At 40.4% G+C, this 122,499-nt stretch overlaps 4 protein-coding genes across 6 annotated transcripts; 2 read left to right on the forward strand and 2 right to left on the reverse strand.

Moving 5' to 3' along the window:
- Positions 1-8,646: 8,646 nt before the first annotated feature.
- On the forward strand, positions 8,647-12,205 carry LOC122657920 (receptor-like protein kinase). Its single transcript, XM_043852720.1, has 2 exons — positions 8,647-11,629; positions 11,790-12,205. The coding sequence occupies exons 1-2, from the start codon at positions 8,662-8,664 to the stop codon at positions 12,158-12,160; spliced, it is 3,339 nt and encodes a 1,112-aa protein (XP_043708655.1). The 5' UTR covers positions 8,647-8,661; the 3' UTR covers positions 12,161-12,205.
- Positions 12,206-16,546: 4,341 nt separating this feature from the next.
- LOC122669090 (NAD-dependent malic enzyme 62 kDa isoform, mitochondrial) lies at positions 16,547-113,626 on the reverse strand. Of its 3 annotated transcripts, XM_043865766.1 has the most exons (21): positions 113,394-113,626; positions 113,027-113,123; positions 97,582-97,700; positions 97,232-97,399; positions 92,674-92,802; positions 86,790-86,850; positions 74,483-74,586; positions 74,308-74,391; positions 62,756-62,862; positions 59,971-60,082; positions 43,546-43,659; positions 36,303-36,368; positions 36,028-36,100; positions 35,865-35,951; positions 31,948-32,002; positions 31,798-31,869; positions 31,641-31,703; positions 31,425-31,539; positions 30,237-30,334; positions 23,549-23,556; positions 16,547-16,556 (listed from the first exon to the last, which is right to left on the reverse strand). In XM_043865766.1, the coding sequence occupies exons 1-19, from the start codon at positions 113,571-113,573 to the stop codon at positions 30,260-30,262; spliced, it is 1,881 nt and encodes a 626-aa protein (XP_043721701.1). In that variant the 5' UTR covers positions 113,574-113,626; the 3' UTR covers positions 16,547-16,556; positions 23,549-23,556; positions 30,237-30,259. The 3 variants fall into 3 exon arrangements, with proteins under 3 accessions (XP_043721701.1, XP_043721690.1, XP_043721681.1); XM_043865755.1 differs by lacking the exons at positions 16,547-16,556; positions 23,549-23,556 and adding an exon at positions 29,998-30,112; XM_043865746.1 differs by lacking the exons at positions 16,547-16,556; positions 23,549-23,556 and having other exon boundaries at positions 30,197-30,334.
- Positions 69,060-70,107, forward strand: LOC122669100 (heat shock protein 83-like). The gene is made up of 4 exons (XM_043865778.1): positions 69,060-69,229; positions 69,365-69,506; positions 69,619-69,896; positions 70,000-70,107. The coding sequence occupies exons 1-3, from the start codon at positions 69,092-69,094 to the stop codon at positions 69,879-69,881; spliced, it is 543 nt and encodes a 180-aa protein (XP_043721713.1). The 5' UTR covers positions 69,060-69,091; the 3' UTR covers positions 69,882-69,896; positions 70,000-70,107.
- Positions 113,627-117,868: 4,242 nt separating the features above from the next.
- On the reverse strand, positions 117,869-118,180 carry LOC122652125 (uncharacterized protein K02A2.6-like). Its single transcript, XM_043845800.1, has one exon. The coding sequence runs from the start codon at positions 118,178-118,180 to the stop codon at positions 117,869-117,871; it is 312 nt and encodes a 103-aa protein (XP_043701735.1).
- Between the last annotated feature and the right edge of the window lie 4,319 nt (positions 118,181-122,499).

Below are 122,499 nucleotides of genomic sequence, written 5' to 3' on the forward strand. Positions count from 1 at the left end.
CAATGTTGTGCACAAGTGTTATGGATGAGGCAAACTCTCCAAGACTATGGGGTTAAGTTTGATACTTCCTCAATTCAATGTGATAACACCAGTGCTATTAATCTCAGTAAAAATCCGATTTTACACTCTCGAGCTAAACATATTGATATCCGTCATCACTTCCTACGTGATAATGCTCAAAGAGGTGAAATTCGTCTTGATTATATTGAGACCAAGAAGTAGCTTGCGGACATCTTCACCAAACCCTTGAGTGAAGAGAGGTTCTGCTCTCTTAGAAGAGACCTTGGGTTATGCAATCCCTTTGATTAAAGTTTGGTTGTTCATGTATTGAAAGTGAATTTTGCTTGAAAAATGAATTTTGTTGCTGAAACAGCCGATTCGGCATACCGATTCCAAATTCGGCATACCGAATCACTCAGTGGTTATTTACTTTCAGATGTAATTTTTTCTATTTTATCGGATTCGGCATACCGAATCAGTTTAAATTTCTAGCCATTTGTAGCCGTTGGCCAGGAAACGATATACCGGATCTTGATTCTGCATACCGAATCAGGTCCAGTGACTGTTTTTCTAGCCATTGGCAGACTATTTTGTGCCTATATTTACCCCACTTTTTCACCTCTCTTGGCATTACCTTTCACTATTCATCTATTATTAACCCCCACGCAAGTGTGATTTACTCCAATACTCAAATTTACACACTCTCTCTCTCATATTCTTCACTATTATTCAATATGAGTCAAAGAGGAAAAGCACCTATGACCGGAGAAGAATCTACCTCCAAATGTGGACGGCGAGGAGGAGGACGATTTACCCCTATTCGGGGAGCTTCTTCTCGATCTCAAGGAGCCTCTCATCATAAAAATCAGCCCATTCAACACTTTCCTTCTCAAGAGTTTCTTGCTACTTGGCCGTTGTTCGCTTCAAGAAAAATTGAAGAAGGTCGTTCCGTTGACACCGCTTCATTTGAAGGTATTCATCTCCAAGATCTACTCTAGGATGGGAATCTCTTCTTCACCCTCCGGAGATTTGCTACCCCACCCTTGTTCGCTATTTTTACAACAATCTCCGCTTTAGTGGGATGGCCGAAGAGTTGAAACTCACTTCTTTTGTCAATGGCGTCACCATTGAACTCTCACTTGATGATCTTGCTTCATTGCTTCAAGTTCCTAATACCGGACCTTGCATCTATTGGAACCCAAAGTACTCCAATTTTGGTGAAATAGTCAATCATGAAGACATCTATTCCAACATTCTCACTGAATATCAAGGAAATGAAACTTCTGTTCCGATTGGTCGCCTCAAGATGATTCCTCATGTCATATCTTATATTATTCAACATAATCTTATTCCAAGAGGAGGAGACCGGAGCAAGTGCTTGACTCCACAAGCATACCTAACTTATTGTGTCTTCACCGACAATCAAATGTGCTTTCCTTACTTCATGATGCGTTACATGGAACATATTGCCAAGCCATCTTGGAAGACCAATCTTCCTTATAGTCGTCTTCTCACTATTATCTTCAATCACTTTGACATTGATCTCTCTTGTGAAGTGGAATCATCTGAAACTTCACAGCCTATCTCTAGAATTTCTTTTCACAATCTCAATATTCCGGATCCTCTTGCGGAATCAGACGATGAAGAAGATGTTCCACCCAGATGTCAACAACGTCAACAACGCTTTATACCGGATGCGTATCAAGATTGGATCTCCAACATTCATGAGTATATGGATGAAGCAAACACTCGGTTGGTGGAACTTGAAATGGGACAACAACACCTTCAAGCCGATGTTTCCACTCTCCGCCAAGAGATGAAGACCGGTTTTGATTCCCTTAATTCTACACAAGCGAGCATACTTACAGCAATTCAATCTTTGTTTCTCAATCTTGGACATCTACCATTTGACACACCGGGAGCTACTCCTCAAGCCGGTGCCTCTCATGGTGTTGCACCTCAAGGAGTTATTCCCTCTATCCCTCCATTTTGGGGGATGTCATCTCAAGATCCAACTGTCCATCCGGAGTGATCTTTATTGTTATTTCCTCCTTTGTCCCTTTTCAATAATGCCAAAGGGAGAGAGAAATTGGGTTTTGAATTTGAATTTAGATTTATGTTTGACTATGTTTTGCTAATGCTATGTAAACATTTTCATTTCAATTAAGTCAATGCAAGTCTTTCATTAATACAAATTGTGTGTTTCTTGATACTATCTTGATATTATAATATTTGGTACTAAGTTATTTATCATCATCAAAAAGGGGGAGATTGTTGGGGTAAAATCCACACATCACCTTATATGGTTTTAATGATAACAAATAAGTTAGTTGAACTAACTTGTGTTTTACTGTATAGAGACCTTACAAGAAATAAACATCAAGTAAGGGGGAGCTTTCACAACATTATTGAATCTAAACAAAGTATCAAAGTATGGTGTGAAGAAAAAGACTGAGAGAAGGACTATGTTCAAAATCCATGATCAAGCATCTCAAATACAACAGTTTTTATAAGCATGTGTTCAATGTTTTTGTATTAAGATGTAGTTAAAGTTTAAGTCCATTTGTAATGCACACACTCACGCATGCATACATGTAGAGTGACCCTACGAGGTGTTTTTACATGGACCTAACCTAAGCTAATGGCCCCACACTTGTCCAAACATGGACTTAGCCATTTTCAGCAAAATCAGCTGATCCGGCATACCGAATCCTAATCCGGCATGCCGAATCCATCTTGACCTGTTTATTTGCAATCTCAGGGTTTGCTCACAGAGAGCATCCGGAATGTGCTACATCTGATCCGGCATACCGAATAGGATCCAGCATACCGAATTGCAATATGTCTGTTGGGAATTAGCAGTATGACAACGGATAGATTCCATGATCTGGCATACCGAATTGGAAAATGGCATACCGGATTAGGACAGAATTATATCCTAAAATGGTAATGAACCTTAGATACTTTGAGCACCTTTGCCTATAAATAGGTAAGCTCATTTGGACTAATGATAATCAATTAAGACTAATCAAAAGCATCGCAAAGGCATTCGAACTTGAACATTCAAAGTGTTGAAGCATTCATTCATCAAAGCATTCAAGTTCACTTCCCTCTCTAGTTAATTATATTCACATAGCATTGAAGCTTCAAAGTGGAAGTTAGCTACACATTCACTAAGGTTGAGGTAATCCTTACTTAGTAAAGTTCTTTTTATTATATGTTGTGAGTCCTCTTGCTCGAAATCAAGAGTAGTTAATTGTGTTAAGTCCTCTTGCTCGTCAATCAAGAGTAGTTGGTGGTGTGAGACCTCTTGCTCCTAATCAAGAGTTGTACGAGTTCTCTTGTTCATTCTCAAGATTCTTATTAGTGGAATTCTCTCTAAGGTGAGAGGAGTGGACGTAGGCATAATTGGCCGAATCACTATAAACGATTGTGTTACTTTTGCAATTTACTTGCTTAGTTTTATTAATTGTTTTATTTTCGCATTATTTCCACTAGCTTCCCCTATTCACCCCCCCCCCCCCTCTAGGTGAATTTACACCATCTACATCTTCCTCTTCTTCCTCATCGTCAGAGTCTTCATCCTCTGTACTAGATCCTTCATCCGAGTAATTCTCTACCCCCTCTAACATAACCTCCTTAATGCCATCCATAGCTGTATGGAATCCTCCCTGTCGGGCGTCAGACACTATTAGAGGTCGCAGGCCTTGGGCACTAACATTAGTAAGAACCACATAAGAATTGGGAACCTCCTCCAACTCTATCAAAGGCTGATTGTTTGCTTCATGAACCAAATACCTATCATGAAATACCAAGGATGAATTTTGACTCCCCATTGCACGTGGGAGGGTCCTCAATCCCCCAACAATAATATCTTTACCATCAACAATAGTCTACATCGCTCCCTGATGCACCATTCGCAACCTCAGTTGTTTCTACCGGAGCTCTCAGATTTGTCGACTCAACAATCCCAACTTCTGCCAACAGGTTATCATTCATGGGAGTAGGCTCACTAACCCTCGGCTGCTCCTATCTCGCTTCATGCACCTTTTTACAATATTCATTAAGGGAATTCCCTAACTTTGAACAACCCATGTTGAACGATGGCAAACGTTTATAAACCACTTTCTAGAAAAATCCTGAACTATCATAACCAATCCAAATACGATAAGGATGTTCTTTGCAAAGATCAACCTCCATACATGCCCTTGCCGCCACTGTTTTGGTGCACCCAATTGTCGCACTATCCACCTTCAAAACCCTACCCACCGTGCTAGCTACCGAAAGAAAGAAGTTCCCCTGGTACAGATTCATCGGGAGATTTGGAAACGATACCCACACTGGCAAAATTGGAAATTCTAAACTAGATTTGAAATCACTAGTCCACTTGGCGAAACGAAATAGAAAACCCTTGATGAAGACTTATTCTTTCAGCCACACCTTAACGAAGTCGGATCTCTCCAAGAACCTAAAGAGAAGATGTCTTTGATCAAGAAAAGAGTTAATCACATCCGCCGTAAGATGAAAATTGGATTAAAGAAAACTCTAGATCTCGAAAATAGAAGGTCTCTCATATGAAAACTTCGCAATCAAACCTTGTACCATGGCTGCAAAAGAGAGAGGCCTACCACCAGTACCGCCGCTAGAAACTGGCCCCCACTGCCAGTAGGGAAGGTCCAGAAGGAGATCCTCCCTGGCGAGTGGAGGATCATCCATAGAAAAACAAAACCTAACTACAAACCTTCTAACGTGCACCTATAGAGCCTTAGTCTGCTAATTTGCACCTGTAGAGCCTTAGCCTCTTAGTTATTTTTTAGGAGACAAGTTCGAATCAGTGGGCTAAGCTCCCTGTAACTTCATTTACGATCTTTAAAAGAACTGGAACAAGATGCTATGGCCAATTAATTTTAGGCAAGGTGGGAAGAACTTTGAGAAGCTCCGCCATACCACACCAAATCTCCTTGATTTTATACCCCATCTGGTTCGCTCGATCAAGGCCCTTTGCCAAGCTGGTAATGTCTGGTTTTAAAATTTCAGAGTCCAAAATACCTTTAGCCATCAAGACAAAATGTTGTAAGTCCAATTAGATCTACTCAATATAGAGTTAATATCTCTTGCGTATATCAAGATAGGATAGTGTAATATAGGCAAGGAGTTAACATAGTTAGAGATAGAGTCACCAAGCATACCCTGTTTTAATACATCATCGGGAAAAGAAGGGGATGGGGACTATGCAGATCCTTCAGCCATGGGGAGGTGTTGAGAAGAACCCACCCAGGGCCAAATTAAAAAGCCCCTCCACCATCTTGTTCTTAAGGTACCAAATAATATAACACGTGATAATAAAAACTGAAAAGAACCACTGAGAGAGTGTTAATCAAGCAATTTTTTAGAGTAGATGGAAATTCATAGCTGTTCCAACGAGCGGTGGGAGAGATATTCGGTTCTCAATCCCACAGGACCCGCAACCCAAATACGATTAGACTAGTCACATGAAAGGAAAAGATGCCAAATGGATTCAACACAAGATCCACAAAACACACAATAGGAGTCGAGTTGTGTCCATTTCGACAATATTGCTTTGACGGGGATCCCAGCATGTAAAACACGCTAAAAAAAATATTTTAAACTTAGGATGAATGGGAAGTTTGTAAGAAACATAATGGAGACAACGCAGACTTACTTCTTCGTGAAGGATCGAAGGATTGCCTAAAGTCCAATTTCATCTTGTCTTCTTCAAATCCGGCAATGGCAAAACTCAGACGATGGCATGTGCTTACTTTCTAAATTAGGTTCTAGTTTTTGGGGTTTCTTAATAGCTACTTTGATGGATGGGTTAATACTCATAACCCAAAACTTGGGACCTATCACTCTTTAAATAAGTAGTCTACATGATAACCCCTCCCATTAAAGTAGTTATCAATTAGACATTTTCCCAATCCTCACTACCTAATGCTGATGCGGCATGTAGGCCACACCAATTTACACTGTTTCCATAGAAAATGCCACCACATAGATCTTCTTGAAGTTTTAGCCAGTCTTAAAGATCTTAAAAAAACAAGAGTTTGGTAGAGAAAATACCATTCTTGGACAAGGAGCACCTCCAGCTATCAGCCTCATTAGAGAGGGTAATGTTAGAGCAAGTTGAGGTAATAATAGAATGGAGAGAGTGGGGGACTGCATAAAAATTCCTGTGATTATCTAGCGTAAACTTGCAAACAAGGTCCTTTGTGTCATAGTCAAAGGCCAAAAGAGAAAGGCAGTGCCCAGGGATAGAGGTCATCCATGGGTCAGTCCTAAAAAACGTCGAACTACCATTTCCATTATTGCGAATTACAATTGATTTGTGTATGGGGGAGACTTGGATAAGACTATTCCATGACCAAGAGCCGTTCTTCAACTGGACCTTAGGATCGAAAAAGGAATGGTTGGGAAGTACTTTGCTTTGATCAGTATGAATCTCTAACCCTAATTTCAGGATAGGAGCTTTATTATGGATATTTGCTTTTGGAATACCTAACCCTCCTAATGAAGAAGGGAAGCAAATCTTGTCCCAATATGAGTTAAAGGCTTTTTTTTACCTGATTCAAAAATACCATTCCAAAAATTAAGGCAAATGGAATCAATGCTCTTGTAAATTTTAATAGGAATTAATAAACATGACATTAAATAAATAGGAATTGAGCTAAGCATAGATTGAATGAACACCTTAAGACCTGCAAAAGATACTTGGTTAGATTTTCAAGATGAAAGTCTATTATTCATTCTCTTAACAATGTAATTCAAATCCTTCACCTTTGAACGAGAATGACACAGATTTTTACCAAGGTAGATGGATTCCTTGGGCATTTCCTTAATACCAATAAGACTATAAGAGAGTACAAACCAATCCTTTTGGTATATGGAACATTTTAAAATGACAGTTGGTGAGTTTTTTTTTTTTTTTTTAATCCTTATAAGATGACAGACTAGGTGAGCATTAGCGAGAATTTAATTAAAAGGGCCAATCATCTCCCATCTCCATTACTTCCTGATCAAACGGTCACAGCTTTCAGTGGAATGTTTACATAATCTAATCTAATCTACGCCCTTGGGTGCTATCATGATTACATCAACAGTAAAATCTTGAAGAGCACATAACTCCCTCCGTACTGCTTTGTATCTCTTTAGTAGTTAGCACATAACTAGCATGGTTTTAGGTAAGGGTGTTAAACGGTTATGTTAGGGTATTGGTTTGGGGCAATTTTTTTAGATAAAATTAAAATGAACCGTTTTATAAACGTTTTCACATATTGAAATCGAAATCGACATCGAAATCGTTTACAGTTTCAGTTTAATCAGTTTTAAACGATTTTATAAGGTTTTATTTTTATTCAAACTGTTATTTTCCATTATATCTCTTTTAATACTTTTCTTAAAATGGAACTATGGATTGAATTCTTATATGTTTTCTTTAAATACTATTAGTCTATTACATATGTACTAATTATTTATTGTTATTATTAATGCTTAATTATTACTATAACATATTATTAATATTTGTTTTGTTTCTAAACGGTTTATCATTTGACTTAAATGCTTTGATTCGGTTAAATTGTTTAATTAAACGATCTCAATTTTTAAATAAAAATTGAACATTTATTAAATGGTTTCATGATTTCGGTGTATGTAGTTCTATTCGATTTTGACAACCTTAGTTTTAGGTATCCAGTGATCTGAATCAGTATCGGTTGACACTGATAATTATACCTCGCCGATCTCATATCGATCATATGGTATAGATCAAAAGTAATTTTTTCCATAAATTCTAATTTTTTAAGAATATTAAGGCCAAGATTGCGGATACAATCAAATCCAAGCCGATACCGTGCACTACAAAGTACTACACTACTACCATGATAATAACCAGACAGAAAAACCGAGAATAGACAATATTAATTTAAAAAATAATAATAATAGACCAAAAGAGGGACCGAGGTCCTGAGGGGAGATTCCCTCTCAGCGTTTTTTTTGACTTCAAGCAGAATTGAAGAAGTCAAAAGCAAATCTGGTCTCTGAAATTCTCGAATTCAGACGAACCCACCACCGAAAATGTTTCAAAGAGCAATAAATATATTCTAAACTCTGTAAGGATCTGGTGTGAACGCCGAGAGAATGTTTGGAAATTCGGATATTGAATGCGAATGTGACTGGGACAGTGGGGTTCATATAACAATCTCACAGATTTCTTCTGGGTTATCACTGGTTCCTATTCTTCGTTTTACCTTCCCGGGTTTCAAGTCCAGATCTGAGTGCTCACAGATTTCATCTGGGTGAAATCTGGGTTATCACTGATTCTGCTTCCTGTTCTCCAGATTCGAGTTTCTACCTGCATTGAAGCTGCTTCGTGGTCTTCAGATTCGAGTTTCAGCTATCACTGGTTCTCTGTCTCAGTGGTTCCTATTCTTTGTTCTAGCTTCCTGGGTGATCTTGAATTTCTACTTGTCGATGAGTTTACATTGAGTTTCAGGTTCTTAGAGAGCTAGGAATTTTATCCGGTATCAAGTTCGTAAACAGAGCTCTGTAGCTGCTTCGTGTTCTTCAGTTCGAGTTTCAACCATTTAGGTAAGAATCCATCTTTGGATGAGTTCCCAGTGAGTTTCAGGCTGTGTTTAAGTAACAATGGAAGCGGTTTTCAAGTTTTTCTACTTGTTTATCTCTGTTATTGTTTGTACTTGTATCTATTATGTCTCTGCTTTGAGTTCCGATGGGGAAGCTCTGTTTTCTCTACTCAATAACATGTCAGTCCCTCCATCGATCAATTCGAGCTGGAAATCATCCGATTCCACTCCCTGTTACTGGCAAGGAATAGAGTGTGACCCTACACACAACGTAATCTCCTTGAACTTGTCAAGTCTGGGGATTTCTGGTACATTGGGACCTGATATTGGCCGTCTAAGGTACCTAAAGATAATTGATATTAGCGTCAATAATTTCTCAGGTTCACTACCAGCAGAATTAGAGAGCTGTAGATCTGTCGAATATTTGAAACTTTCATCAAATGTGTTCACTGGGGAAATACCAGGAAGCTGGGAAATGTTGAGGAATTTGTCATATTTCTCCCTTTATCAGAATTCTCTGAGAGGAGAGATACCTGAATTCTTGTTCCAATTTCCAAATTTGGAAACTGTATTCCTAAACAACAATGGGTTCAATGGTTCAATCCCGTCGAATGTAGGAAATGCAACTGAGCTTGTGTCTCTATGGTTGAATAGTAATCAGTTATCGGGAACTATACCTCCCTCTGTTGGGAACTGCACTAAACTGGAAGATCTTTATCTGAATGACAACAAATTGGTTGGAATTTTGCCCGACAGTCTGAACAACCTTGAGAACCTCGTTAATTTGTATGTGGAAACAAACAGTTTAAATGGTAGGATTCCATTGGGTTTGGGTCATTGTAAGAGATTGAGTGTGTTGGTTTTATCTGACAACCAGTTTAGTGGAGAAATCCCTTCAGGCTTGGGCAACTGCAGTGGCTTGACGATCTTTGCTGCTGTCAGTGATGGTTTAACAGGGCATATTCCGTCTTCCCTTGGTTTATTGACGGAGCTTACGCTTCTATACCTTTCTGGAAACCAATTGTCAGGGAAAATACCGCCTGAGCTTGGGAACTGTAAATCCTTGGAAGAATTAATGTTGAAGGAAAATCAGCTCAAAGGAGAAATTCCAAGTGAACTGGGGATGTTGAAAAGCTTAAAGCAGCTTCAGTTGTACACCAACCATTTGACTGGAGAGATTCCAACAAGCATTTGGACGATTCCAACCCTTGAGGTTTTCCATGTTTATAACAACAATTTGTCTGGGGAATTACCATTGGAGATGACTGAACTTCGAAACCTGAGAAACATTTCATTGTTCAACAAGTTTTCTGGAGTCATTCCCTCAACCTTGGGGATCAACAGTAGCTTATTGCAATTGGATTTCACTAACAATTTGTTTTCTGGTGAAATCCCACCAAACCTTTGCTTTGGGAAACAATTGCAACTCTTGACCATGGGTGTCAATCTACTGCACGGTAGCATACCTGCAGATGTTGGAAGCTGTCCGACCTTGAGAAGGTTGATTCTCAAAGAAAACAGTCTCACTGGCTCTCTTCCACATTTCATAGAAAACCCAAACCTCTTATTCATGGACATGAGTGGAAATAATATAAATGGGACAATTCCTTCAAGCTTGGGGAATTGTACAAATCTTACATCAATTAACTTGTCTCAGAATAAGTTGACAGGGCCTATACCTCAAGATCTAGGAAACCTTGTGGCTTTGGAGCGTTTGAGCCTCTCCTATAACCATTTGCAAGGCCCATTTCCTCAGGATATCTCAAACTGTGTCAAACTGTATCATCTGGATGTAGGTTCCAACTCATTGAATGGTTCGATTCCCCAGAGTATGAGGAACCTAACAGAATTAAAAATTTTGATTTTGGGAGCAAATCGGTTCACTGGGGGAATTCCAGATTTCTTGTCAGAATTTGATAAACTTTTGGAACTGCAGATTGGGGGAAATCTGCTGGGAGGAAATATTCCACCATCAATTGGAGAACTGCGGAGTCTGAACATTGCTTTGAATCTCAGTGGTAATGGATTGACTGGGCAAATTCCATCAGAGATGGGGAAGTTGACTATGCTAGAAAGATTGGATATTTCTTACAACAATCTGACAGGAAGTTTAGCCACACTTAATCAACTACAGTCACTAACTGAGATTAATGTCTCGTATAATCTCTTCACCGGTCCAATACCGGACGCATTGATGAAGTTGCTGGGTTCTTCTCCATCTTCATTCTCGGGGAATCCTGGCCTTTGTGTTAATTGTCATCTGAGTAGTGCTGGATCTTGTGGTCATAACATTTTAAGTCCATGTCATCAGTCAAGTGATTGTAAGAAAGGCCTTAGTAAAGTAAAGATTGCAATGATAGCTCTTGGATCATCTTTGTTCTGTGTTCTGGTGATTCTCTTGTTGAGCTATTTGCTTTACTCGTGCAGAAGAGAATCATCAGACATTGAAATCTTTACCTATGAAGGTTCATCTCTGTTACTGAACAAGGTGATGGAGGCTACTGAGAATCTGAATGAGAGATTCATTATCGGAAGAGGAGCTCATGGGACTGTTTACAAGGCATCGTTGGATCAGGAGAAGATTTATGCTGTAAAGAAGTTTACATTTGCAGAACAGAAAGAAGCACGTGCAAGCATGATCAGAGAAATCGAAACTATTGGGAAAATCAGGCACCGGAATCTTGTGAAATTTGAAGAGTTCTGGTTAAGAGAGAAGTATGGATTGATCTTGTACAAGTACTTGGAGAACAGAAGCCTTCATGATGTATTACATGAGCTCAATCCGGCTCAAATCCTTGGGTGGGATGTTCGTTACAGAATAGCACTGGGAACAGCCCAAGGATTGGCTTATCTCCACGACGACTGTAATCCTCCTATTGTACACAGAGATATCAAACCAAACAACATACTTTTGGACTCAGATATGGAGCCTCATATCTCTGATTTTGGCATTGCCAAGTTCATGGATAACTCTTCCACTTTGAATCGGTCAGCCACAGTTGCAGGCACTATTGGATATTTTGCACCAGGTATATTGCTATTTCCATAGTTCCATTTCCCATTTTATATTTTTCTTTTGATCCATGTCCCTGTTTCTTTGTTTTGCCCTTGCTGATTTGTACTGTTCAATTGTTTCCAGAGCCATTTTCTTATTATTTACTGATAAATTGCTTTGTTATGGCCTGACAGAGATTACATATGCAATGGGAAAGTGCAAGGAAGCAGATGTGTACTCCTACGGGGTCGTCTTGCTTGAGTTGGTAACCCGCAAAAAGGCTGTGGATACTTCATTACCAGAAGGCATAGACTTGGTGAGTTGGGTACGCTCAACCTGGATCAGCACTGAATCCATCCAAGGAATTGTGGATCCTAGTCTAATGGAAGAAATCATGGATTCAACTGTCATGGACGAAGTAATTGATTTGCTCCTGGTGGGTTTGAAATGTACATCAAAGCAGCCAAGTGACAGACCGCGGATTAAAGATGTGGTGAAACAGCTGATAGGTGCAAAAGCTCATCATGGTCGGGATAAGTTCAAACACTATAATTCACAAATCTAACTATCATGTAATAGATAGTTGATGGTGGAGGAGTATAGGGAAAGAGATCAAGTTGTGAAGCAACCATTAGCAGCAGAGGCTCAATTCATTGCGTTTGAAGTCTGTCAATAACTTAATAGTAGAAGACTTTGTTCTGTATAGGCTATAGAAGATATTGTTTCATAGTAGAAGGGAAGAAAAGCCAGTCAAGCTGGGATGCTAAATGGCCTGTGTTAAAGAATGTGTTGTGGGGGAATTCTTATTCATCCCCTGCAGCACAATTATCTTTATATTTAACTTTCCTAGTTAGTCTAGCACACTTTATTTCCTAAGTTAGAGTTCGGACTAGTATTTCCTATTTCCGTAAGAACTATGATTGTAAATGATTTTGATAAGTAGTTTATACAGTGGTGGGAGGCTGAAGGTCGTGCTTGGCGCACTGGTCAAGTGCTCACTTGCTAAATGCTTGGTCACGGGTTCAAGTCCTGGAAACAGCCTCTCTGGAAACAGGGGTAAGGCTGCATACATTTGACCTTCCCTATACCTTGCTAAATGCGGGAGCCTTGTGCACTGGATACGGCCTTTTTTACCGTGGAGGGAGGCTGCCAAATTATCGGCTGCTTTTCTTCTGCAGTCTCCTTCTCTCTTCTTCTCATTGCTACAACTGGTTTTCTGGTTTTGATATTCTCAGATGGTATAGAGCTTCCTTAATTTGTATTAGCAAGCCTGTCCATCAATATTTTGATAGACACTACCTAATTTCTTTTTTGGTGAGATGTCTACTACCTATTACTGGTTCTTCATGAAGGCAGTGTTTATCCACAAGAGTTGATTTCTATCAACATTAAGGCTCTCATCCTGTTTCTGGTTTTTTCATTGCAGCAGCTGTATGTTCCAATGATTTAGTGCATTCAGCCAGAAAACTTCCCTAATGTTTTAGGGATTTATTTATCCCTTTGATAAGCTTTCTCGCTTTTGGATTGGAGTTTATTTTATTTTATTTTTTTATAATGAACTTTATTAACTCAAACCTCTAGGAAAGGAAATATTACAAGAGTCAAAAAACAACCACCGAGACATAAAAGAGGGTAAGCAAAGAGATGATTGGGAGGCTGCCCCAAAACCCGCAAGGGCGTTGGCTACAAAATTACCTTCTCTATAAGTGCAGAAATTTAACTACTGAAATTACTCTAAACAGTTGTTTACAGTCCCATATGAGGTGAGAGATTCTCCAGGTACGCATTTACCCTTTCCATTAAGCACTACACGTAGTACGGCTATTTTTGAACTTGTCCATTGTGATATTTGGGGTCGTTACCCGACCCCGTCTCTGATAGGTGTCCACTATTTTCTCACCCTTGTTGATGATTTTTCACACTGTGTTTGGATTTTTTTAATGTGACATAAATCTATGGTTTTTTCAATTTTCACCTCGTTCTATTCAATGGTTCTTACTCATTTCAGTTGTCGTATCCAACACTTTAGAGTCTGTGGGTACCGCGACATGCCCCAGAGGAAAAGAAAGGTTCCTCCGTCCAAAACAATCTTGCCCCACATCATTATATAATTAAATTACACGTTTCAAGTATCACAATCATGCTCATGCTCATAATCATTCATGTATATATGATATGCAAAAATATCTCAATAATTTTCACATTTCAATTCTCATATCATATTACGATACCACACCTACCCCCAGGTGGAGCGGACTCACGTTTACCTCATACACATCTCTCTTCATCTTGTTGCCATAACAACACGGTAGTGGAATGGTCTCCAATTCCTACACACTTTCCATCGTTTGTCATACCGACACGTAGGTGGAATGACCTTCGTGTTGAATCTCTACTTCTCCTCCCCCGCTAAGTAAGATCAACCCTTCATACCCTCACTCCTCCACCCCCGCTAAGTGAGGTACGCCATAACACACCACATATCTCATTATCTCACTCCCTCACTCTTCTTCCCCCGCTAAGTAAGGTACTTATGTACACTTACTACTCCCCTGCTAAGTGAGGTATTCCCCATTATTAATCCACACAAGCGAGTGTTCACAACTCAATTAATAGAACATGCAATAACTCAGTATTCATTATATCTCAATTTTTTCAATGTCACATCATTTTATACCATGATACTACATTCATAATTCGCCCATCATACTGCAAAACATGTTCACATTCAACTATACATAATCATACTTTCATCATAACTATACAATCGATCAACATGCATTCATTCACCACATGGAGAGAAAGCTCTAAAGTAATACCCACTTACAGTTACGTAGTAAAGTATTGATTGTTCACTCTTGAACACTCGGAACCACTCGTCACCTATAGTCAAATCATATCAAACATGTGTTATAACATTTAAAGGAACCCTTGATTCCAATCCCATTGGCTTCAACTCCCCAAAATAAGCAAAACAAGCTAACAGGGGCTATCCGGACTCGCCAAATACCAACCGGACTCGCTGATTCTCTGTCGGACTCCCTGTCGGACTCGCCGGATATCAATCTGGTTGTCGTTGTCAAGAAAATGAAAATATAGACATAAATCTCCAAAGGTAACCGGATCCCTTCAGTTATTTAATCAGATCGCCGGTTAATCTAGCCGGCTCACCGGTTGAGCTACAGTGCCTACTCGAGAGAGTAGGTGAGCCCAGTAAATGTGAGGATTTTGGGGGGTTTTTCACTCCCAATCCTTAAGCACCAAGTTTTCATACATTATACCGTCATAATCCACTCTAAAACACGCTTAGTTTCATGAATCACGCAAGCAAAGCTCTAATTCAAGTCTTGAACCAAGAAAACTCACTTTGTAAACTCGCACCACTCTCATTTTTGAGAAAATTTCTCACCTTTTCCAAATCTCTCAAATGCAAGGTTACAATGGAACTCAACACCATCTAAACTACACTAAACCTTCATTCATAACATCATTTAGCTCTTAAATTGAAAATCAAATGAGTTCAAAGGTGTTTTTACCTCAAAATCCTCTTCAAGTCCACAATTGACGAAGTTTAGATGGTCAATCCACCATCAAGAGTAGCCAAACCCTCTCTCCTTCTCAATCTTGGTCTAAATCCCTCAATCCTTCATGGATTTCCACCTTGAATAGGTTGTTCTTCCTTCTCTCTTTTCTCTCTTCTAGAATGTTGAGAATTCTAAATTAAATGACAACAAACCACTTTACAGACATGGGCCCTCTCTAGCCCCACAAAGTCAGTAATAGATTCTCTATTGGCCCACTTGGTTCAGCCCATGGTTCCCTATATAAGTCACATGAGTTTAACCACTTAAAATACATGTCTCCTAAATAAAATGTCACTATTCATATAGTGCATATGTTGATACTAATATATGTAGTAACATACCCGTATGACCGGTTTCTCCTCTTGGGGTGCATTCCCCAGTCACAATTGCTCCATCTTCACTTGCCTCACCTTTGATGACCTCTCCTCTCATGGCCACCGCAACCCAGCCGCCTCTATACACAGCATTCACACCCCCTCTACTAACCGCCCCTGCCACAGCTCCCTTCATCGTTGCTCATCACTAACTCTCTATAAATTTGTCCCCAAATAACTATATTTTTTGGCACACTCAGATCACACCGTATTATCGTGGTCAAGATCTCTATGGCTTCGTTGATGGGACCAATCCCTTCACCGCCCGCGCATGGCTGATGTAAGACGATATTATTATGAGTATGTTGATTGTGTCCTTCTCTAAAGACAATATTCCCATTGCTATTGGGAAAACCACCAACAAAGACCTATGGAATGCCCTGCAAGGTACCTTTGGTTCTACCTCTAACATGCGCTTGATGTCGTCATAGCATATAGCGCTTCAGAATCTATTTATGATTGCCGACGAATCCATCACCCATTTTCTTCAACGTGCCAAATCAATTGTTGATGAACTTGTTGCTACTAGTAAGCCATTGTCTCCAGCCAAATTCAATCTTCATATTTTTCGGTCTCTTCGTCAAGATTTCATGGCAATTGTGTCATCATTGTTGACTCGCTAAGATCCTATCTCGTACACTGAGCTCCATGGCCTACTGTTGAGCCAAGAATTTCTTAACGATAACTCCATCAACAAGCTCTCTATCAGTGATTCTACCACCACCACCACATCGCCTTCAGCCCATCTCAGTCAACCCGGTGCCCCCATCAGTCAGACTACCACTTCCTCTAATCATGGTGATTATGGCCATGGAGGGCGGGGTCGTTGTGGTCGGTGTCTTGAAGGTCACAGTGGACATGACATGTTTTGCATTATGTCATCGGAAGAATCACTTGGTGAGTATCTGCTACTACAAGAACCCAAACACTCCTTCACATATAACCCAACCCGCCTACCCCTTCCATCAACCTATCTCACTCACCCGACCCCTCACCCTAACTTCTATCTATGTCCCCACCCGCCTCCCATCCACCTCACCCCTACTCCTACCCCTTCCCATCGGCTGCACTTACCTGGTATTCGGATACGGGCGCTACGCACCATGTGACATCAAATATACAATCACTTTCCTCCTATGATACTTATACTAGTAACCAACAACACCAAGTTGGAATCGGTAAGGGACTTCCCATCACTCATACTAGCTCATCGCGCCATGTCCGCTTCAATGAGACCAACTTTCCCTTCATATCCCGTTCCATCCTTGGTCACCCCAGTCCTCTTTCCTTCCCCTCCTTTATATCCTTGGGCTGCTACCCCAAATTCGGTAACCTCTCCCTTACCACCTCCAAAAACTAACCCCCAACCCTCATTTCCAACCTTTATCCCTCCCAACCATTTACCTACATCACCGTCCCCCTCCTCCTCCCCTTCTCTCCCTTCATTACCATCTCCCTCTCCCTTCCCGTCTCTCCCTTCACCCTCTCCTCCCTCCTCCACTCCCCCTATCCGCACTCGGTCCATTGAGGAACTTTACCACACCACCACCACCCCTACTACTGCCCCCACTACCTCCCAACAACCACTACCACCACCATACCCCACCACATGCACACATTCCATTAGCCTTCGTTCTAGGCCAAACCCCTAAGCTCACATTTCTAATATACCCCATTACCCCCTTCTACATGTTTCTTGCATGCAAATAGGTTTCCAGAGTGGCGTAATGCAATGGTGGCAATGTTCAATGCGCTCTTGCGTAATAACACCTGGTCTCTAATGCCTCCTCCACCTCACAAGAATATTGTTGGCTGTAAGTGGATCTATCACATCAAGAGAAAGGCCGACGGTACTCTAGAAAGGTACAAGGCGAGACTTGTTGCAATGGGGGTTCCATTAACAGTAGGGTCTGGACTACATAGATATCTTCCAGTAGTCAAGTCCACTACCATTAGGACAATGTTCTCGATTGCAGTATCTAGTGGCTGGCCCATATGCCAACTCGATCTCCATACTGCATTCCTACACGGTATCCTAACCGAAGAAGTGCATGTACAATGTACAACCCCCTAGCTTTGAAGATCCAACACGCCCCAATCATGTATGTCATCTCCACAAGTCTTTATATAACCTAAAGCAGGCATCGCAAGCTTGGTTCCAAAAATTATCCAAATTTCTCATTGCCTCTGGTTTTCAATCCTCCCAAACCAACCCTTCACTTTTCATTTACCAAAAAGAGACCACTACATCATATGTCCTTGTGTATGTCGACAACATACTTGTTACCAAAAACCAACCCTCTCACGTGTAGAATCGTCTTACACTGCTGGCTACAACATTTTCCATTAATGACTTGGGGCCATTGAGTTTATTTCTAGGCATGGAGGTCATTCCCCATTCCAAAGGGACCATTCTTTCCCAATCCCGTTATATTTCAGATTTGCTACAATGGATGGGTATGTCAAATTGTAAGCTAGTACTCACACCAATTGCTACTATTAAAGCATCAGCCACAAGGGTGTTCCTCCCAAAGACCCCACCCAATATTGAAGCATGGGTTCACTCCAACATATTACTCTGACTTGACCAGATGTGGCATTCTCTATGAATCGGGCTTGCTAGTTCATGCACAATCCCTCTTTAAAGATCGCTGGTCCTTAGTGAAGAGGATTCTACGGTACTAGAAACATATCCAATCCCACGGCCTACTTATTGAGAAATCCACAAACACCCCACCTTCAAGCGTTCTCTGATACAGACTTGGCAGGTGATTGTGCCGATCGCATGTCCATCGACAAGTATGCCATCTTTATGGGTACCAAATTAATTTCCTAGGCCTCTAAGAAGTAGAAAATAGTAGCACGCTCCTCCACAAAGTCCGAATATAAGGCTCTTGCTGACACTTGCGCTGATTTGACTTGGCTAGAATCACTCTTCCATGAACTCAGCATCCCTCAAACAAAACCACCGATACTATGGTGCGACAATATTGGCGCAACCTACCTATCGGCCAACCTTGTATTTCATGCGCACACCAAACATGTGGAGATCGACTTCCACTTTGTTCACAATAAGGTAGCAAAGTGCAAATTCAATCTCCAATTCTTCTCCAGCAAGGATCAACTATCTGACATCTTCACCAAGGGACTCTCCACCATTCGATTTCAGTGGTTACGTGACAAATTGAAGCTCAGTTATCGTGATACTCCAACTTGAGGGGTTGTATCAATCAAAGATCACAATCAAGGCATGTGATATTTAATTTCCTTATTTCTAAAAATCTTTTAGCATATTTATATTATTTGATTTCCATTCCAAAGTTTGTAATTGCTGGGTTTCCATACATCAGAAGATTTGATTGATTGTAATCTTCTCCAAACATTATATAATGGAAGGGCTATCTCATTAGATGGTGGGCTGATTCACAGTTAATACACGGCAAGCAAGAGGCCTATAATCTATCATATCAAAAATTCTGAAATCCTAGAGATGTGACTTGGAATCAAGGTTTTCTTTCCCCTTCCAATAGGTTTCTCATTAAGGGTGTTAAAACCAAACCGAAACCAAAAATCGAACCCGAAACTGAGCCGAATTAACCGAACCGAGTGAAACCAAATTAATTCGGTTTGGTTTCGGTTTAGATGTATGCTAATTTAATTCGGTTTGGTTCAGTTTCATGTCCAGACCCATCGGTTTGAACCGTAACCGAACCGAATACCCATTTATTCCCAAACCCTATATCTTTTAATATCTTTTGGGTAAATGATAATTAATAAAGTAAGTAAAGTAATCAAAACGGTATGCACCAAAATCAAAATGATAATATCTTTTGGAATAGCTAATTTTGATGTGTTTCTCTATGATTTTATTGATGTGTTTTCTTTTGGAATTATAATTTTGATGTGTTCCTTTAAGGTTTTGTGAGCATTTATTTATACAAATGGAGTTTCTTGAGAACACAGCAAAGCAGCAACAATGGATGAACTAGCAGCCTATAAAAAATGGAACCATATTATAATGTATTAAAAACTTAATTAGACCCGAATTAGAATCATTTTTTTAAACCGAATAAGAACCGAGACCGAATCGAACCGAGGTGTTTCGAATTCGGTTGTTAGTCCCAGAACCGACTCGGATTTTGGTTCGTTTTCGGGTCACACCCACAAGACATGGAACCGAACCGAAACTGAACCGAATACCCAAAACCAAACCGGTTGACTGCTTTATATTCTCATCCCTAGCTCAGCACCCATTCCAACAAGGTCCTTGTCCCCTTCGTGCAGCACCCATTAGTGCTTCTTTCCCTCAAACATCGACAATTGAATATTCCAACACAAATGCTGTTTATTTGCATCCCAATAATAAATACTTAAATCCAGGTTTCCCTGGACAAAAACGGAGAATATGGACAAGAGGAAGAATTTAGCTCTCTCCAAGGAACCCAGTACGCCCAAGGTACTGCCAGCCGTTGGGCTGTGGCGCACACATCCCTAGGCATGCTGCGAGATGTGTGCGATACAGCTCAGCCACTGGATGCCCCATGACAGCACCCTAGGCTCTGTGCTCCCTGGAGACGATCCTGATAATGGAGTAGGGATGGGAAAATTCCATTATTAGCCCTCATATTATATTGCCACCTCTTTATATGAGGAATAAAAAAAGTTGGCTACATTCATCAAAAAAACAAAAGTTGGTTACAAAGTTTGTAACCTACTTAGTTACAAACAGATGCACCCTTGAAAAATATATTACTTTTTTGTAAGGAAATTTATGTTTACCACCCTGTACTTTCAAACAATTATGTCTACTATCTTTGGAATCTTCAAAATTACTTATGTACCCCTGAATGCTAACTTTGTTAGTTTTATTTTGAAAAGACATTTTTGCCCTTTCTTATTTGTTATTAATAAACTCACCCCACCCCACCCTTGTTACCTTTGCAGACCCTGTATCTTGCGACCACCTCCTGCTTCGACAGGTAACTTATTCTAACAATGATGTTCTCATTCATGTATTCATATAAAGGGACAAAAATCAAATTTTGGGGATTCCATTTCGTTCTAACTTGGGAATTATGCTCTTTAATGGCAACAATGAAAGAAAAAGGTGTTGTATTATTATTTTATAAAAGCATTTTTTGGGTCAATGTACTATTTCAAAAAAAGTACTTTTAGAGTCATGTGGTACAAAGTTTCAAAATATGTGTTTTTTGTTATTCCCTCCTTTTTACTTGCCTCCATTTTTATTTTGAATTTGTTGTGCTCTCTTGTGTGCAAGAGGCAATATTGAGCTCAAGAATAGTCCCACATTGGTTGTGGGAAACTAACTTGAGGGGTATATATATATATGGTTGGTTCCTTAAGTTGTGAGCCCTTTGGAGAGGTAGTCACCCTACTCTCTAGTGTGTGGGGGGTCCTTGGGTGCTTTTGAATCGCGCGTCGAGCCGAGCCGAGCCGAGCTGGGCTGTACCGTGGCTTAGGCCGAGGTCGGGGTCGGGGTCGGGGTCAGGGTGTGGGTGTGGGCAAAATCTTATTTTTTAGATAATATAAGTTTTGCACCTTTGAGTTTTAATCTTTATTTTAAAACTCGGTTTGGTTCACCCATGGTTCATCTATACGGTTGAACCATACATACCTATTTGTACACGTATACGAATAGATACACCCCCTCTCCGTATGTGAAGGATACATGTACTGTCTCACCTGTATCTATATGGATATGTGCCTTCATGAAAGGGTACTCCAGCATTATATATACAACTTGTCATGCCTGCCAATATACACAACAGAATTCGTTTTCTGTCTCTGCAACTGTTCATTCCAGAGACAGTTTAACCTTACTGTATCTTCAATAAACAGAGGGCTAGTATAGTCGTTTGGTATCCTTAGTACTCGTATCAGGTTCTGCAACCTATACGTTTAGGAGTTGTTTCATCTTGGAGGGCTAGGTGCAAGGTCAACCCCGTTGCAGAAGTGGGGGCATCTAAAACCTTAAGGAAAGTATCTTTCAGATACGACTCAACTCGGTTTGTTCGTGCTTCTTCCTTTCTGGTTCGTTTCTGTCTGCAACTATTGTGCGATAACAGGTATTTTTTTTATCTCTGTATATCTGATTAGTCTTACAGTATATGCCTTGTATAACAATCTTAAGGTTTTAAAGTTTATTTGGCTTTCTTCTTGTTTAAGACTATGGCTGAGAATAATACTGTGGACCCTACTGCTACTGTGGACCCTCCATCTACTGCTGCTGCTGCCCAAAATATTGCTACTGTCATACAACCGAGTATGAAAAAACCAAGAATAGTCTCAGAGTTTGATAAGATAGCACAGTTCATCGGGCAGAATTTTAAACGGTGGAAGCAGATGATGCTATTTGCCTTGACGCAAATAGGGGTGACGTTTGCATTGACTGATCCCAAGCCTCTGACAAATGAGGATGTTGCTCTTGATATGAAGATGATTGCTTAGATAGAAGCAGACTTTCAATGCAAAAACAGGATTCTGAATGCTCTATCAAATGAATTGTACAATGTTTACAATTCCTTTGACCATGCCTACATGATTTGGAATGCTCTTGTCTGCAAATATACTCTTGAGGATGCTGGTTTAAAGAAGTATGTGGTATCAAATTTTCTGAACTTCCAGATGACTGAAGGTGAAACCATTTCTTCTCAAGTAGACAAATTCCAAGTTATGGTTGGGAATTTGGCTAAAGAGAACATGATTTTACCGGATCTGTTTGTCACAAGTTCTTTGATTGATAAACTACCTGACTCTTGGAAAGATTTCAAAACTACTATGAAACACAAGAGGAAGGACTGGTCTTTTGATCAGGTGGTAGTTCGAATCAAAATAGAGGAACGTAACCATATCAAAGACAGAGGTGACAAGCCTATTGGATATATTAGATCCAATGCTAATCTAGTGGAAACAGAGAAGAAACCAAATCTCAAGAAGAAAGGCAATCATGTTCAGAAGAATACAAACTCTAAGAGGAAGAAAGGAAATTGTTTCATATGCGGCAAGCCGGGTCACTTCAAGAAAGACTGCAGGAATAAGAAGAAGGTTTTACCGGATAAGGCAAAAGTCAATCTTGTTAAAGAGGAAATCTTTGCAGCAATGATAACTGAAGTGTTTTTGGTTGAAAAACCAAATGACTGGATAATTGACACAGGTGCTATAAAGCACATCTGTGGGGACCGAAACTCTTTTCTGAGTTATTCTATTTTAAATGATAAGTTCTATATGGACAACTCCCAGTCATCCAAGGTTATCGGCAAAGGAAAGATTACATTGAAGCTCTCCTCAGGAAAGACACTTGTCTTGGACAATGTGCTGCATGTGCCAGAAATTAGACGCAATCTTATTTCAGGGCCACTTCTCAACAAAGCAGGAATGAAGTTACTTTTTGAGTCTAACAAGCGTGTAGTTCTGAAAAATGATGTATTTGTGGGCAAGGGGTATTTAAGTGATGGTTTATTTGTACTAAGTATTTCTGATATAATAAAAGAAAAGCCAAATGCTTCTTTTGCTTACCTTATTGATTATTACGATTTATGGCATGGTAGATTAGGTCACTGCAATGCATCTTACATTTCCTATATGTATAAGAAAGGCTTAATAGACAACCATATTAAGAAACCATTGACAAAGTGTCCCACATGTATAGAGGTAAAATTCACTAAATCACCACATAGGTCAATAGAACGGCAAAGTGGCCTTCTTGATTTGGTGCATAGTGATTTTTGTGACTATAAGTCACTTGAATCTAGAGGAGGCAAAAAATATGTTGTTACATTCATAGATGACCACTCTAGATTCACCATGATTTACCTTCTTAAGTCCAAGGATGAAGCAAGTAATGCTTTTATATCCTATAAGGCAGAGGTGGAAAATCAATTAGGGAGGAAAGTGAAAAAGGCTTAGAACTGATAGAGGTACTGAATACTCTAATCTTGCTCAGTTTTGTGAGGTACATGGTATTATTCATGAGACCACCACCCCTTATCAACCTGAGTCTAATGGGGTGGCAGAAAAGAAAAATCGAACATTGAAGGAAATCATGAATTCAATGCTCATAAGCTCAGGATTACCCCTAGACATGTGGGGGGATGCCATTTTATCAGCATGTTACATTTTAAATAGAATTTCGCACAAGAAAACGAGATTGTTACCCTTTGAATTGTGATATGGAAGAAAACCTACTATAAAGCATTTAAGGGTATGGGGTTGTCTAGCCAAAGTGGCTATACCAAAACCAAAGAAAAGGAAATAGACCAAGGATATGTGATTGTGTTTTTATTGGATATGCAGCGCACAGTACTGCATATCGATTTATGGTTATTAAAATCATAAATGATGTGTTTGAAGAAAATGACATCATTGAGTCAAGGGATGCAAAATTCTTTGAGAATGTATTTCCTCTTAAGTCTAACTTACTAGAAAGTAAGGTTGATAGTAGTGTATCATTTTTTGGACAAGAAATGTCAAAGGAAATTGAGCCTATACCTAGTGATTCAAGTCAATTACGGAAAAGTAAGAGGCAAAGGAAAACTACTTTTTTGGATGGTGATTGGGTTGTCTACCTTTTAGACAAGGATCCTTTATCATATAAAGAAGAGGTTATATCTTTAGATGCCGTGTTTTGGAAAGAGGCCATCAAAAGTGAACTAGATTCTATTCTAGCCAATCACATATGGATATTAGTTGACTTACCTAAAGGTTCCAAAGTATTGGACACTAAGTGGATATTTCGAAAGAAATTGAAACCAGATGGATCACTAGATAAGTTTAAAGCCCATTTAGTAGTAAAAGGCTTTAGACAAAAGAAGAATATAGATTACTTTGATACATTTGCTCCGACAGTAAGAATAACTACTATATGAGTAATGGTGGCTGTTGCGTCTATGTATAATTTGGTTATACACCAAATGGACTTGAAAACAGCATTTCTAAATAGTGACTTGGTAGAAGAAATATACATCAAACAACCGGAAGGTTATGTTGTGCCTGGACAAGAACACAAGGTGTGTAAGTTGGTTAGATCACTTTATGGACTAAAACAGGCTCCAAAACAGTGGCATGAAAAACTTGATTCGGTACTTGTATCGAATGATTTTCTCATAAATGATGTTAATAGGTGCTTGTATAGCAAGTTCTATAAAGGCAAATGTGTGTTCATCGTACTCTATGTAGATGACATGTTGATAATGGGGACAAGTTTAGACATTATAAACAAAACTAAAGGTTTCTTAATGTCTAAGTTTGATACAAAAGACATGGGAGAGGCTGATGTAATTCTTGGAATTAAGATCATCAGAAAAGAAAAGAAGATTATATTATCCCAATCCCATTATGTTGAAAACATACTAAAGAAGTATGATTATTATGATTTATCACTGGTTAAAACACCTTTGGACATTAATTATTTTTTACAAAAGAATTTGGGGGAACCTATCTCCCAAAAGAAATATTCATAAATTATTGGTTCAGTTACATATCTAATGAACTACACTAGGCCAGATATCGCTTTAGCGTTAGCGGTTGGAAAATTGAGTCAATACACTCATAATCCAAGTATAGAGCATTGGCATGCCGTGACAAGACTATTGCGATATTTAAAGGGAACGATAGACTATAGTCTTCACTATAGCGGAAAACCAGCCATGTTAGAAGGCTATTGTGATGCTAATTGGATTTCGGATACCAAAGAAACGTTAGCAACTAGTAGATATGTTTTCACACTAGGAGGTGGAGCGATTTCGTGAAAATCGGTAAAACAATCCTGTGGAACAGGATCCACCATGGAAGCTGAGTTTATAGTTTTGGAAAATGCGGGAACTGAAGCAGAGTAGCTCAGAACTTTGATGGCAGATATTCCATTGTGGCCAAAACCATTGCCTTCGATATCACTACATTGTGATAATCAAGCGGCAATAGCTAAAGCTAAGAATAAAATGTACAATAGAAAGAAGCGCCACATCAGCCTAAGACATAATTTTGTACGGCAGTATATTAATGAAGGAACAATAGCTATTGATTTTGTGAAATCTAAAAGTAATTTAGCTGATGTTTTCACAAAATTGTTGCCTACAAAAATAATTCATGATTCATCTAAGGGAATGAGGTTAAGGCCTGTGACATAGGTCATGTGATGGACACCCAACTTATGTGAAGAGGTAAATTCCTGAATTAGGTTCAAAGGATACAAACGACGTCACTAGGTGATCTGGTTAATACTACTATATATTAGCTTATTCTAGGTAGATAGGAAAAGTAGTACTACCACAAAGAAAGAAGGATGAGTTTTATAGACTCTTAATCAAGTCAGATCTCATGTAATGTGGGGATGTGTTAACTGTGGCGCACACTCTGGACTGATCTAAATAGGTATAGGAGGTGAAGCCGCCTACCGATGAGAGTTTTATAGGCGAATTCTCTAAACATCTATGAGACCAAGATAGGGGACAAGGCCAGTTAAAAAATGTCCATCTTCATAAAAGGGATATCACAAACGATTGACTAGTAGGATGTGGTTGGTGAACTAGTCGGCTACACCGATAAGGAAAGGTTCAAGAAGTCTGACTTCACCCTTACTCTGTAGCGTACTCTATAGCGTAGTTTATCAGACCTAGTGTAGGTTCAAGTCCTGAAGACACCTGCAACGATGTGTCCTACTATGTCTAATATACTTATCACTCGTGATGTATCACTATTTTGAAACTTGTGGGGGAATTGTTGTATTAGTATTTTATAAAAGCATTTTTTGGGTCAATGTATTATTTCAAAAAAAGTACTTTTAGAGTCATGTGGTACAAAGTTTCAAAATATATGTCTTTTGTTATTCCCTCATTTTTACTTCCCTCTATTTTTACTTTGAATTTGTTGTGCTCTCTTGTGTGCAAGAGGCAATATTGAGCTCAAGAATAGTTCCACATTGGTTGTGGGAAAGTAACTTGAGGGGTATATATATATGGTTGGTTTCTTAAGGTGTGAGCCCTTTGGAGAGGTAGTCATCCTACTCTCTAGTGTGTGGGGGGTCTGTGGGGTGCTTTTGAATCGCGCGTCGAGCCGTGCCGAGCCGTGGCCTAGGCCGAAGTCGGGGTCAGGGCCGGGGTCGGGGTGTGGGTGTGGGCAAAATCTTATTTTTTAGATAATATAAGTTTTGCACTTTTGAATTTTAATCTTCATTTTAAAACTCGGTTTGATTCACCCATGGTTCATCTATACGGTTGAACTATACATACCTATTTGTACACGTATACGAATAGATATACCCCCTCTTTGTACATGAAAGATACACGTACTATCTCACCTGTATCTATACGGATATGTCCCTTCATGAAAGGGTACTCCAGCATTATATTTACAACTTGTCATGCCTGCCATTTTATATACACAACAGAATTCGTTTTCTGTCTCTGCAACTGTTCATTCCAGAGACAGTTTAACCTTACTGTATCTTCTATAAACAGAGGGCTAGTATAGTCATTTGGTATCTTTAGAACTCGTATCAGGTTCTGCAACCTATACGTTTAGGAGTTGTTTCATCTTGGAGGGCTAGGTGCAAGGTCAACCCCGTTGCAGAAGTCGGGGTATCTAAAACCTTAAGGAAAGTATCTTTCAGATACGACTCAACTCGGTTTGTTCGTGCTTCTTCCTTTCTGGTTCGTTTCTCTCTGCAACTGTTGTGTGATAACAAGTATTTTTTCTATCTCTGTATATCTGATTAGTCTTACAGTATATGCCTTGTATAACAAAAGGTGAAAACAATATTCCGAGTTTAGCTTTATCTATGAAGTTCAAATGAACACATGGAGAAAAAAGAGAAAAGCAGAGCTTTGCGTTTGTTGTAGGTTTTGGAAGAAAAAAGCAATTTGGATCCTCTACTACTGAGCTGCCCGGCAGGACCGTGTTACCCGGACACAGTGTTGCATACAAAGACCACCTTACCCCTGCCCAAATGCCTTGCCCGAGTGGGAGTAAGGCGGTCTTCGCGCACAACACCGTGTCTGGGCAACACGGTCCTGTCGGGCAGCTCGGCAGTAGAGGATCCTTGCACAGAAAAAAGACAGAGTGGGTGGGTAATGATGTAATAGAGTGCTAACATCAATAATGCATGAGAAATTATTGTTAGAATGTTAACAAATCGTGAAGCTCTATCTTATCAAATCTCTCTCAGTAAGTATAACTCCTAACTCAATCCAGTTCAGATTTGATTCATAATTGGCTTTCACTTCAGATTCATTGAACCCACCTCCAATTTCACTATAAAACCAAGAATCTAAGACTACCTCTTTGTTGTTCAGCAATTGATTATCAAAGGCTCAAACAAAGCCCCTATCCCAGAAACCATGTCTATCCTTCCAAGCACTACAGAATTTATGACTTTGGCCGTACATAATGGCACTCCCGTGCAGGAAAACTTCCACAAACTCTTTGAATGTCAACTTGTGGAGCAGAGTCATTACCTGCAAGAGCTTCTCCCTGCCTCCAAAGATAACAACAACCCAAACAGAAACGAAGACACAAGAAGGGCAGACGAAAAAAGAAGAGAGGGTATTGCTTCCTTTGATTAACGAGTCATTCGTCACTATGAAGAATATTACAAAGCCAAATCGATTTGGATAGAACAGATGAGCTTCGGTATCCACATCTGCCAATTCAAGTCCACAGCTGAACCTTTGTAGGAAGAGTGATAATGGGGTTAATAATGAGGTAAGATTAAGCAAAAAGAGAAAGAAAGAATACTTACACCTTCTCCTGATTGGGTTGAGGACTCATCTCTCTATCTCTTCGATCGATCCCAGAAGTAGAAGAAGAAAGAGCAAGTCGAACTGAATAAGATGAATGATGAAATGAATCAGTAAGACTACAGAGAGAGATAGAGAAGAGGAAGAGTGCCCATATTAGAATGAGGGGAATAGCGACGTCGGTAGTTCAAACATGGGAATGGCAATGGAAGAGGTTTTCGTTTTCTTCCCTCTGTGTTTTCGTTTTCTGCAGTTTTGAGAAGATGATGCTTCATCCCTAATGGGGGTAAAAATGTAATAGCACTTCATCCCAGATGGAGGTAAATATGGAATGAAGTGCTATTAAGGGTATTATGGACATTTAGATTAAATTTGGGCGATGACAGCATCACTTAACTGTTCAAATCTAACAGCAGGGGTACAGTTGTAAGAATATTTCGAAATACAAGGAAAGTTTTTAAAATAGATGAAATTTTAAGAGTTTGGTTCCTCTGGACGTACTAGCAGGTGAACGTACATGTGAGAACCAACCACCAGTCCTATTTTTGCAATTCACAAGGGGAGGAGGGGTATTTATGAAAACAAAATTAAAATGTGATTGGCTCTCACATGTACGTTCACCTATTGGTACGTGCAGATGATTCATTCCCAATTTTAGGGGTGGTAGACGTAATAGTTTGAAACCACAGGGATGGTAAACATAAATTTCCCTTCTAACTATCAAGGTGACAACCAACATTTGAAGTGTAAACAAGGTTTTAAAATGCGGGTCGGATTGGAATCGATTGGGATCGGTTTTCCAGAACCATAGAATTGGTCCACATCCAAAAACAAGAACAATTTTAGGGTTTTTGTCTTTTGAGGGTTAATTAGCCGTGTCAGATCAATCACAACCGATTCTGATATGAATCAACCGATTCAATGAATCGATTCCAGATTTTTAACACCACGGTTTTAAACGAAGTCAGCTACAGAGGATATGTGTGAGTCGTAATAGAATCTGGTGGAGAGGAATTTTATAAGAACAATAAAGAAAGGAAATGCAGATTTTGAGGACGGGTGAATCACAATGACATCAGCAGATGCTTCAGAGATAATTCTTCTATAATTTTGGATGGAGTTTCATTCACGCAGAAGACCTGGAAACCGTCGAGCCTAATACATGCACTGACCATTCCTCAAATTCTGTGCTTCATGTATTTTGTTGGGCAAATAAAGATGCAGATCTGGTGGAGTAGATGGGCAGGGCAGTTCTAGCTCCACGATTTCTGTATGATTTGCATCAAATATTGATATGATTTCTCCATGTAAATAAATATCATCAGACCAGTAGAACTTTTTTTTTTTGGGTAGAAGACCAGTACCACTTGCCTCCATTGCATAGGATGCTTCATCCAGATATCGAATCCTAATCTTATTAATACTTGTCACTATAATTCCAAAGGGAAAGAGAACGCCACTTGGTCGCACGCAGCACACACCGCCCTTGTGACCTGACACAAGGGGTATGTTAAATGACCGCCGCACCCCAGCGGTCATTTCGTGCACCCTTGTGCCTGGGTGCAAGGGCAACGTGTCTGCCATGACCGGGTGGCGTTCTTTCTCCCAATTCCAAAATAGTGGTTTTCAGTAGGGGCCCATGGCTTTAACTATGGGCTCTGGCCTCCTTCCATCACAATCCCATACAAAAAAACAAAGAAATTTGCTAATTGTACTCGCTAGAAATCCATTTCATTTGACAGAGGGACCAAAACCCGACTCCCTGATTTGTATAGAACATCCTTGTTGAATATACCCAAGTGGATTGCTGCATTAATGCATAGAATGAATGACCAAATAAGAATTGAAATCTTTTTTTTTTGGGAGAGGAAAGGGGGGGGGTAAAGGGGGGGGGGGGAAAGGTCTCCTCTTCACTATTACATTGTCTTTACCTGATGGATGGGTACAGGGAAGTTCAATCCCTTTTGTATACCAATGTTGGGTAGACTGGATTCCACATGTTGTTCTTTATATAGGTTAGAATTTCCTCCTGCATTCATGAGAATAAGAGTCGGGTAAAATGTTGATCGCCAAAACCCACTTTTAAGCCTTCCTTTTAAAAGGAAAAAGGTTTGCTATACAAACAGTAGGAGATATTCCCAAATGGACCCATTTTTTTGGCCACATGGGCAAATGATTTCATCATACTAATTTCCAACCATTGGATAGGTTGGGGGAATTCCTTGAATATGCCACATGTAAATTGGTGGTCCATTTCAATCATATAGCACACCATTTATGGAGTAATAACCTAGATTTTCTTTCAATGTTCCTTTTGCAAAATCTGAAATTAACCCATGACTAGATAATGATTTGGACATGTCAAGAGCTTAAGCTCCACAAGTCAATTCAGCATGCAGTTTCTCCGGAATAAAAAAAAAAAGGGTGTTATCTCACCTCCCACACTGTCAGTGTAGGAAAACATCCCACTTCCAAAATTAATATCTAGTCAAAATGACATGTTACTAAATTCTATGCCCATAGCACTTTGCTAACTCTCCAACATCCAAAATCTCAGATCTTTTTGTGATTGCTTTCCCCCCTAAATTTGTTAAGCATGCTATATCCTGCAGTTGGTGATGATCGCTATTCAGCAAGATGCTATGCAGGCTAGTTCCACCAATATGGGATCTCTGTCCAAATTATTTCTTATTCTCAATTCAATCTATCAAATAATCATTGTTTAGCCTAAAATTTAATTTAAATTTTTTAAACTTTGTGAATCATAATATATTCATGTGACTAAATTATTTTATCACATTAATTTTCATTGATCATACTTATTGTTTTTATTACATTTAAATATTTTTCTATATTTTCTAATGAAACAATTTTTATACTTTTGAGTTTTTGACTTTTACATACGGATTTATTCTACTAATTTTCTGGGGTGCATCTTCTTTATCTTGATAACTCACTATTAATTTTTACGCCAAGAACTTGTTTTCATGATTATCTATTCTTTGACATTTTGTTTTCAGCTAACATTAGTAATACAAAAGGCCCCTCATATTAATCACATTATCAACATTTCATGATTAAAGGAAAGGGCTAATTCATGGTATTAATGATAAAGATACCTCATTTAGTTTTTGGAGCTCTCGGCCATCCATATCACGGTATCCCTCTGCCAGATCCTCACTTATAGCTTCTTTCAACACAGCTGCAGCTATTTCTGTCGTTATATCCCGTATGCTGCAAAATCATTGTACCAAAGCAAGTAATATCACATTTAATTTTTTCATCAATATATAGTATGTAATGGGTATCCTCCAAAATAGAATCAGATTATTTACCTGGATATTGAAGGATATATGATCCCATTCTGAACATCTTCTTCTTTCATATATGCAGCCAAGCTGTGATCTCAAAATGCAAAGGTTAACTTTAAAAGATCAAATGTTGTTTCTTTACCAAAATGGTTGTCAGAAATGAGTCATATCTGAGGATTACCATTCAGCTGCAGCCTGTAGCATGCCATCAGAGATGATACGCGAGCCAGATAGAAGAGTACCTAGCCCAATCCTGGATGATCACATAGATGGTTAGTTCATGCCCAGGAAGGCTGACCTTCCGTATATAAATAAATAAATAAACACTGACCCTGGAAAGAGGTACATGTTGTTTCCCTGGTTGCTGTGGCCAATTCGACCATTTCCTGAGACAATATACAGGAGATGATCCAAAAAGGGTCATATCATCAAATAATTAAACCTCCATCAAATTCCAAATGTAAAGATGCCTCAATGTAAATAAAAGGCATTGCTTATTTGAAATTTTAAGGGAAGAGAAGCAACTTTATTTACAACATATGAAGCATGTGAGGAGCAAGTCAAATGTCATTGCCACTGGGAGCCGACGAGGATTAGTGTGTCTAATGGAATGTGCCTATGGAAAAGGAGTGCAATCCCATGAGTCTCAAGATCAACCATTGAAGTAGAAAAAGAGAAAAAAGTACAGATGTACGATGATTGTGTGGAAGAGGAAGATTATGTGTGATTGTGTGTCAATTCCAAGACTCTACCAGCTGGTCCTGGTAAAAGAGCTGCCTGCCTGTTGAATTTTATTTTTTAGTGGGGGATGGGATTATAAGAGAACAGAGTGGAATCCAACCTTCTGAAGAAATTTGAATGATTCGGAGTTGGAGGAATACAAAATGCTCTTTAGTCACTCTAGAAGATTCCCTTGTAAAGGAGTTGTCGACTGTCGTTGCACCATGTAGAACAGTATGGACTATGGAGGTAAGGCTCTAAGAAGCTCTTCCCAGTGAGGTCTCTTTACGCTTTTATAGTTCCAATTTCAAGAAGACTAGAGGAGTGCTCACCAGTTCTAAAATTTTGGGAAACCAGTTCCCCCTATGGTAGTATGGTGGAAGCAACTTCTATGAGCTTGCGCTTGACAAGGTTTTTATTGTTAATGAGCTACATGAGAGATGAGTCCTGGCAAAAGAAATGTGTTACTTGCAAGAATTTGTAGTCCTAGTCTGGTAGTGACTACTTCTACTGACCTAACTTCTTAGTACCATCTGGAATATTTTTTGTCATTAGCAACACCAGGTTGTCTTACACAGGTTGGAACCAACAGGTCTGAGTCAGGTTTGACTAGGAGCAGTTTCCAAGCCTAACTTCTTATCACGATCTCCTAATCAGATCCATCAAGGGCAAGATGTCCACTTTTTAATTGAAATCACTTTGTGCTGAATGTAACTCTTGAATGTTAAGCATTTTCAAAGTTCAAAGCACAAGCACCCTTTGCTTCAATTTGTAAAGAGGATTAAGCCTTAGACCACAGCCTTTTGGTTGATAACCATAACCCACACCTTCTAGAGTAAGGGCTTAAACTTCGGGATGGTAGTGGTATGTTCCACATATCATTTATCCACTATTATTGTAAAACATTAGAATATAATTAAATTTTTTAAAAAGATGAGTTGATGGGCTAGGTCAGTGCAGGGTGTTTCCTCTTACACCAGTCTGCCACTCTTAAGTCAATCCCTTCACTAATAGTCAAATGACGTATCACACAATCTTCCCCTGTCAACTCCTATAAGTGCATATATTTAAAGAATATTTTTTAAAACATCAAGTTTTCACAGAACTCTTAACATACTTTTCAGAGTCCTCTCTCTCCCCCCTCCCCACCCTTTTTCCTTTTCTTTGAAAAATGGTCCTCATAGTCCACATGCAAGGCACCAGATCCAGATGGAGTCGCAATAGATGTGCGGAAGAGGTTAGGAATTTGTGGTTTATCTAGGCTAAACATGCAATTTAATAATATTATACGCACAAAGAAAATACTAGATGAATAGAGAAGTATTGTGGTTCCGATTTACAAAAATAAAAGGTGATATTGAGAGCTACAATAACTATATAGGCATAAAACTAATGAGTCATACTATGAAATTATGGGAGAGAGCTATTGAAACTCTCTTGAGACAAGAAACTACTATTACGGAGAACCAATTTGGTTTTATGACAGGAAGATCCACAACAAAAGCTACTTACTTACTTAGGAGACTCATGGAAAGATTTAGAGATTGCAAGAAGAATCTCCGTATGATCTTTTATTGACCTAGAAAAATCTTATGATAGAGTCCCTAGAGAGTTAATTTGGTAAGTACTAGAGAAGAGAAGTGTTTCAAGTGAATACGTGGATATAATTAAAGATATGTACGATGGTGTGGTGACTCGTGTAAGAAATGTGGGGAGTCAAGATCATAGTTGTCACGGAGCCTAGGTGACCCAAGGCATTGGAGAGGATGATGCAGATACTTCACCAAAAGAGGCTTATTATGATGGGAGTAAGCCTAGGGTTAGGTTCTATACATGTTGGGTCTTTGGTCCCATGGGTTTTCAATGTAATAGGTCATTTTATGGACCTAAAGTAGTGGTATATGTGTTGCATACGAGATTAGCTCTATAATTAGTTTATTTTCATGTTCTAGTCTTTTAAACTGAACTGCCAAAGCTAGTTTGAATCAGTGGTTCAATTTAAGTGACTTAAGTCATCTATTTTTTTCTTAATGTAATTTCTTTGTCTTTTGGGTGCACACTCCCACGAATTTAGAAAGGGAGGTGGAGCTGGCTAGGAATTTTCATACTACTAGGCTGATTAGGAGCAAGGCAATTGGCCACCTAGTGCATATTACCTCTGAATTTCTGAAAATCTGCTATTGCAGCTCTGCAACTATGTTTCTTCTTCGAAGAATAGCTTTGTGTTTGATCAAAGCTGGTGGGATTGGTGTTTGATCCAATCGACACCATGTAGTGTGAAGCCTGGGTGGTTCTTTTGAAGCTCCTTTCTAGTTTCTGTCCAAGATCTGATATTTTCAAGTTTCAACCACCAACAAGCTGCTGCCAGAGAGTTTCTGCAACTACAAGTAAGTTGGAAGCATCCCCATCCCCATCCTTCTTCTCTTAATCCTCTACAACCCCAACCCTAGTTTTCCCCTTTGGTATTTTCAAATTTCCCATACCCTAAATTCCCCACAGACCTAACCAGCCATCAAAACTTCATCAAACTTCAACCACAACACCCCCTGCCCATAAGAAGCATTCAATCTCCCTTGCTGCCCCTTCCAACCACTGAAACCCTAATTTCCCCCATCTCAAATCAATTCCCAAAACCCTAAAACTCCGACAGCCCAAACCAACTGTCAGAACAGTCTACAAATTTGACCGATTATCTCCAAAGAAAACCATTCAAGTTTGGTTAACTTCTGTCCAGCCAAACCCTAGAAATCCATCTTTTTCTCTTTTCAAAAAACCTGAAACCCTAACCCTAACTTGCTGCCTATTTAAATTTACACACTTCCATCCATCAAAACATTTCAGGACCTTCACTAATAGACTCCCCTACCTCAACTTGACATAACCCATACAAATGTTATGTTTATTATTCACATGTACACTTGCATGTATAGTAGCATGTTCACTTCACTGGGCATTCAGGTTACCCCTTTATATGTTGCTATTTTTCAGATAAGGAGTCAGGAGAGGAGGCTTGTACAGCTCCAGAATATGAATATAGTTAGAGCTTGACGGCCTAAAGGACATTTGGTGATGTTGTAAAGTGATATTTTGAATGTTGGAAACGTATTTTGAGTATGTACATTAATGTAAAACTTGCCACCAATGTACAAATAACTCTTGTAATGTAATTTAATTTGTATGCTTCCGCTATGTTATATGCAATACTGGGATTTTTGCTACTACTTTAACATGTTTAATTGTGACCTTCTGGGTCGGCACTCATGAGAGCAGTGCCTGAGACCCTATTCAGATTTGGGACATTACAGTATGGCAGATCATCTAGCTAGGTAAGGTGTTGGTTGGAGTGCACGGGTTTTAGGGCTGTTCACATTGTACGTTGTCACTATGTTAGGTTTCCTGCTATTTCCAGGACTTACGGCTTCTCTTTCTATTAATAAAGTGTTAATTTGTTGCCCATCAAAGGGATGAAAAAAAACAAAGAATAAATAATGTAGATAATTATGGCCATGCATGTATAACAGTACATACCCAAATCCACATCTTTGAATGGACTTCCACTTGCAAATACGACATTGTCACCCACAATGGAAAATGCTTCTTCAGGGGTGCATTCAGCTGTCAAAAATAATTCAGCAACAACGTTTATTAATACGTAAAATTCATACTTACAAGCTAGTCTGAGTTCACGTACCATTCTGGGTAGGATTTGACATTGCAAAAATAGCTGGTCTAGTTGAAGTTGAACCTTTCAAGGCTTCTAAAACCTAAAAGCATGTCCAGTACACCGACACCAACTTTCTTATGAATAACCAAAACATGCTAAAATTCATAACTATAATTCATAAGCATAAGACAGATCTTGATCACAAAACTGAAAAATTAGTCCATGAGTCTTTTGAATAGAAAACAATATGAAAAAAGATGAGAAGTCATCAGAAATATTTATTTGTATTAACTGTTATGTACCTCTTTGGAGAACAAGCCCCCAACTGCAGATAAGCCAAGCAGTACATCAGGCTTTACTTCTTTAACCTGATTGACACAGAAACAGATTATTGGGGTTAGTGCATTGAATTCAGTAGGCAAAAACTACAAGTTTTCTTGTTATTCATAAAAGGTTGCAGCTTAATCTGTTAATAATTTCACCAGCTGCATCAGTATTCCATCTCAAAACTTTGACTTGTGGTCACTAGATTACCCACTAAATAGCCCAAGATTACTCACATGTGACTTGAGCATGTGATGGCTAATATATAGGAAAGGTAAGATCAATCAGCCAACCTATGCACAGAAGTGGACTGCTTTCAGAGAACAAGATGTTGAGAATGAAGGATTGCTTTGAACAATTTATCTGGCTTCGCTACCATGGAACTCTCACCAACAGTAAAACCAATTATCACATCTGTTCTCTCTCATATATAAGTTGTTTGACGAGCTTATTATTGTTTTCTTCCTTCTCATCAATTAAGGTTAGATTATTAACATATACACATTGAGATAACTCATCATAAAGTAACATGGATAAATTGGAACTAATATCAACTCATGGGTGTGGACCAAAGTAAAGCCAATATAGTGTAGCCTCATGTGGTAGAGTTGGCCTTTCACAAGCAAGGTTCGAAAACTCGGGTCTCGGAGCCATCTCGGCCCAGCCAAAAACAGAGACGAGTCGAGATCTCCCATTTTTTTTTTCCGACTTGAAACCCCATCTCGGTGGGTTTTAGACCTATTTTGGGTCTGAAAGTTGGTATTCAGCCTATTTTAGGTCATTTAAACACAATGACATTATCAAATTTTGCAAAAACAAAGTCCAAATAGGACTTTTACATCGGACCCTAAGTTGGTAGGCGACGACGTACTAAAATACCATACTCTACACATTAATGACATAATTTAGTAATAGAAAGCTAGCAAAACATTCAATTAATAGTAAAACAACTTAATAAGCATTACAAATGTTAAAGTGATACATCAAATTGTTTAAGTTTAACAATGTCACAACTTACAACTATCATCACATAAAATGAGATTGAATCACGTATTCATTCCCCACTTGTTCCACATAGTCTTCCCATGACATATTGTTGCTCCACTGTTGCATATAGTTCTCCACAACATTCATATAAGAGTTGTCATCCACATATAGCAAGGCCCCTATCCTAGGATATAGCTATTGCCATGTGGCGTGAGACAGTTGCCATGAAGTGTGAGATCCACTGCTTTTGCTACTGTCATATTGAGGCATGCATTGGACTGGGATTATGGGCCCAATACCAGACCCAGTGCTTTGATTGTCAAACTCATGTGTTGACTGGCCAAACTGACCATAGGTACTATATTAAAAACCGGTGCTCTCCTGCCCATAATCATAGTAATGATGAGGCTGAGATGAATGCCACGATTGATGCTCACTACTAGTATCCGTACTCATGCTTCCAAAACTTGCTAGCATGATGTTCATACTCGTGTCATCATGCTGAGGTTGGTTGTGTTTGTGACCCATCCTTCTCTTGTACATTTTACTGTGGCCACTATGGTCTTAATCTTGTGTGGCATGTGTAAACTGAGACTTACCTGTGTAACGCACAGGGTCCTCCTGCGTTCCCACTTCATGCTGGTATTGCTCGCGCATCCCCTCATGACGATCATCATAATAACCACTACTCTGCATGCCACCACCACCACCACCACCAGCAGGGTCATCACCATCACCATCACCATCATCATCATCATCAGGAGCAGTCCCTGTTGCAGCCTCAAAAGATCTCGGTGACTCTGAATGTGCACGCCCCTCTTGCGACATATAGTCCTCAACATCTATAGCGGTTATGGACGCAATGGTGGAGTCGGGCCTACCTCCAGGCTCATCCATGCGCCACGATCCCTCACCCACTAGAATAGGGGATCCTCATCATCATCAGAGTCCTCCTGGAATATGTTGGCTAGTTCGATGGGATCTTTGTCATTGGTCTCAAATTCTTCACGTATGTGCCTCATCCTTAGTCTCATATTATAATGCACATACACCAGCTGCTCCAGTCGTTGACTACCCAATCTGTTCCGCCTCTTTGAGTGTATCAATGCAAATGTACTCCAATTGCGCTCGCACCCAGAGGATGAACAAGTTTGTGAGAGCACTTTCACTGCTATCTTCCTCAGATTGGGTGAACTTGTACCAGAAAGCACCCACCAGTCAGCTGCATTATAAATATAAAATATTAAGAATATGTGCATTCTAAAGGGATAAAATTATAATTCATAAATGTAATGTCATGCCACCTACCAAGGTCTAACTTTTGTCTACCTTGCACTGCAGCTTTTCGACTGAAACTTGCTGAGGCCTCTCGGAAGAATTTGATCTATTCTCATTTTAAATTTCAAACATTGTTAGAGGCATTAGTATTTGCTATTTAGTAATTACATTCCTTTACTTACTACGAAAGTACCAAAGTCCTATACTCTCACCTCGTCAATAACAGTTTGAACTGCCACTAACAAATCTGTGCCTAGCCCAAGATCATACGAGTACTGGTACTTTGGATTCAAATAGTATGCTAGTAAAGGGGAAACCACAAATATAACTTGTTAGTGACTTAATACTTTTGAGTTTTAAATATGTAAATGTAAAAACTCATATAAAGTGTAAAGTATGTTGAAGTGTTGAACTCACCAGCTTTATGCAATGGATGACTCAAGTGCTTCTCCCACCACTCATCAATGATGTTAATGTATGACCTAGCACTCCGGGGTATTACAGCTCGGACCATTTCCTTCATCTTCTCCATGGCAGCATATATGTGGGGCAAGGTAGGCTTCTTCTCCGTATCAACCATCCTTAGTACTGCCACCACTGGCTCTAATATGGCAACAACTTTATGCAAGTCCTTCCAGAATTGATCACTTGTAATGGTCTGTTGTGCTGCCTTCCCTTCTTCTGACCTAGAACCATGCCAACCAAACCACTGTTCACTTGCAAACATAGACCTCAGACCTATCACCTTCGTCTGAAAGCTCTTCAATGCAATGTAATTGATGGCAAATCGAGTGACACCAGGCCTCACTAAATCCCCTTTACATTTTTCCCTCATCATGGCTAAAGCATAACCATGGTTATATACAAAGTTGGTCACTTGCCTTGCCCTATTGACCACACCAGCCACCAAAGCTTTTTTCCCCATGTCCTTCAGCATTAAATTAATGGAATATGCTGCACATGGAGTCCAAAAGAGGCGGATCCTCTTACTCTTAATGTTCATCAATTTCTCTTCAGCCTTTTAAAATTAGAACCGTTATCCGTCACAATTTGGATAACGTTCTTTGCTCCTATATCTTCCTCCACCACTTGCTTCAGTAGCTTATATAAGTATGATGCATCCTTTACATGCTTTGATGCATTGACAGACTTCAAGAATACAGTCTTCCCATCACAACTCACCATGAAATTTATAATGGACTGTCTAGTAGGTCCAGTCCAACCATCAGCCATAAGGGTAACCCCATATGTGTCCCACCTTGGCTTCAAACCCTCAATGTACTCTTTCAGCTCCTCTACCTCTTGAGGCAAATATACATTATATAACTCATATGGTGAGGGCCCCTTCCATCTTGGGCCAACCCTCCCTGCAGCGTTAAGGAATGCATTATAGTATGTTCCTTGGGCTACACTAGCTGGAATGCCATTGTATAGCATGAGCTTGCTGAAGGCTTTCCGTGCTTCCTCTTGTTTACCACCAAACACTTGCGGGATAGTTGGCTAGTAGGCATCTTGTTGCCTAAAGGTAGATGGATCCTGCTCAAAAATGGGATCTGGGGAATGTGCTCGTGGTCGGGCTGGGGGCCGTGGGATTTCTCTTGTGTCAGTGCTTCTCCTCCTCTCAGCTTCTTGCACTAGTACAGCTGAGCCAGCTCCTCTTGCTTGCTCATATCTTCGCATATTCTCATAATGAAAACTTTGTCTACTCTCTGCCAAAGTCTGCTAGTAAATTCTCCATTCAGCCTCTGATTCGAACTCACCAGGTGTAGGCCTATATTTAGTATCATCTCCTCCACGGATCTCTAAACCAGGCCTCTCTAGAACTGCCTCATCAAAAGCTATTTGTTGTTTTTCCCTCTTAGCTTTCTTTGTTTGTACTCCTCTCAAGTTTTGTGCCATAATCAGTTTCACTTGGCTCGGAACATTTCGGCATGAGGCAACATCCTTACTTGTACCAGACAAATGTTACTTTAGCCTAGTTGCTCCTCCAGAATTTAGAATCTTTCCACAAAAGTTACACTTTGACTTCTTTTTGTCCTCGGACATTAAGACTCCATGTAGCCATGCTATATCCCCCATTGTGTAAGAAATATCTTATTTTTTACACTGTTACATAAAAAGCATGTATTAGTAACTATTACAGACTTAAAGTAAAGTATTAAACACTTAAAGTATTGTATTCATAACTATTAAACATAATGTGAAGCTACTAGAACAATCAAATAGCTATCTCTTATTTATTCCCTAACCCTAGTATTTATTTCTTAATTAAAAATAATATTTAGAATTTTATATATTTTTTAAATATTTTAATAATATTATTATTAAATCTGAAAAATAAAATAATTTTTTTAATGGGTGAAAAAAAATTGACTCCATGAGGTTGTAGAGCATCCAAAGTTGTCTAACATATATGAAAATAACATCCAAACAATAAGTATTCATCCTATTTTTTTCAATTTCTTTTTTGAAAAAATTCATTTTTTTTTCAAAAAATATAATAAAAAAGTGAATAACTGAAAAAAAATTCGGACTCCATCAAGTGATAGATCGGACAAAGTTGTGTAACATAACTTAAAATCACATGAATCTACCAAGGTTTCATCAATTTTTTTTGAAAAAAATAGATTTAGGGAAAATGGCTTACCTTTCAAAAATCCTTCAAAAACCTTGATGAATCTTGCAAAAGTGGAGTTCAATCTTCAGTTTGGCAGCTAAATCATCCTCCAAAGCTTTGAATCCATGAAAAAAATGAAGAGTAGAAGAGAGATTTTGGGAGAAGAAGAGTAGAAGAGAGGTTTTGAGGCTTTCTTGACAGAACTCGCCGAGATTTGCTAGTTCTGTCGAGATTAGCTCCTAAATGTTAAGTGAAATGGGTAAAAAATGATCCGAGACTCGAAACCATGTCCACGACCTGAAAAAATGATCGGCGAAATATTGTACTTTTTGATTTCGATACCCACCTCGTCTCAACTTTGCGAAATACCGAGAAACTCGATGAGATCTCGCGAGTTCTCGAACCATGTTCACAAGAATATCCATTTATGGGATTGGGACAAGATCACAGTAAAAAGTGATCCAAGAAGAGAAGAAAGAAATAGTACTCTCATCCCACATTAAAATGAATTTTTTTTGAGATTTTCTAGTGATTGATTTTAAGAACAAAACATTATGACGACACCTTGTAGATCTAAATAATAAATAAATCACAACTTGCCTTTCGATATGAAGACTAATAATGGGTTTCAATAATGACTATTTGGCATGTTATTATTACTAATGAGACTTGAAATTGTAAATGAATCAAATCATTATTCATGAACAACCTTAGGCTTTGGGCAAAAAAGTGTGTAGGTATATGGAAAAAGAACCATTATTAGAAATGGGTCACAACTCACAATGCAGCGAGGCTGTGTAAAAGGAGGGAAAAAAAAAACTAAAGGTTAAAATCAATCACATGCGGAAAAATTTCCTGCATGAGATCCTCAAAACTCCTTTAGTACTGACGATCATGGATAAACAAAAATCTAACTCTATCCAGCTACCTGTCACGTGTTGAAAGCTGCTGATTTTATTATAATAAGTGTGAGCATTATGATTATTCCAGTGGCATTAACACAAGGAGGTGGAAACCATACTGCAAAGTAGCCATCATTTTAAGCAGGCGGAGACCATACTTCAAAGTAGCCATTATTTCAAGCTGAAGGTCAGTGTGGACCATATAAAAATCAATTCATCTACTAATATGGCCACAGGATCCAGAGAAATCCCAAGCAGCTGGAAGAAGAAAAGGAGGAATAAGAAAACAAGAAAAAGAAAGGAATTTATGATCACTGCATTTCCAGTTGTCCCAACAATTGAAACACATTTGGTTGTAATTGTCTTCCTGCTAGAAGGTGGTAGCCAGTATTCTGTAACATGTTGCCATCCATAAAAAGAATGCTCCTTTGCTTGGACAAGACCATCTTCATCAAACATGTAAAACTGGAAGGGGTGGATGGAAGGGAAGCTTTACAGTGTGGTTCATCTCTTCTATGTTACAACTCAACAACATTGTACCAAGTGGTGACAGAAAAAGGTGTGGTTAAATAATGCTGTGAAATGATAGCATATAATTTCCTTTGTATGTCCTAGTTTAAGCATACCAAGTAGGATACTAGAATTTGGAATTAGAATCCATACTAGTGATGTTCACTCATCTAGAATGCACATTGATTTTGAGGAATGAGGTTAACAAACGAACTTGGTAGGTCTTGGAAATAACGAAATGAAAGCTTTTCTCTCCATTTTCCACAGTTTGCTTACTGGAAAAGGAGATGCTACTTTAATAGAATTTATAGTCGACATCTGATTTGCACCACCTCTCTATCCTACAACATATTCAACTTAAATAACTATAGAAGTATAGTTTCATCAGGTTCAATGATTTCTTTTGCAGGAGAGCCCCGCAAAGAAAACGGGGGTGTGCGTTAGCGCTTCTTACCTAACCAAGCAAGGGATGAGCCCAATGGAGAGTCAGGCGCGCGCTAGAACAAGCAAGCACTATGTTCATTCGATTTATATTTTTAGAATTTCTGTAGTATGTGAATGGCCACTGAAGTCGTTCCCTCGCATTTTGGAAACTTTAAAGTTTGAAAATTGATTTTTTGACATAGGAAGTTCAGAACCATGTATATCAATTGGCTAATTCCCTCATTGAGAAGGCACCAGGGGTATCCCTAACTTGAAGGCAGTTGGGATTCATTCCAGCTTCATTTAATGGCCCCAAACCATCCTGAACAGATTTGTCCACCCAAAAAAATAAAATACAGCAATTTTCTTTCCCTGTAACTTCTAAGTTCTAAAAGAACTTTCCTACAATAAAATACATGAGATAAAACAGCTTGGTTACCTGTGCAACATTTATTATCCACTAACCTCATGAAATGATGAAATTTAGTAATAAAAAATACGCACCACTTCAACAAGGCTTGCCCCTTCCCTTAGTCCTTGACGCTCTACCTCGTTTATCTTTCTTGCAAATGGCAGTGCTCCTGGATCGATATTCTCACGCTCCTCTGTTATCAGCCCCTGGATTCCAGAATTATTCATTGCAATATTACCAAACTAATCAAGGAAAATTCCATTCACACAATTTATCAATGCAAACATAATTTAAGGGCAGTATCAACTTATAAAGTTTTCAATGGCTGCAGACTCCCAGACCAGTTAATAAATTCAGGCTACTGCAAAGACAAGAAAGGCTCAAGTATTTTTTCCAATTCAGAAACCCTTTCACCTATTTGTTAACTAAATTCATGAAGAAAATGCACTTTTTCAATTCTAATCTAAATAAATCTATAGCAGTGCATTTGAATATCAAATAAAGAAACTAACCTAGCAAAGAGACCAATGAATTTCAAAATATTTATGTTGTAATATGGGTATGAGGGTATAATTATCCATTAGGGTTTAGTTGTTGCTGCCCTAAGGGTATAACTGTAACTTGAATCTCATAAGTTTTATTATAAATAAGAGAGGGCTTGTGTCTCTTAGACATAAGTTCGATTTCCCCAAAAGCCATCAAGGTATCAGAGCAGAGTATCGACATTGTGAGTCGAACGCTAATGAAGCCCTAGACACACTGCTACCTTCCTCCCACTTCTCTCTCCCTCTCGGTTTCAGCGCCACCACCTACTGCCACCCTCTCTCTCTTTCTCGGCCTCTCGGTTTCACCGCCACTCACAGTCAGTCACCTCTCTCTCTCGGTTTTACTGCCAGCCACCACCATCATTTTTTCCACTGCTAGCCACCACTACAGCTGCCTTGCCTCTCCTCCTTTGTTTCCCTTGGTGGTGATTTCTTTCCCACCAAGGACTCTGCTCTTTTCATGATCTAAATCTCCTTGTTTTTTCGGAGATCTCTATGTGGTAGGATCCCTTTCTTTGTTTCCAATATCTTTGTGATCCGCAACCATGTCGGACATGTCAATTGCATCTACTGGACAGGAAGGAATAGTCGTACAGCATGATCGTGACTTTCCTTCGTTCCTTATGAGCTCTGTCAAACTCGATGGGAGCAACTACCTGATGTAGTCTAGGTCCTGTTCTCTTGTTGTGTGTTCCCGTGGTTTGTCTGGCCACCCTACTAGGGATTCTGTTAAGCCTGATGCTGCTGGTCCTGCTCAAATTCAATGGGATACTGACAACTGCCTGGTTATGTCATATCTTCTCAACTCTATGGATCCTACCATTGCCCAGGAATATCTTCTTTTTAACACTGCTGCAAGGATCTGGAAGGCCGCCAAGGAAACCTATTCCCATGTTGGTAACGATGCCCAGTGTTATGAAATCAGGAAGAAGATCCATAACCTGCAACAGAAAGAGTTACCTTTGTTTCAATATTACTCTACCATGAGAGGTATGTGGCAGACATTGGATTTTTATGGGCGTTTTACTGCCACCTGTGATGCAGACATTGTTGCTTTCAGAAAGTGGGAAGATAAACTCCATGTTTATAACTTTCTTGCTGATCTAAACATGTAGTTCGACCAGATTAGGGCTCATGCCCTTAATAGGGATCCTTTCCCTACCCTGGAGCAAGCTTATGCTATGGTCTACTCTAAAGATAGTTGCCATACTGCTATGGTCCACCTTGTGCCCATGGAACGTTCAACACTTAACACTGGTTATGGCACTCCATCTCGTGGGAACTCTTCCCATGGGAATGTTCCTTGTGCTACTGATAATATTGTCCCTAATAAGGCTCCTGTGAAGTGTGATTTCTGTGGGAAGGAACGCCATACTAGAGACGGATGCTGGAAGCTACATGGGCATCCTCCTCCTTCTCGTGGTCGTGGGCAGAGTTGCCCCACTGGTGCTGCTATCCATTTTACCACCATTGAGGATTCTGCTACCGATGCTCCTCTCTCTTCTGACGAGCTCCATCAACTGTGTCCTTTGATGACCCGGCTCGAGACTTCTTCATCATCCTCAGTGCCATCTTCCAGTGCTGCTTCTGCCACTATCTTGCCACCGCCATCTGACACTTCTTCACCTACTCCAAGTATTTCTTTCGGTAGCCATTGTGCCATCTGCCAACTTATCTCTTTCATCTATTCTCCATGTCCCTAATTTCTCTACTAATTTATTGTCTATTAGTAGTCTTACAAGGGATTTAAATTGCAAAGAAACATTTTTTCCATCTCATTGTATTTTCAAGCACTTGGAAATGGGATGTACGATTGGCAATGGTAAATTGGATGGTGGTCCATACTTGCTTGAGAACTCTCCATCAGCTTTGACTATTGTTGCTTCTTTTCCTGGTTCGTCTACTTTTGCATGATTGGAGTTGCACAGATGACATCACCCCCCTTTAGGAACTTTACCTAGACTTTTCCCTGATTTGGTTAAACAATGTAATCCAAATAAATAGGGATGTTATTTTTTTTATTTTTTTATTTTATTTTTTAATGATTGCATTTTTGCAAAGCAAACTAGGGTTGTTTACCCAGTTTCTGAAAATAAAAGTTTGTTTCCTTTTGGTGTGATACATTATGATGTGTGAGGCTCTGCCCGGTGTATGTCTACTTCTGGTTTTAAATGGTTTGTTACATTTATTGATTGTTTTAGCCGACCACTTGGGTTTATTTGCTACACCAGAAGAGCGATGTGTTTTCATGTTTTCAATCTTTCCATAAGATGGTCTCCATTTAATTTGATGCCAAGATCAAAATTCTTCGAACAGAAAATGGTAAGGAGTATATGGATGGTTCTTTCTAGTTATATTTATCTGATGATGGGATAATCCATCAAACTAGCGGTGTTGACAACCCTGCCCAGAATGGTGTGGCTGAAAGGAAGAATCGGCATCTCTTGGAAGTGGCTCGTTTCCTCATATTCGCCATTTCAGTACCTCCACAGTTTTGGGGTGATGCAATCCTCCTGATTACTTATCATATAAATCACATGCCGTCTCGTATGTTGGCATCTCGCTGCCCACTTGATTTTCTCCTAGGTTCCTCTTCTTTTATTGTTCCACCAAAGGTGTTTGGTTGTGTGGTTTTTGCCTATAATCACCAAGTTCGTGGCAAGTTTGATCCCAAGGGCCTTCGGTGTATTCCTTGGTTATTATGCCACTCAAAAGGGTTACAAGTGCTATCATCCCCCTACGAGGAAGATGTATATCACCATGGATGTGGTTTTTCAAGAATCCGAATCATTTTATTCCCTTAGTCTACCTCTTCAAGGGGAGTCTTATTCTAGGGAAGAGGTGTCCTTTATTACTCCCATGGATACCCCAATGGAAGATGAAGAAATTGAAGAAGGTATAACAAGGTAGGAACAACAGTCCACGGAGCAACCCACGGATTAAGGGGAGCAACCGGTCCAGATCCAGGGGTAGCAGCCCCCAATCACCTTTCCTCCGAAAACTTTTGCTCGCACTCGAAGAAGGAAGAGTAAAAAGCAAGTGACTAAGACCACCACTATCACACCTAGCCAATCGGCCTTACCAGATTCAAGTTCTGCACAAGTTTCCATTGTGTCTGGTGAATCTCTTCCTCCTCTCTCTAGTGATCCAAGCCTTGATTTACCAATTGCTGTTTGTAAAGCTAGTAGAACTTGTACTCATCATCCCATTCCTAACGTGGTCTCATATGATTCTCTTTCTCCCTCCTTCCATACTTTTGTTTCTTTTTTGTCTTCTATTTCCACTACTAACACCTGGCAAAAGCCCTAGCTAACTCAAGATGGAAAGAGGTCATGAATGAAGAAATGAGAGCTCTTGGGAAGAATGACACGTGGGATCTGGTACAACTTCCTCCAGGAAAGAAGTTTGTAGGTTGTAAATGGGTCTTCGTTGTTAAGCACAAGGCAGATGGAATAGTGGATAGATACAAAGCGAGATTGGTTGCTAGAGGATTCACACAAACAAATGGTATAGACTATTAGGAGGTCCTTCTCTCCTGTGGATGTGAAGAATGCATTCCTCCATGGTGAGCTTGAAGAGGATGTATACATGGATATACCACTTGGATTTGCATCTCAGGAGACTCATGGGAAGGTTTGTAAATTAAAAAAGGTTCTATATGGATTGAAACAGTCTCCCAGAGCCTTGTTTAGTCTATTTCACAAAGCCATGGTATCCATGGGTTATAAACAAAGCAATGCAGATCACACTTTGTTTATTAAGAAGACGGACAGTCATATTACAATTTTGATTGTTTACATGGACGACATCGTAATTACTAGGAGTAGCATTGATGAAATATCCCACCTAAAGAATTTTCTGGGAACAAAGTTTGAAATTAAAGACCTAGGAAGATTGAGATACTTCCTTAGAATAGAAGTGGCTTATTCAGCTCAAGGGATTTTCCTCTCTCAACGGAAATACACCCTTGACCTCTTATCAGATATAAGAATGTTGGGTTGTAGGCCAGCAAACAGCCCAGTTGAGCCTAATTCTCATCTCAGGAGCAAAGATGGTGAATCAATTGACAAAGGAAGCAATCAGAGGTTAGTTGGAAGATTCATATATTTGTCCCACACTAGGCCAGATATAGCCTTTACTGTTTGAATGGTTAGCCAGTAAATGCATGATCCTCACTCATCACACTTGGAAGCTGTGTAAAGTACCTAAGATACCTAAAATCAGCTCCTGGGAAAGGTGTTCTCTTCTCTTCCCATAAACATCTCCGTATTGAATCTTTCACAGATGCTGATTGGGCTGGCTGCCCTGATGATCGAAGGTCTACTTCTAGGTACTGCACCTTTTTAGGTGGTAATCTGGTCACCTAGCGAAGCAAGAAGCAAGCTATAGTGGTTCGATCTAGTGCAGAGGCAGAGTTTCGGGCTATGGCCCATGGCATATGTGAACTACTCTGGCTTCAAGGGCTTCTTCAAGATTTAGGAGTTTCAGTGGAGATGCCTATGCGCCTATACTCTGACAGCAAATCCACAATCAGCATTGCTCATAATCCGGTTCAACATGATCGCACGAAGCATGTTGAGATTGATTGTCACTTTATAAAGGAGAAACTGGAGCAAGGAATTATCTGTATCTCATTTGTCCCATCAAATAGTCAATTAGCTGATGTACTTACCAAGGGACTGAGTAGTAAGAATTCTATTTCTATTGTAAGCAAGTTGGGCATGATTGATATCTATGCACCAACTTGAGGGGGAGTGTTGTGAAATGGGTACAAGGGTATAATTGTCCATTAGGGTTTAGTTGGTGTTTCCCTAATGGTATAACTATAACTTGGATCCCATAAGTTTTATTATAAATAAGAGAGGGCTTGTGTCTCTTATGCATAAATTCAATTCCCCAAAAGCCATCAATTTATAATACATCTGGAAGCCCTTTTTTATTAAAAATTGTATATTACTTCACAGGAATTTATGATTTTAATTAAAAAAAAAAAGGTTTAAATAATAAAATTTAGTTTCAAATGAAAAAGAAGGGCCAATTATCATATCTCCTGTATACATAGTTGTCACAGCGTCTAGGGGACCAAAGGCACTAGGGGGCCAGTGCCTGGACGTCAAGGCGACCAAAGAGCCCTTCCAACAAAGGGCACTAGGCGTCACCTTGATAACTATGCATGTATCTCTCTCTTTTTTTTTCATTTTTTTTTTTTTCTTTAGCAACAACAGATAAGATTATTGTTAATAGGAGAAGAAAAAGGAAATCCAGGAAAGCAAATAAGGACAAAGCAATAACATAGCTCACTACCAACACCCCCCAAAATCGAAGCAACATACACACTTAATGAGCCAAATAATACCTCCAGTATGAGATACTTAAAAAATCAATAATATCTCATGTATATCTATCACTGATCCATCCTTTGTTCTATCAAAGCGTCGGACTTCTAAATTTGTTGATAGATGAATCCCAATTTGTTGACCATCCATCCCCCCCCCACGTCAATCCCACGAGCCTCTTATCCATTCTTTGACTATTTACCCCTCTGTTAGGGGTGTTCCTTGCACACGGCTTTCTCTAAGTATACATTTTAATAATTCGCAAATCCAGATCGGCTAATTGTTCTCTGATAGCACCCGCTCCCGTAGAGATTTCTCAATTTCGAAATGTATCGAATCCTTGGGTAGTAAAAAAAAGCGGGATGCTGTATTTCCAGGATTGGATTGTTAGTGTCGTTAGAACTCATCTGATAAGGGTAGTTTGGGAACTAGTCTTATATCTAGTTGCCCTATTGTGTATTTTCTACTTTTTACCTTTCTTACCTTTTACCTCCCTAGGGAGGTGTATGTAATATTCTCAAAGTCTATTAATAAAGTAATATAGGCGTGGAGAGCTATCTCTCACAACACACATTCTACCGAAATATTGTTCTCCTTCTTCCTTCTACCTCTTCTTCTTCCTCGTCCAACTCTTCCTCCTCTCTTACTTACTTTCTTAACCTAAAATCCAACTTGGTATCAGAGCGTAGGTTTTGAGAGTCGCATTCAGCTTCTTATCCCTATTCTTTCCTTCTCTTTGAAATCCTAGGGCACAAAGGATTTCAAGGAGAAGCTCCCTATGTAAAAAAATCTGTTGAAAGGAGCATGAAATAGGTTTGATACAACCCATTCTTGTGTTTGCATCTACTGTTTGAGCTTGGATGAAGCTCTCTAGAGGATTTGAAGCATTTCTAGCCACTGCTAGAGTTACCGCCAGCTTCAGCTTGCAATCTATGTATCTCTCTCTTTGTCGGAATGGGTTTAAGGTTTGGAATGGTGCAATAGAATCGCCTGAGGGTGCTGGTTAAGGTCCATGTGCTCCTTCTTGCTGCTTAAAGGCCCTGTATGAGCACAACTCTTCTTCGTGGAACTCTGTTTTCTCCCCATGTAAAGCCGAGAATGTCTGACTTCTGCCTTTCTTGTATTTGGACTGCAATATGCTACCTCCTTTGTTGAGTAATGCTTACACTGTTTGTGAAGCTATTAAGCTTGTTTAAAGTGAATGTTACCCTTTGGAGAGTATTAGAGAAGTGTTATCGAAGCTGTTTCTGTGTTTTTCCTTGTGATTGGGTTCTTTTTGGGTTGAGTGTGTACTCCCCACTTGGATTGGTATCCTAGTTTATGGTCAAGTGCCATTTTCTCTACAAGATGGCTGATTTAGAGACTTCTGGGCTTGGTTCCGCTGATTCAAAGCCCACTCCAACAGATTCTTAGTTTGTTTATGAGAGCTCATACCCACAGATTTCCATCGTGAAACTTGATAACACTAATTACTTGGACTGGTCACATTTTGTGAAGCTACCCCTTAGGAGTAAAGGGAAGCTTGGATATATTACAGGTACTACTAAAGCCCCAGAGGTTGGCTCTCCTACCTATGAGAAATGGGAGACCGAAAACTCTACAGTAATGACATGGTTAATCTTCTCCATGAAGCCAGAGATTGGGAGAAGGTTTATGAGGAAAGAAACTGCAAAGGCTATTTGGGACAGTCTCCCAGACATTTGATAGGGTAGGTGACTTTGCCAAGGTCTATTAGCTCCACCAAAAGATTAATTCAATTAAGCAAGGTGACAAGACCATTTCTGAGTACTACAGTGCTTATATTAGTCTCTTGGAGGAGTATGATCACTACAGGGACCTCCAGTTGACCAATCCAAAGGATGAAGCAAAGGTGTATCGCAGTTTTGAAAAGGAGCGTGTCTTTACCATTTGGTGGCCTGAACCCTGATTATGAGCCAATCAGGCTCCAGATTTTAGGCCGGTCCCCTCTTCCATCTCTTGATGAAGTTTGTAGCTATTTACAGAGTGAGGAGACTCGGTGGGCTGCTATGGCACCAGCTCCAACATCATCTCTTGAGAGATCAGCTCTCAATTCTTCCTCTTTCCGGGACACCTATGGTGGTGGTAGAGGCCAGGGGCCTAACCATGGGGAAGACAGAGCAGTAGAGACAGGTGGTGCTAGTGGAGGTGGCAGAGATAGGTTTAAATGTGATCATTGTGGGAGATCTGGGCACACCAAGGATAGGTGTTGGACTCTTCACGGCCATCCTCCTAGTACACGAGGTGGTGCTCGTGGTGACCATAGAGGGGGAGCTCGAGGTGCACACTCTGTTATGACTGAGGCAGATGCTACACTGGATGACTCTACTTTGGCCGATGTAGTATTTTGCAAAGTCATGTCACAGTTGAGCACATCTCCTACACCCACAGTGGCTAGCTCCACTTCATCCTCAACTCTACAGCTCTTCATCCTCAGTTTCTACTGCAGCCCAGTCTTGGGTCATTGACTCTGGGGCTACTGACCACATGACTGGTACGTCCCATTATTATGATTCCTATACCATTTGTTCTAGTAAGGATAAGGTTAGGGTAGCCGATGGTTCCCTTTCCTCCATCTCTGGTAAGGGCAGTATCCCTGGTACATCATCTATTTCTCTTAATTCTATTCTTCAGGTCCCTAATCTTACTCTTAATCTTTTATCTGTGAGTCATTTGACTAAATCTCTAAACTGTTGTGTCACTTTTTATCCTTCTTACTGTCTTTTTCACGATTTGGTGACGAAGAGGATTATTGGTAGTGGACGTGAGGAGCAAGGCCTTTACCTTTTTTACCCTTTTTTGCCCATAACTTAGTCCTATGTGTGTGGACGAAATGATAGTAGTTCTGTGGAGTCTGTTATGTTATGGCATCGTCATCTTGGCCATCCATCTTTTGTTGTAATGAGGAAACAGTTGCCTAACTTATTTTCTTCTATTGCTTCTTCTCATGTTTTTCAATGTGAACCATGTATGTTTACTAAACATTGTCGTTCTTCTTATCCATATCATGGTAATAGAACTGTTGCTCCTTTCCATATTGTGCATACTGATGTTTGGGGACCTTCCCCTACTATCTCTTTATTTGGCTATCGTTACTTTGTGTCATTTGTTGATGATTTTTCTCGTGCTACTTGGACTGTTCTTATGAAACATAAAGTGATGTTTGTGAAGCATTTCAGAATTTTTATCAGATGATTCTTACTCAGTTTGATAGTCGTATCAAAATTGTTCAGTCTAATAAAGGAGGAGAATACATGCTTGGTGGCCTCCAAGGCTTCTTTACTATAATGGCATTATCCATCAGCTTGCGTGTGTTGACACACCCCAACAAAATGGGGTTGCTGTGAGGAAAAATAGCTATTTATTGGAGGTCACCCATAGTCTCTTGTTTGGCATGCATGTTCCCAAGACCTTCTGGTTTCAGCTTTCCCACTACTTCCTTTCTCATTAATCACATGCCTACCAAACTTCTTGATTTCAAATCTCCCTTAGAAATCTTATCTTCATAGGTTTCTGCTTTCTCTTTTCCTCCTAAAGTCTTTGGTTGTGTTTGTTATGTGCATGTTAACAAATCACATCATACTAAACTTGATCCCAAAGCTCTCAAGTGTCTCTTTCTTGGGTACTCTTCTACTACCAAAGGTTACAAGTGCTATCACCCATCTTCTCGCAGGTGCCTCACCTCTAAAGATGTCACTTTCCTTGAGTCTGTCCCTTTCTTTGCACTATCTCAGCATCCTCTTCAAGGGAAGAATTGTGGAAGTGAACAGGTTGCTGATTTCCTTCATTATCCTCTACCTATCTCTCCCTTTATGCTTGACATTGGAAAGCACAGGGCTGTGGATGTGGATGTGGATGTGAATACAGATTTGGTTGTTGACAGTGATTCTAGTAAGGAGAAAGATTACCACATTAAATACAAGAGAGGTGAAGGCTTGCATAATAAAGGAAAGAAGACCTACCAAGAGTCCTCTTTGGATCCAGATCCACATCCTGAGATTCATTCTCCTCAATCAGGTGATATCCCTTCTCCTCCATCTGATTTAGACCTTCCAATTGTTGTTAGAAAGGGGAAAAGAGCTTATATTAATCCTATAGCCCAGTTTGTTTCCTATGATGCTCTTTCTCCTACAGGTCTTGCCTTTATTGCAGCTCTCTCTACAGCTTCTATTCCCAGGAATGTTACTAATGCTATGTCTGATCCAAAGTGGAGACAAGCTATGTCTAAGGAGATGATGGCTCTTGAAAAGAACGGTACTTGACAATTGGTGGATCTTCCCAAGGGACATGTCCCAGTTGGATGCAGATGGGTCTATACAATCAAGTATAAATCTGATGGTACTGTTGAGAGATACAAAGCAAGGCTAGTCTATGGGATTGACTATCAGGAGACATTTGCTCTTGTGGCTAAGCACAACTCTATAAGAGTTCTTTTATCATTGGCTACCAATAAAGATTGGCCATTATATCAGTTAGATGTGAAGAATGCCTTTCTTCATGGTGACTTAGAAGAGGAAGTGTACATGCAAACCCCACCAGGCTTCAAAATACCTTCAGTTGAAGGGAAGGTGTGTCTCCTCAAGAAGGCACTATATGGATTCAAACAGTCACCAAAGGCATGGTTTGAGCGCTTCCGACAGGCTATTCTGAAGAATAGATATTCTCAGAGTCAAGCTAACTACTCTCTTTACCAAGCGGGGCAATGGTACCATCACAGCCCTCATTGTCTATGTTGATGATATTGTAGTCACTGGAGATGATATGGCTGACATAGATAAACTGAAAATCTACTTGGCTAAACAGTTTGAAATCAAAGATCTGGGTCCCTTGAAGTATTTCTTAGGCATTGAAGTATCAAGGACCAAGAGAGGAATCAACATATGTCAACAAAAGTATGTGCTTGATTTGCTGACAAAGACAGGGATGTTAGGCTGCAAACCAGCAAGTTCTCCAATTGAGCAGAATCACAAACTAGGAGAAGATTGTGGTCCTCCTCTTGTTGATGCGGGAAAGTACCAAAGGCTTATGGGAAAGAGCTTATTTACCTCTCTATGACACGCCCTGATATCTCTTATGCTGTGGGAGTGGTGAGCCAATTCATGCATGCTCCCTAAGAGTGGCCACTTGGATGTTGTGTATCGCATTCTCAGATATTTGAAGTATTCTCTAAGGAAAGGACTGTTGTATGCAAGGGACAATCACTTGAGAGTGGAAGGCTTCACTGATGCCGATTGGGCTGGATCCATTACAGACAGAAGATCTACCTCAAGCTATTGTACCTTTGTGGGAGGTAATTTGAATACATGGAAAAGCAAAAAACAGCAAGTTGTAGCCAGATCTAGTGTAGAGGCAGAATTTAGAGCTATGGCTCATGGAGTGTGTGAACTCATATGGTTGAAAAGGCTTGTTTAGGAACTGGGATTTGACACTGAAGGCCCTATGAGACTCTACTGTGATAACAAGGCAGCCATCAGTATTGCCCATAATCCAGTGAACATGACAAGACCAAGTACATTGAAGTGGATCGATACTTTATCAAGGAAAAGATAGACTCAGGCTGCATTTGTACTCCTTGTGTGAAGACTGGTGACCAACTAACGGATATCTTCACTAAGTACTCTCCTGTGCAAGCTAGGAATGCATGACATTTATTCTCCAGCTTGAGGGGGAGTGTTAGTGTTGTTAGAACTCATGTGATAAGGGTAGTTTGGGAACTAGTCTTATATCTAGTTGCACTATTGTGTATTTTCTACTTTTTACCTTTCTTACCTTTTACCTCCCTAGGGAGGTGTATGTAATATTCTCAAAGTCTATTAATGAAGTAATATAGGTATGGAGAGCTATCTCTCACAACACACATTCTACCAAAATATTGTTCTCCTTCTCTCGTCTCCTTCCTTCTACCTCTTCTTCTTCCTGCTCTCTTACTTACTTTCTTAACCTAAAATCCAACTTGGATTTCATATTCGAATGAACCTCGTAATCATAAGAAAGTAGGGTTTTTAGCTATGGGCCTAGCACCAATGGACGATTTGACCGACCCGGCTCCTGGCACGACATTTGCAACCGGCGGGGATTTCCAGATATATTACTCAAGAGAATCGACAAAATACACATATAAGTGTCCTCTTATAAACACGTTCTTAGAGATGCAAAATGCATACATGGTATGGCATATGGTTCTCCACCAAGTAATTAAAACCTAAACCTTGAAACAAGAAAAAAGAACTACTTGTAAACTAACTAAACCTAAATAACTGGAAGAAAGTTTTCCACAGAAATTGGGAACCAGGAACATCATTCACATATTAAGCCACTAAATACTAAGAATCAAAAGGCGATTCATCGGCAAAACCCAAAAAATATATCTGTACTAAGTTACCAAAGCCCTCTCTACAAAAGAAGAAGAAGCACATAATTGTAGACTAGACAGTCCTAACAACTGCATCTAGGTGCTGGAATAATCATTTTAGATTTCCTCACATTGTTGGCCCACTTGAGCCTGCGAACGCTACAGATATGGTAGCAAACAAAAAACCTTGGTAAACATACAAATGGAAAGGTTGTCATCTCCAACATTGATTTTAATAATTTGTGCTTTGGAGGCCATTTAAGTGTCGGGAACTATTCATCTTGTATCATAAGTTTTAGTTGCCTTACATGCAAAAATAGGAGAGATGGAAAGGAAGACACTGTGCAGGTCTGATTATTCGTTGCCCAGAGACACCAGAAATAATTAAGCTCATTGGTCACCAAAGACAACAAGACTCAATTGAAGCAAATTTTTCTTACTGGTTGGGATTCCACTGACCATTTGCTATGTTGGATAGCTCCCCCCAACCCCACTTCAAAAAAAAATTCCCGGGTAATAAAACTATGGAGGTTCGGCAAATCTAATGTGTGAATTCATGTCCCTGGCCGTTACCAATTCATTCTCTATGCATAAAAACCATTTCCAGATTTAGAATGGGCTCACTCCTGCAGAAAAGGGCAGAACCCACTATCGTCCGCAGATAGGTCGAACCCATAGAATACAACCTGGGGAAGAATTCTAACTGGTCTAATATTTTGTGTATGCCTAGGACACACAACAAATTGTTGTACAGAGCCCTACATAAATGCACATATTGGCAATTGAATTTGATGCATCAATTTATAGTTCCCTTAGTTTTGGTAGTAGGACTGTATTTCATCAGTGCATATGAATATTAGTTTGGTAGTAGGATTGTACTTCATCAATGCATATGCATCATTTGCAGCTTCTTCCCGTCTTGAAGTATTGGACGGAGATCACAGAGCTTGGCTCTGAGTTAGGAGCAATTTCAGGAGATTGAGGCTTTGCCTAAAGATTGGTCATTCCAGATATCATTGAGTTTCTTCTGCTGTTGGTTTCCAAAGCTAAAGAAATAAGGGCATCGACTTCCTCTAATATTGTGGGACCTGAGGGGCCCAGAGGCCTCAGACAGCATAAACCAGGGGCCCACACACCCAGAAACAATTGATAATGATGTCACCCTCTAGTCATGTTAAATAACAGCCCCACACTACAACACTGCTTCTTCCCCCAACCGTTTTGTAATTAAACTTTAAAAACAATAGCTGAATTTATTCAAGCAAAACTTAAACACACGAGTGAGCATATGGTTGAGGTGTGCAACTCGACATATAGGCAAGCCAGAAGGTCCACTATCTAATGGATGCTTCAGATTGGCCTTAAAACCTTTCCATGCGGCAATTAGAGGAGTATCACCTAATAACAAAGGGTGGGGGATCATCTCTATTACCCTACTTTAGCTTTGGCCAGGCAAATTATTTATGAAATTTTTACTTTTGGTCGAGGTGGGGGCGAAGCTCTTCACATGATTAGGGATATGTGAAGATGTACCATAAAGGTCTAGTAACTAACAGAAATACCAAACAAATAACTTGGGAAACACAAGGAGAGAGCATACATGGAAATGATTCTCTAGGCCTGGTTAAATAAAATTTTAGTAGCCACATCCAACATGTAAAGCATCATTATCGATATGACGGTATCAGTCAGCGTATAGGGAAGGTGATTTTAAGAGACGTAATTTATCGTACCAAAGAGACCCAAGATATGCTAAGGATAAGTGTGAAAATGGTCAAGAAATGCAAGGAAATTGATGTAGATTCAGCACCAAAATAAGCTTGTTTTATTAAGAATAAGTCTAGGATTGGGTTATATACGTGTTGGGCCTTGGATCCCATGGGTTTTCTATGTAATAAGCCACTTTTATGGGCCTAAAATATGGGTAATTAGATTGCATACAGGATTAGTTGTTTTAGTTCCATACAAAGTTTTATTTTGGTGTTTTTGTTCATAAATTGAACCGGTTCAACCAATGGTTCAATTTAAGTGATTTTAGTAGTTTTCTTTTAAATGTTTAGTGGGGCTAAATTAGGACTCTATTTGAGTCTATTTCAGTTTCCTAGTCAGTTTAAGCTACCTAATAAGTTAAAGATTGGGTTAGGCCTTTAATTTTTAGTATAGGAGTCTATTTTTGAGTCTTTTATATAAGTTTGTACGGGGGACCTGAACACGAATTTTGATATTAATGAAAAGCTTTTGCTGCTCTTCTTCTCCAACGAAGATTTTTGTCATGTGTTTGATCAAGGCTGGTGGGATCGGTGTTTGATCCGATTGACGCCTTGCGGTGGGAAGCTCGGGTGGTTCGTTGGTGGGATTGGTGTTTGATCCAATCGACACTTTGCGGTGTTAAGCCCAGATGGTTCTTTTGAAGCTTTCTTTTGGTGTTCTTCGTGCAAGATTCAATTTTTATTCAAGTTTCTTCATTCAAACAAGCTGCTGCCAAGGATTCTCTACAACAACAGTAAGTTTGAATCATCCCATCCCCAACCTTTCTTTTTCTAATCCTCTCACAGCCCAAACCCTAAGATTCCCCTTTTGTTTTCAATTTTCCCAATACCTAAATTCTGCCCAGACCAAACCAGCCAGCAAAATCCCTCCTTTTTCTCACCATAAGGAAAACTCGATCCAAGTTGCTTCCTCATCTGACCATCATAAACCCTAAAAATCCATCTTTTCCTTTTTTTTTTCAAAAACCCGAAACCCTAACTCTAACCCTAACCTTGCTGCCCATTTTTACACACCTACCTCCATCAAAACATCTCAAGACCTTCACTGATAGACTCCCCTACCTCAACTTGACATAACCCACACATCAAACCCTAATCCTAATTTCACCAAAAACCCTATTTTGACCTAGCCGATTCACCTGTTCATAACAGATCTTGGTTTACTGGCTCCTAGTTGGTCTCCTACCAATCTAGGACTACATTAGAAATGCTTAGAATACATGCAAAATACAATTTTGAAGCATAAAACACCTTATTATGCAATATCTAAAGATATATCAAGTACAAAAAGGAGAACAAAATATTAATAGTAAAAAATATACAAATTAAAAAAAAAAAATACAAATCAAAGAGGATGATGGATCTCATCCTCTTTGATCATATTTAATTCACAAAGCATATTATTAGCATTTTGCACAAGGAATCAAGGATTTAGTTCACGGTATCAGTCGTCAGCGGGTACTGATAAGTATTAGCCATATCGGGCCGATATAGGAACAAAACAGCACTTTTTTTAACCAAAAAATGGATGTCCGTACAATACCAATCCGATACTGATACCTAAAACCGTGCAAGGAAATCACAAATTTCAAAAACAAAAAATTTCCAGTTTTGGTTTCAAAGAAAAATAATACATTAAATGCTCAAATCCAAGCACTTAACCTAGTTTGATACAAGGATTTGAGTTGCTTTTATCTAATCTAGTGATGCATAACCCCAAAAAAAAAAAAAAAAAGATTTGACCTAAAACAAACCAAGATCTACAACTTTACCTCTTTTTGCACACAAACCTGTTTTGATACAAGATTTGAGCAATACAACGCTGAAACTAGTTGAAATGGTGAAGATTAGGGTCGTTTTTTATGCTAGATGAGTTCGCCCAACTCAAATCGAAAAGAAAATCAGAGTTTCCAAGGCCTTCAGTTTCTCTCGGTTTTGTATCTCACTCACGGTTTCTGTTTTGCAGGTTTAAAGGAGGCGTATCGAGTGTATCGAACCTGTATCGACCCATATTAGGCGATACAGGTAAGATATAATTTTGTAATGTATCATATATCAGTGCCTCTTGTTACAGACACGTATCAGTCGATACGGACAGATGCAATACTTGATTCCATGTCCATATCCATCATCCAAATATGAATTGAGATGGTCAAATAATGGGAAAAACAATTTGGAAGTATAAATAAAAAAGCAATAAATTAGATTGAAAAAGAAGCGTTCAAGAGCTATGTTAGCGTTATAGTTGCCACGGCGTCTAGGCGACCCAAGGCGTTGGAGAGGGTCCAAATTCAAGGTGACACCAGTTAGGTGATCAAGGTTTCCAAGGCACCTGGATGCTTAGCGTCGCCTAGGCGATGCCTTGACAACAACATCCTTCCACTCCAAAGATACTGAGACCCACTTTTAATAGATCTTCAGAGTATTAGGGCTGAGGACTTAGCTGTCATGTCTTATTTAAGTCTAACTTTGGAAATGATACAGAGAGATTACTCACATTGGCATCAACCACCCAGAATTGACTCCGTGCACTCTCAAAAGCAGACTCATTATTACCTAGCATCCTTTTCATGGTCTTTCTTGCAGCATTTACAACTCCTAATCCTGCACTGCAACATCACAAGGTAAAACATGTCTCAAAATCTTCTACCAGGAGCAGAAGGATATTACTTGAATTTCATCTGATACGTAGAAAAATAAAGTAATACAGTATACTTAGCATCCAATACAATTCAAAATTTATTCTTACAATTAACCATTAAATTCACATTGCTTGTGACAATTAGTGGAGGCCTGGTTTGTTTATACTCTGTCAAGCTTACTAGACCATGACTTCAACTTCAATTTGTATACTTAATTTCCATGAGTGTTAAAATATCTTGCAAACAGAGTGTAGTAGAGGGGAATGCTATATAAAAGTGTCAATAAAGAAGAGTAATGCAATCTGAAAAATCCAGATTATGAATCTCAGATGCAAACAAGCCAAATGATCAAATTTGTGATCAGATCTGAAATAAAGGAAGCAACTGCATTGTTAAGGGAAGAAATCAGATCAATGGAAGAAGAGGGAAAAGAGATGAGACCGATCTGCTTGGGAGGAAGAACAGAGAATTTGAGAACAGAAAGGAAGAGAAGAAATCAGGTATGGGATACCGATCACGTATGCGCTGCTCAGAAGCATTAAAACTCATCTCTTTTACTCAAAACATCTCCAATTGAAAGGTTATTACACATATAAAGACCACCTAAAATTGCTAAATTGACTCATAAAAAGACTCCCAATCACATTCACACATACTCAATAAAGTAAATAAAGTCAACAGAATTTTATCTAGCTATTAAGTATTCTAAGTATTCTAATTTAACTCAAACATTTAACTACTAATCCCATTACTAACTTTATCCTCACTTCATAAGCTTAGAAATTAGGCCCCTTACAATGAAAAACAAAAATAAAAGGCCTAACCTATAATATTACTACCCAAATGTCAATTTCAGTCCACTGGACTGCCACCAACACCTTATGAGCCTCCCAAGATTGGATGTAGGCCTTTATACAGGATTAATGCCTAATGCAACTGCATCAGAGAGAGTCATTGCTCGACATGGAAATGAAAATGAAAGAAGTACAAAACCTACACCTTCCAAATAAAACTTATACATCTACATTCTTGAACTCCCTCAACATAATGGGTCACTCGGGAAAAGCCCGCCAATCTCAAATATAGCTTTGTAATGATGCTGGACTCCTTGCTTAAAATTCTTTTGTTCTCTCTTTAATCTAGAGAGACGGAGTCAACTGAACACAAACTATACCGCCTGGCGCGAGGCAACAATGCTTGACTAGGAGAATAGGAAAGACTTGGTATATAATCCATGCCTTCGTTCTGGCTACAGTCCATTAGCAAGCGAGTAGGGGAACCGTTCCTCGCCTTGTTCTGGCGCACGCCTTACTCAAATAGGGGCGGAAGGACTTTCTTCTTGGTTTAGAGTTGGGCTAAGTAGCGCCTTTACGTCTAAGGGTGCTTGAGCGCCTAGCGGCTTGCTTTTTGGCCGCTTGCGAAGAAAGCCCCTAACCTAGGTTGGGTGCTCAGAAAAGCCCCAAAAATGGGAACTGGACCGTTTTTGGCAATATTCATTCTCAAATGAGGATTGAAGAGGACAATCTTGTGAGACTTTAATCCTCCCTGGGTGAGCGAGGTAGAGTTAGATTAGAGGGAGGGGGACTGCGAACGTCCGTCCCATGAAGCGCCAGGGAACCATTCATTCCTCCCGGGCTGGGCTCTCACGTGTCCGGGATCCGATCAGATCAACCAGGGACCGGTTTACAGAACAAGGAGTGTTGCAAGGGCCAGGAGATTGATGGTGATGTTGTACAAGGGCATGGACCATACAGTCTGCTGTCAAATCTGGATAAATTTTTAGATGCTATTATAGTATGCCTTATTCTATGTTTACCCGTATTGCTACTGAAAGAAAAAAAGTGGAATATTATATGAGAAACAGAAAAGAGGAAAACACCCACAAATTATATGGTTATGCTTTCATGGGACATGGGAGGACATAATGAAACATAAAAGGGTTTACTAGAAACATCCTGATGAAGGGCAGCCGAACAACAAGGAAGAGGTGGCAGGAAAAAGTCTAGGATTCACTAGGGAAGTAGTAAGAAAATTAGCAACTGATAACGGTACTCCTGAATTGTAACTTTGACAACGAAGAAAGAGAAGAGAACAGAGGGGCTGAGAAAGGAACAGAATCACTGCAGAAGAGAGAGAGATCATAACCTAAAATGGACACAATGAGCACAACTCACACAAAACAACATTTAACCAGTCAATTTTTAAATAACCATAGGAGTTACATCCATATAGAAAGACTCTATGTACTAAAAATGTACACATCAAGCACTCCATGACTTAAAAACGTAAACAAAATTCGTCTTCCTGGACTATATAATCGAGCATTTGTAATGGAACCCACTGAAATCGTAAGCCCACACACAGCATGAAAAAGCCACTCTTTTTGACTAGCGACAACTCACATTCATGGAAGAAACAGGTTTCCTAGTAACCATGGATGACCGTGCTTTTGCAATAAGAAGGCACTAATCAGTAAATGAAACAAGTGTTAAAATGCATTACTTAAAGATAAGATGGATTCTAAAAGAATATGTAGGGACAAATCAAATATGAGGCTACAAGTGTAGCAAAGTAATGGCTTTTCTTCATAAAAGAAATGTCTAATGACTTCCGGCTCGAGATGTAGGACAAGTATCATACCTTCCAGCACCAGCAACAACTATCTTTTGCTTCGGGAAGTCTATCATTGGCCTTCCTTGTGCTCTTACAGCTCCTAAAAGACCTGCTACAGCAACCCCCGCTGTACCCTGTGAAGTATATAAATATTAAATCACATTTCTAGTTATGTTAGATGATAACAGTATTTAATGATATTGTCAACATATAAATTGGCCAATCCATAGCTTGGCTTGCCGTCGAAACAAGCAGCATGGGCATGGCGCCATATACCTTTCCTTTTCTGTACTTCAGTAGGAACATACATCTTTGATTACTTACTTAAAAGCAAGTTTAACAAGGTGGACAAGCAAACTGCTGCAGGGTCCTTAAAGGAAACTTGCCTCAAATGCATGAACAAAATCTTGAAGCACAGATTGCAATCCTTTCAAAGAATATTCTATATATCCATGAAACGAAAATGTCAAATGTTCACATAAAAATTACAGCATGAACTGCTAAAAAAGTTTGTGTTGGCTGAAACATGATAGTTCTCATAATTGAGCGGAGAATGAGAAATTGGAAGCTTTACACCAATATTAGACTCTATTGACTCCATGTGTTCCTTAGCATTTCAGTAAGTTTCGGAAGCATGCACAAGTGTCAGTGTGTTACCGAATTTCTCAAGGTTCTCATAGTATTGCTCACACATCATGAGAGTATCTAGTTTCTTAGGTTTCAATGTTTTCAACCAAGTTTAAAATAAAAGAACACTGATATTTCCACCCATAATACATCGATTCCTATTTCTAGGCGTTATTGTCCAAAGGTGCCCCCATAGCGAAGGCTTCAAATAATATAAGACTCATGATTCAGGCAATCCAATCTTCCGTGTGTAAAGAGGAAGCCCCCAAAAAAGGTTTTCCAAAAATGGGTGATCAAAAGATCAAATCACTATGCGTATCTTGGTGGCCGTTACTTTTGGTGGTGTTTCTTTTTGGCTGACTCCTCTTCCTGTTCTATTGATCAGAAGCGTCCAACAATCAAACCAAAACTCTTAAGGGTCTATGATCAATGGAACTTTTGGTTTCACCTCAAAGGTAAACTAAAAGTTCTAACTTTTGGTTTATTCCACTTTCAAGCTGCCTGGATCAAACATCCTGAATTCCTAAGCTTTGTGGCTTCTTCCTGGAGTTCTATCCAAGCTGACAACCTTATGGTCAAGATCAATGGCATCTCTTTTTTAAAAAAATTGGAATGCTCGTGTGTTTGGAAGAATTGATGCCATTAAGAATGATATACTGAACCGTATCCAATTTCTGGAATCCTGTGAACCTTCTGTGCACTCCTTGAACCTTTTAAATGATGCTTATAAATCCTTTAAAATGATTCTGGATGCAGAAGAACTTTTCTGGGTACAAAAGTCCCGACAATTATATATCTCTGAAGGAGATAGAAACACCCATATCTACCATTGTATTGAAAAACAAAACCTCCGAACTCACCGGATCTGTACCATCAAAAATGGTGGAGGCCATATTATCACAAACACCCCCAAAATTGCTCACCTCTTTGCAAACCATTTCAAAGAGATATTGACAACATCTAATCCCCTTGACCCATCCTTTGTGGAATACCTTTTCAAACCGATCCCCAATTCCTCTTCCCTACCCACTCTTACTTCTCTCCCCTCAGTTAATGAAATAAGAAATGCTGTGTTCAGTATTGGGGCTATGAATGCACCTTGGATTGATGGGATCTCTGCAGGGTTCTACCATCATTGTTGGGACATCGTAAAACCTGAAATCATTAAATTTTTCCACAAGTTCTTCTCTTCCTCATCCCTCCCCTTTGGTATAAATCATACACTACTTGCCTTAATCCCTAAGAAAGAGACTGCCAGTAGGGTAGAAGATTTGCAGACCTATTAGCTTGTGCAATGTCTAGTATAAAATCCTTACCAAAATCATGGCTAATAAGCTCAAACACTTCTTACCAAAAATCATTTCCCCTTCCCAATCGGCCTTTATCAAAGGTCGTAAAATCTTGGACAACATCATCATTGCTCAAGAGATCTTCCATTTCTTAAAAAAAAAAAAAAGAGAGATAAACAAAGTTACCTTGCCCTAAAGCTCGATATGTCCAAAGCTTATGATAGAATTGAATGGGGTTTCTTAAAGGCCCTGTTTAAATTCTTAGGGTTCGATCAGAAATGGTGTGACCTCATCTCCGCCATTCTTCAACGTTCCTTTTCCATCAAACTTGAGGGGAGTTGTTTCGAATTCTTTAAACCTACTAGAGGACTATGACAAGAGTGTCCCCTAAGCCCATATCTGTTCATAATCACTATGGAATGCCTTTCCAGGAGCTCAACCTCTTTATTGGAATTAAAATTGCTCGAAGAGCTCCTGAGATCACCCACCTTCTTTTCGCTGATGATACCCTTCTTTTATGCCGGGCAACCCTTGAGGATGTCAACACCCTGAAAGCAATCCTCAACCTTTTTGAATCCTTATCTGGTCAACAGTTACAAGTCTAAAAGTGGGATTTTCTTCAGCAAGAACACTCTGGCATCTATATAAAGTGAGATACAGAGAACTCTTGAAATACCTGATATGGAGGACAACTCTAAATACCTAGCTAGGCACCACCATTTTTCCACACCGATCCAAGAAAGTCACTTTATTTCCCTTGCTAAACCGGGTCCAAGCAAGACTCTCCAATTGGAAATGTAACCTTCTCTCACAAGCTGGTTGAACTGTGTTGATCAAATCAGTACTCAACTCCATTCCTACATACCAGATGTCCTGTTTCCTTTTCTCCAAATCTATTTGCTCTAAACTGGATTCCATTAGTGCAGTATCCTGGAAAGGCCAACCCATGAATCACAAAGGATACACTCCAATCTCTTGGGGGAAAATCTGTAGACCTAAAAGCGAAGTAGGAATTGGCCTTAGATCTCATTGGAACCATAACAAAGCTCTTTTTGAAACTTACCTGGAGATTAATCAATAATCCAACTAGTCTATGGGCCAGAATTCTAAAAACCAAATATTTCCCAACCACATCCCTCCTCAATCCTCTATCCAAATTTACCACAGGCTCCTGGGCCTGGAACAGCATCCGAGCGGTTCTCCCCATCTTCAGGCAACTGCTTCGATGGCGCATTGTCACTGGAACCAATATCAGCATGTGGTCTAATCCCTGGATCCCACTTCCAAATGGAAATTATTTACCTCCATCCTTTCAACCAAATCTGCATTATACTTCGGTTAATGAGATTGATAGAGAGATCTTGGAATACCCTTTTATCTGTTCCTTATTTTCCAATCGATAAGTCGATCCATCCTCTCAATCCCTCTCTCCCACCACCCTCATGAGGACAAACTCTTTACCACAATATCAAAATCTGGTATTCCATCTACCAAAAGTGCTGCAGCTTATTTGGCTACTGATAATCAGCCAAATCGACAAAGGAATTCACTATGGTCCAGGATCTAGAGAATAAAAAGTCCACCCAAAATTCAAGCTCTTTCTATGGAAGGTTCTTAACGAAAGAGTGGCAACTGGAGACAAACTACAATGGATAGATTCTACTTCCGCCTTTTGCCCAATATATCATGAAGGAACTCAGACACCATGGCATATCTTCCTGTCATGCCCCTTCTCAAAAAGAGTTTGGGCAGCAGGCCCTATGGGATTCGAACAGAATACCTTCAAGGACACAATATACAAGATGCCTTCTCACAACTGATCTACAACTCTTCCATTTCCAAATCTGATGGAGATAGACTTCTTAGTATAGAAAGCATTACTCTATACTTCATTTGGCAAAACAGGAACAGTGTAGTGTTTCAAAATCACAAGACCCATCCAACTACAATTCTTCAGCAGACACACAGGTGGGTTAGTGATAACCAACTCCTATGTGTCGTGGAGGAAGATGCCCTCCTTTCAATTCATCACAACAGCAAATCCCACCCACTATTGAGTTTTACCTGAACCTGGACACAAGGTTCTAAGACTCGGGTCTCGGTGGCATCTCGGCCAAGCCAGAAACCAAGTCGAGTCGAGATCTCGGCGAGTTGGTGCAATTTTTTTTTTTTGACTCGGACCCCCAACTCGGTGGGTTTTACACATATTTTGGGTCTGACACTTGGTATCCAGCCTATTTCAGGCCATTTAAACACAATGGCATGCCCAGATTTGCCAAAAAACAAGTCCAAATATGAGTTTTACTTTGGACCATAGGTTGGTAGGCGATGAGTCATACTAAAACAACCTACTCTACATATAATTTAGTAAAACATAGCAAATTAGCACTTGAATCTCACTTCAAACAATGCAATCCACCCAAGATTTGAAAGAAAGAGGAAGAAAATTGAGGGAGAGAGCTGTTTTCCCCTTTGTTTAGAGAGCTATGGACAGAACTAGCAAGATTTCCGAGTTCTGTCTCTAAGCCTCTTTTAATAAAAGGGGCACATGGGTCAAATGGGCATTAAAATGGGTAAAAAAAGTGGGTTCTAACCCGAGATCTCGGCGAGATTGAATTTTTAACACTAAAAAAAAACTGGAAAATAAATTCAAAAAGTGAATCATTTGGCTGTACCGAGACGATACCAAGATCTCGCCGAGAAAGTGTAGATTTATAATGCGTATGGCATCTCATCTCGAGATTTTCGAGAACCGAGAAACTCGCCGAGTCGAGACGAGTTTCAGAACTATGCCTGGACACTATGGAATCCACCATTATAATCACAGATGGCAGTTTTGACCCCACCTCAAAAAAAGGGGAATGGGGATCCGTCATTATCCACAAACATGAATTATATGCATCATCAATGAACTCTGGAATTGCAGGGACAGCACAGGAAACGGAGATCAGAGGACTCAAAGAAGGAATTGAAAGGGCAGTTCTACTGGAATGCAGGAAACTGATTATCTGGACTGATTCTGAGGAGCTGAAGAACTGGTTAACACACGCAGATGATCATCCTTGGCCATGGGAACTCTACCCTTTACTTTTTGATATCCAGACCTTTTTTAAGTTATTTCAGTCTGTAAACTTAATTAAACAGCCTAGATACCTCATCCAGCCAGCACACAATCTAGCACAGCATGCTAGAGCATATCAACTACCTTCGCATCGTATGTCTGACAATATTTCAATAATGTTTTAATTCAAGGTTTTCTTTCATAAAAAAAAAGAATCCCAAAACTGGGAATCGAGTGTACATCCAAAGGGTTTATACAAACCCTCAAAACTTCAAAGTCATCTTCTGGTTGGATTGAATACAAAGATCACTCTTCACAGCCACCAAAACAGAACATGCCGCCAGTAAATTAAGAATAAAATTGCAGTAGATGGAGTCCAGAAGCATTATAACTCCAAGTAATCAATAATTCTGACAGTAGAGACCCTAGTTTATCATATAATTCCCATAACTAGGGTCTAGATCAAGATATTAAACAGCATAGGTTGCTACAAGCTTCAACTGAGAACTTAAAGGCATATTGTTGTATCTTGGGGTTTGGATGCATCTCTTCTCCAGCCTCCTGACCCGCTTTCCTAGGACTTGAGGTTTGTATAGTTCCCCCCCCCCCTTTTTTACCTCTTTCCCCTCTGGGGTTTTGGTAATGAATTTTTTATTCACAAAAAAGGAAAATTTACACATGCCTCCCCTGAGGTATCGATTAATTACCGATTCACCCATGACGTTTCACTATTTACACATACCTCCCCTACTTTTCAAAATATTGATTAAGTTAATCCAGTCCATTAACTTGGGACTAAAAACATTAGAATTTTTACTATACTAACCATACTGCCCTTCATTATAAGCAAAACCTCTTCTTCCATTCTTTTCTACTGTGAACCCTTCCCAAACCGAAAGGAAAACTGCGCCCTAACAGCTCCACACCTCCCAGGCGACCACCATTCTTGCCGCTGCACTAAACCCAACCACCAATGGCTTCTGGCGACTGGGATAATTTTAGGGTTTGATTGTGTGAGACTGTATTCTTGTGCAGAGAAGGGCTTCTCCTCAGTTTGTTCTTGCTCCTCAGAAACTTCTTGCATGTTCAGAACTATATGGTATGTAAATTCAACTGAAAAGGCCTTCTAGAAACGAAACTTTCTACAGTTACAGTACCATTTTGTGGATCTTCACCATGATTCGGGGCCTTACAAAAGAAATGTCCTTTGTTCTGTAACTTGTGTTCGAGACAGAGTGTACCTTCACCTGATGGCATTCAATGGGAAGTTCCCATTGAAGACGAATCTATAAATAAGGCCTTCCCAACTTTGTTCTATATTTCGTATTAACCCTAGCTGCTCTCGTTTTTCTCTTCTCCGATCTTTCGTTTTACTTCGAAGGAACAATGGCAGAAGTTCAGATGGGAGACACGGAAACCTCTGCTTTCCAGGCTGAGATTAACCAGCTTCTCAGTTTGATTATCAACACATTCTACAGCAACAAGGAGATCTTCCTTCGTGAGCTTATTAGTAATTCCTCTTATGTGAGTTTATATTTTCATTGTTGCCATAATTATTCTTCGATTTTTTACTGGGATTTTTTTTTTTAGATTTTAGGGTTTCACTTTGTTGATTTTTTATTTGGTTTTGATAATGTATTTGGAATCTGGAATGAACAGGCGCAGGATAAGATCAGATTTGAGAGTTTGACGGACAAGAGTAAGCTCGATGGACAGTCGGATCTTTTCATCAGGCTTGTTACTGATAAAGCCAACAAGACCTTGTCGATCATTGACAGTGGCATTGGGATGACCAAAGCTGGTAAGTAATGTGATTCATTCCAATGGTGTACTCTAGAGTATGAATTTTTTCTTCTGGGTTTGATGTTGTAGTCTTAGTTGAAGTGATAATACTTTCTTCCTATTTACTGTAGATTTGGTAAACAATTTGGGGACAATCGCTAGGTCTGGCACCAAAGAGTTCATGGAGGCCCTGCAGGCTGGGGAGGATGTGAGCAGGATCGGTCAAATTGGTGTGGGTTTCTACTCGGCTTACCTCGTTGCTAAAAAAGTCCTTGTGACGACCAAGCACAATGACGACGAGCAGTATATTAGGGAGTCCCAAGCCGGTGGTTCATTCACCGTTACCAGGGATACTGGAGAGCAGCTAGGCAGGGGAACTAAAATTACTCTCTAACTTAAGGAGGACCAGGTTTGTAATCTGAGATTTTTTTTTATGTAAAGCTTTTTCCGCCATTCTTATTTCATCTGGTGCTGTTGAATCTGTAATCGTAACGATTTGATTCCTTTCGCAGATGGAATACTTGGAAGAGACAAGGATAAAGGATCTTGTGAAGAAGCATTCTGAATCCATCAGCTATCCTATCTATCTCTGGACAGAGAAGACCACCGAGCAAGAAAATCCAAAGGCAAATCTAAAACACTCTTACCAGTTGGATGATTAGCCAATTGGATGATTTAGTCACCGTAGGCGGGGAAGAAGAGTTGCAGTTGAAGAACAGATGTTCACGTGCAAGATGTTCTTTTTTGGTGTGGTTCAACGGTATATTGGCTACTACCCTATCAAGGGTATATTGGTCCTAAAATTTCTAAAACACACCTACCGTTTTTGTCACTAACGTGAACAATTAACAGACTGGATTAACTTATTCAATATTTTGCAAAGTAGGGGAGGTACATGTAAATAGTGAAACGGCATGGGTGAATCGCTAATTAATCGATACCTCGGAGGAGGCATGTGTAAATTTCCCAAAAAAAAAAAAAAGGAACTTCAAACCAGAATCTAATGAACCAGATTTTCAGAGGAGCTCTGATACCATGTAATGCCTTAGAGAAGCAAGAGAGAGAATGAGGGAAAGAGTCAATAGGAAGAAGAAGGGGGTCAGGAAATAGAACAGAATAGTCTCTATCGCCAAGTCCACTCTATATTAATAACAAGAATAAGATAGTTACTGTTACACCCGTACCCCAACCACACTAATATATAACCAACCATAGGAGTTCACATGTGACCCTACACCTAACTATGCCCGATTGTTCTCCCCACATGTATGAGAATACCCCTTATAAAGACCCCACTTCAACTGGAGACCTATATGCACAAATAACCCCTGCGGATTAAGCAGAAGAAGCCTGCAGACAAAGTGCTTCATCCGCAGCCACTTTGTCCGCAGAGGCCAGAAACAGCCTGGTTTTATGTTGTGGCTTGGGCTTGAGCCCAAGGTCAAACCCCAACCTAACCTATGGTCATTTATGTCCTAATGGACCTAGCTAAACCCTATGACTAAAACCCTACACCCCTTTTGGTGTCCCAAGTGTTTAAAACATGCTTTGGACATTAAATCACCCCCCAAACAAACACACCCTTAACCACTTAGCTAAATTAGGACAAACCCCATCTCTTCCTCATTTCTCTCATTTGTCCAAACCCTAAAGAAGAGAGAAAACGTGGGAGCTAAGGAAGAGAAGGAAGAAGGCGAGAGGAGGGGAGGTTCCAACCTCTACTTGAGCCATACTTGAGCTCACCTCACTCCCTAACCGGCTGCCCTCCATCCTAGGACCTTGGAGTTCGTGGAACTTGAAGCTTGGAGCTCCAATTTCAGCTTGAGAACTCATCCTCTTGCTGCCCCTTGACTGAATCCCATTGTAAGTCATCAACCCTACCTAATTTCTATGCATTTCCTTAAAGAATACATGAAGAAGTTGACCAATCCATGACCAAACCATGGGGCTTTGTATCCTAAATGGTTGAAAGACTCTATTGAATGCTGGAACCATCAATTGATAGCTTTGGAGTGACCCAACCCCAATCCCCAAGCTTTAGATATATTAGAAACCCCATTTTTGGAAATCCAACTTGGAGATTCTTGTGGTTTGGGAACTAGAATCCATTTTGAATCTAATTGAAATGAGAAGTTATGTTTATCATCACCTTGGAAGGCCAATGGCACTCCCCAAATGACCTCCCTGCAGCCCCTTGGCCTTGAGCCAAGGCTATGCTCAAGGAATAGCTGAAAACAGCTTCTGTGTGCCTGGGACGAAGCTGCAGGAGGAGTACTCCGTCCGCTGCCTCCTTCGTCCGCTAAGGCCAAATTCTTGCTCTCTACGGACGAAAGCCTGCGGATGAAGTACTTCATCCGCAGCCATTCGTCCGCTGTGAACAAAAACAGAACAGAAACTCTGTTTGGCTCTGGGCCTTGACTCCAGACCCTATCTCACCTATTGTACACCTGTGTCATGATGTGTTAGGGTAATCTACTGTGATCGTGAGAGCGTACGTGCACGCGGGACCCAAGGATATGTACAACGATTTATGAGTGGATCAAACACTTGGAAATATTTTGTGGAATGTTTCTCATTAGGCATGTGTTAGGATATGTATGTGGTGTGATTACTATGCAAGTCATGTTTTATAGATTAATGCCATGATGATGATATATGATTATGATTTATTGGCTGGACTTCTAATTTGGAACATATGTTAAAGAGGATGTATGATTATGTGATATGATTGAGTGATGGAATCCAAGTGCCGTAAGTGGGCGCCGGACTTGTGATTGCCATGTGAGTGATGTGAGGTAAACTATGTAATTTAATGAATGCTATGTGTATGTGATTGATGGTGGGTGGTGACCGGCCGACCGGTATCTCGGTATCACACTCGCTATCCTATTATTATCTCGTGTATGGGTGTAAGCTAGAGGGGACGAGAGGATAGCCGGGCCACCGTGTTTGGCACTATGGACTCGAGCTCTAGGCTACACTTGTACACTTTTATGCATTGTAGTAGTTGCTTGCTGGTTAGGTTTTGACATGCCCAGTACTACGACCCTTACTGACAGGGGATTAGGTGTCGGGCAAGCCCATGGGTTCCGACCGCGTTTTCGGGGTGACCCACAAAGAAGTTCAGGCGCCGACAGTATATCGGGCTGAAAACTAGGACGGGGTTTGTAACGGGGGTTTGTGGAAAACCTAACAGGGTCCGGTCTAGCAAGCTCCCAACATAGTATGGGTTTGACATTGTCAGTATGCCATCCGGACTTTGGGCACCGTTGCCAACAATGCTATCTATTCTATAGTAGTACTTGACCCGACTTAGAATCTTGTTGCTAGGGGAAAAATAAACAAATGCATTCATGCATCATATGTGATGATAATATTTCAGCATGCATTGATATTGTATCTATTGTTGTATGGATGTGTGTGGTTTGATGCACTCGCGGGGCTTGTGGAAGCTCATCCCTCGGGAACCTATGTTTTTAGATGTGGATGCAGGACATGCTGTGGAGACTAATGAGCAATCTTGCTGACCGTATCTGGCTGGGATCGATGTTTGGCGAGATCCTGGTTGGACACTCATGCTCGGTGAAGATATTTGTAATGGACCCGCTGATGAGTATAGTGTCGATGATCACGCTTGTGAGATGGATGTTCAGGGAGAGTAGTGACGTGGGCTGAAGGCCCTATGATTTGGATTACTGTTTTTAACTTGCTTCAGGAATGTTTGGATGTTTGTAACTAATTGATGGCGGACTTTTACTTTATGCTTTACACTGTTGACCATATGGATTTAGTACTTATTATTGGTCGGGCATTTGATGGAATTTCGTATAAATAGATTATATGTTATCATTTAGAAATCCTTAATCTTATGTTATTATTAATCTTTATTCTTCCTCTGCGACTCTGAACCTTATTCGTGATCCTATCTATCCGGGAATGGTGAACATGCCACTGCAAAGCGTTGATTCTGTGGTTTAGTGTGGAATACAGGGGTATTCCCGTCACATTTCCCTTGTCTCGGGATAGGGGTGCGACAGTTACACAATGCGTGAAGGCAAAGCCTCCTAATCAGAGTAGGAAAGCACCATCTAGTAATCTAGTTACAATAGGAAAGTAGAAACAAATAACTAAGTAAACTAAACTACTTAGTAAAACAGCCCCACAGTATGGAGGTCTATCAGTCTATGGACACCCATAGACCCCCAATCTAGATTAGTATTCCAACAGTGATCAAGTCGAGGGTGTGGCAAACTTCTCCAGCTGTCTTCTATGACAATCTTCCAAATAAGCACTGGTCCCTGTACTGCAAATCAACCCTACAACCTTAGAATTTTTTAAGTAGGTTTGTGTTTTATGTACAAGCCCTAGTGTAGTTTACAATCTATCTAAGAGAGTTTCTTCCCCCACCCCCTCTTCTCTTAATGCAAGACTTCTTGTCGATGAAGTTACGCATGATATCAGTTAGCGTAATGCTAATCAAACAAGCAATTATGGATTCTCTCACTATATCATTTGCTCCCTAAATCCAAGATCAAACAAACAACTTGATCAATTAGGATAAAAGAAATAGAACCTATTCATGTTCCAAGCCAAACTATTATACAAACTCATAAAGATGCATAGATTTATTATTCAACTCATACAATCTGAATGTACTATGAATGATAAGAAGCACACTGGTTGGCGGTTTTCCAGTTCCAACTACTATAGATCGAACCCTGGAACTAAGGCAAATGATGCAGGATGAGAAGGCACTCCTGCACATTGTGGATCCAACAACAACAGTATCTTTCAAACCAGCGACACATAAAGTTGCTTACCTGAACATCATCATTAAACATACGGTATGTATTTCTATAACGCTGCAATAACCTGAAGGCCCATTTACTCTGAAAGTCTTCAAACTGAGAAAATAAAAATCACATTACTATTTACTTTTGCAGATAATCATAAATAAAGTGTGCTCTTTTACAATATGTAAGTACAGCTAACTACCTGTACAATCACATGGGGCCAACGAGTAAAAACAGCTTCCATAAATTCATCAATAACTGAAAGGTACTCCTCGCCTTCAAGGCGGTGTTCTTGCAATCCCAGGTCTATATACAATCAAAAACTTGAGAAATCAAAAGAGGCAAATTCCATACTGTTATGCATACTCAATCACTTCAAATAGTTTGGATATAATAAAAAAGCCAAATAAATGGACAAAACTCCGCCGTTTGGAATGCAAATGACCTGATTCTTCTTTCTATGGTTAAAGGACTTGAAAATGTATATTTTCTATTAAGAAATCTCCAACCAGATTGTCTGGAAAATACTCGAAAATGACCTTGAATGTGATGGTTTTGTAGGTTGATTGGGAAATGACCGGCAGACTTAGGTAAGTTTTGGGACTCATCGACTGGTAGATCCTTGAGTCTGTTTTGTAGGGGAATCTGTTTTCCCAAGTGCTAGTGAGTATGGAAGTGTAGGCATCAAGAAGAGACAAGGTGAGGAATCATATACTGTAATGTACAATATCGTATGAATGTGTGTTTTACATATTTAAGAGCAAATATTACAAGATTCTTTACAGATAATTCTGTTTCATAAGATTTAATAGCTTTATGTTGAGATTGTAAGGGAATCATATTAGTATTTCTATATGATGTACATTGAAATGTATGAGCATGGTCATGTGTGTAATATAATGTATCAGCATAATATGGATCATCGAATGTTTTGACTTGTATGCATGATTAATGTGACAGAATCGTATATGTGTTTCCATATGAGGTGAATGATATGATGATAAGGCGTTATATGACAAGTTGTATGAATATATGTTTGTGTACAGGAAATGTGAGCATGTGAATAAGAAATGTAAATGTATGTACGAGTTACATGAACATGAGTACGAGTTATGTGAACAAGTGAACGAAATATGTGAAACAAGTGAATGAGTTTGATAATAGTAATATTATGAGAATATGACCTTGTGAATACCGTCTCTTTCCAATAGGAGATTATGTACTGGATGAGGTTTCTTATGAGCTAAGGACTCCGGTAAAATCCTGTATGTGGACGAGCTAAGGACTCAATAAAATCCTTTATGTGGACGGCCAAGGACTCGATAAAATCCTTTATGTGGACGGCCAATTACAAGTACGAGCCGTGTCATTCCTCTCCCAGGCTGCAGCTCTGGGATAAAGGGTTGAATAGGTGACACAAGACCAGGTTAAACTTTTTTACATGGTGCACAATCGGTATTTCACAATAATGGTTGGGACCTAACTAATAGTAAACTGTTGTATGAGTATTGGTACCTTTTGTTGAACACAAGCACTTGATTGTAATATATTGTGTTCCTCACTAAGTTGTTAGCTCATCCCCGTTGTATATACTTCTTTTACCGATGATGTGTTTAGAAGAGAGGTATGCACCGCTCCAGACCTCTTGTGTTGTGAGTGTATGAGGTGCACCAACTTAAGAGACAGAACTTGAGAGGAGTGTTGTGAGGAGTAGTTGATATGATGAGAGAAAGATAAATAACTTGTTGGTAATAAAGTTTTTGTTGAGTTATGTAACCCGATAAGGGTACTTTGGGTTTTTTCCTTTGTTATTTGTTTCTTTATTTCTCTCCTTAGCAATGATAGTTGGCTATGGAGGGTATACTTGTAATTCCGTCCTAATTAATGAAATCTATATAGAGGGGCTGAGGAGAGTCACAACTCACTCAAGCATTTCAGCTCTCATTCTCTTCTCTCATCTTCTAACAGTTTTAAATTTCCAGAGATGAGTAATACATGTTTTAATAGCCACCAGAGTATAAACATGTTTTGTCCTGTAATATATTTCACAACTCGGTTAATAGTCTTCCACTGTGAATGTTTGTGTGTATATGAGTTTTGACAAACGTTCATTGTGATGGCGATCTTTGATCGGCGCCCGTAAGGGCAGCATCTTTTACCCTGTCCGGGTTGGGATCGTCCTCTCCTGCCACCACGCATACTAGTAGGTACAAGACAAGAGGGAGGCTTATGAAGACCCAGCACCTCTCTTTAGTGTATCTACATTTTCCACAGTGGTCACATCTGAGTCGGTCTCTGTCATCCCCAAGGTATGGCCCTTAGCCTCTTCCTCCACCACGCCAATCACTTTGGGAGCTAGAGGAAAGTGTTGATCTCTCAAGGGAAGGTACAGTTTCCATGACTACTCTTCAGGTCTCCTCACTTTGCAAGTAGCTACATACTTCATCTAAAAATGGACGGGGTAACCGGCCCAAAATTTCCACCCGAATTGGCTCATAATCCGGGTGCAACCCGCCAAGGAGAATTAAAACACACTCCTTTTCAAGAATTCTATAGACCTTTACTTCATCTTCAGGATTGGGCAACTGGAGATCCCGATAATGATCATACTACTCCCAGAGACCAATAATAGTGTTATAATACTAAGAGATAGTCTTGTCTCCCTGCTTAATTGTGATAACCTTTTGAAGTGGTAGACCTTAGTCGAGTAACACACTTGGTCAAAAGACCTAGAGACACCATCCCAAATATCCTTGGCAGTCTCCTTTCTTATAAGCCTCCTACCAATCTCAGGTGTCATAGAAAATATCAACCAAGTAATAACGGTTGAGTTCTCGGTCTCCCATTTTGATATGTAGGATCAATTGAATGAGGAGCCTTAATGATACCAGTAATGTACCCTAACTTCCCCCCGACTCTGCAAGGATAATTTCACTGAATGTGACCAATCCAAGTAATTGGTGTTGTCCAACCTCACTATGGAAGTATGGATATCTGGGTGTTGGGATTTTCAAGTGCAACCAGACTGGGGTTGGTACCACTCAAACCACTGACCTCTGACATGATGTGTGAATAAACCAATAAAAATTGGTTGGATATCCAAACCAAATGGGAAGCACTCTCTACCCAAGAAATACTCCTTCCCAGTACTCAGAAAAATTCCAGCAATGGAGCAAACTATAAAAATTGAAGAAACTCAAATCATTCCATGCCAACTCACAAGACCCAGACAAGAGAACTCACCAACAAACAACAACTAGAAGCATCACACATAGCATTTCAGGTAAAAGATCGAGCAAAAAACACCAAGCTGGCAATACCTGTCAGTCCATGGGAAAAAGAGTTGTGATCCAACAACTCATACATTCAGTAATCAAGGCAATGGAGGGTGGAAAGGGGACCCTTGCGCGATTCCAACCAGCCACGGCCCACCTCCAACGGATGCTCGATGATGGAGAGAAAAGAACCCAAACACAGGGCTGACGGTAACTGGTCCTGCTCTGTCCCTGATTGATTTGATCTTCAAATGGTCAAACGTTCACATGGGAACCTCTCTTGGTGCTTCCTTGGTCTTCATCAAGGACTATATTATGGTATCTTCAAAGTTTTTACATGGCAGCCCCTTCCTTAGAACCCTTTTGTAACCTAGGGTTCTAAAGAGAGGGAAAGGAGGCGGAGAGCTTGTAGCGCAACTCTCAAACCAGAACCGGAGGCTTTGATACCAAGTTGGAGTTTAGAGTAGTGAAGGAGAACAAGAGAAGTGTGAAAAAGGGCGAGTGAGAGGTAGGAGAAGAAAAAGAAGAAGAGAGGGTTTGGTGGTAATGACTTAGGGAGAGAATGAGTCCTCCCCTCTACTCATTCACTTGCTAATATTATATGGGAAATTACATACATACCCTCCATGCTAACATAAGGTAGACTAGGGAGTAGGGAGAAAAAAGGAAAGAAAAGTAAAAGTACAATACAAGAATAACAACACAATACCCAAAGTATCCTTGTTACATAAAACTCTAATAGGATCCTCCAAAGAATGCTATCCTCCACCATCGGAGAATATCACAAGTTTATACCTCTTGGCATGTAGTCACCCAAGCAAGAGATATTGTAGTGGGGAAAAAGAATTCCAGAAGTAGGTTCAATGGTAAAGGTTCTTAAGATGTTGTTCCTCCAGAACAAGAAAGAGAAAATAGGATGACTACCTTCCATGAGGAATGGATTACCAAATTACATTGGAAAGAGATGAATAGAACTCAACTCAACTCAGCCAAGTCTTATCCCAATTAAATGGATTCAGCTACATGGATCACATTCCACCATTCACAATTTCACATCAGAGATGAAAACCATGCACAAGAAAAAAAAACTCAAGGATAGATGTAACACCCCCAAAACCAGCCTAGGGTAGGGGCCATCACTCAAAACCACAAGATCGAAAAATGTTTTAGATAGTGAACCGAAATATAACCATAATCTCTTAATTCCAAATAATCCACATCATCATTACAAACATACATAGCGAAAGACTCACATAACCAGAAATCTTTATCCAACTCAAATGTCTAAATTTCGGTGTTGGTGGCACTACAAATAAAAGTGAAAGTAATCTCAAATACATCCCAACTATTCAACTCCTTAAATAAATCAAAATATCTGAATTAAAATCCCAGGTCATTTGCACTTGTTCCAACTACAAGGAATTCAAGTAAAATGATCAAACATTCTAAATCTCTCTCTTCAACAACCATAGTGTACTTTTCACACCAACAAGATTCTTGCTCAACGTCATTTGGAAGATTAGTAAAAGGGTAAGTTTGGGAAAGCTTAGTGAGTAAGAGGAAACATAACCATATATAGGTTAAAAGACATGCATTTTCTTCTAAATAAATAAATCCAAATAACCTTTCATGTAAACATTTGAATTTGCAGATTAAAAACACTTCAAAATAACACAATTGAAAACTATCATGCCATGCTACTTAAAAGTTCATAAAACATCCATTAAAACACCAAAAACTTAAAATCTCCATCAATTTCTATTGTTTTAAATCATTTGGTAAAGTATTCTCAAAGTGAACTACTAATAACACAACATGAAAGGAAGGAGTCAGTGGACTTGGCTCACGTAGTCTGGTATAAGGCTCCTATAGAGGGGAAAACCTTGCCCTTATGTAGCGGTCCACCTCACCATCTTCCCACTCTGACCCAATCCAATCTGCCCAATGAGCTAGAAGTCAATGGGAAACTCACGTAATCCGGTACAAGGTTCCCATGGAGGGGAACGCTTGCCCTAAAGTAACGGTCTGCCTCACCACCCTTTGTTCTAAACTCGCACCAACATCAACCCCTGTTGGCAAGGGTAGCAGTCCAACGGTACACAGACCATAAAACATTTAAAAGTCTCATCATGCCATTATAACACATACATGCATTTTATTCACAGTAAAATAAAAAAATATTTCAAAACATTCATGCTATTTCAAATCATGCCATTTCATACAAACATTAAACAAAGAGTGATTTATATAAAATAATACATATAGGTTTTGTTAGTCTCACTCACCTTAAAGTCTTCCTTAGATCAAATGTCCTCAAGATGCTTTGATCCAACTAAAAAGAGTCTACATAGGGGTAAAACAATCTATCTAGGTGGGGTTCTTAACAAGTAACAAGACCCACACACAAGTTCTTAACATTCCTTACACCCCAAATTTCAGTGCCCAGATTCAGTCAGAATCTGCACACTAAACTTAAAAATTTCAGAACAAATGCATCCAGAATCCAAACGATTCCAATCATTTTCAGGGTTAATATAGCCTTAAAAATATTTATCCATACTAAAATTCATGTTTCGTCTCATAGTATAGGTCGGGTTCTTAGGCTCATCTTTACACTGCTACTGATTATGCCCTGCAGCCATAGTACAAAAACTCATTAAAACTCAATCGAGATTTCGAGAATCTCGAGTATCTCGGTCTGACCGAAATGAAACACTACTTCGAAATGAAAAAATACAATAACTCAGTCGAGATTTCGGTCATTTCACAAAATTTCGGTATTTTGTAACATCTCGCCGTAATATCGGTAATATGTTACAAACCCAAGTTATAAAATGTAAAAATCTCGTAAGTCTCGGTCGAAATTTCAACCAAGAGCTCACAAGGCGTGCTTTTTTCATTTTCTTCCACCCATTTCTTCCTCCATCACTTTTCTATGGTGATTTTTGAACCGGCCTTCAAATCTTAGCCGCATCTAGGGACGTAGTGGATCGTCTTTTGTGGATGACATCTTCCCCTACCCAACCCTCCAGCTATACCCGTACATGCTCCCAAAGCCTTCATATCACAGTGGATCAGTGGGTAGTCGTGGTTCTTCACACTTTGGTGATCCATATCCTAGGATAGGTTACCTTCAGCATATTGATGATGCTATTTACATGGTAACTGTGGATGACTACAATCGTTTCTTCTCCCAGACTATGACGTGGCATTCATATGTCCTACAGTCAGAGAACAATGCACGTCAGCTCCATCGGACTATGAGTGGGGTCGATCCTGGACGGCAGAGTAATAATTATTAGTAAACATTTGAGTCACTTGATGACTACTTGACTTGTATTGAGAATTTGGGATATTGATGCTATTGACATATTGTACTTAATATTATGACTTATGAGTCATTGAATTTATGTTTCCAAGTGAATTTACTTGTTTGAATTGCTTATTAGTTATTATGTCATCTAGTATTTAAAGTCTTAAACAATGTGTATGTGTAATGCATGTGTAATTAACTAAGTTATACATTAGGATTCGTCCGTATACTGCCAATCAATGGTGCAAATCCAAAACACCACTTTCGATAACTATTTTTGCAAGTTGAACATTTATGTGTTTATATAGCTTAAATAGGGTTTCCATGAAGTTTCAGGCCTTAACTTGGCTAAAACCCACCGAAATGACCTACCGAAACCTTGCAAAAAAAATACAATATTTCGGATATTTCAGTCAGATTCCGAAATACCGAAACGAAATGAGATTTTAAACATTGTCTGCAGCAGACCAGATTGGAGTTTGCTATTTTTGGGCATATCAAACAATCTCATATTAATCCCATTTTCCAGTATTAAAACAGACATAATAATGGCCTTACCCACCAAAAATCAGCTCTAAATTCAAACCCTAGGTCAGGTTTCCATCCACTTCTTTCCTGAATTGGGATTCTGTCCCTGACAGCACATCAGACCCGAGTTGGAATTATCAGACATACCAAACGAGCTCGGTTGCAGCTCAAATTTGACATGGTCATCAATATACATGTTATCCTTATCCATAAAAAGTTTGAGACCCAAACTCCTTCTCTGCTATGAGCCATACACGTTTTACCACAGGTGGACAGATTGTGCCAAAAGCAGAGAATTCAGATTTAACACTCATACATGCATCCGAAAATAGGGTTCCATCATTGCAACCCTCAAGACATCAAAACTGATCTCAAACCCCATAAATCCATAGCATAATTATAAAATATAAATCTAGGATTTCAAATAACATACCGAATTGCCGAAATCGTTAAAATCAAACCAACAATCGGTGGTCTTGGTCTTGAATCAACAATATACCTTCTCTTTCCTCTTCTTCTTTGAATCTAATAGTATGCACAACCAAAATACCTTTCAAATCAGTGTTTACATTATTTGAACTACTCATTGGACTTAGGACTATCAAATAAAACTCCAAATCTCATGCTGAAATCATACCCGAGATAAACCTAGGTTCAAAACATCACAAATCCCTCATTTGCAGCCACTATACTTGAAATTACAGAGATCAGAACTTGGATCACAGCTCCAGCATCACTTTTAATTAACAAACCAGCCTTGAATCATCCGTCGTAGTCCTCTTGGAGCACAATCTCTCATATACCTCTTCTTCTCAAACTTCCTTGCTCTCTACGGTTTGGGGCTGAAGTAGTGTTTCCCAACAAAAAGATAGTATCCCCTTTTTTTTTCTATGACTTGGTCCCCAAGTCACTAAATAAAGGGGAAGAGACCATGATAGATCCTAAGCTGAGCCTATCGTGGTTCTCAGCACATTCTATCTCTGCTGTCTCTCTCCTTCTCTCTGCTCTGTCTCTCTTCTATTGAAGGTACTGGTTACTGATCTTGGGTTTGTCACAAGTATTAAACCAACAAGATGTCAAAGTCCATATCGAAGTGACAACAGGAGTATCAATGATGGATTTTAGATTGTATCATCCATATTTTTGTATAGTAATTCTACGGCTCATCAGTATGTATCTTCAGTAAATTCTTGTTCTCAGGCTGTGTTTGGTTGCAATCCAGGCAAGGTTTTCCAACAAAATGTTTCCCACCTCTTTTGTTGGACAAATTTTATGGGAAGCACCTACCCAAAATTGTTATTAGAAATTTAGTATTAATCTTCCTTTCCTAGGGTGATGTCCTTTCCAAAATTTTTGGGTACAGCTTCCTTTTTCAACCTTTCCAGGACAGCAACCAAATGCTGCTTTAATGCAATAAACTCATCTTATTTTATAAGGGGAAAAAATAAGAGAAAAACAAACAAAACCGTGTGAAAATCTTAAAGGAAAGCCTGTCAGGCACTTTGAAGATTTTTGTAATTGTAGGTGCCCTAAAGGCTTTTAAAGAAAATAGAAATTCTATAGTTTTCAAGATGCTATAATATCATTGATTATCTTAGAGGGATAGCTCAGGGATGGATTTCTCACATATTCTTTAGGAAGTGGGACAATTAAGGATTTTCTAGCTAAAAACTGGCAAAAATATAAGAACTATATTGCTCAAGTGGCTAAATCATTTGCCAGAAATCCAATACCTAACTTATATCTCATAGAGAAGGAACCAAAGAGGAACAAAATGACTATAAAGAAGATATTCCAAAGTTTATATTATGTCTCCTTGATGCAAACCCGAGAGGGTAAGCAAGCAAAGATCGAATCTGGAAGAGAATGAAGATAAATATATAAGTTGTAGATGCAGATAGATAGGTAGCAGCCTAGAGTCCCACTAGTTTCCCAGCCATAGGACTCCCACCTAGGCCAATCCGCAGGAGTCCCACCTGGGTTTGCTGAGTCCCAAAGCGCTTGTATCTCACAAGAGTTTCTCGAGAGAGGATTTTTCACAATGTTCCGGATGCTGTAACAGCAACCCATGAATTTTCATTATATAGGAGGGGGGGAGAAGAAGAGGCTGTTGTGGCCTCTTGGTTACATCAAAAAGTATTAAATGCACTCTTAGAACTCCAAACAAGAAAAGGAGTTCCAATACATTGATCCTATCTCCCATACATAGAAAACAAAACCCAATACATTAAACCCCGCCCCCAATACATAGGAAACATAAACCAAGAAAATTAACTAACTTTTGGAATTCTAAAAGACACACCAAGAATACCAATAATCTTCTCCAGCAACTGTTCCAAAATAATGGACCCAAGTGGACCAAAAAAAGAACCAAATAAAATAAACTCAGCAAGGCCAGGTCCTGGCCAGCCTATCCGCACGGTATGTGCTTGGCTTGGTGCTGGTCTTGGACCAACATATGGACCAGGTTGTGGAAAAGAACCTTGTTAGCCAATTTCTACCTGCATCACCCTTTGCAAGCAAAACATTGTAATAAGAACCTGGTTTAGTACATAAGAAACTTGGAAGAAGCTCATAATGGAAAAGACAAAGCAAGGGATTGGCTAGGAATTTTTTTTCAATATTGACAAATATCTGATGCAGGTCTGAAGAGTTATGTTCAAAAGAAGAAGAAGAAGTCAAAGCTGTCCAAGAAGAATTAGTGCTAGTAGTTAGTTGCTTCACTTAGTTTTTATTTTGATGTAATAAGTTGAACCAGATCAGAACTGGTTGAACCAGTGGTTCAATTTAAGCAGTCTTTTATTTAAGGGTTAAATACACATACCCCTCTAAAATGGACCTAATATTCATCATGCACCCCTAAGGTTCTGACAATTCCACACGAATCCCTTGAAAATTTCACGTACACCCCCTACTTTTCCACTTAAAGCCATTTAAGTCCACGCCGTTAATATCAGGCGTTAAATGCTAATGGATCAGGCGTTATGTACAATTATACCCTCGCTAGGGCATAATTACCACAATAACCTTAACTTAAAAACATAAACCACAAAAGTTGAAAAAGATTTTACCCAAAACAACCTTCGCCCTTTCCCTTTCTCAATCTAACAATCCTCAACCTTAGTTTGAATAGCTCGTTGGAGCTCAGCGGCGCCCCTTCATCTTCTCCGTTGGAATAACTCTTTGGAGCTCAGCGGCGCCGGCAATGTATCCTCTCTATTTCACTCTCCCATCTCTCTCTATCTTTGACCATCTTCTAGTTAGGGTACGAACTGAAACTGTCCGTCCTCACAGAAATGCCTGATTTTTTCTAACTTGTTCTCCTCCCACTCCTGCTCCCGCTCTGGAATCTGTTTCTGAGGAAACTATGAAGTCTAGCTCCTTCAGTTCCACCCCAGGCCCATTTAATGATAAATGACACTAAAAACAAAGAATCGAATTCAAGATAGAATAGAGAGATTGCGAGAGAAAGAGATCTGAAATTACTTGACCATTTTCAAGAATTCCACAAAAAATACAGGTTGGGAAAATGGAGTTTAATCCATCTGTTCTCTCATTTGCCTTTCTCTATTCTGAATTCAACAATTTAAAAAATTAAAGATCCTGCGCATCAGGGAACCAAGTGACAAATTAGTTTAATTTGCAGGAGGAGGGGGTGGGGGAGAAAGGATAAAAAGAAAAAAAAACGGGGACCTATCACAATTTCTTAAAGAACTTACATAAGAAGACAAAAGGATGTTATAGAAAGATACAGAGACTGGAGAAAAAACATAGGAGAGTAGGAGGTTGCAGGAGCTAAGGGCACCCCTCATACAAGCACATCACCGTCTCGACATCCTCTGCATCTTCTGCTACTGTAGCTTCAGCTGCGGAATCAATCACGTCGTCCACTCAAAAGGGGAAGGGCAAAAAGGTCTTTTCAAATGGGGGTTTTCCCCCCTGCCCCTGTATGAAATCATTATTTCTGACAAAAGGGGAAGGGCAAAAAGGTCTTTTCAAATTAAGAACAAATAGGGCAGGGGAATAAGGTCTTTTCAAATTACAAGGGTGGTTAAAAGAAAGGGTAGTTTGGCCAATAAAAAAAAGTTTTTAACGTCTAACGCCTGATATTAACGGTGTGGACTTAAATGGCTTTAAGTTGAAAAGTAGGGGGTGTAAGTGGAATTTTAAAGGGGTACATGTGGAATTGTCAGAACCTTAGGGGTGCATGAGGAATATTGGGTCCATTTTTGGGGGGTATGTGTATTTAACCCTTTATTTAATTGTTTTAGTGGTCATGTGACAACTTAAGTAGTCACATGACCTTTTAAATGACTATGTAGTATAGCTTGGCTAGGGGGGAATCTTTCCTTCTCCTAGGCTGGTAACGAAAAGCCCTTTGGCCATTATTAATAAAGCTAATTCGTTTGGGGGGGGGGGGGGGTCACCTACCTCTCACAATTTGAAAATTTGCTCTAAGCTGCTCTGCAACTTTGTCTTCACTACTGAAGATTGTCTTGTGTTTGATCAAGCCAGGTGGGATTGGTGTTTTTGATCCAATCGACACCTTGTGCTGTGAAGCCCGGGTGGTTCTTTTGAAGCTCTACATTCAAGTTCTAGTTCAAGTTCTGGTTTTTCTTCAAGGACCTTCATTCAAGCAAGCTGCTGTCCAAGATATTCTTCAACAACAGTGAGTTTGAATCAACCCAAACCCCATCCATTCTTCTTCTAATCCTCTAACAGCCCAACCCTAGATTTCCCCCTTTGTTTTCTTGTTTTCCCAAAACCCTAAGATCTCCCCAGCCCATTTCAGCAATAGAAACCACTCCAAAATTGGATCGAATTCTCCTCTGCCCCCATAGAGAACTCGATCCAAGCCAGGTCCCTTTCTGACCACTCTAAACCCTAGAAATCCCAAATCTCCCTCTTTACAAAATCCAAACCCTAACCACATTCCCTTGCTGCCGATTCATTCCAGCACCCTTCCATCCATTAATTCTTAACATAACCTTCACTGGAAGACTCCCCTACATCAACTAACCCTAACCCTACCATCAAACCCTAGACCCCACTAAACCCTAACCCTAATTTTGATCAAAATCACCTATTTTGACCTAAGCGAACTACCTGTTCAGATCAGATCCTGATTATTGGTTCCTAGTTTGATTATTCAAACCTAGGACTACATAATATCATTTGCATAGGTGATTGTGCTTGTTTGTACTACCGAGAACCTTGAATCAGTAGCTTCAACAACACTTCGGTTCCACCTATTTCTTTTTCGTATCATTAAAGAAAACTAGAGGTGTATAACTATATTAACAATAACCCCGAGGGATTTATTTCATTAATTATCAGTATGAACCCTATCTACATATGGAATTTTTATGATTGAAGATAATGTAGATTCATACAGAGGGGGTCTTTGAGGAGCTTCTCATTGTTAGTTCCAACATCAATCATCACAGGAAGCACCTGTTGAGAGAAAACAAAAAAATTTGAACTTCCCTGGTATAAAACTCACTGCAAAAGTAATCAGGAACAGGAAAACTCCGTATATTACAACTTACAAGCATTGGTTATGAGTCATTTCCCATTCCTTAAGCAAACCAAGAATTCAACAGAAACAGACAAATAAGATCGACAACAATTTCAAAGCATGTCACTAGAACTAGTTTATGAAAAGTTTTAAGAGATCACACTATAGTGCCAGAAGTTGGAAATCAATTTGAATTCAGGCAAATCAAGGGATATTTTAGACATATACACAGAAATAGTAACCTACAGGACCGGATTAGAGTACAACCATTTTTTATTGGTATACAGTGTCCATAGACCCTCCCCAGACCCCGCAGTGGTGGGAGCGTCGTGCACTGCATACGTCCTTTTTTATTCAGTATCCATAGACCAAATGACAGATGAGATAACTGGTTTTGGAGAAACATAGTTCTAAAGCTCGTCTCAACTCGGCGAAATCTCGGGGAGTTTCTCAGTTTTCTAAGAAAATGAGACAAGATGGCATACGGTACATAAAAGTGCAATATCTCGGCGAGATCTCAGATCTCGGTTTGGATCTCGGTTTCGACCCATATTTTTACCCATCTACCACTTAAATACCCCCGGCGAGTTCTGTCCAAAACACCTAAAATTCTCTCTTCTTCCCAAAACCGAGACCTCTTCTTCCTAAAACTACTTTGTTACTTCATTTTTTGGATGGATTTCAAGCCTTGAACTGTGATTCAGCTGCACATTTGAAGATTCAACTCCACTTTTGCAAGATTCATCACAAATATGAAGGATTTTTCAAAGGTAAACTATTTTTCCCCAAATCTATTTTTTTCAAAACAAATTGTTCAATCCTTGGTAGATTCATGTCATTTTAAGATATGTTACACAACTTTGGATGATCTATCACTTGATGGAGTCCGAAATTTTTTTCTGCTATTATTTTTTTTTATTATATTTTCTGCAAAATAAATGATTTTTTTTTAAAAAGAAATTGAAAAAAATAGGATGAATAATGATTGTTTAGAAGTAATTTTCATGTATGTTGGACAACTTTGGATGCTCTACAGCCTCATGGAGTCATTTTATTTTTTCACCCATTAAAAAAATTATTTTATTTTTCAGAAATAATAAATATATTATTAAAATTGTAAAAAATATATATAATATTAAGAAAAAATACCTGTTTTGTTGGAAAATTATGCACAACATATGTAAATAATTTCCAACTTCAAATGGTGCCAAATACATCATTACATTATAATATTTTATACTTTAAAGTATAAATATTTTTAATAAAAATTCTAAATTTTATTTTTAATTAAAAAATAAATACTTGGTTTAGGGGATAAATAAGAGATAGTTATTTGATTGTTCTAGTAGCTTAACATTATGTTTAATAGTTACGAAGATAATACTTTAAGTCTTTAATACATTATTTTAAGTCTTTAATACATTACATTAAGTCTTTAATAGTTACTAATACATGTTTTTTTATGTAACAGTGTAAAAACTAAGACATTTCGTACACAATGGAGGATATAGCATGGCAACATAGAGTCTTGATATCTGAGGATAAAAAGAAGTTCAAGTGTAACTATTGTGGAGAGTTGCTATCTAGAGGAGCCACTAGGTTAAAACAACATTTGGCTGGTACTAGTAAGGACGTTACCTCATGCAAAAATGTTCCGAGCCAAGTGAAAGTGACTATAGCCCAACACTTGAGCGGAGGATGAGCAAAGAAAGCTGAGAGGGAAAGATGACAAACAGAGTTTGATGAGGCAATGTTAAAGAGGCCTAGTGTAGAGATCCATGGAGGAGATAATACTAAATTTAGGCCTACACCTTGTGAGTTTGAATCAGAGGCTGACTGGAGAATTTACCAGCAGACTTTGGAAGAGAGTAGACAAAGTTTGCATTATGAGAATATGAGAAGATATGAGCAGGCAAGAGGAGCTGGTGGATCTGGCTCAACTGCACCAGTGCAACAAGATGAGAGGAGGAAAAGCACAGGCACAAGACAGATCCCACGGCCCCCAACCCGACCACGAGCACATTCCCCAGATCCCATTTTTTAGCAGGATCCATCTACTTTTAAGCAACAAGATGCCTACCAGCCAACCATCCCGCAAGTATTTGGTGGTAAAGAAGAGGAAGCACGGAAAGCCTTAAGCAAGTTCATGTTATACAATGGCATTCCAACTAATGTAGTATAAGGAACATACTATCATGCATTCCTTGACAGTGTAGGGAGGGCTGGCCCAGGATGGAAGGGGCCTTCACCACATGAGTTATATAATATATATTTGCCTCAGGAGGTAGAGGAGCTGAAAGAGTACATTGAGGGTCTGAAGCCAAGGTGGGAGATGTATGGAGTTACCCTTATGGCTGATGGTTGGACTGGACCTACTAGACAGTCCATTATCAATTTCATGGTGAGTTGCAATGGGAAGACAGTATTCTTGAAGTCTGTCGATGCATCGAAGCATATAAAGGATGCATCATACTTGTATAAGGAACTGAAGCTAGTAGTGGATGCGATAGGACCAAAGAACGTTATCCAAATTGTGACGGATGACGGTTCTAACTTTAAAAGGGCTGGAGAGAAGTTGATGAACAAGAAGAGTAAGAGGATCTGCCTCTTTTGGACTCCATGTGCAGCACATTCCATTGATTTAATGTTGAAAGACATGGGGAAGAAAACATTGGGGGCAAGTGTGGTCAATAGGGCAAAACAAGTAACTACTTTTGTATATAACCATGGTTATGCTTTAGCCATGTTGAGGGAAAAATGCAATGGCGATTTAATAAGGCCTGATGTCACTCAATTTGCCACCAATTACATTGCATTGAAGAGCTTTCAAACGAATGTGGTAGGTCTGAGGTCTATGTTTGCAAGTGAATAGTGGTTTGGTTGGTATGGGTCTAATTTAGAAGAAGGGAAGGCAGCACAACATACCATTGCAAGTGACCAATTCTAGAAGGACCTGCATAAAGTTGTTGCCATATTAGAGCCAGTGGTGACAGTACTAAGAATGGTTGATACAGAGAAGAAGCCTACCTTGCCCCACATTTATACTGCCCTTCAGAAGATGAAGGAAATGGTCAGAGCTGTGATACCCCGAAGTGCAAGGTCATACACGAACATCATTGATGCGTGGTGGGTGAAGCACTTGAGTCATCCATTGCATAAAGCTGGTGAGTTCAACACTTCAACATACTTTACACTTTACATGAGTTTTTACATTTACATATTCAAACTCAAAAGCATTAAGTCACTAATAAGTTATATTCTTGGTTTCCACTTTACCAGCATACTATCTAAATCCAAAGTAACAATACTCGCATAATCTTGGGCTAGACACAAAGTATTTAGTGGCAGTTCAAAATGTTATTGAGAAGTTGGAGCCCAACGCCAAGACACAGGCAGAGTAAAATGATGAGGTGAGAGTATGAGACTTGGTACTTTGGTAATAAGTAAAGGAATGTAATTACTAAGTAGTAAATACTAATGCCTCTAACAATGTTTGGAATTTGAAATGAAAACAGATCCAAAACTTCAAAGAGGCCTCAGTAAGTTTCAGTCGAAAAGCTGTACTGGAGGGTAGACAAAAGTTAGACCCTGGTAGGTGGCATGACATTACATTTATGAATTATAATTTTATCCCTTTAGAATGTGCATATTCTTAATATTCTATATTTGTAATACAGCCGACTGGCGGGTGCTTTATGGTACAAGTTCACCCAACCTGCGGAAGATAGCAGTGAGAATGCTCTCACAAACTTGTTCATCCTCCGGATGCGAGCGCAATTGAAGTACATTCTCATTGATCCACTTGAAGAGGCAGAACAGATTGGGTAACAAACGACTGGAGCAGCTGGTATATGTGCATTACAATATTAGACTAAGGATGAGGCACATACGTAAAGGAATGGACACCAATGAAAAAGAATCCATCGAACTAGTCAACATTTTCCAGGAGGACTCTGATGATGATGAGGATTCCCTATTCCAGTAGGTGAGGGATCGTGATACACCAGATATGGATCAACTTGGGGGTAGGCCCGACCCCACCATTGCGCCCGTAACCGGTACAGATGTTGATGACTATATGCCGCAAGAAAGGAGTGCACATTCAGAGTCACCGAGACCTTTTGAGGCTGCAATAGGAAGTGCTACTGATGATGATGATGATGATGGTGGTGGTGATGGTGATGGTGATGGTGGTGATAGTGATGGTGATGGAAGTGATGGTGATGACCATGCGAAGTGGTTGTTATTATGATGATCGTCATGAGGGGATGCGTAAGCAGTACCAGCATGAGGTGGGAACGCAGGCAGACCCTGTACGTTACACAGGTGAGTCTCAGTTTACGCATGCCACACAGGATCAAGACAATGGTGGCCACGCTACGCACAAGAGAAAGAAGGGTCACAAACAATCACAGGCTCAGGATGATGACATGAGTATGAACACCATGCTTGCAAGTTTCGGAAGCATGAGTATAGATACTACTAGTGAGCGACAGTCGTGGCATTCATCTCAGCCTCATCATGACTATGATTATGGCCAGGAAAGCACCGGTTCCAAATATAGTGGCTATGGTCAGTTTGGGCAGTCAACACATGAGTTTGACAATCAAAGCACTGAGTCTAGTTTTGGGCCCATATTCCCAGTCCCAAACTAGCCATACCCATACATGCCTCAATATGACAGTAGCAGTGAATCTCACGCCTCAAACCAACCACCTCCGCCTCTTCTATACCCTAGGATAGGGGAGTTGAAATATGTTGATGACAACACTTATATGAGTGTTGTGGCAAACTATGTGCAAAAGTACAACATTATGACATGGGAATTCTATGTGGATATGGTTGGGGTTAAATACATTAATATATCACATTTTATCTAACATTTGTTTAAAGATTGATGTATTGTACACTTTAACATTTTTAATGCTTATTTAAGTTGTTTTACATTAATTGAATGTTTTGATGGCTTTCTATTACTAAACTATGTGTAGAGTAGGGGTATTATAGTATGTCGTCGCCCTCGACTCCTAACAACCTATGGTCCGAAGTGAAACTCATATTTCGACTTTGTTTTTGCAAAATCTGATTGTACCATTGTGTTTAAATGGCCCAAAATAGGCTGAATACCAAGTTTCAGACCCAAACTAGGTCTAAAACCCACCGAGTTGAGGCTTCGAGTCGGAAAAAAAAAATGCACCAACTCGGCGATAAGGAAATTATTAAGATATCAGAGGATCTTGAACTGGATCTGTGAAAGAGGAGCATAAGGAAATTATTAAGCAGGTGAACATGTGATGATTGGATCCACAAGGACTGTTTAGTAGTAGTTGTAGCTAATGGGTGCATATTTTTTTCACAGCCACAGGAGTTGGGACCTTGGAGGGTGTTTTCGTTATTGGGTTAGTTTAGTTTACTATTTTAAGACCTGGTGAGTTTCCCTAGTGATTGCCCAACAACACTCAAGATTGGTTGCTCACCTGGTTGACTCAGCCCCTCCCACCCCCTACCCCCTACCCCCAAACACACCCACACAGAGCAGGCTGGAGGGAAAAGATTTGATTTGAAAAACAAGATCTTACCCTCTTAAAATAATTTAGTTTATTATTTTAAGACCTGGTGAGTTTCCCTAGTGGTTTCCCAACAACACTCGAGATTGGTTGCTCACCTGGTTGACTCAGCCCCTCCCACCCCCTACCCCAAAACACACCCACACAGAGCAGGCTGGAGAAAAAGATTTGATTTGAAAAACAAGATCTTACCCTCTGGGGATTAATCCCAGCAGCAGCAACATATAAATCCAGCTTCCCAATCGAAATTCCAATACCCTGAACACCAAGATCTCCTAGACCCAATATTCTGCTTCCATCTGTTACCACAATCATATCAACCTACAATAAAGGTACTATCATCAATAACATAAATTGACAAAATGCATTCAGTCCTAAAGTAATCAATTTTTTTTTCCTTCTGATACAAAAGATCTACAGCAAAAAAGCCATAATATAAAGCAGAAAATACAACAGTTGTCACCAAATCCAGTGGATACACTGAAAATTCATAAAGGGACTTTAATTTCAGGACAGAGACAAAGTATAAGATAACATAGATAACATATGGTTAAATAGCATTATATGTAAAATATTAGAATGCTTAGTGTACACATTGTTGAAAAGCATTATATTTAACATATAATGCTTAGTTCAGGAACTTTCAATATTGAGATTGCTACATTTCAGAGAACATACTACCACTCTTGGGGAAAAAATTTTAAAATAAAAACCCTGTTCCCTGACTTAATAGCAAATTTTGATGGGAATCAAAGCTCAGAGATTACAGCAATAGGGTCAAGATGACCCGGTTGGTGGGGCCTACATGACTTCTCCAGGTCTGCAGAAATTGGGAAATGGCTATACAAATTTAGATGACCGTCTACGTTTGATATTAGGAAGTTAGGATCTTCAAAACATATGATTCCAAGTTCCATAAGGAAAATGGAGCCGAACTTTGAAATTTTTTTATGCTTAGCCTATGAAAGAATAAATTTTGTACTCTTGCTTCATTGTACTAAATAAAATCAAGTTGCACAGGTCATGAAATAAGTTGTTGGCAAGTCACAGCAGAAAGGAAACATCAAAGTAGAACCAAGAACCACAAAGCACGCTATCAACAAATAGAGACAAGTCGAGCAGATTAAAGGGAAAGTATCCAACAGACCTACCACCCATACCAAGGAAAAGAACAAATATGATCATACAACGATAAGCAAAAAGAAACATTCTCTTTGTTCCCAGCTACCATGTATAGTAGTCAAGGATCTTGGGTTATTTCGTTTGTTTCTATTTTATTTTAACATATTTAGTAGCTCAAATCTTATTAAATCAAATTACCACTTACAAAAAAGGGAGTTTCATGAATCTTTCTTCTGTAAGATGCCCTATTTAGTTTTCACATATTTTTCTTATGCTCTTTTTGGATGAAGAACAAAAGTCCATTAACCCTCAGCAACAATCAGGAACTATGCTGGATATTTAGGCCCCAAATCAAGATAGGCCTACTAATGTGATCTAATCCTCAACCAAAATAGTTCTGATAGAAGACTAAAATAGCAGGATCGCAGGTGCAGTAAACAGAACCAGAATAGTGAGAAATTCTGCTGCTTCAGTCAAACAAATTAGAATAGTCTAGAATTACAATCGATGGGCCTGTTCTGCCGATAGAACTGATCTGCAAAATCCGAACTGATTCGGTTAACAGAAAAATGACTTTAAGAAGAGTCCTACTGTAGTAGTTTTGGATTCCACCAAAACCCAAGAAGAGAAACACTCTTCCACTAAGGAATTCACCTTAGCCTTCACTTGGAACCCACCAAGCAAACTACTGAATCTACAGCAGCAAAATTAAGAGAAAAACTGTACTGTTCTATTTCATAAATTCATGTATAAGGACATATTTAGCCTTCACTTGGAATCCACAGCAGCAAAATTAAGAAAAAAACTGAACTGTTATATTTCATAAATTCATGTCTAAGGGCAAACGCCACTATATCTATATATGAAATTCATAAACTGACTAACAATCCTAAAGTGATTTGGAATTCAAACTACTACTTAGATTAGTCAAAACGGACTAGTATTTGACAATGCTTCTCAAATTAAGACTCTAAAAATAGAATATAGACTTAGAATGCAATCTGGGCTCAAAATCCTAATAATTATAGGACTGGACTTGGCTAATTTCTAACATAAAAAAGACTCTAAACTAATCGTACTTGACTAATCTCGCAGTCCTAGCTCTTACCCTTATTTTTGGCCCACTAAAGTAGCCCATTACAATGAAAATCTATTGGATCAAAGACCCAACACATATAGAACCCGACCCAAGGCTTGTTTCACTTAAACAAGCACTTCTATGACTTCACTCCACCTTCTCCCCCCCCCCCCCCACACACACACACAATGGCAAGAAATTAATTTTATTAGAATCTTCTTTTGATAATGTTGCAGGTTCTACACATACTAGTCTTAGATGAGCCACCTCATGTCAACATACTCATAAAGCCCTGTCTCAAGATTTTCTCTTAAGAAAGGTGTACCTCAAAATTTTAGGTGAGTGAACACTTCTTAATTCGTACTCTTCCAGTTTTTATGCTTTAGCTTTTGAATCCTAGTACTAGTTTTTTAGATTTTATTCTCAATTTTTACTTCCAACATTGATATATTTGATTCCTATTTTTTCATTCACATTCCAAAATTGATAAAATCTATCTTTTGGATCATAATTTCAACCTTCTGGAAACATCGTAGAAGCCTTTCTAATTTTCACAGAGAAGCCCTAAATCGCTTCAATTCCCTGCATCATGCAACAGAAAGCCTTCATCCTTTTTGTCAGTTGTTTAAATATCCATGTTACCTTCTTGATTTTACCTAGATCACCCCCCCCAAAAAAAAATAATAAATAAAAATGTTAGTTTTTTTCTCAAAAAAGAAAAGCGCAAAAAACTAAATTTTCAGTGAAGTATCTTCTAGAACAGAAAAGTCAATTGTTATATCCACTTCTGCCCCTTGAGTAAGGGAGAATCCCAAGTATTCCTCTTCTCCCAATTAAATTCATTACAGAAACAAAGTAACAAAAGCTAGCTTTTCGGTTATCTTTATTAGGCAAACAAAATTATTGAAAAGACTTCAAGAAAAAACAAGGTCCAATACCAACTAAACGGATTACAGAAATTTAACAAATAAATGGCGAATCCAAAACATGTATCATAGTTATCAAGGTGGCAGCTAGGCATCGCCTTGTGCCCTGTGAGGTCCAAGGCAACTAGTCACCTTACGCCACAGGCTCCCAGACACAAAACTTGATTATCTACCTCTCCACATGTTATAAATTTCAATAATTCTCATTTCTAGCCTCATATGATTCTATAATCTCACTTTCACCCCTCTTATCTTCTATATTTTAACCTGTATAAAAACCCTACATTATATTTACACTCATAAGATGGAAAATACAGCCTGGGATGTAACGTTTGGTGTTCTCCTGGGGCACCTTGGCTTCTCCAAGGTGTCAAAGGCAACTTGTCACTACACGTCTACATGACTTGCCTTGGTGCCATGACAACTATGACACGTATGCCAGTTCAACACTTCTTGAAACCTTGGTTCCAGTATAGAGTCAAAGTCGCTTAAGAAAATCACAGGATTATTGTCCTGTCCATTTCTTTTCTGCAAGTTGGATGCTAAAATATTATCCTAATGGATATAAAAATGTGTTACCTGATAGCAAACTAAAAGGGTTCAGAAACTTTCCGTTTTGGGGGAGGGGGGGGGGGGGAGGGGGGACAATAGAATATATAATTTCAATGAGGAAACATTATCTGCAATAAGTAAGGAAAATGAATCAGGATAATCATCAAAACCAAATTTTACTCCATGTTTCAAGCGAAGTATCAGGCCTGATTCCACTAAAATTCAACAAATCAAGGACCAGAGCTAATTGATGACAAGAAGTCCATCACTGCACTACTTTGCAGGTATGTGTCATCAGCTACCCTACAGTTTCATTTCTGTCAAGCAAATAGACAATGCAGACAGCTCCAAAGGTCCAGCCATTTCCTCTTACTTCCATCACATAAACAGTAGACAAGCAATAGCTTGAAACAATATCATATGTAAAGCCAAAATTGATTTAAAAAAGAGCATGGCATGTGCATGAAACAGTTAGACAAGGTATCAGCATGATGAAAATTTAATTTGAATTGACCAGTTATACAGGATTTGACATTGTTGTTTCAGAATGAAACAAATGCAATTACAGAAGTTGATTGCTGCTTTTCAATTATGAATCAGCATAACTACCACAGTTTACGAATCAATCTGTCTTTTCTTTCTGACAAAGGTTTAAAGAAAAATTTCAAACACTGTACGTCATTCATTGATAAATCTAAGATGCCTTTTCTATCCTTCAAAACTTGATGTCAGTCGGTACCAAACAGAAGAAAATCAATCTGTTCAGTTCTTCCTATCCACTTTCAAAATAAGCAGGATGCAAATCCAAGATACTTTCAGGAAGATGAATTATACAGACAGAACGTAGTGACTACCAAAACAGAATCCTCCCCAGCAGCAAAAGGTGAAAGCACTTGTATGTGAAACAATAGTAAGCAATAGTATCTGACATAGAACTTATAGGGTGTCGTAATTTTGTTTTATTTTAATTAATTAGCATGGGGCCTCAGCACAACAATAAAGTAGTTGAAGCTGCTAGCATGCATGTGCCATAAATAGATTTCCATGAAAAATACAAGTGTTGTCTCATAACCTGATCAGCTGGCCAATTATAAACCATTGACATCATTTCTCCACGGTCTGCTGCACTGAAATACATCCCTCTCGGCCTTCTAAATAAGCCACTGTATTTCTGGCAAACAAGACCAACGGTTGGTGTATACACTATAGGTGCATATTCTTCAATGTTGTCTATTAAAACCTGTCAAATCAAGGGAGGCTGTCAATTCAAGAATACAGTAAAGCAAGACTAGGATGGTCAAACATAATATGTTGGCAGAGCAAAGTCTATAGCATAAGCAGAGACACTCTCTTTGGTAATTGTTAAAAGTTCATTGTCATCAGAAATATGAACAACGAAATAATGGAAAGTCACAAGCTCACCTTATAGTACATTGTCTCATTTCTGTCATGCAACCTGTTGAGTATCCGCCACTTGGCCAAAGCATATGGATCTGATGGTCCATCTCTTGCTTGAACTTCAAGCCTTTTCAAGTCTACCACTGTGAATGAACAGGTTTAAAAAACTAATCATAAGGAACAACGGAAAGATAATGCAACTATATTAAGAAAGCAACATGACCTATATCACAAAATCCAAATCTAAATTCCCAGAAATGTAACGAATGTTTCTTCTTACTCCATGGTTCAAGTGTTATAAATGATCATGTATTCATGTGTACTAACACTTCTAGCACATAAACATAACAGCCTAACAGTATATGGGGAACAAAAAACAAAAGAAAAAATTGCATAATGCACCCTCAAGTTCATCTTCCCTTCAACAACAATTCATAGTAGCTCAATTGGCAATGACCACACCCCACAAGCAAGAGATCAAGAGTTCAACTCTCCTTGGGGCCTACTTATCAAAAAAAAATCATTCCTACAAATTCACCTTTGGATTGTTCGTAGGCTGAAAGGACCAAGATATTACCTCCCACCTGCAACACCCTCGAATATCCCAGATGGCTCATCCTGTCGTAAGAGCTGCCTTCTACACCAAAACTTAGCTTCAAGAACATTGCAGCAAGGGAGCTCTTTAGAGTGTTTTGATACAATGAATATGCACCCAAGGTTTTAAGTATCCTTCAGTATCCTTCAGTATCCTTCGATACTAACCGATATGTATCGTATCTTTAAGGTACCGTCACGGTACCTAATACAAATTTTGGTATTAGTACATGTAACTATATAAGATACAGTTAAGATTGAGATTGAGAGTGTAAGTAGAAGAAGGAGAGGAAGAAGAAGAAGAGGAGAAGAACAAGGAGAAGAAAGAGTCTCGGTTGTAAGTTGTGTATTTTGGGATTTCTCCCTCCACACCTATATTACTCAAATATGATATCTTGACACATTACAACCTCCCTAGGGAGGTAAAGGGTAAAAAGAGAAAAAGAAGAAATTACATAATAAGGAGACTAGTTAATATCTAGTCCCAGAAATACCCCTAGTACATGAGAACTAATAACTCTAACACTCCCCCTCAAGATGGAGAATAAATATCATGCATTCCCAGCTTGCATAGAAGAGAGCTAAAGTGAGGAGAGGCAAGAGCCTTGGTGAAAATGTCAGCTAGTTGATCACCAGTCTTAACAAAAGGAGTGCAAATACAGCTAGAGTCAATCTTCTCCTTGATGAAGTGTCAGTCCACTTCAATGTGCTTGGTTCTGTCATGTTGTACAAGATTGTGGGCAATACTGATGGCAGCGTTGTTATCACAGTAGAGCCTCATAGGACCTGCAGTGCCAAAACCCAATTCCTGAACAAGTCTTTTCAACCATATAAGTTCACACACTCCATGAGCCATAGCTCTAAATTCTGCTTCGGCACTGGATCTAGCTACAACCGGCTGTTTTTTGCTTCTCCATGTAACCAAGTTACCTTCCACAAAGGTACAATAGCCGGAGGTAGACCTCCTGTCTGTGATAGAGCCAGCCCAATCAGCATCAGTAAAACCTTCCACTCTCAGGTGGTTGTGCCTGGAATACAACAAACCTTTCCCTGGGCATGATTTCAAATATCTAAGAATACGATACACAGCATCTAAGTGACCACTCTTGGGGGCATGCATAAATTGGCTCACTACTCCCACTGCATAGGAGATATCTGAGCGTGTCACAGAAAGGTAAATAAGCTTCCCAACCAGCCTCTGGTATTTTCCTGCATCAACAAGAGGAGAACCACAATCTTCTCCTAGTTTGTGATTCTGCTCAATAGGAGAACTTGTTGGTTTACATCCTAACATCCCTGTCTCTGTCAACAAATCAAACACAAACTTTCGTTGACATATGTTGATTCCTTTCTTAGTCCTTGATACCTCAATGCCTAAGAAATACTTCCAGGGGCCCAGATCTTTGATTTCAAACTATTTAGCCAAGTAGCTTTTCAGTTTATCTATCTCAGTCATGTCATCTCCAGTGACTACAATATCATCAACATAAACAATGAGAGCTGTGATGGTGCCATTGCCCTGCTTGGTAAAGAGAGTGTGATCTGCTTGACTCTGGGAATACCCATTCTGAAGAATAGCTTGTCGAAAGCGTTCAAACCATGCCTTTGGAGATTGTTTGAGCCCATATAGTGCCTTCTTGAGGAGGCACACCTTCCCTTCAGCTGAGGGTACTCTGAAGCCCGGTGGGGGTTGCATGTACAATTCCTCTTCCAAGTCACCATGAAGAAAGGCATTCTTCACATCGAGCTGATATAAAGGCCAATCTTTATTGGCAACCAGAGATAAAAGAACTCTGATGGAGTTGTGCTTAGCTACTGGAGCGAATGTCTCCTGATAATCAATCCCATAGACCTGACTGTACCCTTTGGCTACTAACCTTGCTTTGTATCTTTCAACAGTACCATCGGATTTATATTTGATTGTATAGACCCATCTGCATCCAACTGGGACACGTCCCTTAGGAAGATCAACCAACTGCCAAGTGCCATTCTTCTCAAGAGCCATCATCTCCTCAAACATAGCTTGTCACCACTTTGGGTCAGACATAGCATCAGTAACATTCCTTGGAATAGAAGCTGTAGAGAGAGCAGTAATAAAGGTAATACTTGTAGAAGAAAGAGCATTATAAGAGACAAACTGGGTTATAGGATTAATACAAGTTCTTTTCCCTTTTCTAACAGCAATAGGAAGCTCTAAATCAGATGGAGGAGAATGAGAGTCACCTGATTGAGAGGGATGCGGATCTGGATCCAAAGAGGACTCTTAGTAGATCTGCTTTTCTCTGTTATGCAAGCCTTCACCCTTTTTGTAGGTAATGTGGTAATCCTTCTCCTTACCATAATCATTCTCAACCACCAATTCTGTATTCACACCTAATTGTGATTGATCACCCATATTACCTACATCCACAGTCTCCACAGTCTTGTGTGTTCCAATGTCAAACATAAAAGGGGAGATAGGGAGAGGAGAGTGAAGGTAGTCAGCAGCCTGTTCACTCCCACAATGCTCCCCCTGAAGAGGATGCTGAGAAGGAGCAAAGAAAGGAATAGATTCAAGGAAGGTGACATCCTTGGAGATAATGCACCGACGAGAAGAAGGGTGATAGCACTTGTAACCCTTAGTAGTTGAAGAATACCCAAGGAATAGACACTTAAGGGCTTTAGGATCAAGTTTAGTGCGAGCAGGTTTGTTAACATGCACATAACAGACACAACCAAAGACTCTAAGAGGAAGAGAGAAAGCAGAAACCTTGGGAGATAAAATGTCCAAGGGAGATTTGAAATCAAGAAGTTTGGTTGGCATGCGGTTGATGAGAAAAGAAGCTGTGAGAAGGGCAGCAGACCAGAAGGTCTTTGGGACATTCATGCCAAACAAGAGACTACGGGTGACCTCCAATAAATGGCAATTTTTCCTCTCAGCAACCCCATTTTGTTGGGGATGGATAATGCCATTATTAGAAAAGAAGGTTTGGAGGCCACCAAACATGTATTCACCCCCTTTATCGGACCGAACAATTTTGATCCGAGTGTCAAACTGAGTAAGGATCATCTGATAAAAGGTTTGAAATGCATTACAAACATCACTCTTATGCTTCATGAGAACAGTCCAAGTAGCACGAGAAAAATCATCAATAAATGACACAAAGTAACGATAGCCAAATAAGGAAGTAGTAGGAGAAGGTCCCCAAACATCCGTATGCACAATATGAAAGGGAACAACAGTTTTATTACCATGATATGGATAAGAGGAACGACAATGTTTGGCAAACATACATGGTTCACATTGAAAAATATGAGAAGAAGCAACAGAAGAAAATAAGTGAGGCAATTGTTTCCTCATTACAACAAAAGATGGATGGCCAAGACGGCGGTACCATAACATAACAGACTCCACAGAACTACTATCATCACATCCACATATATAGGACTGAGCTGTGGGCAAAAAAGGATAAAAAAGATACAGGCCTTGTTCCTCACGTCCACTACCAATAATCCTCTTCGTCACCAAATCCTGAAAAAGACAATGAGAAGGATAAAAGGTGACACAACAATTCAGAGATTTAGTCAAGTGACTCACAGATAAAAGATTAAGAGTAAGGTTAGAAACATGAAGGACAGAAGTAAGAGAAATAGACGGTGTAACGGGATACGCCCTTACGGAGAGATGGAGGAAAGGGAACCATCGGCTACCCTAACCTTATCCTTACCGAACAAATGGTATAGGAATCATAGTAATGGGACGTACTCGGTCATGTGGTCGGTGGCACGTAATCAATGACCCAAGACCGGGCTGCGAGAGAAGGCCGAGGTGGAGACCTGTAAAGCTGAGGATGATGAAGAACTGGCTACTGTGGATACAGGAGATGTGCTCAGCTGTGACATAACTCTGCGAAACACCGCATCTACCAAAGTGGAGTCATCCTGTGGAGCATCTGTCTCAGTCATCACAGAATGTGCTCTAGCTCCCCCTCTACGGCCACCACGACCACAAGTGCCAGGAGGGCGACCATGAAGAGACCAACACCTATCCTTGGTGTGTCCTGTCCTCCCACAATGATCACATTTGAACCTGTCGCGACCAACTCCACTAGCACCAATTGGCTCCACTGCCCTATCTTCAGCACGGTTAGGCCCTTAGCCTCTACCACCCCCACTGGTGTCTCGGAAGGAACTCATATTAAGGGCTGACCGCTCAAGAGATGGAACAAATGTTGGTGCCATAGTAGTACGTCGAGTCTCCTCACTCTGTAAGTAGCTACAGACCTCACTAAGAGATGGAAAGGGAACCCGGCCTAAGATCTGAAGCCTAATTGGTTCATAGTCAGGATTCAAACCACCAAGTAAGGAGAAGACACACTCCTTTTCAAAGGTCCAATGTACTTTGGCTTCATCCTCTGGGTTAGTCAACTGGAGGTCCCTGTAGTGGTCATACTCCTCCAAAAGACCAAGAAAAGCATTGTAGTACTCAGAAATGGTCTTGTCACCTTGTCTCATTGAGTTAGTTCTCTGGTGAAGCTGATAAACCTTGGCAGAGTCACCCACTCTGTCAAAGGTCAGAGTGACACTATCCCAAATTGCCTTGGCGGTTTCTTTTCTTATAAATCTTCTCCCAATCTCAGGTTTCATGGAGAAGATTAACCAGGTCATCACTGTAGAGTTTTCTATCTCCCATGTTCCATAGGCAGGTGAACTGGGGTCTAGGGCCTTAATGACACCTGTAATATACCCAAGCTTCCCTTTGCTTCGAAGAGAAAGCCTCACAGAGTGTGACCAGTCCAAGTAATTAGTGTCGTCAAGCTGCACAAAGGAGATCTGTAGATGGGTGTTCTCATAAACCAACCGAGGAGCTGTTGGAGTGGGCTGTGAATCAGCCGAACCAAGACCAGATGTGGATGAATCAACCATAGTATAAGGAAAGGAACACTTGACCATACACAAGGGTTCCAACAACAAGTGGGGAGTACACACTCAACCCAAGAAATGATTCCAGCAAAAGAGGAAAAAAAAAATTCCAGCAGGAAGAAAAATAGCATAGGCTGGAGCAGTCTTTACCCACACACTTTCCAAGCAACAAAAACACTTAATACTGTTGCAAGACTTTAGACAAGATGTCCATAAATATTTCTCAACTAAGAGAGAGGCCTACTGTACTCCAAGTACAAGAAAAAGAACCAAATATCAGTCTCAGCTTTACCTGGGCAGAAACAGAGGTCACACGAGAATGAATTATGCTCCAAATAGCTTCATATCCATCAAGTGCAAGCATAAGGAGCATAGATAGGGCTCAAAAACGATCCTAAAGAGCTACTCCATGATCCAAACACAGCCCGAGAAAAGGAGATACAAGATCTGCAGCAGGAACCTGGCGGAAAACCTAGAAACTGCTGGGTGAGTTCCAAAACTTCATCTGGGCTTCAAAGTAGCTCAAGAGGCAGCAGCACTAACTTGAATAGGTTGAAAATAACCTATTCCAGACTCCTTCAACAAGCGGTTTACATCAGAGCCTCTTCCTTGGAATCCCTTATGTTCTTGGATTCCAAAGAGAGGTAAAAAAAGGGAGAGGGAGATTGGATACGACTCTCAAAACCTGCGCTCTGATACCAAGTTAAGATTGAGATTGAGAGTGTAAGTAGAAGAAGGAGACGAAGAAGAAGAAGAGGAGAAGAACAAGGAGAAGAAAGAGTCTCGGTTGTAAGTTGTGTATTTTGGGATTTCTCCCTCCACACCTATATTACTCAAATATGATATCTTGACATATTACATTCAACCTCCCTAGGGAGGTAAAGGGTAAAAAGAAAGAAAAAGAAGAAATTACATAATAAGGAGACTAGTTAATATCTAGTCCCAGAAATACCCCTAGTACATGAGAACTAATAACTCTAACAGATACCTCATCTTTCTATATAACCAATTGAATATACTTGTCTCGCCGTACATTGTTCTCCTTTTTTATACATGATATATTTTACTTTTTACTTATTTATAGTGTTTTATGCTTCAAAATTATATTTTGCATATCCTAAGCATTTCCATATGTTTCTTGACTATTTCCATATATATTGTAACAGAATGCAATAAAAGAAAACCAGAACCGAGACAAGAAGAGAAGAGAGGAGAACTGTCAAGCAGGACCGAACTTGACAGTCTCCCTCAAATTGCTTGTATTTATATGAATAGATTACAGCCAAAAAGGGGGATTCCTAATATGATTAGGAATCCTAGTTACAAATAGGAAAATTTATAAAACAAAAAAATTAGAGCTAGGACTAATGTCTCCTAACAATAACCAAAATAGAAGAGGCACACAAGGGAGGGAATCTTGATCAGAATAATGGAATATTCTAATCGAGATTACCCTTCTCCCTATGAGCTCGATACACTTTAACACTCCCCCCTCAAGCTGGAGCGTATAAATCACCTAGACCTAGTTTGGAACAACTCCTACGAAAGGTAGGTAGAAATAACAGCTTGGTAAACATATCACCAAGCTGATTAGTAGTTGAAACAAATGGAGTAAATCAACTTCTTCATAACAGCATCCCGAACAAAATGACAATCAACCTCAATGTGCCTAGTCCTCTCATGAAACACTGGATTACTTGCAATATAGATAGCAGCTTGATTATCACAAAACATCTTCATAGGTTGAATGATAGGGAACCCCAATTCCTGGAACAATGATTTTACCCACATCAACTCAGCTGTAGTATGTGTCATTGCTCGATATTCAACTCAACACTCGACCGAGCAACAGTAGTCTTGTTTTTCCAAGTGACTAAATTACCACCAACAAAGGTACAATAACCAGTAGCAGAAAGCCTATCATCATCAGCACTAGCCCAATCAGATCAGAAAACCCAACTAGATTACCATTCCGATTGGCCGATAAATAAGACCCTCACCAGGAGCACCCTTTAGATATCGCAACACACGGCAAGTAGCATCCCAGTGAATTTCTTTTGGATGTTGCATAAACTGACTAATAACTTTAACAGGAAAGGATATATCTGGGCGAGTGACAGTAAAATAAATGAGTTTTCCATCAAATCTTCTATACCGATGAACATCTGAAAAATCCTCACTCTCAATGGACCCAAGCTTTTGATGGAGATCCATGGGAGTATCTGTTGGTTTGGAAACAAGCATTCCAGTGTCAATCAGAAGATCAATGACATATTTCCTTTAAGATAAGCTAACACCTTTCTTGCTTCACAAAACCTCAATACCAAGGAAGTACTTGAGAACATCCAAGTCTTTCATCTGAAAGTATCGATGAAGATATGATTTAACTTGAGCAGTACCAAAAGCATCATTACCAGATATAATAATATCAGCCACATAGACCACCATCACCATCACCACCACCTTTGAACCTTGACAATGAACAAAGACAAAATGATCAGAATAACACTATGAGAACCCAACCTGAGTGACAATGGAGCTGAACTTATCAAACCATGCTCTAAGAGATTGTTTCAACCTATAAATTACCTTAAAAAGCTTACAAACCTTGGTAGAATTCTCCCCCTAAGCAACATACCCTGAAGGTTGCTCCATATACACCTCATCTTGAAGATCACCATAGAGAAAAGCATTTTTTATATCCATTTGATATAAGCATAGTTATCAAGGTGTCACCATGGCATCCAAGCTCCTTGGTCGCCTTCAACGCCTTGCCACCATGGGGGTGTCACCTTGATTTTTGCCCCTCTAAAACGCCATTGTCACCTTTCTGCCTTGATAACTACAGATATAAGGGCCAGTCGAACATAGCAACCAAAGAAATAAGAATACGAACTGAATCCAAGCGGGTAACAGGCGAGAAAGTCTCAAAGTAATCAACACTGTATGTTTGAGTATAGCCTTTAGCAACCAAACGGGACTTAGGCCGCTCAACAGAGCCATCCGGATTGTATTTGATGGTATAAACCCACCAACACTTGACAATATCCTCCCCAATAGGTAATGGAACCAGAATCCAAGTATGTCTAGATAATAAAGCATCCATCTCAGTATCCATGGAAGCCTTCCAACCAGGGTAAGAAAATGCCTCATGGTTGGTTTTAGGCATAAAGTTAGTATATAAAGCGGAAACAAGTGGGTGATAGTGGGATGGAATATGAGAAATGGAAACATACTGCTCAATAGGATAAACAGTTGAAGATTTGTGGGAATTTTGAGTACAAGAGCGAGTACCTTTATGGGCAGCGACTGGTAAGTCGATGGAGCCCTCAGCATCAGAATCAGATTGAGTGTCAGGAGGAGCAACTTCTAATGCAGTAGATGACAGATCTAGAACACTAGGAGCAGAGTGTAGTGAACCAGTTGCGGTGGTCGGGACAGCGGGGGCTGGTATAGTAGTAGTGGTGGATGGTAAGGTTGATAGTCAACGTTGGAGACGGTGATAGACCCGACCGGTGGAGGTGAGGGGATGGCAATGATCATAGGTAAGGGATGACCTAAAAGATCTTCATTGTTCACTGTGGACAGTATAGAAGAGCGAGAAAAATAAGGAGTACTTTCAAAAAAGGTCAACGTCAACACTAATAAACTGTTTATTAGAAACCGGATCAAAACATTTATACCCTATCTAAGTTAGAGAGTAACCAAGGAAAACACATTTAATAGACCGCGGAGATATTTTATCAATGGTAGGTTGAAGAATGTGAACAAAACATACCTAGCCAAAAACATGTGGTGAAGAGGAAAATAAGGATATATCTGGGTAAAGAACGGGAAAAGGAATTTTATTATTTAAAACAGATGACGGCATACGATTGATAAGATAACAAGCAGTAAGGACAGCATCACACCAAAACGTTTGGGGGCATTCATGTGGAGCATAATGGACCGGGCCACTTCCAATAAGTGTCTATTTTTGCGTTCGGTCACTACATTTTGTGTGGAGTGTATGAGTAACTAGTTTAGTGAATAATACCATGAGTAAGGCAAAAATCAGAAATCTCAGTTTAAGTGCACTCAAGTACATTATCAGACCGAAAAATTTTTATGGATGTGTCAAAACTGAATTCTTATTTCCTGATAAAAATTTCTGAATACAGTAAGAAATTGAGTCCGGTCCTTCAACAGTTAAACCCATGTGGAACAACAATAATCGTCCACAAAACTAACAAAGTAAAAAAATCCTAACATATTACAATTTTGACCCCAAATGTCAGAATGTACTAAAGAAAACAATGAAGAACTTCTAGGTTTAGTACATGCAAGAAAGGAGGCACGGTGATGTTTGCCAAGTTCACAGGCTTCCCATTCAAAATGAGATGTGGACCTGCAACTAGGAACCATTAATTGGAGTTTAGGTAGAGAGTAGAGACGGGTGACCAAGACGTAGATGTCATTGCATGGTAGATAGTATGGTAGTAGATGTAGCAGCAGTAAAAGGTCCGGTGCCATCCAAGTAATACAGCCTATCGCACTCAAGCCCTCCACTAATCATCTTCCTTGTCTGAAGGACCTAAAAAACACAATAAGAAGGATAGGAGGTTACCGAACAGTTAAGGGACTTAGTAAGTTGACTGACAAATAAAAGATTTAGAGCTAATTTAGGGACATGAAGAATAGGAGAGAAGGTCATAGAGGATGTTGGAGAAACAGAATTATGACTAGCTATCTAAGTAGAGGACCCATCAGCAAGGAAAACTTTAGAAGAGGTTTGAACGGGATTTATTGATGAAAACAAACTTGATTTACCAGTCATATGACACGAAGCACCTGAATCAATAAGCCATGAAGCAGAGGAAAGATAAAAAACAGAGTTACCTTTATAGGCTAAGGTGGCAGTAGAGGTGGAGGCAAAGGCAGCTTCAAGTTGTTGAAGGCGTTTGACTAGCTGGTTGTAATCATCACGAGACACGGAAGATGAAGTACTAGAACTCTGATTCATATCACCAATAGGTTTCTTAGTGTCGGTCATGGAAGCATTGGCTAGTTCATTCGCCCACTTAGGTTTTCCATGCTTGGCCCAACAAATATCCATAGTATGATTCGGTTTGCCACAATAAGAACACTAGCGGGCAGACTTGTCAACAATTTGAGAACCTGTACCACGTCCACCAGTCCCACGGCCACGACCACGTCCTCACCCACAATTGGCAACAAAGGCTGAGTTATCCTTGGGTGTGTTATCAGTTTTGGATGGATTAGTCCGACGATTAATACGAGAAAAGACTTCATTGAAAGAAGGAACCTTCTCCCCTGTGAGTAACTAACTCTTTACAAACTGGTAATCAAGATGTAGTCCAGCTAGAATTTTTGCAACATGGAACTCAGCTCTTTATTGTTTCAACTAATCCAGATTGGTAGTGAAGGGCTGATGTATCTAGATTTCTTCAACGATCCCCTTATAACTGGCAAAATATTCATTCAATGATTTATCTCCCTCTTGGAAAGTAAAAAGTTTCTCAAAGAGATCATACATGAAGGAGATATTCCTTTCTTGAGAGAAGCTTTCACGCTGATCATTCCAGACATCCTTATCAAGAGTATGAAATATCACATTGGATGCAATAGTAGGTTCAACACTGTTCCATAACCATATCTTGATAATAGAATTTTCACGCATCCACTCATCATGAGCTGTGATTGTGCCAGAATCCTTAGGATCACGATCAGGAGGGTCATTTGTAATGTATTTGAGTTTTCCCTAGGCATGAATGTAAGCTTACACTATCTGGGCCTATAATAGATAATTTGAAACTCCGGAGAGTTTAATAGTAGTAATCTGAACTTGGAAATTGTCCGTAGGTGGTTTAGCTTCAGCCATAAGTAGTAGTAACAGCAATATGTCAATCAGCTCTTGAATAGAACCAGATTAGAATCTGAAACAACCCAAAAACAGCTGCAATATACTCGGCAGTAGCAATGGTAGGTCTTAATGACCTAAAACCAGCAGCGGTAATATTAAGATTTAAGAACCCTAAAATAGCAGTAGTAATCTCAAGAATAGAAGTAGCACACTCGGCAGTACAAGATTAGGGTTTATGAACCCAAATCAGTAGCAATAACACAATCAGCTGTGGAGAGTATCAACTTCAAGGGTTTATCACTCCCCAAAATCACCAAAAATAGATAGCCGAGTGTTCGTTCTGGGAGAAGGGAAGCAAAGTCCAAAAGTTCTCACCAGAAAAATGGATCGATTGGAGAAATAGAAACCTAACACAGGTTCTGTAGAGATAAGAACAGAAATACCTTGTAGAGGTGGTCTTCAGTCTTCAATATGATCCACTGACTGGACCAGAATTAGATATATCAATAGTCTTCAAGAAGAAATCACAGCTTAAGTAGATGATCTCCAATCCATCTTTCACCTCAGGTAAGAAGTAGAACCCTAGTTTTCACTTGAAAGCTCCATCTAGAGTTTAATTTGTAGTAATATGCAGCATAGGGTGCTGCACCCCCATTAAGTAGAACTTGAAGAGACCTTCAAACTAGAATCGCAGAGTAACAACCAACTAATGGTTGTGCTCTAATACCATGTAACAGAATGCAATAACTGAAAACCAGAACCGAGAGAAGAAGAGAAGAGAGTAAGTGGGAGAAGAGAGGAGAACTATCAAGGAGGATCGAACTTGACAGTCTCCCTCAAACTGCTTGTAAAGGGCCGTACCCAGTGCACAAGGCTCCCGCGTTTTGCAGGGTCTGGGAGAGGTAGATAGTAGGCAACCTTACCCCCTTCACGGAGAGGCTGATTCCCAGGACTCAAACCCACGCCACTGCGCTGGCGGTAACAAGACCTAGCCATCGCACCAAGCGACGACGCTCTCTCCCTCAAACTGCATGTATTTATATGAATAGATTACAGCCAAAAGGGAGGATTCCTAATATGATTCGGAATCCTAGTTACAATAGGAAAATAGAAATAAAACAAAAAATTTGAGCTAGGACTAGGACTAAAGACTTCTAACAATACTAGGATTAATGTCTCCTAACAATAACCAAAATAGAAGAGACACATAAGGGAGGGAATCTCGATCAGAAAAATGGAATATTCTAATTGAGATTACCCTTCTCCCTATGAGCTCGATACACTTTAACACATATCTTTAGCATATCTCGCATCTCTCCAATACGATACGATACATCTCTTAAAATCACTCTTTCGAAACGATAGCCAATACCGAGACTTTAACCTTGTTTACACCAGACTACCAGAGCCCCTCCTAGTACCCAGACTTGGCTACCATACAATTGGTCACAAACTATTTAGCCCATGCATATTACATAGAAGGACACTTCATTTTTCAAAAACCATATCTGTCTTGAACAACATCAAAACCTTCATAAACCGAAAGAGCATTTCTTGGTGGATGCCATTTTTCATAACAAACACCATTTCAGTGTCCATACTACCTCACATGAACATCACACCATGTGACTCCCACATCTAGCATGCTAACATCCTCCAAAGTCATAAACCCCAAAGGACAACCAACATTAGAGAAATGAAAACCAGCACAGATCATTGAGTGAATGCTGAATTACCATCAAGTAGCATTATGGCACCCAAATAGGCATAGACCTAGTTGTAGGCATGCAAAGACCATTTAAGAACCACCAGTATACCCATCTGGCCATGTGCAATCAGACACCTGCCTCACCGTCACAAAAATTAAAATATCAGAATCCCATAGCCACATGACAATCGCAGCATTTGTAACCAATTTTCTAACTCTACAATCCAGCACTGTGGGATCTCACAAAAGCATTGGAGGTTTATCTGCCAGAAAAGTAAGGAGACAAGCAGGGCCAGCTGGCAAATTATCACCTTAACAGGACAGATAAAAGGCTCAATGAGAAGTATAAGCATGTACATCAGTCATAGTCCAATCCACATGAAGTATGGCTCTACAAGAATTTTCAGAAGATCATAAAAGGATCCCATCAAATTATAAGATATTAACCAGATCTGCTTAAACATTGGATTGATCGTGTATTCCAAGCACTGCATTCAAAACTATTAAGGAATCCGATCTTCAGATTTGGATATCCAATTAAGTTACCATAGTTCTCTGCCATCCTTCACACAGTAAGCTACCAATTATTGTTCAGCTTTCGAATATCTCAATGAGAGAAAGCTGCCGTGCATAAAATGGCTGATTCTTGATATTTGCACAACTATCCGATCTTCCCCTTCGAAAAAGAGGCTTCATTTTTTATTATTAGGATATCCTTGCTTCACTTTTCCTCGGATTATTACCTCCACTAGTGCAAACTACTCTCTCTATGTCCAAGGTAGTGGAAAATCAGCTAAGCCGTCCTTGAAGAGTGCGGAGTGCCTTGCCCTTACCATTAGGACATCCTTGCTTCCTTTCTCTCTGATTATTACCTACGCAAATCAAAATTACTCTCTCTATGCCCAAGGAAGTACAAAATAGCTAAAACGCCAGTAAAGAGGGCCTCATTTTTATTTTAAGGATTTCATTGGCTCCCTTTCTCTCTGATTACCTATAAAAATCCGATGTCCAAGGTAGAGTAAAACCAGCTCGGTAACACTTGGGCTGTTGCCACATTAACTCAAAACCACATGGCACCATACCATCACTATAATATATGTTTCCAGGATATTTTAAATCTGCGATCTACTTTATACAACCAGCTACCACCAGGGTTTTAAATATCGTAAGTATTGTATTGTATCAGCCAATACGTATCGGTATCAGTGATTATCGATACGATACTTACCGATATGATACTTATTGTTCAAAAAAAATTATATCAACCAATACGGGGCCGATACGGGACCAATACAGTCCGATACAGGTAAGATAGACTTGATACGGCTCCTTTAAAGCTGCAAAACAGAAACCGTGAGTGAGACACAAAACTGAGAGCAACCGAAGGCTCCTAGGTGGTGCATTCGTGGAGCCAAACGAAAGGAAGAGCAAAAGGAAGGTTGGGTGCTTGTGTGGTGAGGCCAACTTGGCCCTTGAAAACTTGTTTTTTCTTTTCGATATGAGTTCAAGGAGATCATCTAACATAAAAAATAACCCTAATCTTTACTATTTCAACAAGTTTTGGGGATTTACAGTGCTCAAATCACGGATCGAAATAGATTTGAGCAAAAAAAGTAGTAAAGTTGCATCTCTTTTTTTTTTAATGCATCACTAGATTAGGTAAAAATGAATCAAATCCTTGCATGAAGCTGATATATATTTACATCTTGTATAATAAGGTGTTTTATGCTTCAAAACTGTATTTATAATTTTTTATGTATCATAAGCACATCCATGCATTTCTTGACCATTTTCATGCATATCTTGCATCTCTTTACTACGATACGATACGATACATCTCTTAAAATCACCTCTCCGATACGATACCCTATACCGATACTCAAATTTATCAAGATACATTTACAATTTTATTCAAGAAATAAAAATGGCTTCACTTAATAAGGACTAGTTAATCATCCAAAAGTTGCATCATCCAACCTAAGGGCCATAGAAAGCAGTCTCTATCAGCCTGCATTACAAGCATTGAACCTATAGATACAAATACAACAAATCCTCTAAGTGGAGGGGGAAAAAAACTTGATATGAACACTTCACGCATAGCTGCAACACAATTTATCAACCAATTGAGCATAAAAAAGCAATATGACAGTTACAGTTCATACCACATGAGTTTCATATTCTCCTAATCATTTGTACATGTCTTTGGAGGGTTCAACACTTTGACCATCTATTAAACAGGTGTATGTGTATTCTATTTCAGTTGCAACAAAGTAATGAAAGTTCTGAAAATTTTAAGAACCTACTACAGATCTTTCACAGACACTCTGATTAAAAGTACAACTAAATAAATTCAGAAGGTCCGGAAAACGATGCTAAGCCTAGAAAATTAATTAGGAACTTACTGAACCGATCAATTTGTTGTTGTGCAGTCATAACATTTGGAGGGAGAAGGCCACGAAGATCAAGACGGTCTCGCTCTGTCATGGAGAAACCTGTTCCCTGGTTTACGAAGTAAGAAAGTCACAATAATTTTCAATTATTTCTCGAATGTGCTTCGCTCGGTAATCCCGAACATTACCAACTATCAATGAACTTCAAAACTATACTATCCAATTTGAGATCTTAAGCAAAACAACAAGCCTTGCAACCAAGGAAGCAGTTCATGTACAGCTTTTCATTTTGTCATCCAAATAAAGTTCTGAAGCTGAGATCGTGGTCACGGTAGATTGAAGTTGAAGAGATCAATCAATTGAGAGAAAGAAGACTGACCTTATTGAACCATGGATCGTGAAGGATATCGAGGCTACGTTTGTGGACGATAGTAGGGCGAGAGCCCTCAGTTGTGGTGAAGGATCTTCTGTCGATCATCATAGTCGTCATTGCCATTCGATGCTTTAGGCGTTTGCCGATTGACGAAGATAGTCGGAGCTGAGAGTAAAAATTCGACATTTTTTTTTTTTTTGTTGCAGAGGAAGAACTGGGAAGAAGAGGGAGAGACTACAGACCAAGGGTCATAACTCCACTTTTTCTAAAAACAGAAGAAGAGTTGAGGATTGGGGAGGGAGAGAGAGAGATCAGCAGTGGTGGTGTGAATCCACGTTCCACTGTATTCCTTTTTGGGGAATCCTCTACTTTTAGTTTTATTTAACTCCCCGTTGTCCAAAAAAAAATTAAAACTCAGCCTTGTCCGATTGACTACGAGGGGCGGGTCAGGCAATAAAGGCGGCTCTCTTGCTATAGATCATAGATTTTTAGATGTTTCAAAACTTGAATGTGGAAATCGATGGCTACCAAAGTCATTATAATTGGTCAAGTGTCTCGCGGAACTCGCGGTAAAGGAAATGTCGTTAAAACCAGTGGTCCCGCACTACTTACCCAGCAAAGAAAAGTCATCCTGAAATGCCGAAAAGGACTCGTTGTTTGTTTCGATTACGCGGTAATGACAAGGTATCGGTATCCGTATTATTGGTGGTGATATCAGTGGTCATATTGATCGCTGCATATGTCAATATTGATATTAATTTTGGGGGTTGTTGCATCAAGAAATCGGTTGGAGCGAGCTTTACCTGCAAAAGGAAGATTAGCAGGGAGTACCGGGCATCGTCGGTGATCTCACTCCGATGCTTAAGTTAGATCTCAGAGCAACAGTCAATTCAGAGAGAATTCAAATAGATCAATTTAGCGTTACCTCCCTTACTTAAGGTGGTTGAGGGATAGAATCGTGTCCAAATAGGTAAGCTGGATTCTCGGAGTTGAGTGAGACCGTTTCGGAGTGAATCGTGGGATAGTGTTTAACCATAACTTCCCACACGCCGGATTAGGCGCGGCATGGGCAAGAATCTCGGGCCACGTTGGCCCACCGTAAGTTTTGCGTTGTTTACGCAAGGCAGGGAGGTCGTCCCTCCTGCACCTGGTTGTGGCCAGGCCGTTACCGCTTATAGGCGAGCGTGTTGTGCCCTAGTCGCAGTGCGAGCTGGGGTGCGACCTGGCGCCCAGCTCTGTATGTGACTCACAGCTTGGTCCTTCACCCGAACCGGGGGAGCTCGCTAGCTCGCGCTTGGCCAGATGCGACCCCTGTCCTAGACTCGCGACCTCACTGGCTCGTTCTCGTCGTGCCTGGTCCTTTGTCCCATCATGAGCCCCCCACTCCCCTGGACGTTGGCGTTCTGGGGAGTTAAATCGATTCAAATTCCTTGGCACCTGCTCTCGCACGTGCAGTCCTGACATATTGATGGTTGGGCGTGACTTGACGTTCCAGCCATCGGTTGACACGTGGTCTAGGCCATTAAGACGCCTTGATCTGAGCCTTCGTCGTTTCGTCTTGGCGACGCTTGGCGTTCCACATCCGAACGGACGTGTGGCCGTAGGCATTATGAGGCCTAGGCCAGACCTACCGCCACTCGATCCCTGTCGCACTAAGCTACCCATTGCAACTCAGCCACGTGGCTTATGCTTTTATTACATCTCAGGCAGGTCCAACGCCAATTTTTCTGGGCCCTACGATGGGCTTGCTTTCTGACCGTTGGATCTGGACGTTCGCCCTTCCTTCCTCAGCCTATAAATTTGGGATTTGTCCCTCACTGCAACCCTTTATTGAAACTTGGCGAATTTGAATTTCTTGTTTTCCTTGCCTTCTATTGCTATTGTTTCCTGCCGCTACATTTGCTCCAGCGACTGCCATTCTTTTCGGCAACTCTCAAGCTTCTTCACTCAAACTCTGCCCCGCGAGCTCGTGCTGCGCATTCTGCTCGAGCCACATTTTTCTTCACACAACTTCTGCTACTTCGCTGTCAGTAAGTTTCTTCAATCATGTCTTCTTCTTCATCTTAGGCGGAGCCCAATAAGGTCTCTGGCGAGGTTACTGGTATGAGTGGGGGTTCTGACCCCGAAGTGAGCTCTGAGAGGACCCAAGAGGAGCGATCTACACTCTTTAGGTCCAAGAAGTTTGCTACTCAGTCTGGCCGTTTGGCCTAGGCCTCTTCTGCCCAACCCAGTGGAGGGGCGCAAGCCTCTGCCCGGGACTTAGAGGAGCGTACCGCCGAAGGTGACGACGCTCATGATGAGGAGGAGGTGGGAGTCCAGGTGAAACCCACCTGCGTGGCTGCTATTGAGAGCACCATGACCGAGCGCTTGCTAGCTGCTCTTAGGGTCCAGTACAGGTTCCCCCAAGAGGTGGAGACATGGGAACCCACCAGAGTAGAGAGAGCGAACAACCCACGGCCTGGCACCATGTGTCTGTTCGAGGTCGCGTTCCAGTGCGGCCTCTGCTTCCCTGTCCATCAATTCGTGTTGGACCTGCTTCGTCACTATACCATCGCCCCCAGCCAGTTGGTGGTGAATTCCTTGAAGCAGCTCTTTGGCTTCTAGCTATTCTTCGCCCAGCTCGGCCGTAAGGCCTCGTGGGCGCTTTTTGTTTATTCTTTTCAATTGAAGAAGACCGGAGATGAGTGGTTCTATGTGGCCTTGCGTGGCACTAAGGAGCCACAGAAGTCCATAGAGTTCATAAGCCATATGCCCCAGTCCGTAAAGAAGTGGAAAGATCGTTTCTTCTTCGCGCGCATCCAAGGCAACCCCTTCAAAGCTGAGTAGGAGTGGGTGCGACTGAAGTCCATGAACAAGGTCCCCATGTTGAGCTCATACGACTAGCGCTCTCTCGATCTATGCGCGCAGGGCATGGCCTTCGACGTACGCGAGCTGACAGACTAGGCTCTGCTGGTCAGGCACGGGCTCAGCTCAGCGAGGGGTGACTTCCTTCTCTTGTAGTCTTGTTTTCTTTTTGCTGCATGATCACGCACTATTTCTAACCTGCCTTTGCTTTCTTTACAGTGGACTACGAGCTAGACTTGGACGAGTTCCACGATGAAGCGGAGGAAGAGAGGCAGAATGTCTTGGAGACGCAATCCAAGAGACAGACCCGTTCCAACACGGGCATCACCATTAGGGACCCTGTAGCCTCCGGCAAAGAAAAACCTACGTCCTCCTCGAAGGGCAAGGAGAAGCTAACGGCCTCCTCGAAGGGCACCGAGAAGGTCGAGAAGACCAATAAGTCCCTGCAGCCAAAGATCCCTGAGAAGAGGGCTCGAGATGAGGTGGTGGACCTTGAAGCGCCCTCAAAGAAGGCCGCGCTGGGCGAGAAGGCTCTAGAGGAAGCCCCCCAGGGCTCCACAAAGGGGGGAGCTGGCAAGGGCAAGAAGGGCCTGCCCCCTCCGAAGGGGAAAAAGCGCCTCTGCTACCAATGGGAGGTCTACGAGGGTGAGTCAGCCTTCGACTTCCAGCAGGTGGCCAAGGAGCTCATGGACTATGGCCCCCCTCAGGATGTGGCTGCTGTTCGCGCCCAATCTGACAACGAGCTGGTGGATTTTTTAGCGTTGGATTTTTCCAGGGTGAGCCTCGAACTTTGCTGTTTCTCATTATTTTCTTTGTAGGATGTTTTCTGACATTGTATTATCTTCTCAGGTCACTCAAGGGGCGAACGAGATTCATCGTATGATGGAGAGCCTGGCTGAGACGTGCAAGGAGGAGAAGAAGATGAGGAAGGTCGCGGAGGACCAGGTTGTGAACACTGTGACCAGGATCTCTACTCTGGAGACTGCGGACAAGGACCACCAGTAGGTGGTCAAATCTTTCACTGACCGAGTGGAGCAGTTGGAGAAGCAGCTGGAGCTGGAGAGGAGAGAGACTGAGCTAGAGAAGAGAAAGACTGGGACCATCCAGCAAGATCTACTCAACCTCCAGGCGCGACAACCCAAGCTGATCGAGGAGACTATCCAGAAAGCCCTGGAGGCCTTCAACGTTTCGAAGGATCTGAGGGATCACGTGAAGGAGCAAGCCCGTAAGGGTTACGAGGGTGGTGTGAACGACACCGTGAAGTATGTTCTCCAAGGGACCCCAGCCTATGACTTCTCGGGCTTCAAGTACTATGTCCCCTTGGTGCCTGCAACTGCTGAGGCACCCATTGCTCCCTCGCCTGGAGATTCTGCTATCTCGGGTGACCTCACTGCCCCAGCTGACCCACCTGCTCCTATCGTGGTCCCTGTCGGTGCGACCACTTCTGTAGATCCTCCTCCTACTGACCTACCCCCTACCAATGCTCCTCCTACTGACCAAACCTTAGCCGATGCGGCCTCAGATCCCCCTCCAGCCAACAGTTAAAGACATTGCAATTTTTTTTTTTTGATGTAATGTAAATAGCATCTTTATCAATGAAAGCAATTTTTCTCCAAAGTGTTGCAGCTCGTTCTTTTTTAATTAGCCTTGAGTGCGTTCTTTCTTTTGTACTTCCTTAAGTCGCAAGCGGAACAAAGGGGGAGCTCATCGACCCACCTTGCTTTCGCTTCTGTTAACCTTCTTTTTATCCCAGCCAGTAAGGTGCAATTGGTGACCTCCACTTGACCATTTGCCTGTGGATGAGCTACTGAGGTCGTCCTCAACTCAATGTCGTATTGGGGGCAGAACGCCCTGAACTGCGAGTTATTGAACTGTAGCCCGTTATCTGTTACCAGTATCTTTGGTAGCCCGAACCGGTAAATGACCTTGTCCCTGAAGAACTTCTCCATTCGTTATCGCATGATCTTCGCTATTGGCTCTGCTTCCACCCACTTGATGAAGTAATCCACCGCAACCACTAGGTACTTCCTTCCCCCTGAAGCTGGGGTGAAGTTACCAAGGATGTCCATCCCCCACATAGCAAATGGGATAGGACTGAGTATGGAGGCTAGCTCTGAGGCAGGCTGGCGTGGTATGGATGCAAACTTCTGGCACTGCTCGCATCTCTTCACATACTGGATTGCTTCCTTCTGCATGTTTGGCCAGTAGAATCCTGCCTTTAGCACCTTATAGACTAGGTGGCATCCTCCCATGTGATTGCCACATATCCCGCGGTGTACCTTAGTCAAGGCATTCAAAGCGTGGGCAGGGGTTAGGCACTTCAGCAACGGACCAGACACTGATCTCTTGTATAGCTCCCCCTCCACTAGTGTATATAGAGCTGCGCGACCTTGAATCTTACTCGCCTAGATCTTATCTTCGGGCAGGATGTCATCCCTTAGGTAGGCGACGATTGGGTCCATCCCGTTGGGTTCTAACTCGATCGACGCGACCTCTCGGACTTGGTGGGAGGGCTCAGACAGTTGCTCAATGTATCTGAGCTGTCCAACTGAGCCAATACCTCTGTTGACAGTCGTAAGAGTGCATCTGCCTTCTCGTTCTCGTTCCTAGGCACCCTGCTCATCTCGAACGCGTCGAACGAGCTTACTAGCTTCCTGGCAACTTCCAGGTAGGTCGCCATACGATCATCTTTGGCTTCATAGTGTCTGTTGACTTGATTCACGACCAGCTGTGAGTCAGCCCATACTGTCAACCTTTTGACTTGAATGGCTTTGGCCGTTCTCAAGCCGTCTATCAGCGCCTCGTATTCTGCCTCATTGTTCGATGTTGGGAACTTGAAGCGCAGTGCGAACTGTATCTTGAAGCCTTCCGGGCTCGTGAGGATAAAGCCCGCTCCGCGAACCTCCGAGTTGCTCTATCCATCAACGAACATGGTCCAAGACGGCTCTGGGGCGTTCTTGGTTTCCATCTAGTCCTCCTGATCTTGCAAGTCCTCGTTCTGCGTACACTCGACCATAAAGTTAGCCAAAGTTTGGCCCTTTATGGCCATCCTGGGCCTGTACTCAATCTGGTACTCGCTCAGCTCTACTGCCCACGCGGTCAGTCTCCCCGACACATCTGGCTTGTGGAGCACTTTCTTCAGTGGTTGATTAGTCATGACCACTATAGGGTAGGCCTGAAAGTATGGCCTTAGCTTCCTAGCCGCCTTGACAAGGGCGAATGCGAGCTTCTCGATCTGTGGGTAACGAGTTTCAGCTTCTAGCAACACATGGTTAATGTAGTACACTGGTTTCTGCACCCCGTCCTCTTCTCTTACCAAGGTCGCGCTCACTGCTACGGGCGACATGGCCAAGTACAACAACAGTTCTTTCTCTGGGACCGGTCGCCCCAACAGGGGCGGATTGGCGACGTACGCCTTCAGATCTTCAAAGGCCTTTTGACATTCCTCCGTCCACATGAAACCTTTGATGTCCTTCAAGTTCTTCAAAGTTTTGAAGAACGACAAGCATTTGTCCCCAGATCGCGACACAAACCGTGCCAATGCTGCGATCCTTCCATTCAGCCTCTGCACCTCACGAACGGTCTTGGGTGGGTTCATCTCCTGGATAGCTTTGATTTTGGCTGGGTTGGCCTCAATCCCTCTTTGGGACACCATATAACCGAGAAAATTTCCAGAGCTAACTTCGAAGGCGTAGTTAGCTGGATTCAACTTCATCTGGTGAGCTCACAACACCTGAAATGCCTCGTCCAGGTCGGCTAGATGGTCCTATGCTCTTATGCTTTTCACCAGCATATCGTCCACGTATACCTCCATGTTTCTACCGATCTGGGTCTTGAACAGCTTGTTCACCATTCTCTGGCAGGTCACCCCTGCATTTTTCAGGCCGAAGGGCATCACCAGGTAGCAGAAATTTTCCTGGTCCTAGCGAAAAGCTTTGTACGTCTTGTCCCCTTCTTTCATCAGGATCTGGTTGTATCCTGAGTATGCATTCATGAAGCTCAACCTTTCATGTCCCGCGGTCACGTTTATCAAAAGATCTATTCTTGGGAGTGGGTACTCATCTTTGGGGCACGCCTTATTGAGGTCTGTGTAATCTACATAGATCCTCCATTTCCCATTGGGCTTGGGCACCATTACCACATTGGCGAGCCAAGTGGGAAACTACTCTTCCCTGATGAAGTCGGATGCCTTTAATTTCCCTATCTCTTCCTTCATGGCGACCTGTCTTTCTAGGGCGAACATTCTCCTCTTCTGCTGCACTGGCTTTCTGGTAGAGTCCACGTGCAAGGCGTGGTCAGCAATGTAGCGCGGTATGCCTGGCATATCGGTCGCTGCCCAGGCAAACACTGCTTTATTTTTCTGGAGGAACAAGGTGAGCTCTCTTGCCTCCTCCTTTTTCAGCAGGGACCCAATCTTGACAGTCCTCGTGGGGTCCTACTCATCTAGTGGTACTTCAATGAGCTCTTCAATCGGCTCGCCTCGCTGGTAGCGTTTATCATCTTCGCGATTGTCTGCGACCTCCATAGTGTAGGCAATTACCCTATAATTGCCCTTGATCTATTTCAAGAAGGCAACATGGCACTCTCGAGCCTTTTTCTGCTCTGTCTGGTATTCCCCTATACCTTTGGGGGTGGAGAACTTGACTTTAAGGTGCTTGGTGGACACCACAACTCCTAGCTCATTCAGGATTGGCCTGCCTAGTATTCCTTGTCTATGGTTTTTTGACAAGGGGTGGTCCCCACTGTCATCATAAGTTCTACTGACCCCTCGATCGGGGCTGGTGCGCCTGAGAACCCATATAAGGGTGCGGTCTCTAGCTTCAATGCGCCTGGCTTGAACCCGAACTGTAGATACGCATCGTAGGACAGCATGTCCACTAATGCCCCTCTGTCCACCAGGATTCTATGGACGGGACGATTGGCTATAACTTCCTGAACCACGACAACGTCGTCGTGTGGCCAGCTCAACCCCTACATATCTTCATCTGAGAATGTGATCACGGGCTCAGTTCGCGCCTTCTTTTCAGGCACCTCAGCCACTGCTACGAACCGTGCCTTGGCCTTTGCTTTTCAGGACGACTCTTACCCCATGCCTCCTAGAATGGTAAGGATGGTTAGGGTAGTGGAGGTATTGGCCTCGTCCTAGTTCCTCCTGACCTCTCTGCGGTCGTCATGCCAATCTTCGTGGTGATCTCGGTCATCTCCTCTTCTGGCTCTATCATCTCTTCTGAGTTCGCTCCTTGCACTCTCGCGACCTCTGGGGTTATCCTTTCCATCCTCCTTGACATAGCGTCTCAGATGGCCCTTTTGGATCACGTCCTCAATTTCTCTTTTCAGTTGCCTGCAGTCCTCAGTGTCATGACCAATGTCTTTATGAAACTTGAAGTATTTGTTCTTATTTCTGTCCTCAGGTCTAGAGAATATCGGTCTGGGCCACTGCAGTAAGCCCCAGTCATACACCTCCATCAGGATCTTGGTCCTGGTGGTGGTTAGGGGTGTATAGTCTGGGCTCTGGTCTCTGTCTAACCTCGCCCTCTTAACATCCTTCTTCTTCTCGTCCTTCTCCCTCGTCCTTTTCTTCTCTGGGACCTTTTGTGTCCACCGCCTTTCTCGCCTTCATGATGTCAAACATGTTAGCGTACTAATAGCAGCGATCTAACAACTGCGGCATGGTGGTAACCGGGTCTAGGGCGAGCGACTTCACCAGGTCGTGGTTGGTGACCTCGTTATACAAGGCGTTGAAGGCCATCGCATCATCCAGATCCTTGATCTCCAGGTTTTCCCCATTAAAATGGCTGATGTAATCCCTGATGGACTCATCAGGTCACTGCTTCACTGCCAATAAGTTGGCTGCAGTCTTCTTTTGCTTCACGCTGCTCTGGAGGCGGCTCACGAACGCCCTGGCCAACTCAGTGAAGCTTCTAATTGAGTTAGGCTTCAGCTTGGCGAACCACAGTGTCGTTGGACCCTTTAGGGAAGTAGGGAAGGAATGGCACGACACCACATCAAACCTGTCATACACCATCATCATGGTGTTGAAGTAACTGATGTGGTCGCTGGGGTCGCCCTTCCCATCATAAGCCTCAAAGGTAGGAAGTTTGAAGCCCCTGGGGAGCTCAGCCCTCATGATCCCAGCCGTGAAGGGATGTTGGCCAGGTTTGAAGCTCTCCTCGGGGACACTGCCCTTTTCCAGGGCCTCTATCTTTGTGTTCATCTCTCAGAGCTTACGGTCAAGCTCACTCTCTGCGATTTGGTTAGGGACGGCGTC

This window comes from Telopea speciosissima, chromosome 1, assembly GCF_018873765.1.
Source record: "Telopea speciosissima isolate NSW1024214 ecotype Mountain lineage chromosome 1, Tspe_v1, whole genome shotgun sequence".
NCBI lineage: Eukaryota > Viridiplantae > Streptophyta > Magnoliopsida > Proteales > Proteaceae > Telopea > Telopea speciosissima.

Excerpts from the sequence above, each read along its gene's own strand:
- LOC122657920 (XM_043852720.1), top strand. The coding sequence starts at position 8,662 with ATGGAAGCGGTTTTCAAGTTTTTCTACTTGTTTATCTCTGTTATTGTT. Across the intron at positions 11,630-11,789 it reads TATTGGATATTTTGCACCAG|AGATTACATATGCAATGGGA; the intron begins GTATATTGCTAT and ends ATGGCCTGACAG.
- LOC122652125 (XM_043845800.1), bottom strand. The coding sequence starts at position 118,180 with ATGGAGAAGTTCTTCAGGGACAAGGTCATTTACCGGTTCGGGCTACCA.
- LOC122669100 (XM_043865778.1), top strand. The coding sequence starts at position 69,092 with ATGGCAGAAGTTCAGATGGGAGACACGGAAACCTCTGCTTTCCAGGCT. Across the intron at positions 69,230-69,364 it reads TTATTAGTAATTCCTCTTAT|GCGCAGGATAAGATCAGATT; the intron begins GTGAGTTTATAT and ends TGGAATGAACAG. Across the intron at positions 69,507-69,618 it reads CATTGGGATGACCAAAGCTG|ATTTGGTAAACAATTTGGGG; the intron begins GTAAGTAATGTG and ends TATTTACTGTAG.
- LOC122669090 (XM_043865766.1), bottom strand. The coding sequence starts at position 113,573 with ATGTCGAATTTTTACTCTCAGCTCCGACTATCTTCGTCAATCGGCAAA. Across the intron at positions 43,660-59,970 it reads TCTGGGTGGTTGATGCCAAT|GGGCTGATAACAGAGGAGCG; the intron begins GTGAGTAATCTC and ends TCTGGAATCCAG. Across the intron at positions 30,335-31,424 it reads AGCTCCAAAAACTAAATGAG|GAGGAAATTCTAACCTATAT; the intron begins GTATCTTTATCA and ends TCATGAATGCAG.